A 144179-nucleotide genomic window follows, 5' to 3' on the forward strand; every position below is an offset into this window, starting at 1 on the left:
ACACAGGAGAGCTCTCCCCCTGCGGTCCTCCAGGTGTCTGAGGAGCACACCTGGCACACCTAGACCCACCTGCGCCCACTGTTGGGGGTTCACAGTAGTTAGTCACTAACGGGAAGGGAAGTCCCCAAAGTTGGGGCCTCCGAAGCGCATTGTCCACTATCTAGAGACTAGATATTTACAGCAATCATATTAGAAAAGTCAAGCGTATCTGAATTGAAGCAATTGATTGAAGGCTGCTAGATACGTCTGTACCTAGAATTTTAGACAATATTAAATGCATTCTGTCTGGATACTAGGGCTTAAAATGTAACAAGAAGAGGTATCAAAGTGCCATCTAGTGGGACAATGGCGAATTAAGCTGAAAATATGTACAAGCTGAATTTTCTTTTTTTCCCCTGTAAAAGCAAATAACATTCTGTTGCAATGGAAATAACAATACCTTATCATACGTGGTGGTAACAAGGAGCATGAGACGGTAGAAAGGGTAAAGCACACAGTAGAGCGTGCAGCACTTGTAAGTGCAGGCGCACTTGTAAGAGGTAGATAATTGTAATTCCTTATTTGTATTTTCTTATTTTTGCTAATCAAAGTGCTATTATTAACAATACGAATCACTGGCTGTTGGGCCTACCAGATTTCAGGTTTATGGTATCCACTTAAGCTCTTGGCTTAACTCTAGAATGTCCATTTTAAGTCTTTTGGGATAGAAGGCCATGATAATGGTATGCTCCCGTTACAGGCACACCTTCCATAGGATGGTTTACCAGGCTGCTCAAGAAGATCCTGGTTGATTTCCATGTGCGCTATTCCCCAAAACTGAACTAGAAGTGGCTGGAGGACACACACCTCCTGAGAACAGCAGCCTTCCCTGAGTAGCGAGGCCGTGGGTGCACAGAAGAGCAGGTCTGTGTAAAACGCCTGTGGTAACGTGTAGCGCCTTAGAAACCTGTTTCTTTCTAATATGTATGTGGCCACAAAAAGAAGGACATGCCCTGACAAAGGACTGCCTCTTCATGTGTTATCTGACTTCCTTTCACGTTTGGATTGGCCCTGGGAGAACCAGGGATTATAATCAGAAGACCTGGATTTTCCAGGCCCAGCACATTGTAGAGTCCAGAGGATGAAGAGAGAAGAGGGACTGAACAGGACCAAAGGGAAAGATGCCTCTTCGTCAAATGGATCAGGTTCCCTGATTCTTTAATGAGGATGGACAATGGGTAGGGCCCTAAGTGTAACATATATAATATAAAATGTGATGTTTACAGTCTTTCTTAAATAAATGGCTTAATATTGTATATGATTCTCATACCAAAGTTTGGGTTCACTTCCTAGAGTCTATGATAATGGCAACGTGTGGGTGCCCAGGGTGCTGGCCTGTGAGAACCGCATTAGGTGAGACCTCATCACTCACTGCCCAGGAGCACCACTCATCTCAGAGAGAGGGACAGCTCTATAAAGAGTCACAACCAACCTTTCTTTGAATGCATAGAATCAAAATTATTTTTTAAAAAAATAATAACTTTTAAAATTAGAAGAAAAAACAAAAAAAATAGAAGAAAAAAACAGACCATGTCCTGTAGAATAGGTTGTAAGTGCCTAATTATATGTAGGTTACATTTATTTGAATCAGGGTAATATTAATACTTTAGGTCACTAATTCGCAGTACATCCTAATGTGTCCACTGCAAGTAATAGAAAACCCAATTTGAACTGTTATAAACATGAAAAGGGATTTTTTGCAATGAAGCAGGGAGGCCCAGACTTTGTTCAGGCCTCAGGCATTCTGTATCTATGTCTCAGTGGGCCCTGGGCTGACTTCTCAAAACTTCTCAAAACTGCTATTGCCACAACCAAGATCAGTGCTTCCTCATTCACATGGAGGAGGAGGAGAAAGTCATTCCCATCCGTAATCAAAGTCTTAAATGTTGCTCAGATTGACATCTCTGAGCCAATCACAGTAGCTGGGGGATGCATGTGCCAGCTGCCTAGACTCACTCATCCACAGACTAATTCCCAGGGCAAGGAAGATAGCATTTATTACTGGATGCACACAAGTCAGGATCCATCCCTGGAACTGGAGATGGCACTACTTCTGGCCCAAATTTATGTCTGTAACATGCAAGGGGAAGGACAGCCAACCAATATTTTCATAATACTGAGCTACTGTCCAGTTAGAACAAGATAAGCTCTGGATGTTTTAGGCTTTTTTTTTCTTGCAAGAATTCTTACCATGTTTTTTTTTTTTTTTAAGATTTTGTTTATTTATTCATGAGAGACACACAGAGAGGGAGAGAGAGAGAGAGGCAGAGACACAGGCAGAGGGAGAAGCAGGCTTCATGCTGGGGGCCCGATGTGGGACTCGATCCCAGGACCCCAGGATCATATCCTGGGCCAAAGGCAGCGCTAAACTGCTGAGCCATCCGGACTGCCCCTACCATGTTTATAAGGCTGCAAGGAACATAATCTATTTTTGTCTACACGGTAACTACTAAATTAATATTTAAATAAAAATTAAGCTGTTAATAAGTTGGTCATCTTACACATGTAATGTTTAATGACATTTATATTAAGAAAATTGCAAAAAAAAAAAAAAACTACATTGAGATACCTTTATCCAACTATCAGGCCATCAAAAATTCCCAAGTTGTAATATCATAATGTTACTCAAATGTGACCCTCTGTTGCATTGCCAATTGGAGAGAAAATGGCCACCGATTTTTGAAGAGAGATTGGATAATATTTATCAAAATTACAAATGCATTTGCTCTTTTTGTTTCGTTTTCAGCAATCCTACTTCTGGAATATAAGCTACAAATTTACCTGCATACATATCAATGAGTGAAAAAATTGGAAACCACCTAAATGTCCATCAGTGGGCAGCTAGCGTATGGAATCCCCATACTGGAATACCATACTTTTGTAAAAAACAGACTGAGAAAGCCCTTTATGCACCAATCAGAAATATTTTGAAGGCAGAGAACTACATGAAAACAAGAACAGTGCTGAACTGTGTGTAGAGTGTGCAATCTTCTGATGCAGAGCAGGAGACCTTCCCATTGTATATTTTATATCTCCTCACACTGTTTCCATTTCTGAATCATGGGCATATACTTACTGTTCAAAAATTAAAATAATATACAACATTAAGTGTGACAAAACTAATACGGTTTTCTCAAATATTTGTCGAGAAAGACTTTCCAGAAAGATCTTTTTCTCTATCCTTCTTTTAAAGAGCACATATTTATTCAGAAATGCATTAGTAACACATGGTCTCCTCCACCTTTCATGCCTCTTCCTCTCCTTTTGAACAAAACAAAAGACACAAATGGGGAACATAGAGGAAAGATCTCTTCCTATGAGGAATTATATCCTAACTTTTTTTTTTTTAATGTTAAGTGTTACGTCAAGACTACTAAGGTAATGAGCAAATAATAGGAACATTGTTGCTGCTCTTTGGTAATCTTAAAGGTGCTCAAGTCTCAGTTCCAGTCTTGTTTGACTCTGTAAGCATTTTGGATCTGGGGCCCTTTATACCATCCCAGTCTTTGATTTGGGGTTCTGTTTGCTTTGGTTTTTCGTTTGTCTTCCTCAGCACAAACTCATTTTTATCCCAGTCCTTGAACCTGCCTCAAATGCTCTTCTTGCTCTCCTTGTCATAGAACCCTGGGCATCCCTCCCTGAAGTTTTATGCTCGTGTAATTGTTTTCTTTTTGTTGTTTATGCTAACTAGACCAGGGATCCATGAAGGCAAGGACACGGCTACTTGCTTACATTGTGTTCTATAGTTCTGTGTGCTCAATAAGTAATTTTCGTATTGGATAAGATGTAAAGTTGTTGACATAGGCTGAAAACTGCAGTGAAGACACTCTAGTTATTGCACCACATTAGAAACAATTACCAGGCAAATATTCTCACTACAGGGAAAAACCCTAATACTTAACATACAGAGAGCTGTTTTGAAGATAACAAAGACTCTACGAGCCATCCATTTGTTCCTAAATTGCTTTTTCCCTGTAGTATGGATGTACTGTGTATGATTTCTGTCCAATTCTTTTATTACCATAAATGTAGATTTGTAGACTCACACTCACACTGGCACCTTGTCTTAGGAAGGCTCTAGCTTGCTCCCCTCACCTCTATCAGCTTCCATTACCCAGAACCACACTGAATAAATATATATTCCACGCACTAATAGTTTTTAAGGAAAGTCAACTTTAAGATTCTTCCCTTAAGGTGCCACTTTTAGGTAAATTACAGCCTTCAATCCTTTCCCATATAGAAATTCTAGAGTCCACATTCACACTCACTCATGGCTTGTGTCTACCCAAACCAATTTAAAAACATATTACAAAATTGAAATGACAGGGTTATCTGGGTGACTCAGTCAGTTGAGAGTCCAACTGTTGATTTCACTAAGGTGATGATCTCAGGGTCATGGGATTGAACCCCACATCAAGCTATATGCTGAGCATGGAACCTGCTTAAGATTCTCTCTCTCTCCCTCTCCTTCTGCCTTTCCTCCCACTCATGTTATCTCTCTTTCTTCCTCTCTCTCTCAAAAAAAATTGAAGTGACAAACATTCCTGATTATTCTGAAAACCTGCCATTGAACCCAAATTCTCCTTTCACAAAAGAAAGATATTCACATAGGCAGAGTACAGATTCTTGCAAATTGATAGTGACTGTCCTTGTCCCCATTTTCTCCAGCTCCCATTTCTTAACGAATCTTTTCATGGTGGTTGCTTTTGGCAGTCCCACTGGAGCCTCTGGCGCCACAACTTGATTCTTTAATCTTAAAACTCTCAATACTTGAATCTTAAAAGATATCACCGTGTAGTATTTCTTTGGCTCAGTAAGGTGTGATCAGAAAGCAAGAGACTGGATGCTGAACACAAACTATGCTTATCATAGAATGGGAATTTTGACAATGAGTTTGTTTTTAATTGGCACATTCTCACAAATACCAACCCCCTCCCATGCGTTACTGTCTCAGTACTATAACCCATGGAGGGAAATGGTGTGTCTTCTTCTTCAGTGAAATCAGAACCTTCCCACCCAGAAATAATCTGTTATGCCTTATCAGGGTCAGATGTCAAATGGCCTCTGGGGACTCTTTCACACTGCTTGAGTTTTCTTCAAAATCCAGTCCAGGTACTCAACCACATTGGTATAAACTCCTGGCCGTTCCCTTTGGCCACAGCCTTCTCCCCAGCTGGTGATGCCCACCAAGTGCCAGACCTCATTGTGTTTGCAGGACAAAGGCCCCCCTGAGTCTCCCTGTGATGGAGGAGAAAAAAAAAAGAAAAGATGCACAGATGAGTTCAGATGCTTCTCATCTCAAATACATGTTTCTCAGAGTGATTTTGCCTCAAATTCTATTCTTGGCTCTTTAATAAACTTCAATGTGAGTAAAAACAAATATGCCATGGTTCCCTAGTCAGGGGCAGAAAACTGCTTTTTAAATGCTTTAACCTTTCTGGGGAGCTTGGGTGGTACAGCTATGGAGCCTGCTTGGGATTCTCTCCTTCTCCCTCTGCCCTTCCCCTGACGGGTGCTGTCTCTTTAAAAAAAAAAAAAAATGCATTAAACATTCTAATGTGAATATATTCATTTTTTAGAAAAGATTTTTATTTATTTACTCATAAGAGACACATAGAGAGGGGCAGAGACATAAGTAGAGGGAGAAGCAGCCTCCCCATGGGGAGCCCTGTGTGGGACCCAATCCCAGGACCCCAGGATCACGCCCTGAGCCAAAGGCAGACGCTCAACCACTGAGACACCCAAGTGTCCCTGAATATATTTAATTGGTTGAAAACACTCTTACCTTACAGGCATCCTTCCCTCCTTCTCTATAGCCTGCACAGATCATCTTATTGGTTATTTTGTGTCCTTTGTATCTTATCTGGCATTCTTCAGTTGTCACCAAGGGTACGTTAGCTTTCTGGAGCGTATTTTGTATTTCGCCTGAAAAAAATATCTTGGCTTGTTAATGGAATGATCATATATATAATATAAAGATGTGTATTTGAAATAAAAATATCTACATAAAAATCTAGAAGGAAAAAAATATTAGGTTTATCTCACAGACCTTTTGTAACTACCAAGTATAGAGAAGAGATTATTTGTTAACATTAAGCTCTAAACTAAGTATGGTTCTAACTGGAATTACTTCCCAGAGAAAATAACTGGTAACAGGCTAGGACATTTCATGAAAAGTGCTAGGTTTCACATTAAACTTCAATTAGTCTTTAAAGAGACTGTCATATTTAAATTTTCCAATCAAACAGATGTGGGATCCTCCTCACTTGGGCAATTTTTGCCTTTTCACTTTTATTAACATGCTCTCTGTCATTGAAGGATGTGATTATTTTACTCACATTTTAGCTGTGTGCCTTGCTTGATACTAGGAAAGGGTAAGACTGAACTATGTTCTTTTATCTTTAGGATGAAGCACATTGAGATACATCATTCCTTACCTGCTAATCTTCTGTACCCCCATCCAGTCACCCAGCAATCAGTATATATTACATTTCTATCTCCTTTGGAAGGTAGACATATGGGTCTTTGAGCATCTAAATTTTAAAAATCATAGTTTAGTCATCAGAATCAAAATATATCTTCTCTCCGGAGAGACTCTCTTATTTCACTTTATATTATGCAGTGCGTTCTCTATTTATTATATTTGGGTTTTGCCTCATTGCTATTCATCTTCATTCCTCATGTTTAGCATTATCCATCAACATCCCAGGGTGAGGGAATGATGGGGAGACAAGGTACAGCCCTCCCTGCTAGGTCCATCTCTCTAACTAGGTCTGTGACCCTGTAGAAATTGGTTACTCATTCTGACCTGCAATCCTTTTGTCCCTAAAAAAGAGATATAAGTCATCTTTAAAATTCCAATTTATTATAGATACTATCATTTGGTGCAGCTGAGGAAACCTGCAGAAAACTTAGTTCTTCACTCACACCCCACAATAAGATTTAATAATCGGGAAAGAATTCCAGTATGAATAGACTAAAAGACTAGCTTTGCAGACATCCTCTCTTTCAGGATTACAATACTACCCTGAGATTGCTGGGTCAGGTCTGGTGAATCTGGTGTTAAACACTACATCTAGGTCATCATTGTTGATAAATTTCCATTTAAAACTCCACATACCTGTGTAATTCATTGCTGTTTCCAGTTTCAACAAGGCAATATCATACCCACTTTCCGCCTCTTCATATTGATCATGAATTATTATTTTTTGAACCCCAAAGAAAGATGTGCTCTTTTTAATTTCTGTTTGGTTTAAAATGCCGCTATAGACACGCAAGATTTTAGGTGACTCTACCCTAATGAATAAACAGTAAGAGGAAGAGAAATTCCCATTACCAAATAATTCCCAAATATTTGAGTTATATTGCTATTTACCTGCCTATTACTAATGTTTTCTGCAGGTGGTAGGCTTTTTGATGGAAAGGAATGATTTCATGCTAAGATTTTTCACTTATATATTCCTCCTGTAGAAAGTTCTGGGCTAGTACTTAATATATTAAGCACATAAAAATGAATGAAGGGTCTTTTCACCCTCCAACAAACACACATACACACATTTTTTCCCTCTCATTCTCTTTTTCTCTCAATTTCCCTCTCATGAAGAGTCCCAGGTTTTAATCTCAACCCTACCACTGATTAGCCATGACCCTGAGAAATTCACTTGGATTTTCTGGTATTCCATTTTCCTATATGGAAAAGGTAAAAGGTAAAGGAAACTATTGACTTCAAATGATCTTTGAGTTATAATGTGAGTATGCTATACTGAGAAAAAAGAAAAACAAACACACAATACCATGTCTGGAAAGTCAGAGAATACTGAGGAAGTTTGGCCAACTAAAATTAAAATTCCCTAGGATACATGTCATGTACTCTCTTGAAGAAGCTTTTAGGTTTGGCCTGTGTTGAAATTAACCTAAGTAGGGAATCCAATTTGAGGATACATAATGAACTTCACCTATTTTTGGAAACATAGAGAGAGGAGAGGAGATGAAAGAAGAGGAGAAGAGGGGAGGGGAGGGAAGGGGAAGGAAAGGAAGGGGAGGGGAGTGAGGAGGAAACAAGACCAGACAGGGAAGAAGTGAAGAAGACAGGGAATGACATACTAGATTTAGAAAAGGGGAAATTCTCTTTGTGTTTAGTTCTGGAACTGATGCCCAAGGTAAGGCACAGAAGATATGTTCTGAAAGGAAACAGCAAGAACACCCCTGGGCATGTGTATGCATTTAAATGGGAAAGTGAAATAATATGCCATCATGTTCCTGTACCTAACCTAATGCTGGTAGACCATAGGTAGTTCTTCCCTTTTCCTTTTTATTTCATAACAGAAATTTTTTTTCATAATAGAAATTTAATTGCACAAATAGGATAATTTACATTTTTAAAGTATTTACTAAACTGCTAATGATAGATCTCATAAATATATGAGCCTGGGAACTTATAAAAACAGTAATAGTACTGACTGGTCAAAACAGTGAGCAGCTGTTAGTATCCACTGGTTTCCAATGATGGAACCTCCACACAGGTGTCTCCGGATGGGTGACGTGGTATGCAAAGTTATCTGCCACGGCCACTCACCATGAACAGATGCCGTTCCTCCAACAATTCTGGGCTTGATTTTGGTTGTGCACACTACAACAGAAGGGTTGCAATGAGTAACTTCCTAAATCTTCCTTTTTTATCGGTAGTTATGTTCCTTCAGGCACAAAGAGAAGAAAACCTTCCCTCGATTCGCTATTTTATCATGACCTTGACTTGAAGACATTTTATAATCAGGTTGGCAAGCAAAACATGCACAGGAAAATTGAATGACTAAGGCAGCTTGTAATCACATGCCCCCAAAGAAAGTCTCATTTGGTATTGCATGCTGTCTTATATGCCCTCATGTGATAACTGTGATGGTTCTTTCAAAGCGGTAGTTGTCAAGTGTGGCCCTTGGACCAACTGTTAGAAATGCAATTTCTTGAGCTTCCCTCAGATTCAGTACATCAGAAACTTGGACAGTGGAGTCTAGTCATCTGAATTTCAATCAGCCCTGCTAAAATTTCAGAATACTGTTATATAGAAAAGTGAGCACCTTCCACTCAGTTTACAGCATCCGTCCAACCTCCCCCTCCCCTCATCTTTTTTCCCCTCAGGCTGATCTTTGGTCCCAGTCTCTCCTGCTCCAGCTGGGTTCCATCCAAACCGGGGCTGCTCTTCTGTTTGTGAACTGTTTCTGCCTTTTGGCCTTGGTGACAATTTGGGTTTCCCTAGGTTCAATCCTTGATACTTTCCAAGGACTATGACTCAGATTTACCCCTTTGTTTCTTCCTGTCTTAGCTGTCCTGGGCAGGAGAATCCATTCTACTTCTACTTCCTAGAATGTCACCCTCCTGATGGGAGTCTTGACCAAATCTGTCCCAGTAACCTAGATAGACTGGAAATGAGTTACTCATAGACAACAGCTTTCTAGAACAAGTCTTCTCATATTTTAATGTGCATATGGATCACTGGGTAATCTTTTATGTTATTTTTACTTTATTTTTTTTCACCCAGTTATCTTTTAAATATCTTTTAAATGTTGTATTCTGATTCAGTCTGGGGCAAGACGTGAAAATTTTTCTAGCAAGCTCACCAGTGATGTCAACATGCTACACCCAGACACACCAGAATAGTAAGGCCCAGAGGATCAGGGAAGCCTCATGGCCTTAGCTAAAGGAGGATTGTGAAGTTAAAAGAGTCACTAGTCAAAATCCAAGTCCTAGATGGTCCATTCTGTAGTTTTATAGGTGCAAAATAATCTCTCTAGGTCTTTCTTTCCTCAATAGGAAAATGGATGCATAATCCTGGGGCAGGCTTCAAAGAAAAGGAGAGGGCAGGAAAAGGAATCTTGAAGAAGTGCGCTTGTGATAGTTTAAATAGGCTGGTGTGCTGAGAGAAGAGTTGTCACCTGAGAGTAGATGGGGTGACATTAGGTTCAGAGAAACATTCTGAAGAGTTTGACTAGATTCTGGAACTACAGGGATGATTTATTTATAAGATGATGATTTATAAGAAAGGAAAGGCAACGTTTAGGAAAACTAATAGGTAAGCAGTAACCAAAGTATGTTACAGATAGGTCAATAAAGATTTTCTTAGGGATAAATAATAGGTCTTGTTCATTCTGTTTTGTCTCTCAGTTTAAGTAAAATGCTGAAAATATGTGTTTGGCATTAGATTTGGGGGCAGGGAACATTTCTTTTGATGGCAATTACTCTGGATTTTCAAAAAGTTATGAGGACCAAGGACAGTATAAGTCATGATAAATATCTCTGGTAGATATCACCTCCCATTAGGGTATTATTTCACCTAATATAGTGCAGGAAAACCTAATTATCTAGTTTCAGAAGATGTCCTAAAAAGCCGTAAGATTTTATTTCCCTTTATCTTGTATTTTCTGCTTCAGCTACCAATTTCCACCTGATATATTCTGTAGCCTTCACAGATCAGGATCCATACATTCATCAGAGAAGAAGATAATGAAAGAAGGAGGGTGGGGAATAGATTCTGCAATTTAAGGTGTAAGTGCTGATTCCCATTTTAGAAACTCTATCAACATCACTAACAACAAAGTCTGCCAAGTGTCCCTTCTAGGGCTTAGCAGAATTAAGATGACAAAATTATCATAAATACTCTTCCTGTCTTAGGCGAATGTATTGCGAAGAAAACAGAATATTTGAGATACAACTTAATTGGCTTGCTTTTTAAAGGAGCTTGAGCCATCCAAAGATTCCCATCAGATCCATCTACACTCCAGGAAGGCATGGTCTCCGAGTTAGGATGTTAGCACGGGATGCAATATTGTACATGCTATGAAACAAATTCACAGACGTTAAGGATTTACACACCTTCTCAATAGAGAAATAATTCTGACAAAAGATTTTTATACTTTGAAAACTATTACAAAGTATAATCATCACTTCTATTTTATTCATTAAGTCTCAGCTGAATCCTAAATTTGTAGTGCTTTAGAATATTGAACATTAGGCAATAAAAGTCTAAAATATAGTTTTATGTAAATCAGTAAATACTGAAGTCATAATAGGTTATTATGGTGGCTTAGGGAGGAGTGTGGTATATCCTTTCCCATTGGGGATTCTCTGTCCCTTGGTTCATCTGTTTGCCTACAAGCCAGCCCTTGCTACTGTGCTCAGAAATTAGCCACTGGAATTGGCCACTGCTGATCTGATTTCTGTTACAATTCTCATGTTATTATAGTCTCCTTTAATCTAGACAATCTTTTCATTTCCTTTTTACTCGACCACACTCACTGTTATAAGTAAACAAGGTTTTACTGTAAATTTTTGCCAATATTCATAAATATGCAGAACACTTGCAGGCCATTTGAAAGAAGGAAGTCCCCTGAAAAGGAGCTACTTTATTTCTAGAATAAATACATAATTTTTCAGGGACGCCTGGTGGCTCAGTGTTTGAGCATCTGCCTTTGGCTCAGGTCGTGATCCCGGGGTCCTGGGATCAAGTCCCACCTCGGGCTCCCCTCAGGGAGCCTGCTTCTCCCTCTGCCTGTGTCTCTGCCCCTCTCTCTGTGTCTGTCATGAATAAATAAATAAAATCTTGGAAAAAATACATACTTTTTAAAACATATGATCATTGTTTCTGTTTCAACTAAAGGTCAAGTAATGGCCCATGGACAGAAAATGAAAATGATTTGATTAACCAAAATGCTGGCTGATGTTTAATTTAATTTAATTTTTTTTTATGTTTAATTTTAAAGGATAAGAAAGACCACTGGGCTTCCTAACAAGAATCAAACATCAAAGAGTCAGCTAAACCTGACTCTCATCATGAAATACCAGTTATATAAATGTGTCAATTTAAAACACATATTCATACAATACTAGGCAATGCAGAGTTTAGTTAAGGCTCAATATTCACCCCGAAAACATGGTCAGCTTGGGTAACAGGAGCAAAAATAACAGAAAATTGCATCCAAGCTCATTACCGTACCAATTTTCTCTTCCTTGTGGCTATTATTGACTGTCTCAGTCATGATATATTTGGGGTAGAATAACCCCTTCAGATGGATTTTTTTCCAGGTAACATTAGACTCACCATTATCCATTTTACATAACCTCAGTGTATATCCAGAGATGCCTCCTCTCCCATGAAGTATTTTAGTTGGAGATCCATTTGAAGAAAGTTTTAAGTAACATTTACCCCTGCAGGTTGGAAACACAATAGTATAAACATAATGCACCCCTCAAGAGACGGGGCAGGAGCATCCAGGTGAGGCTTCATATGTCTTACTTCCCTCCGTGGCAAGATTCCGGAGAAGGGGAATAGGTAAAAAATTGGCAGCGGATGGCATCGGTACACATTTTCTGGCAGGCTTCATGACCCTTCACATCAACAATGTCCAGTTCCTCTCCCAAGAAATCCGTGTTGTGGTAAAAGGAAGAGTGACAAAACACTAGGCAGCAAAACACAGGTCACATGTGAGACCCAAGACCTCAGCGCTTGTCAACCGCGGGTCGCCCATCTCCACCAGGAGAAAGCGCGGCCGCTCTTTACCTGGGACGCTGTGCCTGCAGCTCTGCAGACTAAAACCAGAGAGAGCTTTGTGCTTTTTAATGCGTGTGCTTGGTAATCCGCTTTCAGATGTTTTCAGGAGACAAAGATTTCTAACCATAAAAACAAAACAAAACAAAGAATAGGGAGGATGTAAATGTATCATGTAAAACATATCAACAAAAAGAACCATTTTTGCAGCACATACAAAAGGCAATTCATGGGGCACCCCGGGGGGGGGGGGGGTTGGTGGTTCAGCATCTGCCTCTGGCTCAGGTTGTGATCTCAGGATCCCAGGATCAAGTCCCACATTGGACTCCCCACAGGGAGCCTGCTTCTCCCTCAGCTCGTGTCTCTCTGCTTCTCTCTGTGTCTCTCATGAATAAATAAATAAAATCTTTCTTTTTCAAAAAAGGCAACTCATGCTGGTATTGAATAGGGAACAGTTTCTCATGTTGCAAGCACTCCTCATAAATCACTGAATCAGACCCCATGATCCATAGGTTATAGACAAATCTTCAAAACCAAGAAACCCCTTGCTTCCATACAAAATCTTCTGAGCTGGTTCTATGGTCAGTGTTTCTAGTATCTTCCTCCCTTACCTCCTCTCTTTCAACACTCCTGGCCTGTCTCAAAGATTCCATGATTTTCATGCTACAGAGAAATTGCTGGGCAACTCTGGATGGCAGATTTACCCCTGGTTTAGACAGGGATAAATCAAACCCAACACAGGCTCTACACAGGCAACATTGTCCTGGAAGGAAGTTAACTTTTCCTACTTAGCCCCAAATCCCAGTCTAAAGCAGTGCTGTCCAACAGAATTTTCTGCAATGATAGAAATGAGTCCATGTCTGTGCCACCCAAATTCAATAGCCACTACCCCCATGTGACTCATGAGCACTTGAAATGTGGTTAATACAACTGAAGAAATGAATACATAGTTCTATTTAATTTTAATTAATTTAAAAAAGCCAAGTCTTGGCTTGTCACATTCACCATCTTCTCTCATTCATCATCATATTGAGGATCCAATGTTTTACTACTTGTGTAGGTGTCAATAGGGAATTTTATTAAAGGAATAAAAAAGAAACAGAACAATGATTAACCCAACAGTACAAAGCCATCTTTCTAATCTGTGACATTTATAATGTCCCAAGGCTCAATCTTTGAAGCTACTTTCTTCTCTGCATCTGGTCCTTTGATGGTCTCACCCAGGTTCAGTCACTCTAATTCCCAGCTGTATGCTGGTGACACCCAAACACAGATCTAGAACATAAACCTCTCTGCTTAGTTCCAGATTTCTCTTCCCAACTGCCAATTCAACCCTTCTCTCTGGATGTCTACGAGGCTCCCCTCTTGAAAACTGTTCCTCATGAAATCTGTATCCCAGTCATGGGTCTTTTTTATCCTTTCAATTCCTTGGGCCAAAAGTCTAAGATCTATCACTGACTCTTTCCTCTGGATAGACATCAAATTCATCACCAAATCTTATTTTCCCTATATGGACAATTAATTCCAATCTGATTACTTCTCTGTCACTTCCACTCTGGTCCAAGTAGGGTAGAGTTCTTCTCTCTTTAGTTCACTAATGGTATCCCTGGTGCTTAGAAGAGGGCCTGGTATACAGTAGGCACCAAATAAATTATATTATATTGTTGACTACATGAAAGCAACACATATATTTTCATGTGATGGACTTAGTACTTCTGAGAGTCACTCCATGGAAAATCAGACTTGCTTGACGGACAAGGAGCTTGAGGGCTTACCTTGGATGGACTGTTCTTGGGGACACATTCCCTATGTGGGCAGCCAAGTCAGGCAGTTATCAGGGATTCTGACAATTCTGACTCAGATGATATAGAGAAGCTAGATTTTGAAGCCAATTTAATCTTAAGTTTTTTTAAATGAGTCTTATTAATGCAGGGCAGCAACCCCAACAGATATCCCTTTAATGATCAAAGAAATTTCCTATGCTTTTATTATGGTTTCCTATATTAATACCCATCAGTAGGGAGCAGCATCTCAGTTCAAACCTCTGTCCACATTTACCCCCAATTCCATTAATGGAGGCCTTCATTTCCCCTTCTCTTCACTTTGGATTTGATATTTCACTAATATTCTCAGCTCTTTCTGCTCAGGGTTCAATGACCTCAAACTGGGTGTTGGACTAAGTTGCCTCCAAATGGTCATCCATATTTTCTTCATTCTGTTCAGAACTAAGCAACTTTCTCCTTGCTGAAGGCAGGGCCCTACCTCAGCTAAAGAAAACAAGAGTCCTTGCTAACATGAGATTTGTGGCCATTAAGTGGGGAATAGAAAGAGAGTGGAGCTAGAAATTCTTCGCAGCTTTGATCTATCCTATACAGACATTTAGATTAAAGGTTTAGTGGCTCAGAATTTTTTTAAAGAATTTATTTATTTATTTATTTATTTATTTATTTATTTATATTTATTTGTTTATTTATTTATTTATTTATTTGACAGAGAAAGAGAGCGAGCGAGCACCAGAGAAAGAAAACCAGAGGGTACAAAGAGATGGAGAGGCAGAGGGAGAGGGAGAGGGAGAAGCAGCCTCCCTGCTACATGAAGGATGCAGGGAGCCCGATGTGGGACTCAATCCCAGGACCCTGAGATCATGACCTGAGCCGAAGGCAGACCCTTAACCAATTGAGCCATCCAGGTGCCCCAGTAGCTCAGAATTTTTAATGATGGATTTGGATCAGCTGTTATTAACTCCTTACCTTTCAGATTCCTTTGGCCATTCTTGAGAAAAGAAGGTAAAAAATAAGCAGCTGGGATGGTGAGTACAAATGCGGCGACAGACAAAGGCATCTGGAGCCATGACGCTGTCAATGTTATTGTCTGCAAACACCGTGCTGGGGAAAATGTCCCTAATACAAGCTGCACAACAGAAGAAACCATGCTTAAGAAATCAATTCACTAATATCATTGGTAAAATCCCAGTCACAGTATTTGTAAATTCCATATAAAAAGGTTCATTGTGGGGTGAGGGAGGGATGCAAATGTCATTATACATTTGTCCAAACCCATAGAATATAGAACACCAAGGGTGAATGAGAGTATAAACTGTTGGCTTGAGGGGATCATGATGTGTCGGTGCACATTAATCAATGGTAACAAATGTACCACTGGTGAGGGATGTTGATAATGAGGGAGTCTGTGCATGTGTCCTGGCAGTGGTGTATGGGACATCTATACTTTCCCCTCAATTTTGCAGCAACCTTAAAATTGCTCTAAAGAATTAAAGTCTTAATAACAAATTTTTAAATGTTTACCTGAAGGACTTTAATTTTTTTTAAGTTAGACAATATGAAGTGATTATTTTAAATACAAATGTAGCTCTGATTATTTAGGACATAGTGAATTTTCACATGAAGAAGATAAAAAATCACTGGTCCACTTCATCAGTGAGCACATATTGGGCTCCTAAGTTAGACCCATCATACATACTGTCAGCACCTACTATTTAACGGCTAGCCCAGCTCACTAAGTAAATAATAGTTACCCAGATTAGAAAGCGCACAGGATTTCAATGAAAATCCAGACACCACCATACTGAGCTTTGTGATTCTGGTTGGGGTCCCCATTTCTGTGTATTTCAGTAGACAAACATTACTGAATAAAAACAAAAGTGGAAAATGTTTTAGTCTTCTAAATACAAGTAGGAAAAAACATAAGATGATAAGAAAGTCCAATTTAGAGACTCCTGGATATTACAGCTAAGAAATCACTCTGGAAAGCATGGATCTGAGAAAGGCTAGACAGTTGGACTTGAGTCCTTGTTTTTTTCAACTTTATTTTTCACCACTAAAAGGACAGCTTTGAAGGGATGGTGGCCTGAAGAGTAGCAGGTAGGAAGTAATGAATTCTCAAGCCCTTCCCAATTGTATCAGTTTAAACTTTTTTATAATGCCCAGCAACTCCCAGGTTCCTAGCTTGCTATCCATATTAAGTCTTAGATGTAAAATACGTGAAAAGATACAGTATGAACTAAGCTAAATACAAACTATGAAACCTTGCTTATTAATTTGAGGGTTTTCTTGTATCATTGTTGTTTTTGAAATGAAGTTCTGATGCTTCATCTGCTTTGCATTCACGTCCTTTTTGTGAATGTGGAGAGTAGAACGTTAAAGCCCAAAGGTAAACCCAAAAACTAATCGTTTGAACTTATTTTTCCAATCTCTCTCTCTCTCTCTCTCTTGTTTTGGGGTGGGTGGATCCTAGATAAGTATAATTTACTATACAACTCTAAAATATCACAAATATTTCTAAATATAAAATTCAGTGATATTTTCCCTATTTTTTTTTAAGAGAACACATATTCATCCTTAGAGATCAGGTCATTTTCTACTCCTACATGTTTATCTCTGGAATATTTCAAAATCTGGGATCGGGGAAGATTTTTAAAACACTTCACATGAGCTTCAGTTATTTTGTCTTAGATAAGGAACTTATCTTAAAACAGACTCCTTACCAGAAAGGACTCCTTACCAGAAGAGAAATACATGCAAGTTGGGCTTTAAATGCACTTTCTATGAAGAAAACTACCAGCACTATGCTTGTTATAGAAATGTCATTGAGGGGCTAAGAATAAATTTTGGCATCAAGCTGAAGATAACTTTTATTTTCCATCCAATATTGTAACAATCTCCTTTACTGTCCTTAGGCTCAGCCTATGGCTCACTTACCGATGCTCTGCGCTTGGAAACTGGCTTGTTGCATATGTAAAAAAGTGACAGTGCACACTGTTTGTGCACCTCTCTTGGCATTCCTGAACATTCCTGGCGATGGAGCCATTATAGTTCATGCCCTTCATGACCAGATCCACATATACATTTCTGTTGCAAGCTGTAAATAAAAGCAGAACATGCAAGGATCTTCCAGACTCCAGGGGCAACTGGAACCTTAGGAACTATCCCTCCTGACTTTCTCTTCTGACACCTACAGCCACTTTTCCTCAGAAGTCCTTTGTTTTCATCTTAATTTGCTTAATCTACTCTCACACAGAAGCACTAAACGAATGCCAATGTCCCTCTTATATCACAACAATATAGATTTATAAATTCTTGCTTCAGTTTTCTGCCCTGGCCTTCCTGCTCTCTGCAATTTCATTGACTGATTCATTAACCTTTTCAAGAATCTTTTCACAATTAAGACAAGTGTCATGTCAACCTTTACAGCTGCTCTTTTGATTTGAAGTAATATGTTTAACAAGGACTTTTATATAAAACTTTAAGCTGGAAAGGAGAAAAAAACAATAAAGGAATGGTGAGAAGGTAGTAATAGTTGGAGAATGTCCAACTATTGCAAAAATTTTAATGAATGGGACGGGGGTGGGTGGGATGCATGCATGCTAGTTTTTACTCTACACTGAAGGAACTTCATCAGGAGACTTTATGACCATATAGCAGGGTTTTATTTTATAGTTATAACACCATATGTGATGTAACTATATGTATATATCACAGCAACTAGTACTTATGAATCCTAATAAGACATCTTACCACTTATTTGGTGTGGGCATTGCTTGAAAGAATATCCAGAAATGGCTCCTGTCATATTCACCCTTGGCAATGTTTCTGTTACACTGTCTTTCAGGATACAAGTAAACCTGTTTTTTAAAATAAATAAATAAATAAATAAATAAATAAATAAATAAATAACTGCATGAGAACTTATGTTTTAAAATAATAAATCTTAAAAGCCAGCACATAGAAAGTCAAGGAGAAAGAAGCAAGCTCCTCTATCTCATGCCAAAACAAATACTTTCTCAGCAAAACTGTGAGTTTGTCTCTCATTCCAACATCCCTACTCTTAAAAGATCACATATGGTATTCCCCACTAACCGGAAACAGGAGCAGGTAAGCTATGGACTGTTGATCAAACAACCCTCTGCCTGTTTTTATGGTCCATGAGCTGAGAATGGGTTCTATATTTTTAAATGGTTATATAAATGGTTATATAAATACTTAAGTAATATCCTTGATTTTGCTTCTGGATCTTTAAAGCCTAAAATATTTATGCCCTGCCTTGTCAAAAAAACATTTGCTAAGCCCTGCTGTAGATAGAATACAGAATAATTATTCTAGAATAATTATTTTATACGTTTTGGGTACTGTGTAAATTTCTATGAATGTAGCAATGATATACAAAGATATTGATAACTTAATTCTGTAGTAAAGTTTTGTTACTGAATTTTCAAGTTCAATATGGAAACAAAAGCAATGGATGGAATGCCCTAAATTTTTTTTTAAATATAACTATAGACACAAAACTCACTAAATGCAATTTGTGAATCTGGAGAAGATTCCAGTTAATAGCTATAAATTATATTTGGGCTACAATTGAGATGATATAAAGGGATTCTTGTTAAAATTTTATGTCTTTTGTGTAGGAAAATGTATGCAGAAATATTTAGGGGTGAAGTGTTACCATGTCTCCAAATTAATTCAAATGGTTAAATAGATAAAGAACAAACGGCAAAAGTCTTGGTGGTGACAGGGGATCACTGTACTATTCTCTGAAACTACCTTTATAAATATGTATTTCCTAAGAAAATAATTGAAAGAAATGCACTGGTTTAAATAATATCCAATATCAATAATCAATCAAAAAGCAAAGAACAAAATGATTAAGAGGCATAAAAGTGGAGAGAAATAGGAGAGAAAGTGTATCATTAAAATCTAGACCACAGAGAAATTGGAAAGTCTACACTGAGAGGCATGCTTGCTCTTTCCTGATCTGCCTAAACACTATCTTTTTTTTTCTGTAATATTTAATATTTTAATTGAAGGACAATATGTTTTCTAACTGTTAACCTCATATTTTATATTTATATGAATGTTTATTGGTAAATAATCCTCATGTAAAGACTATTTCCTCTATCTATGTAGAAATGCAAACATTTACCATTTGGTAGGATCTTGAGATGGCGATTCAGCCATGAAGGTGAAGAGCAAACAGCGTGGGTGGTGGGTGCAGACAAGCTGGCAGTGCTTGGCACTTGGCGTAAAAACGGTAGTGATGTCTCCTCCTTGAAAGCAGGTATCTGCCAACAGCTCAGTTATACAGCCTGTGATGTAATACATGGAAGGTCTTATTTTGGATTTTAGTTTCACATATCCAATTAGACAATAATCTCACAAAGACAAGCAAAGTAGATCTACTTAACAGAAAATATGCCTGAACGTCGAAATCAGAGCAATCAATACTTTTATGTTAGTGTATTGGATAAGCAGCCTCGGACAGAAAAGGAAATCATGAAATGGCCCATTAGCCTCCATGGAATTGTGCTGATGGGTGATTGTCTTGGAGACACGGATGCTTTGTGGGTAACTGAATAATTTCACAAAGCTTTATTGGCAAAAGATGTTCTTTAGGGTTGCATTGAAGTCTGGAATGGACCACCTACTTTTCCCTCTCCCTACTGTTCATATGTTGAAACTCTATGTTTATACGAAGCAAAGGATCCAGAGTGATCATTTTTCAGTAGGGTCTGATGGCCCTGGGTGTGGTATACTGTATCACGTCACTATTTAAAATGTGCCAGGTTAGTAACAGGAACTTTAGACTCTCAGAAAAATAACTGAATCCCATTCCAACTGAACCCATACACAGGTTTGTGTTTTTTCTTTTAAGGCTAAATTGCATAAAATTAATTTTTTTCTGTTTCTATAAAGAGATATCTAATATTCCAGATTGTGGCTCTTTAGGTCATTATTAGTCACTGAATAAAGGGCTGTAGCTTTTAATCTTGATATATTCCTATTAAGAAGTACGACCATATGGCCCAAAGTCTTAATATCTTTCATATATATAACACATACATTCTATCTATCTACCTAAAATGTATATATACATACGTACTAAAAATGAAATACTTTGGGAAGGATAAAACATAATTCAAATTCTTATTACAGTAAGAATAATAGGTGGCATAGCCTATTGTTAATGTAAGTAACAAACCACCTAGTGTTCATAGTATCTGCAACTTTTTCATTATAAAATTACAGATTTAAAAAGAAAACACTAGAGCTGCAGACATCTTAAAATACCATTATCACTCATCACTGATTTGGTGGTAATCATTACTCTGCACTTTTAGACCTAAGTCTTCTTCTGTTCTATCATGTGTTAATAAGAAGCATCTATTTTTATATCAGGGTTGTTTTGTGTGTGTGTGTGTGTGTGTGCGTGTGTGTGTGTGTGTGTTTACATTTTAACTAACTGTATTGCAATATAATTGATTTTCTTGGTAATCCTGTGTATTTTTACTTTATGCCTAAAGGGATCTGTGGGAAAAAGGGGTCAAGGGTCCCTGCCACAGACTTGGCTCAAAACCCACCACATACACTTCTAAATTACCCAACTACAACCTTTGCATATAGCATAATTTTCTCCAAAACTGGCAGCTACCCAAGAATGACCTGGAAGTTATCAGAAGACTGCCTCCTTTTTCCAAGCTCTGTGTTGCTTCCAACGGAGCTGTAAGGCCGCCCCCATTAGTGAATAATCTATTTGCACTCAAAATACTCCCACTGTCCACAGAAATTCCACCTTAGTGCAAAGCAAAGTACTAATTACCACCAAACTAGTAATGATAGATGTATATTTGGATGTAAATATAGGTAAGAACGTGGATAAACATATAGACCTCAATTGCTACTATTATGAACAATTCTGCACCTTAATTGCCATCCCTGCTTTGAAAATCCCTGGAGCCTTAAGTGAAAAATAAACTCATTACATCCTTCCCTGGAGTAGATGGCGTGGGACCCTGGGATGATTTCTGTCTCTGGCCTTAAGCTCTTTTGTTTTCTTGTCTTCAAGTCAGGGAACCAAGCAAACTATTTCTAATTCATACCTAAGATTCAACTCTACTTACCACCAGAAACTGAAGCAAATAAAATGAAATGTACCATTTGATATAGTACAATCATCCTACAAAGAGAAAAACGTGCATGTGTTTAGAACACAGAACGTGAATTTACAATTAGTTTGCTGACATCAGGGTTCACAAGAAATAGGGAGGGAGGGGAGTGGTTCATTCCATAGTGTTTGCGGGGTTCTTATCATCATGCTGAATTGTACCTTCCCCAAATCCTAGGACACTCCTCAGCATGGTTGTGTGTAGTGTTCAACACCTTCCTAGTTCTGAAGAACCCAGAACCTGACAGGAGAAATGACACCCCTTATCTCTGCGTCCCCGCTGCCTGCAGTTCACCATTAACTAGATATTTCTCATTGCCCTCATCTGACCCCTCCCCCACTCCAATTTTTCCACTTGTTTTCTCTTCCAAACTGCTTCCTTTCTTTCCATCTCTGAAGTCTCTCCATACCTGTCGAGGAGCTCTAAATAAATGATTTTATACTCATGAAGTTCCCCATTTTAAAGATTCTGCTGGAAATATATTCATAGGCCACCTTGGTGGCCAATAAATCTGCTTATCCCCCCAAAGCATTGAATTAACGGCTCTATGAAAAACTATCAGTGAGAAAAATCAAGACTTGTTTTTTAGTATTGATCTTGAAAATCTCTTTAATTCATAAACTACTTGTCATTGATTACAAATTACTAGTCTTCTTTCATTCTGCATCTTCTCTCAACTTGGTTATAGATAAAAGCTTCTAGAATATCAAGTCGGACAAATTTTTATCAATCAATCATTCTCTATTTTAAAAGTTTGTAAAGTCTCTGTCATAAAAAAAAGTCACTTCAAGGAATCATTGCTGGAGAGAAATCTTAAGAGTTTTTGAAATCGTACCTGAAAACATTTTGTTTGCTTGTTTGCCGCATTCTTAGTAAGAGTGTTTTTCTTCTTCCCAAATGGTCTTCATCCTCTTCTAAATGAACTTGTTCAGGTAACGCTCAATTTAATATTTACTTTTACCCGTTCCCAATGTTATGTAACATTGTCTCTTTGTGGAGCATGTCTGCGAAAGCCCTTAAAATCTCGGCATTATCAAAAATGCACCTTGGTCGAGCTGCTTGCTTTCTCAATACATTAAAATCTTTTTGTCTTGTTTTACTGTGTATTCCAAAAAAATGACACGCACAGTGGAACTTGGGTTTGCCTGTGTGCCTACTTGCCAAAGCAGCCCTTAACCACACGTTCAACTATCAGCGGTTAATTATTAAATCTGGCCTAACCTGAGCCTCACCTTTTACAAAGAAAACAAGGTCTGATGGACTTATTGATGAGCAGTATAGCAGCCTCACCTGTTGGAGGCCTATGTTGATATGGTTCTAAGAAACTAAGCTCTTATTTATTACACTCACACACGTTGAAAGTCTAACTTTTTTTTTCCTTTTTGAAAAAAATATGGGACTTTCGTATCTCTTTTTAGATGTTGGTGCCCTGAGACAAAAGGAGAGCTAGGAAGTCACATGTCTAGCTTTTGCAGGACAAGCAATCAAAAAAAATCAATTTTCTTTGTCTTGGAGGGCGCCTCCTAGTGATAGGACCTGGTACAGTTCATAGGAAAGCTTGCAAAACACTTCTCTGGGTTTCACTTGATTGTATTTGTTAAGCACCTTCCCATTGACCTTGAAAGACCGGCCAAGAGCTCTACAGAAGCCATGGATGAGGCATGTCCTCTATTACTATTCATTAGCTTGCTAGTCATGGCACTTGGGCAGAAACCATCCTTCTGCTCTGTAAGCCAGCTAGCTACCTGTGGGTCCTTGGTCAAGTTGCTTTATCTCTCTGAGCTTCAGGTTCCTCATTTATAATATTAGATAATAACTAGCCTTAAGGATTTCTATGTGATCTCTTGGAAGCCTAAAGAAATTTTTTAAAAATTTAAAAACCCTTTTTAGGGGTGCCTGGGTGGCTCAATCAGTTAAGCGTCTGCCTTCAGCTCAGGTCATGGTCCCCCGGTCCTGGGATTGAGCCCCAAGCTGGGTTCCCTGTGCAGGACGGGAGTCTGCTTTTCCCTCTCCCTCTGCCCCTCTCCCCTGCTTGCGTGCACCTGCCTTCTCTCTCAAATAAATAAGTAAAATCTTTTTTTAAAAAAACATTTTAATATGTCCCATTTATATAAATTTTAGCATAAACAAACAAATAAATTTAAGAGAAAGATGATCTTATGGTTCAGAGAAGACTTCTGTTTTCCAAAGAGAAGCAAAATAAGATTTCACATTTATAAATGGAGCTCATAATTGTTTTTAAAAATTCTGAAGATGAAAGAAGAAATAAAATTAGGGGTTTGCCCCCATTTGAGATCTTGTTGAAGTTACTGGTATCAGAGGAAATAGTATACTTTGTTCAGGGACACTGTGCTGATCTGAGCGTGATCTTTTGGACTTAGAAAATGCCACCAGTTACTTTGAGCCTCTCAATATTTGGAGGCAGAAACAAGACAATTTCATTTTATGTCTATTGTGACAAGGTTGATGGTATCTGAACGGTTTCTTTTTTTTTTTAATTTATTTTTTATTGGTGTTCAATTTACTAACATACAGAATAACCCCCAGTGCCCGTCACCCATTCACTCCCACCCCCCGCCCTCCTCCCCTTCTACCACCCCTAGTTCGTTTCCCAGAGTTAGCAGTCTTTACGTTCTGTCTCCCTTTCTGATATTTCCCACACATTTCTTCTCCCTTCCCTTATATTCCCTTTCACTATTATTTATATTCCCCAAATGAATGAGAACATATAATGTTTGTCCTTCTCCGACTGACTTACTTCTGAAAGTGTGTTGGGGTGCCTGAGTGGTTCAGCCAGTTAAGTGACCCACTCTTGATTTCGGCTCAGGTGGTGATCTCCATGCTGTGAGACTGAACCCCTCGAGGGGCTCCCTGCTGGGTGTGGAGCCTAAGATTCCCCCTCTCCCTCTGCCCCTCCCCCCTTCACATGCACTCTCAATGAATGAATGAATGAATGTATGGAATACATAGGCTTTCGTGGCCAAGTGCCTAGGTAGAAAGCTGACTCAACTGTAGGAACACTGGACACCACTTTTGAAATTTGCAGAAATCGAACTGCAGTGAAAGAGAACTTTGTGAAGGAGACAGTGAGAGTATAGTTAGTGAAGTAAGATAGATTAGAAGCTTAGCCCCATAGAGCCTCATTGGAGACTTTTTGAAAAGAAGATAGAAGCCAGCGTTGTGTCACAGAGGGCTGAAAATTATAAGGGGGATTTGGACTCAGAGGAGCGCTTTATGCAAAGTGCCGAGGATTGTGTGACATTCCATCTGGAAGGCAGTTCTTCGGATCATTTTAATTCATCTATTGCCAAGATTGTGTGACCTATCTTGGTGTAAAGAGTCTGTAGTTGCTTTCTTGAGTTTCCCATTTAAAATTAAGTACATTCCAGCTATAAAAAGGGGAACACATATTTATGATGTGCTGCTATTTATGAAGCTCAAGCACAGAATAGCAAATTTATGCCAAGACGGGTTTTCATGGAAAACTGATACATGGAGTTATATAAGGTCCTTACATCCCTGTATTGTTCATTCCATGAAACCCCATCTCTACCCTAAAGCTCCAATAAAAAGACTATAATGATAACCTTCCAGCCCTATTCAGAGAAACAGAAAGACTCTAATGACAGCAATACTTCATTGGGAAACCAGATAATATCTTCCTAAGTTTGGTTTAGCTAGTTAGTGAAACCTCTAAAGCCTTTGAAATAAAAAATTCTGAAATATTTTTGTCCATTCAAATAAAAGCAGAATAAAAGTCTTACTTGCATAGAAATTCTTTGGGATTAAATAGACCTTCCTTTCAAACTGACAGTAAATGTTCTAAAGACATTTTTTTCAATTAATGTCACTGCATTAGAATTCCAAAGTCAACTACTTTTATCTTAAAGGTAAAAACCCCTTCCATAAGTGAAACAAAATCTTTTTGAAGGATAATGGAAATGGGGAATTACTAGACAAAATCCTAGGAAGAATCCAGAACTTAGTCTAGAGAGACCTAAGTGCAAGTCAGAACTTAGAAATATTGGGACAAAGAAAATCATAGGTGTGTTGCAGGTGGAGACCCTCCTCTCGGTCACAGCCACAGTCAACTTGTTCTTGGAGCTCCCCTGTCTCTCATCAAGATTTGCTTTGAAAAGGGCGTAGCCTCCCATGTCCTACAACTCCATTCTTGCTGTTCCAGAAATATCCCTTTTTCATTATAAGGAGTTAATACTGGCCTTCAGTCGGGGTTTCTCAACACTGCCATTATTGATACTTGGACCATATTATCCTTTGTCTCGAGGGACTGTCCTGTGCCCTGCAGGATGGTTAGCAACATCTCTGGCTTCTATCCACCAGATATACCCCCCTTGCCCTGGTGTGACAACCAAAAATGTCTCTAGAGTTTGCCAAATGTCCCCTGAGTGGGGCTTGTACCCAGTTGAGAGCCACTGTTTGAGATGATAATGAAAATAACAAATGATGTTTATAAATGCTCCTGTCACCTTTTATTCTTCTCATAGAATGAAGCAACACAATCGGGACTAGAGACACGATCCGGGATATATGAATGGCATGCTCAGTCTAGCTCTCTCTGTCCTTGCCAGTGACCTTGAGCTAATCTTTGTTCCCCTTCAAGTCTCCACTTCCTCATCTTCAGAATAAAGATGCATTCATTCATTAGACATTCACCGAATGCCCATTTGTATGTGATATGAATGAAAGGGAGCCTCCTTCAAAGTTGCTCATGATTTAGGGAGGAGATAAAGGTAAACAATAATTAAAAGTTTTAAATTCAGATGAGAGGTCTCACACACCTTGGTGAGGAACGAGAAGGACGTTGGAGCCCTGGGCTAACCTGTGGTGTGTGTTCCCCATGCACATAGGCTGCTGTCACAGGGAAGAAGAATGCTAGCTTCAGGCCTGGTACTGCCACCACCCTCTCCTGGATGGCTTGGCCAGTGACCCACGCCTCCTCCTCACTCTTCTTCATGAGGGTGAAGTCATCTCAACCCCTGGCCTTCTTAGCCTCTCCCAATTTCTTAGTCCCATGAAGCTCCTCCTCTGATCACCCCTGTACATGAAAACTTGGTGAGTAGCTGAGACCATGCCAGGACCCGGCCCTGATCTGCAACTTTAAAATAATCATTCATACCCCAGGGGAATTCCACATTTCAAAACTCTCCTCCCGGTTTTGCCCAAATGAGGTCATTCCCTGACTAGTGGTTGCCCAGCAAGCATTCCAAAGTCCTGTTCAAAGACCCATTTGAATTCATTCTAAAAGCCAGAGAGAAAAGATTCTCATAGCAAGCACTTGTCTACCTTTTAAAGATAAAATCATACCCATACAGAACAAGGACCACTATCTTTATTGCATGCCAAAGTAAAAGTTGGAATTGTATTTATTTTTAATTATCTCATGGAGGGATCCCTGGGTGGCGCAGCGGTTTGGTGCCTGCCTTTGGCCCGGGGCGCGATCCTGGAGACCTGGGATCGAGTCCCACGTCGGGCTCCTGGTGCATGGGGCCTGCTTCTCCCTCTGCCTGTGTCTCTGCCTCTCTCTCTCTCTCTGTGACTATCGTAAATAGATAAAAATTAAAAAAAAAAATTATCTCATGGAAACCAGCCAGGTTTTATAAAATCTAGAGTATTTCTTTCTGTTTCCTATTGTGGGGCATGAATAACTCAGACTTCATGGCTTTCCTTCAGCTCACTCCCCACATTTAGCCCTTTCTACCACTTAGTGTGTCTTTGAGTGTGAAAGGGAAAAAACATCATTCAGAAGCTTCGCTCTTCTATTTTTTCTACTTATTTTACACAATATTTTGTAGATGGTCAGCTCTCTGTAAATGTCAAGTCAGTTTAACCGAACTCAATCCAAACAGCTGATATCAGTTATAGTAATCACTAACAAGTTTGGAGTTTGAGTTCTACACGGATTTGGATCATTTTTCTACGACCACAAATTTACAAGACTGAATTTTTGCAATACTTTAGAACCAATGCTTCTTGAATTACTACTGCAGAACCCAGTATGCACTGGCACCCCCTCCTGCACCCCACAGAGCAGACTCCTTGCCCTCCGTGAAGGCTGTGTGGTGTGCCTATGGCAGGAGCTGCAGCCCCGCAGACCTCTCCTGCACACCCAGCCAGGGGCCTTGTGCCAACGCCAGCTAACAAGGTAGGAGGCCAACATCAAAAGGTGCACCACTATTCTCCAAGGTTCAGAAAACACATCTCTTTCTTGGAAAAGTTAATATTCTACAGTTGGCAGAACAAGACCCAAGCTTACTGGCTCTTTGCCCCAAGTGAGGCAGGCAGTGGTAGGTTTTGATGACCATGCAGGCGACGAAAAGAGAAGAGATTACTGTCCCTAAGATATATATCGAGATCCAGAGGAGGCAGTCAGAGAAGAGCGAGGCCAGCACAAGCACGGTGCTAGAATCTGGAGTTACTTACCTTTCATTCTGTCTCACAATCAGAAGAACACACTTTTGAGTCACATTCTTTTGCCATTTTATTTTGCAACAAATAATTGCGGAAATGTTCACTTGTTATCTTCCATTATTAGCATTTTTACTGGAGGCTGACAGCCTGCCTCTGCACAACATTTTCCTCAGCAGCTTTGTGTGCACTGTCTCCTTTTACCCTTATGACAAGGACATGAAGCAGATACTATTCTCCACAATTTTGCAGACGAAGACTCCAAGGCTTAGCATTTGAGCTGGACCCAGGTTGTAAAATTCATGCTACAACCCGGGCTCTTTCCCATCTCTAGAAAGCTTCTTCGCACTGGTGACTTCATCCAAGACCGGCGTGCCCATCACCAACCTGTGTTTTCTCTAAAATCCAGTCCACATACTCAGCCACTTTGGTGTAGACACCTGGTTGTTCTCTGCGGCCACAGCCTTCACCCCAACTGGTGATGCCCACCAAATGCCAGTTTCCGTTGTGTTTACAAACTAAGGGACCACCTGAATCTCCCTGTGTCACAGTGAGTGGAAAAATGAAATAATACAAAGTATGACAGTTGTGCCTTTAAAATTCTGTAGTCACACCACACACAACACGTACATACAGTTCCTTATAGTTCTTTGGGTATCTTGCCTTCCTCATTCCTCTGGATGTGACGAAAATAAGTGAATTCAATACGTATGGTTGCATTTTCTATTTATTCCAAAAAGGACATGTTGATATCAGAATCTCAATGTCAAGTAAATCTAATGCTCTAATATTTTAGTACAGCTATTTTATGTACCATGGTGCTCCCTTATATATAGTATGCCTCTGCACAGATTATAATAGAATAAACATTTACACACACACACACACACATATATATTCAGTTCATCAAAGGTTACTTTTGAAATTGTCAGATTATTTGGCTCCAATTTTTTAAAGAAAAATACAATGAAATGTACTATGGAGAATATATTTTGTAGTTGATTTTTCTCAAGTAGACTACTGTGTGTTTTTTTTTCATCACTGAGTGTATTACCTTGCAGGCATCTTTCCCTCCTTCTTTATAGCCAGCACAGATCATCTGTTTGTTTACTTCATAATCTCTATATTTTTTCTGGCATTCTTCATTTGGTACCAAAGGAATATTTGCCTTTTGTAGGCTATTTTGGATTTCCCCTGTGAGGTAATCAATATAAAACTTCAGAAGGAGGAAATACGATGAGTCTGAAACTACTAATGTCTTAAAGCAAATCAGTGTTATGAACCTTTCATTTAGGTAATTTCTTTAGGTAAAAATAGTAAAGGGTGAAAAAGTAGAGTTAATCACACCAACAGAGAGACACACAGAGAGAAAAGCAAAAAGAAATTGATAAACAGAGAGCTCCATGTACTGGCCTCTGATGTCAATGTTAGGACAACCCCAGCACCCCAAGGCTGACCAGATTCCCTGCCAACCTCTCATCCCAATAGAAATCTCTCAGAAATTCCCTCTTATCACCTCCAACCCCAAAGCTGGAAATTCTTATCTTTCAGTTTTTGTTTTATATATTCAACATGATCATTTAAAAACATGTGATGTTGGGGGGGGAACTCACCATATGCTCAGAAGAGTATTTTGTTTTTTAACTATGCAAATATTTTCCACGAAGAACGATTTATTCACAAATAATTACATTTCTGCCCGTGTCCAGGTTCCCCTGGAACATATGTTGGGAGCTCTCCTTTCTTAGTTAAGGTTACTCTTAAAATTTCTTTCTGCCTTAAGGTACCAGTCAAACATTTAGAAAATTTGAATTCACTGAATAAAGGACTAAGTCAGGAAAGAAGGAAAGATCTTGATGAGCTTAAATATGTAAAGAATGTGCAAATTTTATTCCTATAGTGTCTATCAAGAACAAAACTTTGGAAAGCGAGAAAAGTCTGTTTCATGGGAAATCCAAGGACAATTTAAAAACACCAACTACCCGTGAGCAGGGCTTCTTAAACTGGCGTCCACAGAAAGAATTCACTTGCTCTATACACTTGGATAGGAAAATACATCCTTATTTTCACCAATCTCCAACTGAAGTCTAACACTACCTTCAGCTATGAGTGCAGGCAATAAAAATGGGAGTGTTAGTAGGATGGCTTTGCCATTAGTCAAGAGCACAGATATTTTTCATCACACTTGTGATAGTTTCATGTGACAGCTGTGGCTGATATTATGGTAGTTACTTGAAAAACTTACTATTTAATATATTAAAGAAACTCATGCATTCCCGTATTGCATCTTTTTGAAAGTATTTTGATAACTCTATTGCAATTTCACTTGTTTCCTTCATATGTCTATATGTGCTTTTTAAGTATTTAAAAGCACCACGGCAGGGGTGCCTGGGTGGCTCAATGGTTGAGGGTCTGCCTTTGGCTCAGGTCATGATCCTGAAGTCCTGAGATCGAGTCCCACATGGGGTTCCCCGTGGGGAGCCTGCTTCTCCCTCTGCCTATGTATCTGCCTCTCTCTATGTGTCTCTTATGAATAAATAAATAAAATCTTTTAAAAAATAAAAAAATAAAAGCACCATTACAAAAGTGGCTCATAGGCTTCATCAGATTACAGGAAGGATGCATGAAACAACAATAACAACACAAAAAACATTTAGAGCCTTCCAGAAAAAGATGGTGTGCCTGCCTCTACTCCTGACCCTTAGTATAAAGGCAAAATAATGGCACTGAGAGATGGAAACACTATTAGTAGTGAGGACAGGATAGGCTTGAGTGGTCTTATTAGCCCCATATGGGACAAATCCTTTATCCCATAGTCAAACAAGTGAACTTTATTATTAAGTAAGATTCTTAAGAGGTTACCTCATAAATTTTTCCAGATCCAAAGAAAAATACATCTTCTCAAGAATCAGTGAGTAAATATTTGAGAATGAATAGATTGGAATGGTGATGAGTTTGGATAAAATTTCAGACAGAGGCCAGTTAAACTGATTCACTCTGTGTACCTTAAGGTAAAAGACTTGTTTTAAGAACAACATTTAAAATATCATGCTGGGGGCGCCTGGGTGGCTCAGCAGTTGAGCATCTGCCTTAGGCTCGGGGAATGATCCTGGATTCCTGGGATCGAATTCCCACATGGGGCTCTCGGCATGCAGCCCGCTTCTCCCTCTGCCTGTGTCTCTGCCTCTCTCTCTCTCTGTGTGTCTCTCATGAATAAATAAATAAAATCTTAAAAAAATATATCATGCTGTACCTCTTTCTTTTGTGAAGCCCCATCCAGTTACCCAGCAATTAGTATAAGTTGTATTTGTATCATCTTTGGAAGGGAGGCATATTGGTTTTTGGAATTCTGAAAGGTAATTTTTAGATTAGAGTTTGATTAAACAAAGTTATAGGTATTGACTGTAAAAATACACAACTTCCTTTTTCCATATTCTCTTTCTCTAGCGTACTACCATGAAAAAATGACCCTTTTGCTTTCTATTTGATTGCTAAGGCCAATGATTCAAGAAAATTTCTCATTATCAGACTCATTTTCACATGACATTTTTGGTGCCAAATTTTCTCAATTAAATCTTAAACTCAGAACATGTATTTCTGTCAAAAGCATTTAGAAGTATTTTACTCTGTGTATGTTACTTTCTTTTTTTTTTTTTAATTTATTTTTTTATTGGTGTTCAATTTACTAACATACAGAATAACACCCAGTGCCCGTCACCCATTCACTCCCACCCCCCGCCCTCCTCCCCTTCTACCACCCCTAGTTCGTTTCCCAGAGTTAGCAGTCTTTACGTTCTGTCTCCCTTTCTGATACTTTCAATAGTAATAACAGTGTCTCCACTGTTTGAAGCACTATTTTACGTGCTTTAACTTACTAATTAGCAATTTTTATGACACACCAACAGGTGACTATCATGCTCATTTTACAGATGCAGAAATTCGAGGTACAAAGAGGTAAAAGCAACTTGACCAAGGTCACGTAATCATTCCTGGACACAGAGGGTATTCACCAACTGTGGAGCATTGTGCCACGGAGGCCACACTTCCCACCACCACACTACCAGCTTCCCAGAGCTTCCTTCCACTCAAGTTAGACCTGGGAATTAGCATCTGGCCCTACTAGTCTTCATATATTCCTAACATGCCCAAAGCCACAGTCATCGTGCTACTCTTGCCAAAGGGAGCCATGCTTCCTAAACAGCCAAGACATTTCCCATGTGTATTATTTCAATAATGCATATGCACCTGGATTCCTACCTGAAGAGACCAATTTCTACTTCTTATCCCTTAAATAGAAGAGATTTATCCAAGTCACAGGTGTTGTCTCCCTTGGCAATTCCTCAACTCGCTCCCAACTCCATCAACCAGAAACTAAAGACAATCTCTCCAGATTCTACCCTTTTGCTCAAATTGATGTGAAAATTTAAAGCTGCTGAACTCAGCTGAATAGCTTCTCCTTAAATATGCTACATACCTGTATAATTCAAAGGAGCCTCAAGTTTTATTAAGGCAATATCGTAACTACCACCGTCTGTGATTTTGTAATTTTGGTGAATGATAATCTCTTTTATTTGCGAGAAAGGTGTTTCTTTTGTAATCTCTGACAGATTTAAAATGCCACTATAAATGCGCCAAACATCTGGCAAGGAGAGTCTAGGAGGGAAAAATAAAGACTCATTTGAAACCAGAAAGACAGCCTTTGTTTTTGGCCCTTTTTCCTTTCAATTTTACCTTTTGAAATTGGTGCTTTGGGCTGGGAAGAAAATACTGCAAATGGCATATTTTTACTTACCTAATTTCGCTTCCTGGCAACATGTCATCACTACCAGCAGCAACACCGAATCTCTGAAGATTTAGTTAAAAACATTGAACATGTGCATTTATGTAGTTATTTCATTACTGTAAGTAAAAATGCAAGAGCATTGCTGTCCCAAATCTGAGAGAAACTGTCTGGGAGAGACTCATAGTTTATTGTGGGGAAATCCTGCTCAGTTCAGCAAACCTGAAAGCAATCGCTTCCATGAACTTGTCAGACTGATCGTACACACGCCCCCCTCACTGGGCAAAATTGGGAGGCTTCAGTGATACTCAAAAGTCATCTTTCTAGGCCTCTGGCTGCAGCAAGGCGAGTGGGAGCATCAGGCATGGGGCTCTGAGAGGAACTCCAGGGTGGTTCCAGACAGTAGCAGACAAGCCGGGGATCACCTGCTTCTGTAGGGCCAGGCTGAGGACAACAGAGACACAGGAGAACACCTACTCACCAGAGACCACTGAGCAGGAAAGGAGGAGTGAAGAAGGTTCCTAAGAACCTGAAGGATTCCCTACCCCCATCATCTTAGAGACAGCCCAGGCCTGACATGAAGAGCCACCTGCAAGATGGACCTGAGTGACAGGCTGAGCCATGAGCAGATACACCCAGCCTATGTGACTCTCAGAGGACCCCCCCACCAGAACTACTAATGACCCGAACTAATAGCTACTAATGACTCAGAACTAACCTGAGTGACCCGGCACCCTGAGCGGATGCACCCAGACTGTGGGGCCCTCAGAGGACCCCCACCAGAACTACTAATTCTCCAGTTTGCCTTGGCCTGTTCTAGAAAATTATTTGTGTCATTAATGAAAATAAAGCTCACCTCATGGCATGGCCAAAGAACAAAATCAGAATATAATAGAATATAAAAATAAATATAAATAATAAAATATCGATAGTTTCAGAAGTGTGAAAATTTAAATTAACTCTTTTTTAAAGGATTTTATTTATTTATTTGAGAGAGCATGAGTGTGGGGAGGGATAGAGAGACAAGTAGACTCCCCGCTAAGCATGGAGCCTGCCGTGAGACTGAATCCCAGGACCCTGAGATCATGACCTGAGCCACAGTCAGTTGCTCAACCAACTGAGCCACTCTGGCACCCCTAAATTAATTTTTTAAAATATGAATACAAAGTAAATCTAAAATTAAGACCTAAAACAAAGTCTTATCTTTTGTAAAGATTTGGACGTTTTTATCATCATGGAGAAATGCTAGATAATATTTGCATAAAACTCTAGAGAAAATCATACAAATAAGGGCACAAGTGATCTTCTTTCAATAAAATCAGTGTTTCCGTGTACATTATCTCTTACAAACTCAACAACACTGAGCCTTCAAGAATGAAAATTCTTAATATAAATTGGTGCAGCCACTGTGGAAAACAATATGGAGGTTCTTCAAAAATTTAAAAATGGAACTACCTTAAGATTCAGCCATTCCGCTTCTGGGTATATATTCAAAGAAAATGAGAAGACTACCTTGAGAGTTATCTGCCCTCCCATGTTCACAGCAGCATTATTTGTAATAGCCAGGACATGGAGACAACCTAAGTTCATTAATAGATGAATGATTTAAAAAATGTGGTATAATATATACAGTGTCTGTGTATATACACATATATAATATATACATATGCATACATGTATTATACATATGCATATAAGCATGTCTGTGTATGTGCACATACAATGGAATATTATTCAGCCATAGAAATGAAGGAAATCCTGCAATTTGCAACAATGTGGATGGGACTTGAGGGTATTATGCTAAATGAAATAAGTCAGAGAAAGACAGATGCTATATGTTTTCATCCATATGTGGAACCTAAAAAAAACTTAACTCATAGATGCAGAGAACAGATTGGTGGTTGCAGGGGAGTGTCACGGCAGGAAGGAGTAAAGGGTACAAACTTCTAGTTATAAATGGGTTCTGGAGACTTAATGTACAGCATGGTGACTGCAGTTAACAATACTTGAAACATTGAAAGTTGCTAAGAGTGCAAATCTTGAAAATTTTCACTACCCACAAAAAAGTAATTATGTGTAGTGATGGATGTGCAGATGTCTTAACTAACCTTATTAGGGTAATCATTTTGCAATGCATGCATATGTGAAATCATTACATTACACCTTAAACTTACACAATGTCATATATCAATTATATCTCAGTAAAGCTGGGGGGAAAAAAGGATGAAAATTCTTGGTCCTAAATTGGAGTGCATTTTGTGAAAAGGGAGGACCTACTATTTCCCCTTCACAGGGTCTTTCCTTCCAAGTCACTAGGATTCCCCTTTAGCAATGCCATGTGTAGCAGAGCCACTACCTGGAGTCCCATGCTGCTATGTGGCAACCATGAAGGAGCCTTGCTCTGCTCAGCAGTACCATTGACTCTGGTATAGTCAGCAGCCAGATCCTCAATCCTGACACATGGCAACCAGGGACCTACCCTCTTAGTCAGAGCAAGAGGGAGAATTCTTTGAAAACAAAATACCTCCTGAGAGAGACCAAGTATCTTTTATTTTAGGGCTATTTGTATTTCTTGCTATTCCTATGCTTTGTCCATTTTTACATTTCTTATTTAATCATAGCTTATTGGGGGGGGGGGGCAGTGATTTTATGTTCTAGGTATAGAGCTAAGGACTTTTAAGTGTATCACGTAACCCTTCTAATAACCTTATAATTAGATATTATTGTTCCTATTTTGCAGACAGGAAAATAAAGAGAGATTTACAAATCGCCCAAGGTCACTCATGCCTCCAATAAGTGACAGAGCTGTGACTCAAGCCCCATTCAGGTACAAGGTCTAAGTGTTTTAAAACTTTAAAACCCTGCCACATGTACAATTTTCCTTATAAAGTAGAAATATTTTACCAGATTTTATTCACTGAAATATATAACCACCTCCCATTTTTGTTTTCACTCTATTATTGAGTACATTTGTGAATCAAAGAGCTGAAAGCAAAAGGTCTATGGGCCTGGAAAATTAAGTCTTTGAAAAATACATTTGGGGAGTGGTGGATGGAGGTGGAAGCAGGTGGGGCATTTTTTCTTATTCTTTAAAGTAGGAGTGATAGCCCCCCGGGATTGCCAGCCCTGCAAACAGGCCGCACTGTGTTCTGATGGGTCAGATCAGTCAGTGCTCAGAGAAGCCTCACTAGCTGTTCAACATTTTGAATATCAGCCCTGCTTTAAAATGCCTTTTATTATATCTGCCTTAAAAAAAAAGTCTTTTATTAAAGAATAAACTTTGATGAACACACTGACATGATGTTCAAGAAACTTATCATAGATTCATCCAAACAAAAAGGCAGGTCAAGACTCTGGATAAGACACACGCCGTACTTACTCATCAAAGCAATGGGCAGCAGTGAGGACCCACTGGCGTCCAATGATTGACCCTCCACACAAGTGGCTCTGAGCTCTCAGCTTCACTTGCAGGCTGACCTGCCAGGGCCACTCTCCCCAAGAAGAGTTGGTTCCTCCAACAATGCGTGTGCTCGTTTTTGTTGTGCAGACTAAAAAGAGAGTCTTAAAGTTAATGGTTAGCATTAGAGGCGACTCAGAGTTCTTCTCAGCCAAGGAAAACAAAATACATAATTCTGCTATCTGAAACTAAGCAATCGATCAAAACAACACAGGAATCCCTTTACAGTTCCATGAAAAAGTGAGGCTCACTCACCAGAACTGTCCCCACTTTTACACAACCTCAAAGAATAACCAGAGCTCACTCGTGTCCCATATGTCATCCCAGTTGGGGAACCATCCAAAGATAATCGTAAGGAACACTTGCACCTAGATAAAATGATCAGGAGAAAGATTAAACTTTCAGAGAAGGGCATAACTCATGCAATTGTCTTTGAAAAATAAATGTTCACTAACTTCTCTCCTCTACAGTCTTCTGGGCGTAAAGAGTAAGTAAAAAACTGACAGCGAATCATCTTGGTACAAGTCTCTTGGCAAGCATTCACTCCTTCAGCAAAGGTCACATTCAGTTCTTCCCCTTCAAAATCCACTCCTGAGTAAATTTTGGAATGACACGGCTCTGTGTGAATTAGAGACATAAAAAGATACAAAATGAAAACAGCTATAAACCACATTTATCCGAGGTTTTGGTACTGGGGTTTGTTTCTTCGCTATTACTTGTTAGAAGATCATGAAGTGTATCACATTTTATGTGCTATTATTATTGAATTACATTACCAGGCAAAGCTTTCTTGCAGGTTAAAAGGCTGTATCCGGACATGGCATTTTTCTGAGAAGTGGGTGAACTTGGTGTCCCGCTTTTGGAAGTCTTAAGAAAGCAAACATTTCTATTAAAAAAAAAAAAGCAAAAGAGAGAAACAAAGCTGTGTTAAAGGCAAACACAAAACTCTTCATGTTTTGAAAATCACCTCTGCAAATTTTATTCCTCTGAGAAACTCTTTTGAAAGTAAAGCAGACAGAAAAAAAAAAGAAAGAAAGTAAAGCAGACCACAGGATTCTCTCTAATAAATCACAGAGATTAAATGTAAACCAAGCCACATCTCTGTCTAAGGAAAACTGATAGGCACAGATAACCTAGAGAGAGAAGAATGGTAAAGTTCCACCTTCTCATTGAAAAGAAAGCAAAAAAGGGAAAATGAAAAAGAAGAAAGAGCCAACACCAAATTCTAGGCGTTTCTGTGGCTGATGGTATTGTATTAACTATACACTCATCCCTTGGCTCCACTTTTGTACAGAAAGAAAAGAATAGATTATCTGAGGGTAAAGAGGTCAATCGGGATAAACAGGGCTCTAGTTTCTGAGGTAGGAATTAGAGACAATATTAATGGATATGCTGTCAGTGAGTGGTTTTTACTTCAAGTTAATAAGAGAAAACATTTAGATCAGTAAGAAAGGCATCTGATTCTTTTCTTCCACGGCCATTGTTCCATGGATCCAATGCTATGTTTCAGGAAGAGAAGGTAGGTGGACAAGTTGGCTAAGCTCTTAACTAATGTACACCTGGCAGGAAACTACCTACTTAAGCCCTGGCTTCAAGTGCTCTGAGGAAATGAACAAAGGTTTTCAAAAACCCAAACTATAAAATTACAGTGATGACAGGATCGTAGCCAATGTCACACGTTCTTACTCACCTTTGCGGTTCTAGATGCCACGCCTTTGTGTAGAATGTAAAGAAGAGGCAGTTGGGATGGTAGGTGCAAATGGTTTGGCACACAAAAGCATCTGGGGTGACAACTCTGGCAACGTCCACATCCGAAAATGCCAGGTGCTGGAAAATGTTCATGTGGCAACCTGTGAACTCACAGAGGGGAGACAGTCCTCAGCAAATGACATGACACTCAAGTGACTTGTCCTTTGTCATCCTATCTAAGGAAATTTTGACTGTTTGTTATTCATAGCACCACATACCCTAAGTGAAGAAAAGGTCCATTAAAATGGACCTTTATCCTCAGACTTGTTTGCCATTTGGAAGAAGGAAAAATTGGTCTAAATCTGATAAAAGATTTCTATGTCAGAGAAGTGAAATATCTCAACCTATACTCTCGGCTCCATCTCAATCTATGCAAAATATGTAAGTTACTTAGCATATGTTTAGATTTTCTTTCTATTATCCTGACCCTGAATTCCAGATCTTAGGAGATAAGGTTTTGTGTTACATTTTCTGAGCATTACAAAAAAGATTTTAATAAAAACAGATTAACAAAGATACCAGGTAGCTAACAAAAATGCCATGTGCCCATTGAAATTAGAACAGGAGAAAACCCACTTTCGTTATCTTTATATAATCTTATTTTCTTAAAGATGTTATTTATTAATGAAAAAAGAGAAAGAGAGGAGGGATAAGCAGACTCCACTCTGAGTGCTGAGCCTGACATGAGGCTTGATCTCTGGACCCTGAGATCATGACCTGAGTTAAAATCAAGAATCAGATGCTTAACCAACTGAACTACCCAGATGCCCCTTATTTTGTGTCTCAGTTATGTGTTTATTTGTGTTCATATTATTTACTCGGTTTACTCAATTTGATAACAAATTTTGTTAAAATTGTGGAATAATGATAGCAATTATAGGAAGGACAAAAAGAGTCCTAATTTAAATGAACATAGGTGTTTCAAGAGAAAGTACCTCTAGTGACATGATATCATCATAATGATAATAAATTATCGTTAATAACACCATACCATAATATGGGCAGTCTTGGAAATTCAGCCTCTACTAATTAAATCTTTAAAGAAAAAAAAATGCAGACTCTGGAAGCTGGAAGAGAACTTAGAGGTCATCCCTCCTGAGGTGGGACATCCATGCAACAACCACAACCTACAACTCCATCCCTCTAGGATGTTCCTGACAAGTTGTTTCCCTTTTCCTAAGATATTTATAGCGACAAAGAGCCCACTACCTTGTGACAAGGCCCAATTTTTTTCTGGTCCTTTCTAAGGGTTAGAATAGTTTTATTTTTTTCATGGTAGCATCTACCTAGACCTGCCTAATGGCACCACACAGGTTAATTTAATCCGTTCTTCAATGACACCCTTCTATAAACAAAAAATTAAGACAGTCATCCTGATCTTGTTCAGGTTAAATGCCTTTGACCTTCCCCTTTAGCCATTTTATGTTTTCCATTACTTCTAGATATCCTACTCTCCTGATTCCCCAATTCTGAAGTACTCTGGGTGTCCATTGCTGCGTATGAAACATGCAGCACAGAATTGTCTAGTGTTGCAGTTGCTACTTGACCCGTCCAGTTGACAAAAACACAAGAGCTATCCTGTTAAGAAGAACCATTTTCTTTTTTAAAGCTAGTTTTTTGGTTTCATTTGTTTTGTTTTGCTTTATCAGAAGCACTCTAGGGTGTTAGTGGAAATGGCAGGGGAAGGACCCCTGAAAAATCCTCTCCTCCATAAAAATAATGTGAGTAGAGGCAAAATTGTCAGTGTTTTCAGAGCTCTAGAAATTAATCAAAATTAATCAGATTATAACAGTCCAGGGAGCATTTGCTCAAGAGAAACAGCTGAATCTCTGTAAGAACAGTGAGTTTTGTGGGATTTTAATTTGCCCTATTTCCGTTCTCCTCTCCTCAGTTCCTTGGAAATAGCCCCACAATCATGCTGAAAACCAGCAATCCAGCAGCCCTGGAGGGGGCAGGATGGGGTTGGGGCAGGATGCTCCAAAGCTCCATCCCCAGCCCCAGCTAAACCATTATTTGACCTGTGTGGATGTTCTCAGGAACTATTCATGAGGACTGAGTTTATTTGACATGACTCAGAGCCTCTTCAGTGTAAACAGCCTGTTCCTTGCAAGTGTTTGCCAAGAACAAAAAACAAACAACAACCAAAAAGTGGCAATTATGTAACATTGCAGCTTCCTAGGGCAGCAGTAATAGCTGGAGCAAACAATAAGCTGACAAAATTCTTAAAAGGAAAATGAAGGGAAAGAGGGTGATGGTGAAAATCTTTGACATAAAAAAAAAGAGAAGAAAATCTTTGACATATTCCAGGGAATCTAGAAGGCCATCTACAAGTACAGGGCTGTGTGCATGAGCAGGGCTGGGCACAAGTCCATAAAAGATCTGAGAAAGTCCTAACCCCTCAGGCCTGCTGACATTGCACCCTGGGTGGGCAGAAGGCCAAGGCCAAGGCAAAGTTGTGAAATGCCTGTCTGCAGGTTGGTAGCGTGCCCCAACACTCACAAAACGCCCCTTCGTCAAAGCCCGAGAGACTTACTGTTTCCAGGCACATATGGAAATCTATGCCTAATCATTAGCTAAGTATTAGGAAAATCAAGTAGAAACATTCCTGGTCATATCTACAAAGAATAAATACAGAATTAGTTCAGGAAAGTCACCAAACAAAGAGCAGTAACAAAAAGTGGTAACAACAGCAGACTTTGGGGAAGGAGGGAATCTGATTTCCAGCATTACTGTATGCTATAATTTAAAAGGTCTAATTTTTTTACAAAAAAATACAAGCCATGCATAGAAACAAGAAACTATGGCCCCTACGCACAACATAAATTTTTGCTAAGAAAGTACCAACTTCCTCATCTACTATGCAGAGACTTTATGTCGGCTATTTTATTTTTTATTTTTATTTATTTTTATTTTTTTATGTCGACTATTTTAAATATATTCAAAGAACTAAAGGAATCCACATCTAAAAAACTGAAGAAAAACCTGAAAAGATTGTCCTGACAAATAAAGGATATCAGTAAAGAGATAGAAATCACACTTGTAAAAAAGAACCAAATGTGAATGTTAAAAATTAAATAATCAGTAAATTTGAACCAGAAATCTGGTACCCATCACAGAGGGGATGTGCCAGAGGGGAAAGGAAACAAAGAGGAAAAAAGATGCCTTGTTGCCAATTTCCCAATCTCCCTTGGGGTGGGGGGTCTTCACCCAGCACCCATGCGGAGTTTGGCAGGAGCTGGCACTGGATACTGCGTAGCATTGAATGTTGGTGCTTTGGTTTCTGTGACATCCTACCACTAACAGACTGATATGCTAAATAAGGTGGAGGGACAATTTTCTGGGTAATTCAAACGACAGCAGCACTTTATTGATTCATTATGGTTGAGTCATTTCACCAGACAATGGACACCACCAAGAAATGACATTATAGTTTTCTCTGCAATGTAATTGCATTAGTTTCCTGCTGCTGCTGTAACAAATTATCACAAACCCAGTATCTTTAAATAATACAAATTTAGTATCTCACCGTTCTGGAGATCAGAAATCTGAAACGGGTCTCACTGGGCTACAATTAAGATGTCGGCAGGGCTTTGTTCCTTCTGGAAGCTCTATAGGAGGACCCATTTCCTTGCCTTTTCCAGCTTCTGGAGGCTACCTGAATTCCTTGGCTCATGGATCCTTTCTTCATCTTGAAAGCCACCAGTGTGACCTCTTCAAAACTCTCTCTCTCTCTGACTACAACCTCTCTGTCTTCCTCTTTTTCTCATGAGTACTCTTGTGACTACATTTGGGCCCATCCACATAATCCAGAATAATTATCTCCCATCTCAAAATCCTTAGCTTAATCACCTCTACAAAGCCCCATTTGCCATGTATTGTAACATTCACACATTTTCAGGAATTAGGGTGTAGATTTCTTTGGGGGATTCTAATTCTGCCTACTACGATCACAAAGTAAAATAGTAGCCATACAATTACCAATTTCTGAGAGTGCACAGGACTTCAGTGAGAATCCAGATACCACATCAGCCAGCACCTTTATACTGCTGGGTGTTCCTCCTGGACCATTCTTTAAAAGGCAGCTGTTTCTAAATATGAAGAAAAGAGGTTACTTCTCTTCCTAAACTGTAAGATCCGTGTAGCAATCCATTTTGCATTGAAATGATCCTTGGTCAGTGGGAAATAAAGCAATCAGAACAATGACTTTGATCCTGAGTGAGTCCAGGGTTTGTATTATTAATCAAAAAGACATTTTTCTGCTCTGCACATGCAAGGTTAGAGTGAGAATGGAGTGGGGGATATTTTTCAGACAAACCCTCATCTCCCAATCCATGGAAATTATTCTCCTTAGCAAAATGACACCAAAACTGAGTAAATAAATAAATAAGCAGAGTGGTTAAGTCTCAAAGCCCTATTTGGTTTTCCATTGTAAAAAAAAAAAAAAAAAGTTACAACAAGTACAATTAAATCTTACAAGCACCATCAGAAATAATAAACACCATGAATGTTACTCACCGGTACTCTACGTTGTAAAATGTTTCAGTGGCATATGTGAAAAATTGGCAGTGAATGCTATTGGTGCACTTTTTTTGGCATTCTTCAACACTTTTTACCTTAGAGACATTAAAATTGACTCCTCTCATATCAATTCCTTTATGAATGTCTCGGTGGCAAGCTGTACAAGTAAAATGCATAGAGCAAATTCAGTAAGCTTTCCTTCTAGAACTAGATCATCAATTAGGATAGTTTTGAAGAATGATATTCTGTTTTTCACGACTGCCTTTTTAGTGAGGGGATTTAGAATTTTTCTGACATCACTACATTATCAAACTCTGCTCGAATTAAAAACACTCCAGTATGTTTTAGAGCACTAGCATGGAGAAAGGGTGACTTTGTTTCCAAAACTGTAAGGTATATGCAACCATATGGGTAATATTTCATGATCAATGAGCAGTGGAAGACAAAGCAACGGCAGTGAGGGCCCTGGTGATTGTTCCAGGGGTTCGCATTATTAAACAAACTGATGTGCCCTCAACTTCTTGCATTGAGTGAAGGAGCTTCTCTATCTCTGCTTATTTCTCAGCTCTCAACTACTCCTGTCTGTGAATTTCATCTGTAAGCCCTGCCATTGACATCTATGTGCCAAATCACTATTAAAGGAAATAATCTTTGTATATTTGTGATGAAGCCATTTATATTTTCTTTATATTTTTGTTCAATTTCACTTAAGCAACCTTTCATTTGACATGTATCTTATACACAAAAAAATATAATTTTTTTGACAGACAGCAAACCAAATTTATGATTTAGGCTTAAAAAAAAAAGAAAAAAGAAAAGGCACTCAGATTTGTTAGTTAGACCCTTGGATAAGGAAACCAGAAGTATAACCATAATCTGTTGTATGTAATGTTCCACTCCTAACGGTATGGTTGAAAAAGTCATACTACTAGATTTAATAGTGGGAATGACAGAAAGAATACAAACTAGTAGGAAAACAATATATTGAGGTGGGCAGGGCAGTGGATAACTCACAGTGATTCATGCCCATAGGAGTTTGCAGATTCTAGAAATGAAGTCTCTTTCCAACTCTGCTGCACATCAGAAAAGAAACCAGCTGAGTTGGGATGAGATACTTACAAACTAAAACTTTTCTTTATGATCAGTGGAAAGCTATAAACCTACCTGTAAATGTTTTAAACTAAAGTTGGTCCGAAGTTTAGGGACTTTATGTCCTGGGGAGCAATTATTCACTTTAATTTGAGATACTTGGGGAGAGTTAGGAGGGAACATTAAATCAAGTTCTGTAAGACGAAGTTTGAGAAAAAAAAATAACTAGGAGTACTGAGAAAAGCAAAATACTGTTCTTTAAATTTTACTATGATAGCATAATTAAAAAGAATGCTTAATTGAATAATTTATACTAAGTTGTATTAAGATATAGGTTCGATCTTATAACATAGGACACGTACTCATCCTCAGGTAAACTCCATGTTGGCTAAGTCAGATCCCCATGTTCCCAACTAAGGACTGATTCCTACACAAACTGCGGGCACAAAGCACCCATGTGGATTGAGGGAGTGGTATTCAGTATTCATGGGGGAGGGAAGGATAAGAAATGTTAAAACACCTGAAATTTGACACTACAAAACTAAGTGTAAATAGTAAAGGCAAAATAGCAACGATGTACAGTCACAACATGGTTATTTCAAGGTCCTGCCAGCCCATCGGTGGAGAGAATCTTTTCATTACTTTTCACTTTCAAGTCAGAGAAATAGTTTATCTGCCTTAAATTAGGATAGGTTTGGAAATTGTTTCCCAAGACATTGGTAGCAGTGTCAGAACTTGAATTTCCTGAACTCTTAAGTCCTCACATTTTTTTCCTAAGAAGTATTATTCTTATTAGCAAGATTTATAGAACACAGACCTTCCATTTGAGGGCTTAATGGGGTTTCTTAACCTCTGTGTTATTGACATTTGGGACCAGAATATCCTTGTCAGGGGGGCTTCTCTGTGCCTTGTAGAATGTTTAACAGCCTCTCTGATCTCTATCCACCAGATGCCAGTAGCATCCCCCCAAGATGTGACAACCAGAAATGTCTTCAGTTATCGCCAACTGCGCCCTGGATGAAGGACAAAACCACCCCTGGTCAAGAACCACTAGCATACAAATCATCTCAAGTAAAACAGGGAGACAGATGCCCTCTGTGTTCTCTCTAAGATTTTTATGTGCAATCAGCAGTGGGGGAAGGTGACAGCCATCATTTCAATGTGTATTCACCTTCTGCAAATCTTATATTGCAGTGCTAATCTCATTAGTGATAGAGGCTCCTTGAGCATGTAACTGATAAAGACAAGAGGAAGGATACATCCAATAAATAGTGTCCCCTCAAAGTGCTCCCTTCCAAATGTCCAAGGCAGTACAGAGCTTGAACAGAACCTGTTTTAAGGTAAACCCATTATTCATTCAAATTTAGCTAAGGCATCAACAGCTTACCACTTATTTGATGACCACATTGCTTTAAGGAATGTCCAGAAATTGCACTTGTCCATGACATTCTTGGCAGGGTTTCTGTAACACTGTCTTTTAAAAAGCAACCAAATCTGTTTTTAAAAGAACTTTCAGTTAGAAAGTAGAATAATAAACACGCACTAGAGGAAATGTCTAACATTTTTTATACACTAATAACTATGACTAGGAATAAGGAAAATAATAGAGCTTCCCTGACACTTGCTGGAAAAAACACTTGTAGAGGAAATTCCATAAAAATCTAACAGCCTTTGTAATACTTAACCTCAGTATTATTTTTCTTTATTAAAAACACTTTTAAATACAGAAAGTCAATCATATTAAAGAGGTAATGACTTTTCCCGTGTTCCTAAAATTTGGGGTATTATGCTTTCACCTGGTGAATGTTTTTACTTAAGAAATTAAATCAGTTATGAGAGCTGGATCTACCTATGCTGTTCAGCTTGCTTATTAATTCCTTCTAGTTTGCACTAACAGAAGACTTCATTCTATCTTTAACATCAATATTAATGGTTATTTTTCACAAGGATTCTAGAACCTAACTCAACTCTAAATAAAAAGTTGGGGCAGCCTGGGTGGCTCAGTGTTTTAGTGCCGCCTTCAGCCTAGGGTGTGGTCCTGGAGACCCAAGATCAAGTCCCATGTCAGGCTCCCTGCATGGAGCCTGCTTCTCCCTCTGTCTGTGTCTCTGCCTCTCTCTCTCTCTCTCTCTCTCCCTTTTATTTATAAATAAATAAAATTTTAAGAAAAAAGGTTGGTGCCTCTCACACACACTCTGGGTTTTCTGTACAAGTTTAATATGTAGAATTAGAGGGTGATTACCTAATTCCAAGTTTTTCGATTCAAACAGAGTTAAGATAAAAGAAAAGACTTGTGAATATGGAAATGAGAACAGTGAAGAAATGCTCATTCTGATTACTGATCAAAGTGAAAGAAAATTATGATGAAATCATGGCTGCATTCAGTCAACTTTATGAGCTAGTAGGATATTAAATGGTTATTTTTCCAGTGCTCTTACTTTTCCAAAATGGTAGTTAGCAATATATATTTGCACGTGCGTGCATGTGCATGTGTGTACACAGCCCCCCCCACACACACACACACAAACTATACATACTACAGGTGTACTGGTTTACTACAGGCCCGTTCAGACCAGACCCTTCCCAAGATCACAAGTTCTGGATCTTACTCAACAATATTTGCAACAAAATATTTACCTTCTGTTATATTTTCTTAGGACTGAGCTATCCACTAATAGGATCCTGAGTCAGACAGTATGTTTCCTTGTTCAGGTGAAATATTCACCTGTTTTTAGACCCTTTCTTGAGGCAGTCACTTAACCCAATGATTTTCAAGCATTCTCCTTACATCCTTGGATAGACAATGCCTAGTTTCTATGACTTTAGGTGAAGGAAACAACTATTTCACATGCATATTGCCAGACCCAAGACACTTTGGTTCAGTGGGCTGAACGGTTTGGGTCTGAGGCTGTGGCCTAAGGATCTGCTAATATAAGAACTGCTCCAGGTGATTCCGATGAAACTGGCCCTTCAACCCCATTTGAGAACCATAACCCTGCAACATCTATACCTTTTTGCACACAACTGGTTCTATTTTGCAAAATGACTGGCTTCTCCAATAATGGCATATCATCTTTTACCTTTTGTTTACATCATTAGTTGAACTTTCAGGAAGAAAACTGAAGAGCAAACACCTGGGGTGGAATGTGCACATCATCTGACAGTGATGGGCATTCGGGGTATACATGGCAGTTAGGTCCCCACCTTTGAAGAAGGTGTTTTTATATAATTGAGTCAGGCATCCTGTGATAATCATTGAAAAAAATACATTAATTTGCAATGAATGTGAATAATTATTTTGATAAAAATATATCTGTTCTAAACCTTCTTACTTCCTCCACTAAATACCCAAAGAGCTTTACAAGACTGTATTAAGTATAACATATTAAGGTGACTATTTGAACAAAGTATAATATTACTTAAAGTCATTCTATGGGGGGGTGCCTGGGTGGCTTAGTCTGATAAGCATCCGCCTTCGGCTCAGGTCATGATCCCAGGGTCCTGGGATGGAACCCCACATCAGACTCCCCTCTTGATGGGCAGCCTGCTTCTCTCTCTCCACCTTTTGCATTTCCTCACATTCTCTCTATCTCTCTCTCTCTCCCTCTCCCTCTCCCTCCCTCTCTCCCTCTCCTTCTCTCTCTCTCCCCCAAATAAATACATAAAATCTTTTAATAAAAAAATAAAGTCATTCTACGGGTACTTCTCCATAAAAAACTTGGTTGATTTTTATGAAATTATACAATATTTTGCACATAAATTATCTGCAAGAAAATATAATTCTAGCTTGGCTTCTCCCTGTGGCCTAACAGATTATGAAAATACCATGCCTTAAAAATAACAAGTGGAATGCCTGGGTGGCTCAGTCAGTTGAGTGTCCAACTCTTAATATTAGCTCAGGTCTAGATCTCAGGGTGGTAAGTTCAAGCCCCACACTGGGGTCCACTAGGCATGGACCCTACTTAAAAATAATAAAATGAAATGAAATGAATGAAATGAGATGAAATGAAATGAAATAATAGGCTTCCAGTTATGGAATAAATAAGTCACAGGAATAAAAAGCACAGCATAGGGAACATAGTCAACATTGTAACAGTGTTGTATGGTGACAGATGGTAGCTACACTTTTGGTGAGAATAACATAATGTATAGAGAAGTTGAATCTATGTTGTACACCTGAAACTGTTGTAACATTATGTGTCAAATATAGTCAAATAAAAAAATTTAAAAAACCCAACAATATACAATCTCTGTCTCAAAACCTTTTACAACAAACAGCTCTGTGAGTGTAAGGGGAGTTAGAGGCAGACTTTATGCCTCTGATTTTTTTTTTTAACAGAAAGAAGGAACTGAATCTCAGGGCAGTATAGAGTTGTGTAAGTAAGACCCATGTGGCTAATGATCGTCCTGGAAGAGAAACCTAGCTCTTCTCACTCCCAATCCTGTTCCCTTTTCTAGTGTGCGATGTTCAATGTTGTACCTCATCTCAGTTTAATCTAAACAAACCAAGAGTTATTAGGTACTTATTGGGATCAGTACAGAGAACACGTTTATTTGCTCGGTTTCTACAAGCAAATGCAAATACACACATGAGCTAAATTGAAAATCCATTCTGAACTATTTGCTGTTTGGCATTGTTCACAGTTCTAGGGTACCCTGCATCCCATGTGTTGTTAGAGTATTATCTGCTAGCTTTACTCTTCTTCTGTTTCATATATTAAAAGTAAACTTTGATGCATGAATTTGAGTTTACCTTGAGAGACCCACTTTAAAGGAAGCTTAATAAGCATTTCCGTCTTAGGCAGCACATTTGTTCGTCTGTCAATTGTCCATTAACCACAGGATATTCTAATGATAACTTTGCCCATCTTCTAGGACATCTATTTTTGTATTGCCCTTCAGGGAATGGGCAGCTTAGACACATGTGTTTCATTAAGCACTGATGATTAAAATTTCCTCTGCACTATCCTACCCTTCTGGGGATCCCAGCCTTGAGGTCTCTTATGATGACTTAACCCAGGAAGATCGTTTTTCTTCCTCTGGGAGGTATGGCTAAGATGACTAACCCTTGGGTAAGGCTTATATTTAGAAAAAGCAGAGATCAAAAAAATAAAAATAAAAAAAAAAGAAGAAGAAAAAGCAGAGATCTCTTCAGGTGGAAGCCTATGGGGATACAAGTTGCCAGGTGTACAGGCCTAGATTTCATATACACACAAAACACTGAGTAGCTGGTCCAGTCACAACCTGTGTTTTGAACAATTGATGTATTTGGCTGATTCATAGTTACCAAGTCATCCTCCCCCATCCCAGTGCACAAACATGAGTACAAACAATAGCCTGTGCTAGCCTGGTAGTTCCCATTCCTCAGCTAAGCCTTTGTGAACTGCCATGTGACTTGGCTGACAGAAAGGGGCAACTAAAAACACACCAACTTTGGAACAGATTGGGAGGAAAGTTCTAATAGTTGTTCTTACTTATCCTCCTAAGTTGGTAATGGTGATGATAATGGTGATGACAATAATGATAGTAGGCTTGTTCATATTGTATTTTAGAGTGTTTTAAAGCACTGTTATATAAGTTATCCCATAACATAAAATATGCCACACTGTCTCCTGTGTCCATGGACTTTGGGCAGATTCTTTAGTGTTGTTAAAAAAATTACATAATCAATAAGAAAAACACCACATTTTTCTTTAAAAAGGGCAAAGAGATATGAATAGATAATTTACAGGGCAGCCCAGGTGGCTCAGCGGTTTAGCACCGCCTTCAGCCCAGGGCGTGATCCTGGAGACCTGAGATCGAATCCCAAGTCGGGCTCCCTGGAACCTGCTTCTCCATCTGCCTGCTTCTCTCTCTCTCTATGTCTCTCATGAATAAGTAAATATATTTTTTTAAAAAGAAAAGATAATTTACAAAAGAAACACAAGCATACAGTAAGTATATGAAAAATGTGAGTATATGAAAAATGGTAAGAATAATAAATACAGGGATGCCTAGGTGGCTCAGTGGTTGAGTGTCTGCCTTCAGCTTGGGGTGTGACCTCAGAATCCAGGATCAAATCCCACATCGGGCTCCTTGCAGAGAGCCTACTTCTCCCTCTGCCTGTGTCTCTGCCTCTCTCTCTCTCTGTATGACTATCATAAATAAATAAAAATTAAAAAAAAAAAAAGAAACCAGAGTCCATGACAGATTTGGCCTCAGGAATCACTGGATAGGGTACTCAGCTGATTCCATCAAGATTCAATTTCTCTTCATTTATTTGCTCTGTTCTATGGTGTTGCTGTTGGTCTCAAGTTACACAGAGTGGCAAGGTGGTGCCAGAAGCTCAGGCCTTTGCATTTTCTAATAGTTCAAGAGTCTTATTTCCAGAAGTGTAAGCAAAAGTCTTGTTGCAGGCCTTTGGCTCTGATCAGGTCATGGTAGCCAGTAGGACACGTGCATCTACATATTAGTTGAGGTCTGCTTGGGTCACAGTTGCATGGACCCAAATTCAGAGGCAGTGGTTGCACAGAAACAAATTAGGATACAGTTTCCAGAAAGGTGAATATATGTCAAGCCATATAGATGACTAGTGGAGTTGGCCTAAGTGGGATAAATGATCACTCTTATTTGCTAGTAGAGAGGGTTTACTGGAAAATCACTCCTCTGAAAGATAATTTCATGATATATATCGCAAAACCTTCCAAAATATTCCCACTTTTCTAACATTTTTTGTTTCCAAATTTTGTTCTGCAGAAATAACTGAATGTGTGCATAAGAATGTGCATAGAGGGGATAGCCCCAGTGGTGCAGTGGTTTAGCACTGCCTGCAGCCCGGGGTGTGATCCTGGAGACCTGGGATCGAGTCCCACGTCAGGCTCCCTGCATGGAACCCGCTTCTCCCTCTGCCTGTGTCTCTCTCTGTGTGCCTCTATGAATAAATACATAAAATCTTTTTTAAAAATGTGCATAGAGTGGGCACCTGGGTGGCTCAGTGGTTGAGCATCTGCCTTTAGCTCAGGTAATGATCCTGGTGTCCTGGGATTGAGTCCCACATTGGGCATCCCACAGGGCGCCTGCTTCTCCCTCTGCCTGTGTCTCTGCCTCTCTCTGTGTCTCTCATGAATAAATAAATAAAATCTTTAAAAAAAAGAATGAGCATACAAAACATGACTAGGGAAGATTACTAAGCTCCAAAAAATATTATATATATAAAAAATAGCTATAAATGTTATAAAAGTTATAAAAAAGTATGTAGAATTAATAGCATCTTTGTTAAATGTGTAGATAGACACATGTAGAAAAATATCTGAAAGACTAAAATAAATTTTAACAGTAGCCATTTCTGGATTATAGGACTACAGACAATAATACATAGTTTCTTATTTTCTGCTTACCTGCATCTCTAATTTTCTTAGCATGATCATAATTATTATTATTTTTTTTTGCCAAAAAAATAAAACTGAAGTGGCCATATTCTATTGCATCTCTGGCTCCTACTCCTCAGCATTCAATGAATTTAATGATCATGGCTCAAAAAAGCAATTAGACATGGAGGGGCAGATTTGGGTTTAGGAGGGAAAAAATACCTTCTTCCTGAAAAAATAACATCTCTTTACAAATGTAACCCTTTCCCAAGAGATGTTTATCTTAGCCATACATCTGAAAGGCAGATAAATAATCACTGGGGCGTGGCCATCTTAAGTCAACACAGACTCAGAAACCACCCATAACAGTGGCTCATTCCATTCCATAACGATTAATGAAAAACAGTGTCCAGAATCATCTTTATTCCCGGAAAATTTAATGGAATGACTAGAGAGAGAAATACGGTTCAAAGCCTGGTGTTAAAACCAGAACTATTCAAATGGATGATTTACTAATTTAAATTTAAACCAAATACTTTCATTTCTGAAGTAGTTCCCCAGTGGCCTAAGAGAGTAAAAAATATACACCTGGTACCTATAACAACACTTGGGTTGGATCCAGACATTATAAATGCCTATACATTGAATATTCAGATAAAATTGGTTTTTAAAATATCTTGATAATAAAAATGGAGGGCTGACTGTTTAAGATCTGCTTTGTAAAGAGTCATTTACAAACAGAAGTTTCTGTCTGCCCACAGACATTCTCACTTCTGGGCTCCCCACCCCTGTGTGTCTAGGGCAATACATCTGAGAAGTGGCAGTTGCCCCTGGATGTTATAAGGATTTATGTCCTGACTTACTGGATCTGCCTCCATCTGGAAGCTGTATGTTCAATAGCTTTCTCCAGGGCTGGCATGTCTTGTTAACTACTCCTTTCCTACACACAACTTTACATCTTAGAGATAATGCACTCACCACAGGAAACTGTAGCAAAGAAGCAAGTGAAATAAGCGGCTTGCCTGAATGAAATCATCCTAGAAGAGAAAGCAACACATACATAACCCTGCTGGTTACAGATCATATTTATCATAAGCCTTAATTTAAGGTGATAGAGATCTTCTTATAGATATCTGCATTGCAAATCTAAACACGTAATTACCGGTACAGGGAACAAGAGCTTCTGTATATTTTATGCCAGGGACTTGGCACAAGATACAAACTGAGATCTCCAGACTACTATCATGTTAATGGCTCACTTGCCATCAATGTTTTTGATAATTATGGAAAGGGAATTGGTAGAGGGGGGTTAAATAGTTGTGAAACCTCTTGATTTGGGGAAAAAGAAAATGATTGTAAATAGTGGCAATAATATTGGTCCAGAATCCCTAAGGAAAGCTCTCAAAATACTAAAGCCCATTGAAAAACTTTAAAGCACTCAACAGTCTCTGATTTTAAAATATCTTAGAGTAAAAGATTTCATATATAAGAATATCAATATCTAAAAAAAAAGAATATCAATATCTCTTATATTCTCTAAATACAGTGGAAATTAGAACATACGGATAGCTTCTTCTCAAAGTAGAACTATGCTTAATTAAAAAAAAAAAAAACCACACACACGCATCTATTTGGAAGCAATCAGAATAATAGAAATTCTCTACCTGAGAGCACAATTGCTTCTGTGGCTCTGGAAGTGAGGGAGTCTCTTGCCACTTAAAAATGGACGGTCCTCAAGCTTCCCTAATAGGGCACTGCAGGCAGTATTTGCTTGGCTCCAATATTGACTTTGGTTTTCTGCCAACAGTTTCAACTTTTTGTCCTGTCAACATATTCTATGAACGTCCCATTCCTGTGTTCAGCTATTTAATATATTAACTATTTCATGTTAGGGCCACATAACGCATGCCCAGATTTCCATTTTTAAAAACGTTTATAACTTCCCCCATTATTTGGAGTCATGCAGCTTAAATCTCATATAACTGAACTTTCCCCATTGCAATTATCTGGATGAAAACTTTAAAAGGGATGCATATAGGTAGCTCCTTCTCCTTCTGGGAAGATCTTTTGGCTAATGATAACTATGCTTTTCCATACCCTCCTCAAAGAAGCATGTAGCCCTGAAGTTTTGAGTATGGAAGGGAATTGGAGGATGATTAGGTCCTTCTCCCACCCAATGCAGAAAATGATATATAGCAGGAGTTGACAAACCACAGTTCACAGATCAAATCTGGCCTGGTGTCTATTTTTGTAAATAAAGTTTTATGGGAACACAGCCACACCCATTCATTCATGCATTGTCTATATTTGCTTTCATTCTACAACTACAAAGTTAAGTAGTTGTGACAGACAGTATGACCTACAAAGCAGAAAAAGTTTACTATCTGGTCCTTTTCAGATTATGTAAACTGAAACCTGCTATACAGCTCTCTAGGCAGAGTTTAGACTTCCTAGTTGGGAAGTTGAGATGACCTCATCTGGAAAAAAAATATACTGGTTTGCCTAGAAATCTGTTCCGGTTTAGGGAATTCTATTTTCTTATTATTTTTAATAAAAAGTCTCTGTATACACTGACATATACCTTCTTGCAACTACTTTAATATTTTAAAAATGAATCAATTACTTAATTATTTAGAGAATGCATGTGCAGGGTAGGGGGCAGAGGGAGGAGAGAGAGAATCTTTATGCAGGCTCCATGCTCAGCTCGGAGCCCAGTTGAGGGCTTGATCTCATGATCCTGAGATCATGACCTGAGCCAAAATCAAGAATCAGACACTTAATCGACCTAGCCTCTTCTTGCAACTTCTATACTTCAGCCTAGATTCGCCTACTAGATCCATACAAAATAATTTATTCTCTTTTTTGTGTGCTTTTTAAACTCTTAAAAGACCATAATTACGTGCCCACTAAATCTCCTTTGTTTGCTAACCCTCAAAATTATTGTACATTCTGACTAGTCAAATAGATTTTTAGGGAGTTGATTCTTATATAAATATTTTATGCATATTACTGCAATGCAGAACTGTGTTTATTAAAAATGTAGCATAATGTTGCTGGTAAATATTTTCTGGCTGTAATGAAGCAGCATATTTCAAATATGCATGCTGTACCGCCTTGTAGATTCAGGGTATCAACTAGTACACCAGCAATCAACAAAAAATAATCCTCTGTCCCATGTAATATAAAAGAATTTAAATTTGGGATCTCATCTGTTACCGGCCTCAACAGAAAAAAATGATGAGTGGAACAAAGCTACCCTGCCTCCAAAGCACAGCTGACCTCCTAGAGGTTGTTTCCCTAAAAGGGGAGATTACAGATTTTACCCTTTTTACACATACTTCTGTGTTCCATTTGAACTTCTCTTGCAGCAAAACAGAAGTCATTCTCTAGTAATACAATAAAACTAAAAATTTCTTTTTAGAAGAACAAAATCAGAAATAAGTTGAAAAGAGGCAATGGTAGGTAGAATTCTAAAATGTTCCCCCAGATTTCCCAGTCTGATCCCAGAGACTGAATGTAAGATAAGATGCCCTGTTTGTCCACAATCATGTTGTGTTGCATGAGGAGAGCAATTTTGCAGGTGCAATTAGGATTGCTAAAGAGTTGATTCTGAGCTATCAAAATGGAGATGATGTGGGGGCCTAATCGCATCAGTTTTCTTCTGCTGTTAGCCTAAGGAGAAGTCCAAACTCAAGTGTGAGAGAGAGTAGTAGTTGGCTTTGACGTGGATGGGGCCTGAGGCAAAGCCCCCAGAGTGGCCTCTAATGCTTCTAACAAACTGAATGGGCTTGGATGAGGATTCTTCCCACAACACCCACACCTCAATTTGGGGCTTGTGAGATGCCAAAAAGGGAACCCAGCTAAGCCCACCTACTGATCCACAGAATGCGAAAGGATAAATTAGGGTTGTTTTGAACTGCCAAGATTACAGTCAGTTGTTACACAGCAAAAGAATACTAATACAGAAGGTTTATTATCAGAAGTGACAGTGGCCTGGAGAGAGGGGGTTGGGAGCTGGATGCTTCTAGAGGAAGGGAATGGAGGAGAGTCCCTAGTGGAGTATAGAGGCTTTGGGTGGCAGGGTGGGCTGGTGGCATGGTAGTGATCTGCCATGGGATCTTTCAGAGAACCTGTGGGCTTAAAAAAAATGGGGGGCACCTGGGTGGCTCAGCGGTTGGGCGCCTGCCTTTGGTTCAGGTCTGATCTCAGGATGTGGGATTGAGTCCCACATTAGGCTCCCTGCGAGGAGCCTGCTTCTCCCTCTGCCTGTGTCTCTACTCTCTCTCAGTCTGTGTCTCTCATGAATAAATAAATAAATCTTTAAAAAAAAAATGGGAAAAGCCCTGAATCTCTAAAGCTGTGTGGCCAGGAGATGGGGCAACGAGAAAGGAGATAAATGAACAAAAGCTACACTGTGCTGCTCATTAAGAAAAGAATCTCAGTTCACTGAGAAAGGTCTTTGATGGTGCACATTTGACTCTTGAAAGATTTCTGCTCTCTGGATCTCTATGGCATTAAATGTCCCTGAGAAGGGTCATATTTTAGGGTCTTTTCTCTTCCCAGTGCATCTCAGTGAGAACTGGAGTATCTTATGTACATAACACCACTATCATCAGCACATATGTAAGTAAATATACATTAACAGGATAAATTACAAAATAACTATTTTAGCAGAACAGCTGTGACTGTCCTTGTGGCAACATAACAGCTGGAAGGTTGGAGTGGCATAGACTTCTATTTGTCAAGGATTAAAAAGAGGAAAGAGAGAAGCAGGAAACACAAGATGCCATCATTAAGCAACTGATCTAAAAAGGCATCTTTCATTCCTCCTGTCCCTTTACTATGCTTCATTTTTTTCATAGCACCTAGCACTATCTGATGCTGGGTCCTCTATTTACTCATTTTTATATTGTCTTTCTGCTGCACACTAGCCCTCACACCTGGCTGTTAGGCTTGGGTCTCTATCCCCAGAGTAGTATTTGGCATTTATTGAAGGGAAGTGTGAAATGAATAAATAAGTAAATAAATAAAATATTAAATGTTGTTAAAAGAAGGAAGGATGGAAAGATAGGAGGGAAAGAAAAAAGAAAGAAAGAAGAAAGGAAGAAAAAGAAGAAAGAAAGAAAGAAAAAGAAAGAAAGAAAGAAAGAAAGAAAGAACAGAAAGAAAGAAAAGAAAGAAAGAAAGAAAAAGAAAGAAAGAAAGAAAGAAAGAAAGAAAGAAAGAAAGAAAGAAGAAAGAAAAGAAGACGGAAGGAAGGAGAGAGAGAGAAAGAGGAAGGAAAGGAGGAAGGGAAGAAGAAGAAGAAGAAGACGAAGAAGAAGACGAAGAAGAAGAAGAAGAAGAAGAAGAAGAAGAAAAGAAGAGAAGAAAAGAGAGAGAAAGAAAGAAAAAGAAAGAAAGAAAGAAAGAAGAAAGAAAGAAAGAAAGAACGAAAGAAAGAAAGAAAAAGAAAGAAAAGAAAGAAGACACGAAAGAAAGACAGACAGAAGACGAAAGACAGACAGAAAAAGAGGGAAGGAAGCAAGGAAGGAAGTAAGGAAGGAATGCAGAGATCGAGGACAGGATGGTCCTTTTACCCACAATTGTGGACCATCTAAGTCATGTATGAAAGTGACCGTCACTCTCGTAAGCGAAGAGGAGCATAGGTAACACTGACAGCAGTTACTGGACTGATAGCCAGACTGGTCTTAATTCCATGAATATCCTCTGTGGGAGCAGATGTCCTCTTGAGGTTCCCTCCAACTGCTCAATAGGAGACACTTCAAACCTTGGTTTTCATAAACAATATTGTTTCTGGTGGTAACAAATCAACATTGGACACATCAAGCATCACTGATGGAGTAACAATTAATTGTGAAGGCACAGGTGGCCAAAAAGCCTGCAGCACAATCACATGCCTAGGAAGCTGTGGCCATATGAAAAAAAAAAATTAATTGTGCCTGAGTGTATTAAAAGTCTTAATTTACTCTATTTCCATAAGCATAAAACTTCAAGCTGACAATTGACTTGAGCAAGAAAGGAGGAAGTCAAGAGTGCAATATGGTAAAAGAGAGTTAGGCCTCCATCCTGGGAGTGCCCAGGGAGCAGTCCTGTGCTGACACATCCTTCACCATTCAGCTAAAACACATATTTTTAAACTATGGATAACATTCAAAAATAAATTTAAAACATTCTAGAAATAAGAAAACCATGCCTAAATACAGTAACGATTTTTCTTTTGAGGGAAGGGCTATTATAGGTGTTTTTATATGAAATAGGAGTTTGAGTATAGCCATTGTTTCCATGAGACCTACATTGGCTAATGCCAGGAAAGACAGGAAAGAATTCATGTAAACTGCAACACAAAGAAAATGCTGGATAGGAGGAGGCAGGAAGTGAAGGAAAGAAAAAGAAGGTGCCAAAAAGTATCTCTTAGGATCAAGAGAGCAGGAGTAGGAACATCTACAGGCTGGGAGTAAATTTAGAAATTGAATTCAGTGCAAAAGGCCCAAAGAAATACTCCATTTGGTGAATTTCTAGACCAAAGAATTTCTAGACCAGTTTCAAGAAGCAGATGAGGGAATACACAATCTATTAGTAGTAATTATAGATGAGAGGTTTGGCCCTGGAATTTGGAATGCAGCTAGCTAGAAGGAAAACTGGGGTGAATCTGGTTTAATTAAATCAAGAAAAAATGATGAACTAGTCGAGGGAACACATCAGGATGGAGCTAAGGAATTAGACTCGTGTTAGGCTAATCCCAGCTGGCTTTGAAAATAAAGCACTGGACTTTTAATTTTCCTACTATCTGGAAATTTATTATTTCTCATACATACAAACATCAAATCATTATGTTATGTGCCTGAAACTAAAATAATGTCAATTGAATCTTAATTTTTCAAAATTCTATTGCATTTAGGGATGCCCAGGTGGCTCAGCAGTTGAGCGCCTGCCTTCGGCCCAGGGCATGATCCTAGAGTCCTGGGATTGAGTCCCACATCAGGCTCCCTTGCAGAGCCTGCTTCTCTCTCTGCCTGTGTCTCTGCCTCTCTCTCTCTCTCTCTCTCTGTCTCTCATGAATAAATAAATCTTTTTTAAAAATTCTATTGCATTTAAATGACTAGCAGACATATGTTACCAGCTGATGTTATCCAGTGTAGAGAAGTACTGAACAGCACAAAGGAAATATGATGAAGACCTAAGATCATGTCCAAAAAATACAGCACCTTTCTTTATCCCTCAGCTGAAATGACAAACACTAAGTTGCTTTGGGTTAGAAATGAAAGGCAATCAACCTAAGAAAAATGACGATAGCCTGGTCCTCGGGCTCCAGGGCAGAGGTGAACAAGTGAAGAGTGCACAGGGCAGGCATGCAGGTGGCCTTCAGCATCCCCTGGAACATGGGATTCGGACCCTCCAGGGTTCTGTTTCTTTTCTCCGCATCTTCTTTACTCATCACCTTCTTCTCATCTTCTAGGAGCTGTTCAGAGGCTCAACTGCCAATTGATCCCCAGTCTCACAACTTGAAATCTCCACCAATTTCCAAGGGGAGAACTCTGAGTGGACCCTGCTTGGGTCAATCAACTTAAGCCAAGAGAGCAAGATTGCTCAACTAGAACTGCCTATTTACAGTGTACATATGTCCGGCAAGCAAAAAAGTGAGAAACAGAAGGAAAAGGGGGGAGATATTTATCATGGGGTAGTTCCAAAGATAGAGAAAGTGCTATTCCTAAAAAATAGGTGGTGGTGGTGATAGGGCTTCCAGGCAAACTAAAAAATTTGTCATGTTCCTACCAGCATCTCATTAGATGCTGGAAAGAAAACATTGTGATCGTCCAGACACATTCCAGAGTAAAAATTGACTTTTTGTTTTTATTTTTTTGTGGGCATCTCTTTCATTGTGAGACAGGTCACTGGTCCAGAAATTGATAGTCTTTAGTGGTCTGTGACAATGAACAGAGCATCGGTCAGTTCACTAGTTCATCACCTGGAGAAAGTTTCTAAACTGTAAATGCCTGGGACACAATGATACTAATGGTTTTGCTGATTCCCTGGCCTCCCTCTGCAGGAGATTTCACTTTCTGCTATCAGCTGAGCAAAATGTTCTGGAATTTATACTTCTCCTCTGGTTAATTCTTCAGAGTCAAGAAAACTCAAAATCAGTCTATGACAAGGGTAAAAGGAACATTTTTTTAGAAAGTCTGAGGAGCACTGTTGACATCAGCTCAAATGTGCGATTTCTTTTATTACTCATTATGAATCAGTCACCCACTAATTTGCCTTCAGAGCTGCCTATATTTCAAAGTGACATCAATTCTTAGAATATAATGTAACACTCATGACTAAAATGTAATTTATGTTTCTTGAGATACCTCTTTCAAGCAGTAGTAAGACAGGGTCACAGATACTTGATCATCCTCTTATTAAAAAAAAAAAAAAGTCAGCATCTGCCTTTCAGTACCACAGACCATAACATAATTTCTCAATTCTACCTCTAACATGGTTAAGAGGATTTCCAATTAAAATACGAATAACAATTATTGTGGGGCTACATGAAGATCTTAGACCAAAAGGTAACATTAAACAATATTTTACTTTAAATTAATTTCACAGCCAATGTGGGGTCACTTAAAAGGAGAAGAAGGAAGAGGAGGAGGAGGAGGAGGAGGAAGAAAGTAAGAAAAAAACAAGTTTTATATCTAAATGCATAACATTGAGAAATAATACTAATTTCCATGAATAATACTTTATCCATAGTCATCTGGGAATAAGATATTCTACTTATATCTACTTTCTAGATAATAAAGGTAAGCATACAGTGGGAATCTTTTTCAACTGTATCATATACTTCCTTGACTTTTTCTCATCAACTTAGCGACTGGGTTGTCTGCACTGGGGTTTCTTGGGGTAGTAAAGCGGGTAGAGATGCTGACCCTACCCTAAATGACAACTTGAAGTGCTTACAAATGGCTTTGGTTTTGTAATCTCTTCCTCTGATACTCATGGAAAAATAGAAATTTCATCCTCTTAATTTGTTCCTTCTATCTGCTATTGCCTTGGGAAATTTGAAGAAACAATTTTATTAAAGTTTATTAAAAGTTGTTTTTTAAAGTCACTGAGTGAGGGAGTAGAGATACTGCCTATGGAATTAAAATTCAGAGAATGTGTGTCAGCTATCAGCTTGATAGGTATGTTCCAGAGGATTGAATTTACTCAAAGTCTAACACCAAACAAGTAAGATATTACTGGTCACAAATATAGATGAACAGCTTTTCATTTCCTTTAATAATGGAAGAATTCTAAAAGAAATATATCCAAAATCAGAGGCAGAAAATCTGTGTTCTAATGACACATCTAGTTACAGACCTGAGTTCCATAAAGTAAAAGCACACACAGTGAAGTCTATCACATTGAGAATGGAAAGGTGTAGAGTACAGACCTCTAATTCAAGCCCTGTCACCCACTAGTAGTATGACTCTCGGCAGAAACTTAACTTCTCATCTATCTCATTCCTCTTTTCTTTTCTTTTTTTCATTCCCTTTTTCTAATAAAAAAGAGTAAAATTAGATAAACAATAAGGTCCTTCCAGCTCCAAAAGCCATTACTCAACCCTGAGTCACTGCAGGGGATTGGATATTACCAAGAGGAATCTTTCCCAACTGTATATGGTATACATGGATAGTTGTGATACTATGCATAATGGAATCATAGCTATAACTACCTAGCCAAAGGGAAATAGGAACAGAACCTATGAGTCAGCTTACAAATTATCTACTCTAGGTGATAAAATGCAAAAAGTACTGTAATAATTATTCTCATAATTGATGCCCAAATATAATCTAAAAACTTAAGCTTCTCATGTCTAAGTACTTACCCTTTTCAAATTAAATGCATATGTATACATGCATATATATATATGTATGCATATATATTTCCCAGTAAATAAGAATACCTTTAAAAAATTCTGGAACTTCACTTAAATTATATCCTTTGGGTCTCACAATTGAAATTGACTTGGTCTGTGGATCTCTCTATTGAAAAACTTGTCTTACGTTTATTTGGGTGCCATCTTCAGTTGACTCTACTTTTGGGATCAAGCCCAAGGGTAAGATCCATGTGGCAATGAAAATATAAAACTCTTTGGAGGACTTGACCACAAGGTTAGCAGGGACAGGAAAGAAATAGGTCTAGGGATTAGGAGTATTGAACTCAGATCTAGAAATTGTAAATCTAGTTTCCTTCAAGAAAGACCTTCTACATGACAAAGGCACAGCCCAATTATATGGTTAAGATTCATCTGCATTTCTCCTCTTCAACTTGATCCAGATGCCATTAGTTGGACGAAGAATCAACTCTCCTGCCAGACCAAGTTCTTCTCTTTTCTGGTTGGATTCTACCCAAAAATGCCTCAGGACACAGGAAAGAACAGTCTTTTCTTCCATTATGGCAAACCTTTGACCTTCAAATTAATGTAAATAGCATTAATTTAATTATACATATATCTCAAATCTGAAAATTATAGGTCCTACTAAATGAAACAAGTAACTTTATATTTCCACAGTAGGAACAATCAGAATCATTTGGGATGTTTGTTAAAAATGAAGATTCTTCAGTGCCCTTCTCAGCTCCTACCTAGTGCATCCGTATAGCTGGGGCGGGATAGATGATTGTATTTGAGCAAAATAGCAAATAAATTCTGGGGTCACTGAAGCATGAGAATCACTATTCTAGATGGCTTTCTTATTATTAATTTACCATAGAGTCACCAAATATGCTTCAGATTCATCCTTTTAGATCTGACCTCATTTTACTAACACGTACATTTACATGGATGATAAAATGCTGGAGATCCTAATGCATGGTGATGTGCATTCATTTTAAGTACTTCATATGGCCATATGGTAAGCATTGTTTTCATTTTGCAAGATGCAATTCTTAAAAGCAGGGAACACAGACATTAGGTTAAATAAACTAATTGTTACAAATAAGTTTTCTACCATATAAGCCATATCCTACTTTGATCCAAAATCAATATTTTAAAGCTCCACCATGTAACTGATTGTGCTTTATGTTACGGGCCAAACTGTGTCCCCTTCCAATTCATATGTTGAAGCCCTAACCCTCGTACTTTGGAATGTGACTGTATTTGCAGATAGGATTTTTACAGAGGTCACTTAACTTAAAATGAGGTTATATGGACAGACCCTAATCCAATCTGACTGGTGTTTTTATAAAAAGAAGAAATCGGGATATCACACACAGGCAAGACCCTGTGGAGATAGAGGGAGGAGATGACCATCTACAAGCCAGGCTTTAGGAAGGTCTCAGAAGAAACCAACCCTCTGAACACCTTGATTTCAGACTTCAGATTCCAGAATATGAGAAAATGAAATATCTGCTGTGTAAGCCACCCAGTTGGTATTCTCTTGTTATGGCACCCCTAGCAAATTATTTTATGACAGTCTTTTTTGAAACAATAACATCTAGTGATATAGAAGAAAAAGAAAATCAGTTTTTTAAAGACTGTTGTCGATGAGACACTACATCTCAAAGAAATTATTGTGAGAAACTCATTACCATGTAGGCCAGACAGGTCAAACCAATTCTGATGGATACAAACCTATACAGTTTCTGGGTCCAGCAGAAAAGGGAATGTATGCATATGGGTGGCGTCCTTGCAAATTTTCAGGAAAGAACCGCTCTGGCTGGAACTCCTCGGGATTTGGGAAATATCTTGGATCTCTATGAAGTGCGTAGGGAATGATGATCGCTTGGGAGCCTTTCACAACCTTGTAACCCGCTGTCAAGAGGTAGGCAAAACGCCATAAGAACCAAGTGAGATGGGCATTAAAAAATCCATTCTCCCCACTCTCTTGATTACAGAGTTCTTACCAACTACACAATCTTCGTTAAGATTACGGGCAAATAAGGGAACTGAAGGAAAAAGGCGAAGGCTCTCCTTAATGACACACTCCAGGTATTTGAGTTTCTTCAGGTCTTCTAAGGTAGCAGGACGATCAGACTTCCCTGGTTAAAGGAAATACATGAGATGACAATGAAAGAACTGTCTGGGCTTGGGGGATGGAGGAATCAAAGAGGAATTAATCAAAGCACTGAATGTTAAATACTTAGAGCCAAAATAGGATTTCTAATATTACACATAATCAAAATGAAATGAGACAATGTGTTAAGTGAGAGAAACCAGACACAAAACAAATCATGTATTGTGATTTTTATAATAATCACGATTATGATTCCATTTATAGGAAGTGCTCAGAACAGGTAAATCCATAAAGACTGAGCGTAAATCAGTGGTTGCCTGGGGCTGGAGGAGGAAGAAGGAATGGGGTGTGGCTGATTAACCATATGGGGTTTCCTTCTCCGGCGCTGAAAATGTCACAGAATTAGATGGAGTAACAGTTGAACACTGTGAACGAACTAAATCGTATACTTTAAAATGGTTAATTTCAAGTTCTCAGAGCTTCCAGGTGTGCATCTTCTCTTGGACTTTCCCCACAGCAGCATGGCCCCTAAACGCCTTCATTCCTGTGTTAAACAAAGACATTAAGATCGCCTCCTGCCTCCAGACCAGAGAAGACATCAACCTCTCTGGACTTGCCACAGGAAGAAAAGGAGTATATAGCAAGGAGCAACTGAACATCTTGATGAAGTACAAAAAGAGATACATAGACTTGAGAAAAGCCAGTGAAGAATCTTGAAAGGATAACAGAAATATAACAAATGCCCTGACCATGTTTTCAAAGGAGGTTGGAATTGATCACCAAAATCCCAAATTCTGGGGTAACAGCATCTGTCAACCACCCACAAATCTGCCTTATTCGGAGAGGAAGATGAAGAGGCACTGCATCATCTGACCAGAGTCGAAGTGACAGTGTTTGAAGATATTAAACCAGGTTATAGAATAGAGGTTCATTTTGATTTAAAAAACAAACAAACAAAAAACCAACCCTCTTCCTTCAAAAATAAAGTTCATAGCTGAAATAAAATTTGTGCTCAGTTACTTTCATATTACACTTCAATTTTCTGTCTTTCCATCTACCTAATAGAAGGAGCTGGGGCTCCACGCTTGTTTAATGGGGGTGAGGGACAGAGCCTGGGAGCTGGATATTCCTCAGCCAGCCCAGGTGCTCAAGTTTTCTATTCTTAGCCCCCTCTGCACTGTGGGTGGTCTGAACTGGCTCACCTCCCTGAATTACACATGGTACACAGCTGTGCAGAGAACATTCCACTTGCCCCACCCTCCCAGGATAGTCCTACCTGCATGAACCCCATTCTTGGGCAAAATGTGGAAAAACAGATGAGTTAGGAGACGACATGCAAAATGGTATTTGGTCAGGTCCATGACAGTGCTAAGTTCCTGACATGGATGATGAAGAAGGGGATGGAGGAGGAGGGAGGACAGGAATGTGGAGGCAATGACAGATGGAAAACTGATGGATTCCAGTCTTCCTGTTTTCATTTTCTCCAGTCCACTTGTGGTCAGTCATGCTGTTCTTGACATCTCTCTTCTCTCCTTTATGCCATGGTTTTCAACTTATTTTGGGGGATGATACACTGAGCACAATACACTGGGAAGAGAAACTCTACCCTTTTCTGTTCCAAATCCCTCTCCATCTCAACCAAAACTTCATATAAACAACATTACTATGCTCTGTGGGGGCAGAAACAAAAACAAAAACAAAACAAACAAAAACAAAACCCTTCTGCTCCCTTAGCTCTGCTGGAAGCTGGAGGATGCTTGGCCCTGGAGCAGTGGTACAGAGAATTTTAGTTCTTTTCCTTTTCCTCAGTATTGGGCTCAGAGGTATACTGTGTCTTTGTGTAAATGTGGACACTTACCATTTACCAACATGTATCTACTTTCTCTTGCTTTTATTATTTTTTTAAAAATGGGTGCCTAGAAGATCAGGGACGGGTGGGTTTGAGATGTTTGGATAGGTAAAGTGGGCATCTTGACTACATGGCTTCTCCTTTGGCATTGTGATGTTTAATGGTATCTTTGCAGTTTAAGATGACACTTTAGAAATAAAATTCTCAGGGCACCTAGATGGCTCAGTCAATTAAGCGTCTGCCTTCAGCTCAGGTCATGATCTCAGGGTCCTGGAATTGAGCCCTGCATTGGACTGTCTGCCCTGTGGGGAGTCTGCTTCTCCCTCTCCCTCTGCCTCTGCCCCTGCTCTCTCTCTCTTTCTAATAAATAAAAAAAATCTTAAAAAAAGAAAGAAAATTCTTTCCTCATGACATGAGCACTACCACTCAATGGGAGACTGAATGAGCCTGTAAGACCTTATCTGGAGTTGACATTCTCTATTATAATTTTGTATCTGTTTATTTTTAAATTTTCTCTTTTTTTTTCCTCACTGGGGGAAAAAAGATGATACTTGATTTTAAACACTAATGGTGTGCCAGTTGCTTTGTTACAATAAAACTAAACACACACAAAGAAGTGGCTAACTTTATGTGTAACAAGACAAATTAATACTTGCAACACCCATAGATTAGTTGCTTATGAAATTTTAGAGCTAATATTGGGGGTAGAAGAAAAAGCGAGACACCATTAGTAGAAAGCATGACAAGCGACAGAATAAAGTATTTCAAATAATAGTGTTTTAATTATGTGAGGTCAAAAAGTATTTGTGAGACCAGCAATGAGCTAGACATTGCAGAGGATACAAAAAGTGAACTTACTCCAAAAGGATGTGTGAGCTTTTCAAAGACCAAATTAACTCACCATAGGCAATATGAGAGAAATTAAAATCAATACAGGAAAAAAAACCCGACTATAGAAACAGAGCCAAGAAGTTTAGATTGTCTCCATTCCACTAAATAAAGTCTTCCCTCTTGATATGAAATTCCAGTCCTCAGACAATCTGAACATTAAACTACTTGTTCAGCCTCATCTCTCAATATCTTCTACTCTATGTTCCAAATTCTAGCTGCCCCTCACTGTTCACTACTGTCCTCCAAATGTTTCCACTTCTGTGCCATTGTCCATCTGTTCTCCTCTTTCTAGAATGTCTGTCGTCTCCTCCTTTTACCTTTATTTTTCCTTTCCTACTTCTTTTCTCTATACAACTGCATCAGACACCATTTGTTGGTTGGCTGACCCAATCTTTCATTTTCTCCTTCCAGCTGTGGGAGTCATGTGATATGTGAGTAAACAAAGGGTGAAATTGATGGCACAATGTGTGGCCCCTTTGTGGTTGGCTGGAAATGGCCCTTATATATGTCAAGTACTAATCCCTGGGACCTGTAAAGGTTACCTTATTTGGGAGAAAGTTATCTTTGCAGATTTTTCTCATTAATGATTGACAAATGGGGGAAATATTTTGGATTATACAGGTGGGCTCTGAATGCCATCACAAATGTCTTTATAAGAGAGAGGAGATCTCTCTCTCTCTCCCTCACACACGCACACACACACACACACACACAAAGAGTCAGAAAGAGAGAGACAGAGAGACAGAGAGAAGAGAAGGAGGTGTGAAAAATAGAGGCAAAAATTTGAGTGATGAACCATAAAGGAATGCTGGCAGGGACCAGAAGGGGGAAGAAAAGATTCTCCACTAGGGCTTCCAGAAGGAGAACAACCTGCCAGCGCATCAATTTAGGCTCAGTATTACTGATTTTGGACTTCTGGTGTTCAGAACCATGAAAGAATACATTTCTGTTGTTTTAAGCCACCCAGTTGGTAGAATTTGTTATAGCACCTCCAGGAATCTAATACATTCTTCATTCCCTCTTCCCCTTTCTTTTGTCTTAAAGATAAACATGAGACCTGGAACAACAATCAAGAAGACAAAAGCCACAATGGTGAAGAAGAGAGAGAAAAGAGAACAAGACTGGGCCTCTGACGACACCCCTGTTGGATTCAGCCTAGGACTCTTACCTATACTCCCACATACCTTGCATGCCTAGCTATACAAGCAGATTTCTGCTTGTATAATAGATTGTATAATAGAAATTTATGTCCTGGTCAGATGCAACCCAATATGGAACAGCTTTCCCGGACCCCCTCTAACTATTATCACCTGTTCCTTGCTGCTCCCAAAGAGTACCTTCTTCATATCACTCAAGTGCATAGCCAGGACTCCGTGCTTTACGCACAATGGCTGATTCGTCTACTAAGCAGTGGGGTCCTTAGAGACAGTAGCATTTACCTGTGCATCCCCAGCATCTAGCCCAATGCAGTCACATGCCAGGCAGTTAGCAAATGCCTATAAGTGAGCAGAAGAGACCTTGCAAAAGAGACGGTACTGGAAGGGATCCCAGATGGCAGCTTTCTTTCTAATTGCAGTGTCTCTGTAACAGGTCCTACTGCCCTCCTTAATGAGCATGAATGGCATTTGTTTCAGTGGACTCGGGACCCACAGAGCAGGTAACGATGGGGACAAACATACCAAACACGTCCTCCAGTTCACTGTCCACTTGTTTCTGGACTTCTGGGTAAGAACCCAAGAGATATAAGGACCAGTTTATCGCCGCTGCTGTCGTATCATGGCCCTACAAATGTGAGAAGAAACATGGCTTAAAAAGCAGAGTTGAGGGATCCCTGGGTGGCGCAGCGGTTTGGCGCCTGCCTTTGGCCCAGGGCGCGATCCTGGAGACCCGGGATCGAATCCCACATCAGGCTCCCGGTGCATGGAGCCTGCTTCTCCCTCTGCCTATGTCTCTGCCTCTCTCTCTCTCTCTCTCTCTGTGACTATCATAAATAAATAAAAATTAAAAAAAAAAAAAAAAAAAGCAGAGTTGAATCGAGAAGACCAGGAATGATGACTCTGTTTTGAGTTGTCTCTGACTTTGACAGCTACGATGTGACTCCAGAACATAACAAATTAATTCCATACAGCATCTCACCTTGGTGAGAAGCAAACATATAAACAGTCCCTTCAAGGTGGAGGTTCATGCTCAGAGAGACATTTCACCTCTACATGGAACTGTCTACATGGCGAGAAGCAGTTCAGCTGTGCTGATAAGGTGACATTCCAAGGAATTGGGGCGCACTAGGTAGTTTTTTATTTATTTATTTATTTATTTATTTATTTATTTATTTACTTATTTATTTATTTATTTATTTATTTTTCACTAGGTAGTTTTAAAAGGGGAAAAGTTCAAGGGCACCTGGGTGGCTCAGTGAGTTAAGCACCTGCCCTTGGCCCAGGTCATGATGCCAGAGTCCTGGGATCGAGTCCTGCATCACGTCCCTTGCTCAGCTGGGAGTCTGCTTCTCCCTCTGCCCCCTCCCCACTTGCGTGCACACACACACTCTCAAATAAATAAATTCCTTTTAAAAAAATAAAAGGGGAAATATCTGACTTTTGTGAGCCAGCTTGCCAGATCTCTACTTCTCTACTTTCACCATTTGCAAGGTAGGCTTTACCTGTCCATGCTGGACAGCAGGGAGCATATACACAGTTCTAAGCATTTGCCACATCAAGAAGTTAGCAAATAGCTTCATTTAATATTTGCTTGAGTTCTAGGAAAAACACTAAACACTTTGCAGAAACTAACACAATTGTTCTTCACAAAACATTCATGAAATCTTGATAATGCTATTTACATTTTAGAGAGCAAATACTGAGACTGAATTTTTTATTTTATTTTGTCTGCTACTGGGAGAAAGCAGGATGAAGCAAAACAAAGCACAGAATTTACAAGGAGCACACCACTGGGCTAGGCGGGGGCAAAAACCTAAGTATCTAATGGCTGGCACCCAGGCAGTGAAAGGCACGGCACTAAAAGCCTGCACCCACCTTAGGAAGGAGGTCACAATATTACAGTCTGTGGTATGCCTTCTATTTGATGCAAAGAAGGAAAAAACTTAGAATTTCAAAGAACGTTAGAACTGGAAGAAAGAGATCATTGGTCTGGCTGTTCACATGAATGTGAGAGGTCACTGGGGGCAGATGGATGTGTGTGCACCATATACATGTATGTATGTATGTATGTGTAGGTAAAGGTACATGCATGACAGTGCATATGTATATGTGTGTATGGACACGCCTGTGTATGTGTGTGTGCACATGTGTGTGCATAGAGGGTGGAGATGTGAGAAGGTCTCTCCACTTCAACATAAGAGCTAATATATTGGGGATTCCTGGGTGGCTCAGTGGTTCAGCGCCTGCCTTTGGCCCAGGACATGATCCTGGAGTCCCAGGATCGAGTACCACGTCAGGCTCCCTGCATGGAGCCTGCTTCTCCCTCTGCCTATGTCTCTGCCTTTCTCTCTCTATGTCTATCATGAATAAATAAATAAAATCTTTTTTAAAAAGAGCTAATATATCTGCTATATGCTTCCCACAGGCCAGGCACAATTCTTGGTGCACTTTAAAAAATCATTAATCTAATCTGTGAGGCCCATGCTTTGACAATGAGGATGCTGGAGCCCAGAAAGGCTGCATGAGGTGCCCAAGGTCACACATCTAGGACAAGTCATGGCTGAGAATCTGGCCTCCGAGCCCACATGCTTATTCCCTCTCCACTTTTCTCATACAATTTCTTTTCAATAAAGTACTCTGCTTAAAAAATAAGGCTGAAATCACTGATCTAGCCCATCTCTCTATTTTACACATAGGAAAGCTGGGACAGAGATCGGAGATGATTGAAGCCATCTGGTATGGCCAGTATGAACCAGAAGAAGAGCTCGTCTATAGATGTTTAACACGGCCTGCTTTCTGCTACAGCGCACAGACGGTCCTCCCTCGGGAAGAACAGAGGGACGAGCACTGGCATCACATCCAGGCAGTTGCGCAGAGCAACTAACACACCACTGAGCACATGCTGAGCCATCGAAAACTACTGATACCTTTTGCTTTCCTCCACTTCCAAAATATTACCACATGGTGCTTAAAAAAAAACCCATTTCTTTATTTGGCAATTCATATATTCAGAGACTCAGTCCTTGTAATATTTAATATAGTTAGTTAGAATTATCTTGCTAAAAACTGCATCTTTTATTATGACTATTATTATTTGAAGACCAGAAATCTTTTTAGAATCACAAACTGGCTAAATTCTCTAGCAGAGGGCTCTTGTTCCTGCTTTAGTTAGGGGCAGCTTACAGCAGTAGCTATGTCCTCGTGGGTAGAAGCACGAGGAAGACAAACTGCTTTAAAAGGAGCTGGTGAAGAAACAAACTTGTGGGTTTTTAGAGATTAAAAGGAAGTGGGAAGCAATACAGAGAACTGATAGTAATCTCTGGCTGTTCTTCTGCTTGGAAAAGTCTGACAAACATTAGTTTTACTTGAGAAAAAACAAATGTGTCTATGCTGTAACCACCACGAATCAAAGATTTTCTGAACAAGGAAGTTGATCTGATACTTACTTAGGTTCTTAAATTTTATAATTTTTACTGGTGATCTAATGACTCTTCCTTAGTTATGTTAAGATACTTTAAAATTTCATTAGGGGTGCCCAAGTGGTGCAGTTAAGCATCTGACTCTTAGTTTTGGCTCAGGTCAAGATCTCAGGGTCATGGGATCGAGCCCCAGATGGGGCTCTGAGCTCAGTGTGGAGTCTGCTTTGGATTTCTTTCTTCTGCTCCTACTCCTCTCTCTCTCTCTCTCTCTCTCTCTCTCTTTCTCTCTCCTAAATAAATAAATAAATCTTTAAAATAAATAAATCTTTAAAATAAATAAACTTTTATTAAACTTCTAAAAATATGTTAAAGATTCTAAAAAAATAACTGAAATTTATTTAATGATACCTAAAAATAACAATGATATAAAATACCTCAAACATGAAGGTGTCAACTTCTTCTCGAACATCTTCATGACGTAGCTTGTTCCCTTCATCATCAGTCACATTTAAAAGCAAGTCAAGAAAAGCTCTGCGTTTATTTTTGGAGGGGGAGCAGTCCTTGTCAGCACTTCCATGTTCTTCGTCTCTCTTCAGTTCACTGGACCGTTCAGCGATGACCTATGATTTAAACAATCACATGCTTTTGTTTGGAATTTATTATAACCCAACAATATACTTTTCTATGAAAATATACTAGCTTCTTTAACTTATTTTTTCTGAGACTATCCTATCCTTGCTATCTCAGCAATAACTTAGGCTCTTGGAAAAATATAACCATGCTTCCTTTTGAATTTTAGGGCATTAACTGATAAGACTTCTAAAAATGAATTTAGTATCAGACAACTTCAGAATTTTCAAGTGCTATTTTTACAGTCTTTCCAATGGGGTATAGCGTAATCATCTCTAGAGACCAGAATGAGCCAACGAGACAAAAATATAGGTGCTGGAAAGAACGCAGTCCTTAGATAGTAGACTAATTACACATTGTTCTAATTACATGTTGGAGAAAAGAAATAGCAAGTTGACAGCTCACCTGTTTGCTTGCTGTTCCTTCTGGCTAGACTGCTCCTTCCTCTGTGTGGCTGGCTCCCTCCTTTCTTTCAAGTCTCTGCTCCTCATCACACTATCAGAAAGACCCTCCCTGATGGCTGTGATGCTAGTCCCTAGCACTATCTTCCCATGCTTACTCTACTTTTTCCCATTTCCCCTGCCATCTGGCATGATGCTACACTTGGTACTTTGTGCCTTTCTCATCTAATTCAAATGTATGACCCATGTGGTAGAGAATTTGTGTTTGTTCATTGATATATTTCCAACCTCTAGAACACTGCCTGGCATTTTAAAAACACTCTTTATTTGTTGAATGAATGAAAGCATTAAGGCCCATCAATGCAATTTGGCTATACATTTCAACTTTTTTCTCCTATCAGGAAATTCATCAAACCTGCTGGTTAGTGGTTTGAATGAATAGATCCTAAGTTCTTTGAGGGCAAGCTCTCCAATGGAACCCCTGGTGCACAGCATTCAGGATACAATTTTCAATGTTTTATTAAATGAATTATACTGTTTATCATTAATTATTGATATTAATGTTTAGGATTCATTAATTTAGGATTCATTAATTATTGATATTGATATTAATGCATGAAATTTGAGGATAAATTCAATAACACCCATAAAATACAAACTGTTGGCTACTCTCCTATAGCCAGGTGGTTGTTCTATATTCATTTTTTACAACAGACTGACATCCTATATCCAAAACAACATCACTATCTCTTTGCTATCTTTGAATTAGAAATAAAATAGTAAAATCCAATTAATTTTAATTTTTTCCAAATTGAAATACTAAAATAAAGGCCCTTTGCCTTTGAAAACTACTGTCTAAAAAAAAAAAAAAGAAAAAGAAAGAGAACTACTGTCTAATCCAAACATTTTCCAGAAGACTCTTATAATCCTCTTCTCTCTATTCTTATAACATAGCACTCAGTTTCTTCATAAATATCCAGTACATATTTTTTAAATAGATAACCTCCCTTACTAAACTAACCTCTTCTAGGATAGAGAACATATATGTCTTACTCATTACTATATTTCTAACATTTGGTAAAGTATTTGGCACTCAGCAAGTGCTTAATTAATATTTACCAAATACAGGATTGAAATGTAATCATGCTGCCTCCTTTTTTCCATTATTCAATTCAATTTTTATGAGGCACAGGCTCCACGGTCCTGCACTAGGTATATTGACAAAACCTAAAAATCATGGATTTAAAAATTTCTGGAAATGGATGATGGTGATGGCTGCACAGCATTGTGAATGTAATGCCACTAAACTGGACATTTAAAATGGCTACAATGGCAAATTTTTATATTATGTATATTTTACCACAATAAAAAAAAGTAAACTGAGGACTTACATTATTGGTAAAATTATGTAGGATCTCTAGGTTCCTTTTGTGTTCCCGGCCTTCTTTAAACATAAGAAACAAAAAGTCAAGCCAGAGCCAGGGCATCTTCATTCTTCGATGTATTGTATCACTCATTCTATAAATAGGATAAAAATATATTGGCTGATCCATGGAAAAATGTGTATTTCTTTAGCACCTACTCTCAACAGGGTAATATATGGGAATGAGGTCTATTTGTCTTAGAGGCTACTAAGAGCTCCATGCTTTATGCTCAATAATGAATCCATGGGCTTTTACACATCCAATGAAGCTTACAAATTTTAATGCTTTCATTAGTGGAAGGAAGAATTCATTAGAAAACATCCTTACAAGATCTGATGTCTGCTTCTGTTTCTTCAGAAAGAATTCCTGACCTCATAAGGCTGCTGTGGCTCTTGGATCACATGTTGGGATGAAATATGCCTCTTTTTAATATCCACTCATTTATCACTCCTCTGGAGTGATAAAACCACTGGTTACCCTCTTCCACAGAAAAGTGCTCATTAAGTACCCATCTGTCACACAGCTGTCTTGAGTAACTCCCTTGTCATTTCCAGTGATAAAGAAGCAAGACCTCAACAGGATTCCCTCCTTCGAGATTGACTTAGACACCAACTCTTCAGAGACATGTTTTCTGACCACTCATCCATAGGAAATATCCCTGTTTTTCTTTTTTCTTTTTTTTTCTTTTCTTTTCTTTTCTTTTCTTTTCTTTTCTTTTCTTTTCTTTTCTTTTCTTTTCTTTTCTTTTCTTTCTTTCTTCTTTTTTTTCTTTTTTCTTTTCTTTTCTTTCTTTTCTTTTTTCTTTTTTTCCTCTTCTCTTCTTTTTTCTTCTCTTCTCTTATTTCCTTCCTTCCTTCCTTTTTTAATTTTTTGATAGAGAGAGAAAAAGAGAAATCTCAAGTAGAGGGGAAGAGGGAGAGAGAGAGAATACCAAGCAGACTCCCTACTGAGTACAGAGCCTCACGAGCCTGACCTCATAACACTGAGGTCATGACCTGAGCCAAAATCAAGAGATGGACACTTAACCAATGGACCCACCCAGGCACCACCTCTGTTTTCCTTTCTAATGTCAACTTGATCCTTTCTTTCTAAGCAATTATTGGAATTTATGTTTATATTTATTTGTTTCAATGCATGTCTCCCTACTAATCTTCCTGTTGGTGTGCCCCTTAAAACTGGTCAGCACCTACTACAATGAATGGCAGATTACAGATGCTCCATAAATACGTATTTATTTATTAAAATAAAGTAAACTGAGCAGTGAACTTAAAGATAGGCTATATCAAATAAAATCCTGGCCCCAAATCGTAATAGTTGAATAACTACAAGCCATCTTTAAAATAAAATTGTTTTGATTGAAAAATAATACATACTCAGAGTAGAAAATATGAGAAAGGAAAATGAACAACAAAAGCAAAACACAGTAGGAAATAGAAGCCCACACACAAAATAATAGTAACTATAGCTGATATTTTGGTATAGTATCTTCTAGCTTTTCCTGTCTATAAAAAATTTTTTGTACCTAGTAGTTACCATTCTTTAAAACCTGGTTTTATTTTTACCACTTAGCATTGTAATCTCTCAATATATTGTAAAATAATCATTTTAAAATTATGGCATAATCTGGGTGTGTCATAATTTACAAAACTGTTCCTCTACTGGTAAAATATATGCTTCAATGACGAGGTCAATTTTAGTATAAAGTTTCATTTCGAAACAATGAAAAAGATACAAATTATTAGCAATAATTTTTAAAGCCCTAAGCAGCAATCATTTTAAAGATAATTACAAGGACTTCACTTACCTGTAGATGGCACGAACATACTCAGAATCCTCATTATTTTGAGCCCCAATATTCTTCCCCATAGCTGTTTCTGTAAAATAAAGACAAGAAGCAACCACTCAATTCTAGCACATAACCTGTGTTTATTTTTCAGTGGAAAACACTCAGAAAAAAAAAAAAAAAAGGACTTAAGTTCTGTTGTTCTTATAGAGTTGAAAATGGCTCCCTCCCTCTTTTGCTCCTTCTCCTGTAAATTTCTCCTCCTGCTTCCTGCTTCTTCCTCCCTCTGCCCTTCCTGGCATGTTGGATCTGTGACTGCTTTGCTCAAGACCGTCACAGTGGCTGCTGCTTCTCAGGGGGCTGAGCAATAGGGCCACCCTGAAAAGTACAATATCCTTTCCCATCTCCTTATTTGCCTTTCCACTGGAATGCTATTTTCTGTTTGGGCCATTCTATCTTTACATCAGAACTTTAGAAACAAATCAGTAAGACTTACCACAAATTATATCTAATGCACAAAGAGTGATGTAAAAAAAGCAGTTAAATGCTTCTTGGTTAACATGTTTTTCAAGCTTATTAACCAATATATTTGCGTGTTCATTCATGACATCTAAGAAATCTTCCAGAATCGTAAAATGGAAAGTGGGTGTTAACATTTTTCTCCTAGATCGCCATTTGTTTCCAGTACTAGAAACACAATGCATGGTTACAAATAAGAGAAGCAACATTAGAAACAAATTATAAATTTAGTCAACAAATCTCTAGTGAAAGGGCTTAATCTACAGATCCTCAAATGCTTCGGTCAGAATGGCAAAGATTCATATAGTGCTAAGAATGTGGATAGTTTAGATATTATTCTATATTACTAATATTTAAGGGAGCACTCATAAAAACTGAATAATTTGAGAATTGTTCTAAATTTCTCAGTTCTGAGTTTTTAAAAATTAGAATATCTTTTCTCCCCTCTATTAATACCTTAGTCCTCAGATGATCCTCATGGTCTGTACTTCTACTTTGAGCTCTATTATCTTCAGATTACCCACAGACCCCAGTAAGGGTCCTGCCTTTCTCTTGGCAGGGCCTCTTTCTGAGGATGGAGTCCTGTTTCTGGACTCCAGTTCTAGGACTGAGGTTTTATGCTCCATATGTGTCTCTGAAGCTGACTGCCTTTTTCACTGGATTTTCACAAACTACCTGCCCCAAACTCTCCTTGGCTTTACTCCATTCATACACCTGACCTGATTCTTCTTGAAACACTGCTCATCATCATTACTGAGTCCCGTGGTTGGAGATTACCATACACCCTGGACTCTTGTCTGACAGAACCAATTGTTCTCCAGACCTTTCCTTCCAGTCTCTTTCCTACTTCCTGGCACCACAGTCTTACAGACAGGACAACTACTTTGTGGCAATTCCTGACATAACATGTTACCAATGGAAGTAACTCTTTCTATGAGACAGCTTTACAAATTTACACTGACATACCTTGTAAGAAGTCCTAGGCCAAGCCATGGTTCTAGGAACTTGTATACATAGGATTTGTCGATTTGCCTTGAACTAGTTAAAATTACCTCGGAAAGAAAAAACATGAGAGATATATAGATAGACATCAAAACCATTTCAACAATAAGTTTAATTCTACCTGGCTAGAACACTTTTAAACTAACATCTCATAGCTATTACTTCTCTGGGACTCATTTTTTATTCCTGTGCCTCAAAGAAAGTCAAGTAGAGTTTTGAACATGTAACTATCATTTGGTCTTGGGACTACATGGAATTGAGAAAAAGGAACTGTCCAGGATGATGCCCTGGTTCCTACCATGAACTAAGAACCAAGTGGAGTCATTTATTGAGGGTGAGGGGATAGGGGAGAGGAGGTAAGTGAACCCAAGTATGACCACATCTAGGGAGATAGAAATCACAAGTTCATTTTTGGGCATGTTGTCATGGAGACATTCAAGTTGCTATGCTCTGAAACAGGAATGATGCTCAGGATAAAGACTGAACTAGAAGCACACATCTGAATATCTCCAGCATGGAAGTAACACTTTGAAAGCCATGAATGCAGTCAGATCACCTGGAATCCAAGTGAAGTAGAAGGGATAAGCATTTAGGTCCGAGCACAAAATGCTCCCCAGGCTCCCAGCTGCAGCCATGTACTCTGGACAGATCTCTCCACACACACCAAGCCTGCTCACATCAAGTCAGCTCAGCAGCGTGAAATCCTATGCCTGTCTCCTCACTCTTTACTCTGAACAAGGATGCTACAATGTGGTACAAGAGAAATCCAACATGTTCACTGCAATAACTAAGAAAGACATACCCCAGCATTATGGCCTAGGAAATTGTGTTTCATTTTGTTCCATGAAAAGGAGCTCTGTTTATCCCCTTTTTACTCCCTGATCCAAATCCCTTTTACCATCAAACCACAAGATAATCTCCCTGGTGTCATAATGATAAGTAAAAGGTATACAGTCTTTTTGAGCAGTTAACAGCATGCATTAATGCTATTTGCCCTATCAATACCAGATGAGCAATACTTTTTGGGAAAATTAACTTGGAAAAATAAACTTGTAATGGATGTGAGACTCTGATCACCTTGGGAGAAACACTCATACTTTATTATTCTAACATTTTTGGACTTGTGAAACAGTGCCTGTTAGATAATATGTGGGCTCACTTATGGAATAATCCATTTATGGTTCTATAAAACTATATCCTTATGCAGACTTTCCAAAAAAGGAGAACAAGTATCTTGGGTCTGATAACAAATATGCACAGAGGCTGCTTCATCCAGAGCCTGCTACCCTCCCCAGGATTTAGACTATATCTGGAAAGCATTAAATGGCACCTACAGAGCCAAAAATACTTAATGAAATGCTCAATATACTGAATTCAATTCAATATAGGAATACTGTTATTATAGTTCTTCTAATGAGCCTTTCACACCACCAAATATGCAGTGGAGCAGTGTTCCTATTAACCACACACTCACCTCTACATTTTCAGCACTATAAATGGCCACTATTGGTATGGGCCCAAGCCAGAGTTTCAGGAGTGGCAGGTGTCGGGATTCTTCGCTGTAAAGAATGACCTGCTGAAAAAATTCTGGGAGAAAATATTTAATTTTCAATGAGTTTCTTGTTGTGTCTTTTGGGTTTTTTAGGAGGGAGTTGTTTATTTATTTACTTTGGGCAAGTCACTTAATATTTCCCAGACCTCTCACATCTTCAAGGTAAATCACATAGTGCCTATTAAATGATAAAATAATTGAATTGTGTAGGAAATTTAATTATGAGTAAGAAAACATCCAAGAAACGTGCACCTCCAAAGAACCCAACCCTTCCTCTCAAGGAGCTTCTAACCATGGGAGATGGTGACTTTTGTAACACCAGAGAAAATGAAATGGTTGCTAAAACAGAAGCTTAAGTCTGGGGAGTGACTGATTCTCACTGAGAAGACTGAACAATATCATGAAGGAGAAGGCATTTGATCATTAAAAAAAAAAATGACTTGTATTTTTATAGGCAGAAAAGGGGAAGAAGTAGGAGTAAAACAGAATGTAAGCCAAGCAGCAGAAATAGAAAAGCAGAAGCACAGAGGTCTGGAAATTCCCTGTAGGTACAACCAAAGCATCAGATGGGGTGATACCTCTGGAAGAGGAGATTGGAGCATTGGAGAGTTTGATTTTCTTTTATATACTCTAAGGAGTAATTGGAAGTTTCCAGTGAGAACTAGCACGACTGGAGTCATATTTTAGGACAGTAACACCAATGTGGTGACATCCGCAAATCACCGGGGGATGCTGGGGCCACAGAAAGCCTCTCAGGATGGGGAAGAGGCTGAGATTCAGTGCAGCCAGTTAGGGGCATCAACACGCATTAAATTTACTCCTTAAAATAACTCTGCCATACAGTTACTTTTACAAGTAAAGGGGGGAAAAACCCTTCTAACTTAGAGAGTTTTAATATTTGCTTTATATATTTTGGTGCTCATCTGTTAGGTGCAAATATATTTACAAATGCTATAACTTCTTGTTGGATTGACCCCTTTGTCATCGTGGAACGCCCTCTTGGTCGTTTATGACAGTTTTTGTTTTAAAGTCTCTTTTTTGTCCTGGTATTAGTATAGCTTCCCAGCTTTCCCTTGGTTTCCATTTGCATGAAACATCTTTTTCTATCCCTTCCCTGTCAATCCGTGTGTGTCCTTATATCTGAAATGAGTCCCTTATATGCAGCATAGATATGGGTCTTGTTTTTCTACCCATTCAGCCACACTAGGATTTTTGATTGGAGAATTCCATCTCTTTACATTAATTACTGATATTGCCATTTTGATCAGTGTTTTCTGGCTGTTGTTGAAATTCTTCTCTGTCCCCTTTTTCTTCTCTTGCTCTCTTCCTTTTAGAGAGTTTTAAGCAACTTCTCAAATATAAACAACATGGTTGCAAAGCTGGAAATTGAGCAGAACTTTGCCTGATGCCAGATTCTAGGACTTGCTGGATTTAAAAGTCCCTTTGTAAAAGCTGGTATGTTGTCACTTTCTACACTCAGAAAGTAACTCCAAGAATTACTTTAAATACTCCAATCAACTCACAGTTTATTTTGAAACAGGTCTCATTGGCTAGAGATTTCAATTCTTAGAAAAAATTTCCCAAAAGAACATGATGAGGTTGTTTAAGTGCGTTATTTCTTGTTTCTTAAACCTCAGGGTAGAAGGAGAGGTTAGCTCTGTTATAGTATTAACCAGGATAATTTTTACAACCACTGTATCTAAATGCATTACTGGATCAGTTGTGACATTAGTCACATGCTATTTAGCTGGTGAAAAGTTATCTTGGATTTCTCCTGCCAGAAAACAATTCCAATATTTTGACAAACACCCCCATGAGGCCTTATTTATTCCGGTGAAGTTGAGATGACAGCATTTTGGGGGTGGAACAGCGAGGGACAGAGGTGGAAAAGAAATTATCCTTCAAGCTTTGAAGTTAATGTTCAACTTGTAAAACTTATCTACAGTTCATTTGGGGTAAAATTGGGTTGTGGTCCTAGGTTTATTTTAGAATACATCATTTTGGGCAAAATTTTTTTTTTCAGCTCTGGGTATCCCACCTTACACACCGAGAAAAATAAAGTGCTAAGATCTAATTCACCACCCCTGCTAGGAAACTGAAAACACCAGGTACTTTTGAGAGCTTTCTAACTTAAAGTGGTTTGTTCTTTCCCTCTCATCAACAGAGCACACATCAATCTCTTCAAAAAGATATCAGTAAAAAACAATTCCCTGTTTAATAAAGAAGGTCTTTAAAACATGCTGTGTACATTTGCCAGGAGGGCCTGCCCTCATAGTTTACCGGTATTATGTAACCTCCTTAAGAGAACTGAAATGAGAAGACCAAGAAGGAAACAAAGTTGTGGGCAAGTCTTGTGATGTGGGGAGGGAGGGAGGGAAGTCTCAAATTAGTTTCTAGTCCCTGATTTTGCAGAAGCGGTGGCTGGGTGGAGGCCGATGGTAAGTATTGAAAGGGACTTGTCCTGTTCCAAAGAAGTTTCTGCCCTCAAGGCTCTCAGAGCCAAGAGACAAGACAGGCAGTGTTTGGAGACAGGAGTAGCTGCCAAGTGGGGAAAGGAGGAAAAAGCAGCACAGAACTTAAGAAATCCTGCGTTCTCGCCTATACATAAAGAAAAAGTTCGCGTGAAACGGGGAGCTCGCTATTCTTTCTCCCAACAAGCTAGCACCCCAAGTAGAGATGCTCTGGGGGGGGGGGGCGAGAGGGTGGTCGGCGGGGAGGAGGTGCGGAGCGGGATGAGGCGCGAGGAGCTGCTGCACCCTGGGGCTCCCCGCTAGGGGGGCCGCGCATGCAGGGAGCCCCCACCCCGGAGCAGGTGCGCCCGGCCGGGCCGCGTCCCCTACCTCTCCCGTCGGGCTTCATCAACAGCGAGTGTCCCACCAGCGGGTAGGCGCCGGGTAACGTGGGGACGGCCCTCATCTGCTGCCATTTCTGCGCGTAGCTCGCCAGCATCTGCAGGAGCCTCACCACTAGGGTGGCGCCCGCCAGCGAGGCGGCGCCCAGCGCGCCCCACAGCAGCAGCTTCTGCCCCAAGGGCACCAGCCACAGCGCGGGCATCGCGCAGCGCTCGGCTCCGCACGGCCACGGCCACTGCCCGCGGGGCGGCGCGGGGCGCAGCTCCAGCCCCTGGTCCTGGGAGGAGTCCCGGGACTCCGCAGGGATGCTCGCGCGCCCCGCGGGGGGGAGGTGGCTCCTCTCCTCCTCCTCCCCCTCCTCCTCCACCTCTTCCTCCTCCCCCTCCTCCTCCCCCTCCTCCCCCACCCCTGCCCCGCCCGGGGCTTCTCGCTGCAGGGGTCGCCCCCGGGACCAGGCTGGAGCCTCCCGGGCTCCTAGGAGCGCACCGCTGGGGCTGGGTGGGGGGGGTGGGGGGGGCGGTGGTGGTTGTGCCTGCAAAACCCTACGTAATGCACACCGGCCTCTTTGTTTGGACAAGCAGAAACCGAAAGACCGGAAAACAGCTCCGGGGTTCCGCAGAGTGTTGCTAAATGGAAATGAAGGCATCTAAGTGAAGTGGGGAGGAGGAGGGTGAAGGGCGGGCTGAGCTTTGGGTTTTAGGTCTCTGCTGCTGGTCACGGGAGAACGCCAGCTGGGGACAAGGGTATGCTTCAAAAGTGAAATAAAGGGGCATCTGCAGAGCTCCCCCCGCCCCCCCCTGGCGGGGTCTCTAACCTCATGCTTCCTTGCGCAAGCCGGCCGCGTTCCACTGTTAGGACTGGCCGCCTGCCCCCAGGGCTGCCCCCGGCTTCTGCATCACTCAGAGCACTCTCTACTTTGATCGAGGGGAGCTCTAAGGGCAACAACCTTGGGAGCACCAATTTTCGGTTGGCATCAGGTGCCTGAGACAAGGGACAGCTGCATTGCTGCGATGCTAATATTTTCCAAAACATCCTTGGGACCGTGAAGAGCCAGCACCTAAAAAAGGACAAGTGGCGGGGGCGGGGTGGGGGAGAGCGGTCAAAGCCTTGGAAAGAGATTGAAGGAAGAGACGCTGGGAAGGGAGGGCTTGGTAAGGAGACAGTAGTTCTGGCCTGCTCTCAAAAGGGAGCGAAGAAAATCACTGAGCCTGCAGAAGGAAAGGGCAGTGACAAGGATGCTGGAATTCTGTCCAAGGGCTGTGGGTCCTATCACTTTCCTTCTTTTCCGCAGACAAGGATACCTCCCTCAAGCCTGCCTCCACCTTAAAAATAAAACTGTCAGTTCTTTTACCAGCAAAATGGGTATGTTTGGGAGTAGTAGAGAATTGCAATTTGAGGCAAAAGACAGCAAAGTCATAGAGGAGCCCAGAGTACCAGGGAGAAAAAAGTGCTCCCTTATCCAGGAAAGAGGGAATTGGTGATGCTGTTGGAAACAAAAAGTCCATTCGCTAAACTGGGAGTTCCAAGTGTAGTGGCTTCTCATTGGCTGAGTTGTGAGAGGCTCTCATTGGCTGTGCTGTTGCCAGGGGAGGAGAAAAACCTTTCTTCCTCCCTGCCGGGATAGTGAAGAGGTATCCCTTGCAAGGATTGTATCTTTCCGTTGGGTCTGAGATTGAGGAAGGGGAGTAGGGGGGAGTGCTCCCCCTGCTGGCCTCCCACTCCATTTTAGAGGAAGGGTCCCTTTACCAATTTACAAAGAGCCTGGTAGCAGGTCCCTGAACTATAGCAAAAGCAGCAAGGAAGATGGTAAATTGAGAAATGCTCTGGATTCCTACTCTGCTTAATTAGATTAGTTTTCACCGTAGTTATTGTATAGATTTCACACAGCCATTTACGGCGCCTCTTTGAAGTAGAGAGAAACATTGCCTAGTGCTTTTCTCCAACGGATTTTTTTTTTTTTTTGTCATCTGTAAGTAGCAATATGGAAAGAGTCTTATGAAATACTAAGTAGAAAACAAATAATAAAACAAGTTGCAGAACTGAATATATAATGTCATGTCATCTTTGGGAGAAAAAGTCTATCTCCAAACTGATGTCTGGAAAGAATTCTACGGAGTGGGAATGGAGAAGAGCTTGCACTGTTTTTTACTCACTTCTACATTGTTTAATCATGTTAAGAACTTAAGAAAATTATTTAATACCTTTAAGGGTATCTCATGATTTTTATTTTCTAAGGGATTGAGTCCACATCTCCCTCTCGTTCCGTTCCTCTGCTCCTTACAGAAAAATCCCTCAAAAGACTGGCCGTGCCTGTTGGCTTTGATTCCTCTCCTCATATTCTCTCCTGAACCCTCTGCAATCAGGCCTTGTCCATTCCACTAACACAGATCTTGTCAATTTTACCAATATCTTCCCTGTGGCTAAATCTTCAAATCATTTCTTGGCCCTTACGAACAGCATCCAACATATTGGAGTCCTTGTCACCTTCTCGGAAAACGTTTTCTTTCCACTTGACTTTGAGCATTCCCCGTTCTTTGATTTTTATTCTCCCTCACCAGTCATTCCTTCTAGCTCTGCTGGTTTCTCTTCACATCCCATTCCTCTAGATATTAAGAGGCCCAGGACCCAGCACACTTGTTTTCCCTGAATCTCAACACTCAGTCACTTGGTAATCTCATCCACTTCAGCACTTAAATACCGTCTATATGTTGACAGTTGCCAAATGTATCCCTCTAGTCTGCATTTCTTTACAAACCGGGTGTAGGTCCTCAAATGCCTCCGTGTTCCCACTTAGGCATCTAATAGGCATCTCAAACGTGACATATCCCAGGATGTTCCCTAGTGTTAAACCAAAGCCTAGGAGTCAATCTTGACTCGTTTTCATCACACTATACATCCAATGCAGCAGCAAATCCTATTGGCTCAAGTTTCAAAATATCTCCAAAGTCCCTTGACTCCTCACTAGCTGTACCACTATCATCTCATCTGAATATCACCTGGGGTCAGATTACATCACTCTGTCCTGAAAACTCTCCAGTGGCTTCCCAGTTCAGTTAATTTACCATTCCCAAAGTCAGAAAGGATCTTATCCCTTCAGCTCCAATTACTTCACCAGTCTCATCTCCTACCACACACACCCCTGCTAAATCCACACCACATCCCACTAGCCTCTTTGCTATTCCTCAAACCTCCAGGTATGGTCCTGTTGCAGGCCTTTGTGTTTTTTCCTCTGTCTAGCATAATTTTTCATATATATGTGCTTCTCTTCTCATCTTCAAGTCTTTGCTAAAATATTGCCTCTCAATAAAGTTTTCCCTATTTTATCTAAAGTTGCAGCTCTTGCCAATGTTACCTTGCCATTTCATGTTTCTTCATAGCACTATTGCTATCTGACCTTGCATTATGTTTGTACTGATTTGTTTATAATGGGTTTCCTCTGCTGGAATCTAAGTTCTATTAGGGCAAAGACTTTGGACTTTGTCTTGTTCAGTCCAATGCTCAGAACAGAATCTTACACAAAAAAGGTACTTGCTGAATATTTGATGAAATAATAAATCCATGATTATCACACAGGAATGTCATCTTCTGGAGAAAAAACTTAAATTGGCATAAACCCTCACAAACATGTATGGTTATGTATTTTTAATTCCCTGGGAAAGGTTTGCTATGCAGCTAAAAATAAATGAGTGAATAATCTGTGTATTAGAAACTGGAGAGGTACATAAATCATATAAAAATTGGAAATCAAAAGAAGCCTTATGAGTAAAATGAAGTTTTGAAAATTCTTTCAATACTTTTGTTAAAAATTAAAGAGCTAAAATCCTGAGTAATGATCTGTAGTCATAAGAAAGCAGGGGCATTAAAAGTATAATACCCACCTGTTTTATGACATAAAACTGTACCTCTTAATTGGCATAGAAATTCCATTCTAGTTCAGAATAACATCAGTATGGATATTCCGTTGATATTTAATATATAAAATTTAGCAGTTTTCTGGTATTTTACATGTGTTTACGTTATTCTAAAATTCCTTCATTCTTTCCTTGGTTTTGGATGAATTGACAGATATTTCAGTTAATGTAGTCATTAACCTTCATTTAAAAATAGACCTTAGGAGTTATTCAATTTGCCTTTTTCAGTTTTTAACAAAGAAATTCTATGACTCATTTATCAAGGTGGATTATGATTGAAGCACTGCCCCAATTTTTCCCTAATCAGTTCAAAAAGCACCATCCTTGATATAAGCATTATTTACTAACCTCTAAATCTCATTTAACATGAAATAAATTATCTTTAATACAGGTGTAAAAACATATGCTCTGAGCAGATCTTTTTTAAATTCAGTGGCAGAGCCAAGTCTGTTATCTCTAAAATTGTACTTTATCCTCCAACTGAAAATGTTTAGAAGATGCAAATTAGGATTGCTGGACTTGGTTCTATTTTTTGAAAGCATTTTTTATCAATACATGTATAAAGAATAGATTCTAAAATTTATATACAAAGGAATAGATTCTTATTTACAAAACTCAGAAGCCACACAAAGTAAAGCTACCACAAAATATATTCAGTGGTTCTCCAGGAGAAACTAATTTATCTTCAATACTCATCCTTAATGTTAGTTTAGAATGCATAGCAGTCATTTTCTTTCTAGTCATTTCTTTCCTTCTAATGCTGATTAGGAAAGGAGGTGTATGGTTCCTGGAAGCTGGTAGAAATTAGCCTGAGCAGTTCTGTTAAGAGCAGGGTGGATAAAATGAGTACAGTTGGCCGTAATTAGGGACCAGAGAGCCCAAACTAGAAGCCCTTAGGAACCGGGAATCCAGACTGCTCCCATGTCCAGGAATTCTTCCTAGATGGTAGCTGCTAAATTAACACTAATATTTTCTCTTGAAAGTTTCTATAGCTGATGTTGGGGGGGGGGGGGGAGTTTAGAAAATTCTCCAAATGTTTCAGTCTGCTTTGTGTGGGTAACTAAGCATTAAAAATGCTACCTAGAGTTGCAGAGCTGTGGCCATCATCCATCTACTCCCTAACATGCTCTGTTACTATAAGAAATGAATCAGGAATGGAAGGGAGCAATGATCAGAGGAGATGGGGCTCTAGCATCACATATGTTCCATCATTCCGTGATCAAGGACAATACTAATTCTAGTCCCAACATACTTTTTAATTTCAGATATCTATAGATAGGCCAAAATCTTCTTTTCTTACAGTGGAAATATGTCTGAAAATACATGTCCATGATGATAGATAGATGAAATTTCATTTTGGGTTAATAAAATATAGATTGATAAATTTAAGTGATGGGGGAAAAATGGTGATTTGAGATCTGAGAATCTAAAAGTGAACCTAAGAATATAAGTCACTATAAAGAAAAAAACATGGGGTGGGGAAGCAAAAGAAAATGACCCTAGAGCTTGACTTCCAATCGACCATGTCTCCTTGGCATTCCCTATTTCATTTTCTATATGACTATCAGACAGGGACACATTCTCTGAAGGAAAGAAAGCAGGGCAAGAGGACAGAGAGGAGAGAACCGCTGCCTTAGAAGGGTCAGGAAGGCTTTCTGGCAGAGGTGACATCTGAGCAAAAGTCAGCCTGTGATCAAATAAGGGAAGAGGATGCTGAAAGCCTTCCTTCAGTGGATGAACACCTTCACCTGTAAACAACAAGGAGGAAACCATAAATGATATATTATGTTTATGTTCAGATTTAAAAATCAATAAATTTGGGCTACTTTTGAATCAATTGGGTTTGTGAGCCTCTTTGAGGAATGGCAATTCCTCAAGCCATTTTTGTTTACTAGTTTTCATGCTCAAATCCAGAAAATTCAAAAGTAGCCCAAATTAATTGACTAGAACAATCTGAATCTTAGGTAAACCGACACACTGTACCAAAATGGGTTTGCTATTTTCTAGAGAAGAGAGTGATATGTATTAATGATCAGGATTTGGACAGCTCAGTGACAGACTGAGACTCCAAACACATGTCAAGACACAACATTACAAAATGGCTTATTCCTAGATAATATCCTCTCATATGTTAAGTAGTATGTGGATACATATACTAATTATGTGTCTGTGTATAATTGATAAAATGATGGATTACAAACATGTTAGATTCTTTCGAGCAAAGCCTAAAGAACCTTTATTGGAATGCTTCCCGTAAAGAAGGTTGGTGAATTTGACTTGTAGTCTCTTTACAATGCGAGTGTTCAAAATTAAGTGGTTTATTTGTTTGCATTTCACTCAGGTTCACATCTCACTATCAGACAGATACACAGTATAATACTTGTTCTTCCACTTTTCAAGTGATAATGGCATGGTGAGGCTTTGAAGTTTAAGCCCAAGTTCCATCAAGATGCCACCTGGAATCTCTTTCTTGTAGTCAGAGTTGTCCTCTGAAAAGATTTAGGCGGATGTTGTGAACCTGAAACACCAACCAAAAAGTAATTCTCATTAAAACACTAATAATTCCAGCTTTCAAAGGATTATTTTTTACTTTCTATGCACATGATTAAAAAAAATATGTTCATGTTATTTTATGTAAACCAGGAAATATGCAAAAACTGCCATTTGGGGTCCTGAGAGGAAGGAAGGGGGCGCCCCCTCCACTAAGCCTGGGTGCTACCCTGTGTCCTCCCAGAGCTGATGGGTTTGCTCGAACCTTCTACCCAAAGGTGGATTCCCTAAGGCTCAGGAAGTTGGGTAGTGAGCTCTGACGACCCTACTACTTCATAGGAGCAGTCAGCTGCCTGAAGAGATCCTTATTCCCACTATTGGGGATGCCCCCACAGCATTTCCTTTTTTTTTTTTCTGTCACAGAACAACTGTTAATAAATTAATAGCTCCTAATGCTTTCTGACCTGGAAGCAAAGGTCGAGAAACAGATTACATGCCTGCTTATCAGAGAAAAAGAAAATAAATGCTTAGAAATATAGGCATATCTCTCTTACGTACCCTCATTTACTCCTTAGAAATAAAAAAGGCTTCTGACCATCAATAATAATAGGCGCGAAGTTATCAATAAGAGAATATACTGACTTAGTATTGGGGGAAAATTAAATGTGGAGATTTAAAACAAATTCAGAGCCCAGTTCCCTCTCCGAACCTCTAATCCTGTGTGACCAACAAACTATTAGACAGCTCCACTTAGCTCGCTGCAGTCAACATCTCCAAAACCAAATTCATCACAATTCCATGAGCTCTCTCTTTCAGCACCACTGTCTCCTGGACATGACTCCCTTGGAATGAGTCTCTCTCATGTATCACATGATGCTCATCCTGCTTGGCATGGCTCACGCCTCCTCTGGGAAGCCTCTCTATCCGTTTAGCCATCTGCATATCCAGCTGGTGGTCCTGCTCACCTCTCTCCTGGTCCTTTCCGTCTTCCCCACTACACTGAGCGTTCCTTGAGGCACAGGCCAAAACTTCCTTGGTGTTTGAATGCCAGCCCTCAGCACAGAACTTGGCACAGAGGGAGCACTTGGTACATTGCTATTTATTAATAAACACACTTTATGCCTACTTTGCTCCTGACCATCTCCAAGTCAGAGCAATACCTGATAACATAGCATGACTGCTTTTAGAGAAAACAAAAAAACAAAAGAACTACTGTCACTCACAGTGAGAGCTAATGTTGCTAGGGGATATACAAAGAAAAGTAGCAGAAAGGCATAGTGGCTTAGGGCTATTTGCATAGGAGAAAAATTATAAAGGGCTAAAGAATCTTGGATATCACTGTGGTACAGAATTATAAAAGGGCTGATGTAAACAATGATAAAATTGCTGCGCTGTCCCACTGTTTCCAATTTACCAGATTTATTTTTAAATTATAGCATTTGCCTTAAGATAGCAAATTATCCTTTACATTTCAGATTATCTATAATACAAAGTATTCATAATTTTTAAACAAACAATATATTCCTGGAATCTAGTTAGGTCCTTTGCCTACATTTTTCCAATGATTGTTCTATCCATCCACCCAGCCTATTATAAAAGAAGAAACTGAGGCCCAGAAAGGTGGAGGCTCTAAGATAGCTCAGCGAGTACGATGGTAAGCAGGCATTTGGTTTCAGAGTGGCATGACTCATGACAATGCTATGTTGCCTCCTTAAACAAAAATGCTGGTAACAGTTTTGAAAACTAAAACATCGTTAGCCTAAATTCAAGTAGAAACTTTACCCTAAAAATAGCTACTAGGCTGAAAACAAGTATTTATCTGTAAAACTCTCCATTATAAAATACTTAGAATATTTGTATTAATTTCATGAAGCATTTTTATAATTAGATCTTCAAAGAGAACTAAGATTAAGGTTTCGTGGAAAACATGAAAACTGCATTGCACAGAGAGAGATACTGATTTCTCACAAGCCTCCTAAGACAGAATTTTTCTTTTTCTGTGAGGCCCCAATTAAATGAAGAGCATTTGGGCATTTTACCCTTTATGACTAACAGCAGGTAAGTGCTTATTTTTGCAGCTTTGCTCTTTGTAGAGACTTCGTGTCTGGCCATTGATGATAAACACTTGGGCTATTTCCTCCTATATGGTCAGAATAGTCCTATTAAGGTAGATAATCCTCAATTTCTCTTTCCAAAACTGAAGCTTCACATATTATATTATTTTACTTATATGCGGGAAAAACTGACCTGTCAAGAAACTTTGACTTGTCCACGAGTGGCCAGCAAATTCCATCAATGTCAATGAACCTTTTCGAGGAGTATCTAGCTATTAGAAGAAAAATAAAATGAGAATTGAGTTTTATTGTTTCACATATTTCTAAAAATCACATTTATGATTAACAGACAACCTACCCGAAATGCATGGGTTGTGCTGGGTCTTGAAAACTGTTCTATGGTCAGAGATCTTTCTCGAAGAGGTGATCGTTCTAAACTGTCAGGTATCGCACTTAACACACGGTTCTGTGGATGCCTCCCTCTGTACTAAATAAAAGATAATATGTTCTGGTTTAAGGTAAATGCAATCCTTTAAAAATACAAAAGAAGATCTCTACATGCTCAATCATTCACTTGCTTATTTGAAACTTCTATTTAGATACTGTGAAGTACAAGGCCTATCAAGCATAAATATCAAAATATATTCTAATTACGTAATTTTATTATTTAACCTGGTAAAATGGTAGCATCCGAATAGATAAACATGGATTGAAAAACTTAACCACATAAAATTCTTAATATTAAATTAGAATCACAATAGAATTTTTCATTTGTGAAGCATCGGAATATTTTTTATGTGATGTTTGCCTTCAACATGACTTTAAGCCACAACATGCTAAGGTTACACATCAATGCTTTGCAACTCCTGCCTCTCTGGGCATGGGTTCTATTGCTGTACTGAAGAAGGCAAAAGAATGCAAGAGAAAATGTTTTTGTCAGGTTTTCTCTCGAGGCCTTTATGCTCCCAAACCCAGAGTCCTTCTGTGTTCTCCGAAATAGGGAAATGTTACCCATATGGGAGGTAAGTGAGGGGTCATTGTAAGTCTAGGGGGACGTGTGGGTACGCACACTAGCAGCCTCAGACCTTCCCAGACCATTTGCCATGGTGTGGCTGAGTTGAACGTGGGTGAAGAAGATGCTCCCCTCCACGCTGCCCAGACGTGGTGCAGGTTAACCGTGAGAATGAGGCCTGATAAAAATGGCAGAGGTGTTTTCCTGAGGTCCTATTTATGCAGGCATAATTTACCATCTGTAATTTCATTTCATTCTTATAACAATTCTTTGAGGAAGGAATCAGTGTGACCCTTTAACAAGTGAGAAAATTAAGGCTCAGAGAGATTACTGTCTACCAAGTCATACAGAGTTTGCAGTCAGGGTTCAAACACAGATCTTCCTGTCTCCTGACCTGACAGGCATGGTATTTTCTTCTCTATACCAACCTATCAGATTTTCCTTGACACCTGGACTTTCTGACTTAATTCAAATCATGTTTGTATTTCACAACACAATGAGTTAACCTTCCTACCTCCTGTCACTTGTCACTGTCAGGAAGCAGATTATGGAGAGACATTTTGTTATTACTGTGTTCACAGGGAAGTGCCAAACTTATATTCTGTTTTGTTTGTTTTCCAATAGAAAATCTGAATAGTGCACTTAAGTAGAAGGAAATCTGTCTTACAGAAACAGGTCGAGATCCAGGAACTGCCATATTCTGCTCACAGGTCTCTGAGCCTATTGGGGGTAATCTGCTCCGCGAGGCCTGAGCTGATGAGGAGGACACACGGTCCCCGCCAGTTTGCCTGTAAACACAACAACATGTGACTGGGTACCCAGGTGCAGACAGAAGGGGATGGACCTCACCCGAAGCTCTTAATCTGAGCTACTAATCACAATTGCCTTCCAAAAGAAATGCTCATGATGCATGAGTGGAATGTCCCCGAGATAAATGTAGGGAGGGGAATGAGCACCGGCTCCAGTCGCCTTCTCCTTGTTCAGCAGGGACTGTCAACCTGTATATACTGAGTGCTCAGCTGGGCCAACCATGGGCAGAATGTACAAGTAACTGAGGATCTAATGCCTCCCCTTGACAAGCTTACAAGTTCCTGAAAACAAGATGAAAACCCATGAAGTAATTAGAGAACAATATAATTACTGTATGTAATAAAAGGTCACAGTAAATGATTCTAAATATTTGTACTGTAGAAATTTAGGGAGTGGTGTGATCCATGAAGTATAACATTAATTACAAATGTGCAGGACCCAGATGAAGAGAACTATAAAACTTATATAAGGTCATTAAAAGGAGAGGCAAACAAGTCCTTTGATGGGAAGATGGAATATTGTGACAATGTCAGTTTTCCCTAGGTTTTTAATAGATTTAATGTGAGCAGGTTCAATGTGATACTTTTTGGTTTTGAATTTGACAACCAGATCATAAGGTTTGTCAGGAAAGGTGAGGAAATGTTAATAAAAGAAGAGTAATGATGGTAGACATTCCCTACCAGATACTGACACTGGAAAATTGTCCAGTTCATGCACAAGGACAAAGATGGATATTTTACAATAAGACTCTAATTCATTTATTTGTTGGTAATAGTTATGAAAATTAAAATATGACCCTTTTGACCTATCAAGTTTTAAAATACATATACTACCCATAGTTAAGAGGCTGCAAGGAAAAAGTCTCACATCCTGCCAATGGAACTACAAATTGTAGTAGTCCCAAACCATTCTGGGAAGAGCTTTGGAAAAGTATTCCAAGAGTCTTAAAAACATCCATAACCTTTGACTTGGCTGCTTTACTTCTAGAATGACACCACCAGAACACAATTTAGACATCCTTATTAAGATTTACATAAAATGTCACTGTACACCTGAAACTAATATTGCATTGTATATTAATAAACTGGAATTTAAATTAAAAAAAGATTTGTATAAAACGATGTTTACTGTACCTTATAATAGTGAAAATATAGAAGGAATGAAAAGTTTCAGTAATGGGAAATACTTAATAAATTGTCACATACCCACATGTTACTTTTTCTAGTTGTTAAAATCATGCTTTCAAAAATATTTAAAAACATGGAAAATATGAATAACATTAAGTCAAAAAATCATATGAAAAGTGCCACAATAGTACGATAATATATTATTAGGAAAAAAAGAAAAGGGAAAGGAGAGAAAAGAAGAAACATAACCATGGACAAAATTGGTAGTAAACTGACCAAGTTATCATTTTTATATTTGTATGTGTTGGGCATACGGGTGATCTTTGATATCTACTCATATTTTTTGTATCCACAGAGAACTTGTCATACTTTTATAGTTAAAAAGATGTTATTTTAATAAAAGTGAAAGAGCACAAACAAAATCTGGAAGTAAGAACATTCACAGCTGGTGTATTTGTGGGTCAGAGAGACAATACGACTGCCCCCAGTCAAGGTGGGTGATGAGAAGTAGCAGGAAGATATAGGTATGCGGAATCAAAGATGGTGACATTGCTCCCAGCAGGCAAACACTGGTTGTTGGTGGGACATCCCCCCCCCCCCAGAAAAAAAAACCTTACTCTTTTTATGCATAAAACACAGATATAAAGAACAATACATAGACTATACAGTAGATTTGTGGCATTAAAATTCCATGGGTAGGGGAGGAATTACAAAAGGTAGTCTAAAATGGCAGGAATAGGGATCCTGGGTGGCTCAGAGGTTTGGCACCTGCCTTCGGCCCAGGGCGCTATCCTGGAGTCCCGGGATCGAGTCCCGTGTCAGGCTCCCGGCATGGAGCCTGCTTCTCTCTCTCAATCTCTCTCTCTCTCTCTCTCTCTCTTCCTCTCTCTATCATGAATAAATGAATAAATCTTTAAAAAAAACCCTATTTTAGAATGGCAGGAATAATACAAACAAACAAAAAAGTTGAAAAACACGGGCCTGCAGATAGAGGGGGCCAGAACATGAAGGGAATGTCCAGTTGGAGGCATCTGGCTTATTTCAAGAGAAAATAGAAAAGGCTTGGGAGGAAAGCCTGACAGTGGAGCCCAGGCAGGCTGGGGGGAAGAGGAGGAGAGGGCCTCAATGGGCTAGTGACCCTGGCAGGGGGCGAAGGGGTCCCAGATGGCCACGAAGGATGGAGGAGAGGGAGCACTCTTGAAAGAACTCCCAGAGCAGATAACCCCGGGTGACCCAAATAACCCAAATAACATCGGAAATATCAGTTCCAGATGGTGAAAGAAACAGAGACGCATCAAAAACCAAAGGTGCCATGGCACTATGTAATGCATCCCAAAAAATCCAGTTACTGGTTAGCTCTGGTGGCTAGCTCATGCCTCCCATCCCTGCAGTGGGGAGCCCAGGGCAGCCCCTTAATATCTGGCTTCCTGGCTGCAGGACGCCCGGGGCCCCTGTAGTCCAGGGCTGGTCTCTGAAGCTGAACAGTACTGTGGGGAGTCCCAGCTCTGCCTCTCCCTCGGGAGATCATCTTTGGCCAAGTTATGCAACTTCTTTCAGCCTCTATCTCCTCACCTTGGATCTGGGATACTATGAGTACCAACTCGAAAGATCTGTGGCAGGTAATAAATATGATAATAAATGCGACTCCTTTAGCTGGTGCTGGTAACAGAATGCAGTCAATAAACACTGGCTGTTATTAATGGAAGGATTGCCTGACACTTGAGTGAGAAAGCTGGATTGCTCCTTCATAATTCTGCAACAAAAGACTGGACAGATTCCGAATCTAACACAGCAATGATTTGAAGTTGATCCTGAAGGTCAAAAGCTTTTGTGAAACTCCCCACATGGAGTGAAACGCAGCCTCGGAGTTAAATAAAAACTAATAGTTGGACTACTGCTGAAACTAGTATCACACTATATGTAAACGAACTAGAATTTAAATCAAAATTTGAGACAAACAAAAACCTGAAAGTTATGTATGTCCCTTTTATTTGTATAGGATTGTATGCACACTAATTTTTTGGACCTCATAATAAGAAAGAATTGTGTATGTAATTTGAAAGCATTAGTTAACTATTAGTTTTACAGATTAGGCCACTGAATACCCACCCAAGATGGCCTCACCATTATAGCTTCATTTTGCTGCACTGCTACAGGTACATTGCCTGATTTTTTTATTCCAGGATATAACCAACTATACTACTGGAACAAAATTCATGTTAAATATTCCAATGCATGGAGCGCCCAGTGGCTCAGTCGGTTAAGCATCTGCCTTTGGCTCAGGTCATAATCCCAGGGTCCTGGAATCAAGTTCCACATCAGGCTCCCTGCTCAAAGGGGAGTCTGCATCTCCCTCTCCCTTTGCCCCTCTTCTCTGCTCATGCTTTCTCTCTCTTTAATAAATAAAATCTTTAAAAAATTCAAATTCATGAAATACCTGAGAAGTAGCCACATAAAATTTGACAAGTAAGAATCCGTAAGTCCTAACTGGCAAGCGTCTCTGTCCCCTGTGACATTTGGTTTACCGGGAGAGAGACAGGACTTACAGTTTTGTTCCCCGAAGAACCTCATCACTGTACACATTGGGGGTTTTCATTCTCTGTGAGTCTGAAGTAAGAGAAGGCAGCCTCGTGTGTGCAGGTGTTTTCTTTCCAGAAGTGTGTAGTACACGAGCATCTGAGATTCGTCCCAGGCGGTGTCGTGCCAAAGAGATAGCACCAGCCCCTGTACCCAATGATCTGTCCTCTTGCTCATTCCTGGGGGGTGGAGGTCAAGTTGATTACTCAGATGTAAGCATTAGGAGAACAAGGCACATATATGTGTCCACTACTAGGCATCATCTAGAACAGTGCCTGGCTCAATAAGATACTCCTAAGTATTGGTTGAATGAAAGACTATAATTTCCAAATCAATTTCAACTTCACTGAAGAATCAACCACGGGGAAACAAAGAAAAGATCTAAGGTTCTCACTGATGTAAGCCTACTGAATAGCCCACAAGATTAAAATTTCACAGGTGTCTTCCCCTTATCTATCTACCCTAACAATGACCATTTTGTGGTTGATATTATAAGTGTGTTTTCATTCTCACGCGTGGCTGTCTCCTTCCCCGAATGGGTTCAGGCGTACCTATCGCAAGGGGTTCAGCGGGATGCTCATTATCCCACATCCTCTTCAGTCTTCAGTGCTTGAGTGTATCCAGCATAGAGAAGAGGTGGGGTAATTATTTCTTTTTTTGGGGGGGGTAATTATTTCTTATACATACTGTGTTCTGTCTGCAAAATAAGTAGGTCTCTGCTGCAGTGGTTTTGCCTGAATTGTCATCACACCACTCAAATCACTATAAAAATTGTTGGAGAAGCGATGAACCTGTGAAAAGTAGAAACAATAGAAATTAAGAGGCATCCAGTGCTATTGAGATTACTTGGTGCCTGTCAAGAATCAGCGGGCGATAAATGGTACACTCCAACTGGCTACTTTGGCGAAAAAATTCAAAAGGGATCTTTTATAAAGATGTGGGAAAAGAAATTAACAGGAAATGGCTTAATTCCCCCCAGGCAATATAACCATGTAGCAGTAGGGACACAGTACCACATGCATGACTGCAATGGCGAGAAGTGAGGAAGAGGTTTCTGGAATCTGGACAGGGTAGCTGCTCGGAGAAATGCCACTGATCACTGTCACCTGGCAGAGAGGCTAGGAGTAAACAATGTCCTGTCATTCTCATCCTTTGCTCTGAGCTCCAAGAGCTTCAGGGCAAGGGAGCCCTCATACAGCCACCATGCACCAGCCTCCAGATAATACCAGGATGAAGAAGGCAGACAGGGAATCTGCAGAAGCAAAGGAAGGGACATGCCCCAGCTCCTAACTGCTTAGACCTCCTAGACCTGTTGCTTAGACCTCTTCTCCTACCCTATCCTTCACAGCTGGCCCCAGTTAGCAGCCCTGGGAGCAGCACAATAGCCTGGGTAAAAGCCCAACCAGATCTCAGATTTTGAAGGTTTACATTAGAATCCCAGTTCTGTTTCCTGGTAAGTGGTCCTGGAAAGATTACTTTGTTCCTGGAGTTTTAATTACCTAAAGTGAGGATAACGATAGATACTTTGTATGAGAATTAAATTAGATAGCACTGGTGGAAGCATGAAGTGAGGGTAAATAATCATGAATTCCCTATCTGGTCCCATGATATGACCAACTAGGATGGGAAACAATATTTAGATTCAATATTTAAAATCCTGTTTCTGAAGCTAGCATCGTATTCTAGTTGGAGAATAGATGTGGCAACTACAATCACATTTTCCCCAGGTTGAATATTTTTTAAAAGTGTTAGAGGAATAAATTAAGACCTGTTGTAATTACTGCTAGACCCGCTTTGACTATTTCAAAACAGGCTCTAATAATATCTCATCTTTACTTTCAACCTTGCTTTCATTCATTTTAACATTGACTCAAATGAAAACAAATTAGCTATAAAAAATATTTCCAAAACCCATTAAAATCTACAAAAAGAAAACACTTGTAAAAACCCCTTTAAACTTAAAAATTTCCATATTTCTCAAGTTTACTTATACTGCCTAATACTTAAGAATTCTTTTTCCATGCTGCCATCAGCTGTCCATTTTTATGTGATTCATACCACATATTTGAATCTGCAAAGTGGGAAACACAATTGAACCTGCCAGAGCAGTTTTAAAAAAACAAAAAATACAATAAAGGGTAGCAGTTCCGAAAGTTTATTTTATTTTTTTTAAAGATTTTATTTATTTATTCATAAGAAACACAGAGAGATTGAGAGAGAGAGGCAGAGACACAGGCAGAGGGAGAAGCAGGCCCCATGCAGGGAGCCCGACGTGGGACTCGATCCCCGGTCTCCAGGATCAGGCCCTGGGATGAAGGCGGCGCTAAACCACTGAGCCACCTGGGCTGCCCCCAAAAGTTTATTTTGATTGGCAAAAGCAAAGAAGGCTTACTGTAAAGCCCTTATGTACAGAGTAAAACAATACTATTAGACATTCCTATTTTGTACTTCTGCCCCTGGACCCTACACACTATTCTGTGTTCTAATCTCTCAAAGAGCATCTGTTTATTTGCTCCTATGCTAGATGCATATTTTTGCCTCTGCCTTGAACATCTTCCCTTTTTCTTTCAGCCTTTCTAAATCTTACCTATCATTTCAGATTTAGTTTATGTGTCACTCTACTTTATGGAGGTATGCTACTTTCCGCCCCCCCCCCCAAACTGCAAGGCACTTATGAGCTAAAGGGCATCAGATTACAATATAGCCAGGCTAGGATATGGTATGATACAATATAGCCTACAGTTTGCATCTGGTTATAATGAAAGCTAACACTTATTGGGTGTCTACTCTATGCTACACATTGCACTAAATGTCTTAGCTCCTCTACTTTGCAGAGCTTCCTGACTCACAGATCCCACAGATAATGAGACGAAGTCTTTGAGGGACTGATTCAAGATCACAGAACTAATAAATTGTCACATCCGACCCCATACTTGTAGTCCCACAGCTCAAACTCTCATTTGCTCTACTACCACTGACTGCCTCATGTTGTGTGTGTGCACCTGTGTGCACGTGTATAGTATCGTTTGGCATGGCTTGACTCGCTCCAGCTAAGTTGCCTGTACCTCAAGACCAAGAATCTTGTCTTACCCCTTTTCTCTGCTCCCCCACACAAGACGAGCTGTGCAAACATAAAGTCCAAGCTCCCTAGCACTACTGAGGTCTCCCATGAACAAGATCAGCCTTTCTGGCCTCACCCTCCACCTGACCTTTAACTAAGGAAGCAATCTGAGAAAAATGTACTGAGTACCTAACATGTGCCAGGTTCTGCGTTAGGAGCTCTCACCTATTTATGTGATTTCATCCTCACAACAATACTTGGACATCATTCCCTAGATAAAGGAAACTCAACTTTTGAAAAGTTAAATGACTTGTCCAACATAATCCCCACAATGGTCCAGGACTCTCAATGCCCTGTTCTTGGTATAATTCCCCTGCTGGTCCCAGCATCCTCACCTCTGATCCCATCCCACCCACACACTATTCTCCAAACATGCCTCTGCTTGGCCTGAAATGACCCACACAGACTTCCTACCCATGCAAAACCATTCACTTCTTTGTGATTTGGCTCAATTTCACCTCCAACCTAAAAGATCAAGACTTGAGCTCCAGTCAGGATGAATCATTCTCTCCTTTATTCTCCTGAGGCCTCGTTTTGCACATGACTCACACAATGTATTGCATGTGATTTATACTATGCTTTTCCTTTTACTGGATCGAGGACCATGCTTTGCTCATCTACAGGTCTCCTCAAAACATCTACTACAGTACACTTCATGCAAACTCAATAAATGTTGAATGAACCCAACATATTCTCATTGACTTTTTTTTATTATTATTTTGGTGGGAAGACAGGAAAACCTCTGTAACTTTCAAGTTGGTTAGAAATGTTGAGGAAAAGCATTTTTTTCTCTTTAAAAATATGGAAAAAATTCTACAGCTCAAAGCGGGTGGACAGTTTCAAATCTGAGTGTCCCTACTCTATTAAAGAATATGGTGGGCAGCCCGGGTGGCTCAGCGATTTAGCGCCACCTTCAGCCCAGGGTGTGATCCTGGAGACCCGGGATTGAGTCCCATGTCAGGCTCCCTGCATGGAGCCTGCTTCTTCCTCTGCCTGTGTCTCTGCCTCTCTTTCTCTCTGTGTGTCTCATGAATAAATAAATAAAATCTTTTTTTAAAAAAAAGAATATGGTTATGCTATTATACTCCTTGAAAAGATTATTTTTAAATTTTAGTCTAATTGACAAACAAAACCAAACACTAGATGGCACTCTGACAAATCCAGGCCAGAGATAAAAAAAATATTGAAGACTAGTAGAAAAACACCTACCTGAGGTGGATTGAGATGAGAAGCCAGGGAAAGGCTGCGAGCTTCAGAGCTTCTGGATGGGGGAACACTTGGTGCATCAGTGTTAATACGAGAAATATGTAGAAGTGGAGATTTATTCTCAGCTACTTTCAGTTTTTCTTTCTGTTTCTTTCCTTCTGTGTCAACAATACCAAATCAAGATTAGGAAACATATTATTAAATATATGTACTTAAAATTCACTGTTCGGAGAGTACCTCTGTTTTTTAGGTACCATGAATCTGCTATGGCCACTGAATCCTGCTGTAGAGCAGAGACCCCACAGAGCAATTGACTGACGTGACATTTTCCACACACACACAGGCTTATCATTCCAGTAGTAGGTAGAAAAGCAGGGACTATACACTGGGGCAAGAAAAATTCTTGGTATTTTATAATATCCCAACTAATCCCTTTGGTGGAAAAAAGGATATATTTAAATTAACATGAGTAGTACCCTTTTGTACAAACTGATGCTATAACATTAGCCATTAACGTCCACCACTGACATTTCTATCATCTGTTTCTTCAAGTAGTTTAGAGAACATTTTATAAATAATCAGTTTATTTTATTTATAAATAAATAAAATCATTTATTTATAAAATAAACTGATTCTATAACATTAGCCATTAACGTCCACCGCTGACATTTCTAGGATCTAAATTTCAAGTAGTTTAGAGAACCTTTTGTAAGGCTAAATGAAATGATTATTAAATTATCTATGTTTCTATTTTGCTTTACAAATAATGTCATAAACAATTAAAAAGCAATTTCCCATTATTAGAGAAGTTCTCCTATTATCAGAGATTTTTTTAAAGTAACTTTAAGCTTCTTTCTTGTGTATTTCTGTTATTGTTCCAAAGTGCATATATATTCTTAAAAAATAATAACATCCTTTTTGAAGGGATTAAAGATCATTCATGACTAAGGGGAGAAAACCTGCTTGCCTTCTCACCCAATCATATCCTAGGTGTGGCCAAGCTGGGTGAGGGCACATGGCTGAGCACCAAGGGTCTTTTTTTCTTTTCATTAGAGCCAACTACTACATATAAGTACCTGTGAGAGTCACTTCCCAATTTTTTCTAATCAGTTCTTCCAATATTTCTACCACATTTGTCCAGACGTGATCAAACACTTCTGCGGCCACTGCATCTTTGATACAGTCATGAGGAGACACGGGAGGGAGTCCGTGTTTATGCCACATCCTATGACGGTGAGCTGACTTTTGCTCAAGACATTCATCATCTCTAAGAAAAAAACCCATTGTGGTTACTAAAAGTACCAATGGTTAAAGTTAAAATAGTGTTATAAACCTATTCATCTCTACCTAGTATGCATGCACATGTACATTCTACATATGTAAACATAACATTCTTTTTTAAACAGCACGTTACTTTTTAATGTGCCAACTTTTATTATTCAATATTTGTAGCTTTTATCTAAGAACGAATTTAAGTCTCTGTATTTAGTGCAGAGTCTGGGCCTTCCCTTTTACCCTTCTGGGCAGCCTGGAGTCCTCAGGAAATGAAGGCCACTAGTAGCTCTGTCCGCTTTCACCAACATGCTGAACATAATTCTTGTTTACTAGCTGTGCTATATTCTCAAAAAAAAAAAAAAAAGGGGGTGGAGAGGAAGCCCTGATGCAGCATAGACATATCCTGCTAGGAATCTAAAATCTTTTGGGAGTGTAATACTCTCAAAAGAATGGAAAATTTGGGGGATAAGTAAAAAATACACAAAACAATAAATGAGCATATAATCCAAATAAATGTCAAGTAAATTAATACTATTACACCAAGTTAATGTCAAATAAATTCTATTTACTCTTCTTTTCTGTCAAAAGCAAAATATTCCTCAATCTTTCCATCCACGCCATAAACCTCTTCTTCCAGGGGTGAACATGCTGTTAGGTCTGCAACCCCTGTGCCATCAGAGCCTGGCCGGGCTGAGGCTGAGCATGCCTCTGGGAGTATTTGAGAGCCAGAGATGCACAACCTATAGGGAAAAGCAGATCCTCTGTGAGAGTTTGTAAAATATCAAGAATATAAAGCTTGTGTGATTTTGGCAAGTCTTTAAAATCCATAAAGTACAGAATCCCAAACAAAAAAATCATTGTTTATTACACTTGTTAAAATCATATCCTTAAAAGCAACATTTTTACACAGGCATCATTAAAAATTCTAAGGGTCTCTTAAGTTTAAGTTACTATGTGAGTTTGTATCCCCTCTGCTGTAATAAGATGATGTCATGGCATAGTCCCAAATATGTGTGACTGGCATAGAGGGATTTATCAAAATCTGTTGATGAACAAAAGAAAATATGATAGGGCTTTATTTCTTTTGCTATTGCATTGGAACTTAGGATCCATGACAAGAGGTCAGGTTTTGATTTTGTATCTAACCCACCTTTCAGAGTCTTTGAAACAGAATTTCAAGAGTTAACTCCCTCGTTACACACACTCTGCACCATTATCATCATCACCATCAATTTAGAATCAGAAACATCCTGGGAAAAAAATGCTCTGTACCTGCCAGTCCCTGAAATCTAAGCTTCCAAATCAGTGGAGCCAAGCCTCATGGCTACAGACATGAAAAAAGGAAAACTAAAATGAAATTCAAAATACTTTTAAAAATAACCTATAGGAACCTACTCTCTGCTGTTGTGGTTGTGTCCACAGGCATCTAAGAAGGGTTTGTGGAGTGCAGAACGAGGCTCGCTGCCCTGGAAATGTTGGAACCCTTCATCAGTTGGCACGATGAGCTGTCTTCCTAATACTCTGCAAGGTAAAAAAATAAAAATAAAAAGGAAGAATAAAAGGAACTCTAATATAATTTATTAGAAAAAGGAAAAATGCTTTGCAATGTTGAAAGTCAGATGAAATAATATTTTGAAGGCACATATATGAAGTGATAAGGAACAGACAGCTAGGGTAATGCTGGGCACGTAGGAGCTCTCTATAAATGTTAACTAATATCTACATAATGAATAAAACTATATAAATATGTCCACCTGGCTTATATTCCTTGCAGTGTTTTCTTTTTCCACCCTCCTTCCTTCACTATTATCTTAACTATGTAAGAGTGACAGGAGCTGCTCTGAGCTCCTGGCTTTTCACTAAGTGCCCTACACCTAGAAAAATAAGCACCCACAATTAATATTGGTTGGACGTATTATACTCTTCAAGTAAAAGGCTTATAAAGGACTGAGTAGAAAAATTGAAAGACTACTTAGTCAAGATTTTTTTTTAAGTTACCTAGTTGAGGTAACCAGAAAATTCATCTGCATTTGTATAAGTGCTCTAATCTATTCTCCCCAAATATAATTAATATAAAGGAACTTCTGATAACAGAGATGGATTTTTTTTTTCTCTCCTAAGTGAGTTTGGCTGAATACTGAGAGAAGAAAAGCTTTCCTTCAGACCCAATGTATATTCTCCATCTTTGATATTAAAAAAATAAATGATCCTGGGGCGCCTGGATCAGTTAAGCATCCAACTCTTGATTTCGGCTCAGGTCTTGATCTCAGGGTCATGAGTTTAAGCCCTGCACTGGGCTTCTCACTGGGGGGTGGAGCCTAATAAAAAAAATCAATTAAAAAATAAAAATAAAAATGAAATAAAATAAAATAAAATAAATACCAGAGGGATTAAAAAAATAAGTGATCTTTCCTACATAAGGAATCTTGGTTAGTCAGTAAGATTCATCTTTCCAATCATTTGGCAAATAATTACTCTGTTCCTCCCTCCAGCACCATTTCAAAGGTATGCTAAAAAAATAAAAAATAAATAAATAAAAACAAAGGATATGCTTTCTCACCAAAGACGTGTTCTGGATACATGTTTTGATGGGGCAATTGGTTTCAGTGAAAACATCAGTGGGTGGTTCCGAAACCCATTTCAGAGAATTACCATAAACAACTTCCCTACCTCAGATGGAGGGATCTTCTTGCCCACTCACTGCATTCGGCCACTAGATTCTGAGTCTGAGGGCTGACTTTCCCTTCAAATAACATTTCCTCCACCTCCCAGAATAACTGCTGTACTTTCTGTGCATTGGCTTTGTCAAACTCCTAAAACAAGAAATGCACATTTAGTTACAAGCCTAAAAGTTGTAGAAATCCGGCCTTCATAATCCATAACGCTTGCAAAATTTAAAATGCCCATTATATAGGAAGAAGTATGACATGATAACAAGAATGTGGACTTTGTGGTCAGACATACCAGTGGCCCAATTTCTACTCTTCTGATAAATTATATCCCACTGTGAGACTCAGCTTCTTTAATTGTTAAATAGAGACCATTTCTACCACACAAGTTATGAGGCCTATTTGAGATTTTACAGAGATGTAAATATAGGTAAAGGTACACATATTGACAGACATAAATGGACTTATACACACTACACATATTTATATATCTATATGTATGTATGTACACATGTGTACATAGACACATGTCCCTCGTATGGGTGTCACACACCTAAGCACATCTGCAAAATATCAGCTAGTTTTTCTTCTGATGATGATACCATTGAAATGGAAAATTACTTTTATGTGAGGGCCATTTACCTTCTTTTAATGAAGAACCTTGACTATAATTTCTTTTAGGGGTGTGTGAACCTGAAATCTAATCCACAACTCAGAGCAACAAAGCACACATTCAGTGTGATATACCTGATTCAAGATGGTTCAAACTGGATTGAGTATCATGGAATGATATTCAATATTTTTTTGCGTCTTCGCTTAAATTGATAATAAACTAGATTCCCAGACAGCAGGTGAGTTGAATGATCTCTTTTAAAATGCCAAGAGGGTAACAACTAATAATATTTGCCTCCCGGGAGGGGACTGGGCTTACTTTCAATTTTCTTTCTTTTGGCTTTTGCTGCTTTTTGTAAATATTACCCACCAAAAAAGTAAGTTAAAGTTTTTAAATGAAAAGCAATTGTAGGGCCTGAAGTTGTTTCAATTCTATAAAATGGAAGTCGCAAGAATCTCTCTGGATAATTGCACAAAAATGTGTATAGAAAGGATCTCAGAATTTGGATGGCATGAAGCAATGGTCCTCAGCCTTCTTCCCATTTGCAGACGCATGGGGGTGAGGGGGAGGGCTGCTTGTCACAGATGAGCTGGTCCCACCTTGTTCAAAAAGGCCTGAGTGATTTGGAGCTGACTCTGTCCAGTGTTTCCCCGCGGCTGTGAGAAGCCCAGCTATTACACACACACCCCAGACCCGAAGAAGTGGACCTACAGGTGCCTTCCAAGTGGTGAACTGCTTTAAAAATGGCAAAGGAAATCGGAACATCAAAAAAAGAGCAGGAGTCAGAGCATCCAAGGTGATGTAGTGGAGGCTCTTGCGCAGCCACGTGGGCTTCACAAAAGCCTGGGACCCTATTCTCAGGGACAGTTGAGGGGGTAAAGGGGCAGGAGACTGTGGTTAGTAGAGCTCCCAACAAAAGCCTGAGCTGGACACTCACTCCCACAGCTAAGAATCCCACTCTTGAAGAGAACAAAAAAAAGGGTTAAAGTTAACAGCTTCTGCTAGGGTGAGAGGTGAAAGTAAAAGATCTGATTTAGAGTATTGGGGGGATATCACTTCATCTGGTGATTTTGTACAATTTTTACCTCTCCACGTTTTTTCTCGTATTTAAGTTCCTAATTGTCAAAGTCAGTCCCCAATTTCCTGTCACGGATATAATACAAGAGATCATGTACAACATACGGGGGGGAGGGGATAGGAGGTGGGGAAAGAGCAAAATTATCAACGGCTAAGACGCTGGGCTATGAGATTATGAGTGATTTTTATTTTCCCTTACATATTCTATATTTTTAAGTGTTCCCACGTGACGTGTAAATATGTTTCTATGGATGTATGTGTGTATGTGTAACAAATAGGTAGTGCTTTCAAAATTGGTAAAGAGAGTATTGAAAAGTAAGACAGGAAATTCTTCATTATAAATTGTAATCATGGAATTATACAAAAGATTCTGAGACATACATCATCTCTCCAAGAGTAAATCGAGCTCCTCTCCGTTGATAAGCCGGTAGTAGAACTCTGTGTCCCAGACCCAGGCCAAGAGCTGTGGGCACCTGCCGGCGTGGGGCTTCCACTGGATCGAAACGATGACCCAGATTCACTGCAGAGACCAATGCAAGCAACAGAAAGAACATTTCTTGGGAAGGGATTAAACTAGAAGTGGTTGTACTGCTCTGAGTTGATTTTAAAACTTATTTGAAAACATTTATGCAGTGTAACATTTCATTACACTAAAACTGAAAACTGTTTTTTTTTTTTTAACTCTTAGAAATGCATGACCAATCACTGATTCTGCTTCCTCTCTTCATTATGGGCATGTTTTTGATTTTGAGATCAGAACCATTTAACACGTTAATTCTTACCAGGTATATTTGTCAATGGCTTTCTGCACATTTCTTGTAAAATGTGTAGGCAAAGGATCTTTGCCTTTCGCAGCCAAACTTTGCCTTCCAGGTCCTTCTGACAGTCCTCTTCTGAAAAATAAAATAAACTATGAAAAATATCTCTAATGTAGTGATTTTATTCATTAAAACTTTTAAAACATCCTTTTGCATAAAGTTGTTCCTCTCCTCCATGTCCCCCTAAACACATGTGTACATGCACCCCCTACACACATACACATATACTCTGCATACACACACTCTGTGTATCCTCAAGAAACTGAGGCCTGGGAGCTTACCATTTTTATTTTTCTCAGAACAAGGTTGCCATTAACCTACATGCCACTTTATGCAAAATGGAAAAACACACACAACTTTTTTTGTGACTTAGCAGACTAATAAAATTTGCTCAAAACTTGGCAGACACAGCTCCACTCCCAGGCAAATGAAACATGAGCTGGATTTCAGATCCCACTTGTCCTTTGACCAGGTGCCCTTGTGATTACAAAAGCAACCAGTCTTCTGGGAAAAAATTGATAATTCCACATTAATTCTGAAATATATTAAATTCTCTCTAATCACTAAACACGTGAATGAATAGAAGAAATGACTGAAACACACAAACAATAATTCATTTTAGTTTGGCACCATTGTTTGGTTTGTAGCCTGATGTGTAGGCAGTTTACAAATAGGGATGCCTGGGTTGCTCAATGGTTGAGCGTCTGCCTTTGGCTCAGGTTGTGATCCCGGGGTACTGGGATTGAGTCCTGCCTCAGGCTCCCTCCCCGCAGGGAGCCTGCTTTTCCCTCAGCCTATGTCTCTGCCTCTCTCTCTGTGTCTCTTGTGAATAAATGGATAAAATACTACAAAAAAATAAAATAAAATATTAGAATTAATGGAAAACTAACACAGAAGAAATCTCTAAACTTTAAATAAGGTACTAAACCTGACTGGTGTATAAAAGCTAATGTTAATAGTGTTAATCATTAAAATGCCCTTCCAGTGAACCTCTTAAAACATTTACCTCCCTCTTAGTCATAGTAGCTTCCTAATATTTAACAGTAAACACCTCTTATTCTTTTACAGAAATCATATTTTCCCATACAAATAACTCAAATTTTGTATTAAGTGAAGATATGGTAGTGATTTGGAGAAAAAGAAAGTCAACTTTCAATATTTCTAACAGGGATACCACAGTAACATTCATTTAAAAAAATTTGCTGCATTATCAATTAAAACAGTGCCTAATTTACACTTGTATTTCTAAATATAAATGGAGTTTTAGGGATCCCTGGGTGGCTCAGCGGTTTAGCGCCTGCCTTTGGCCCAGGGTGCGATCCTGGAGTCCTGGGATCCAGTCCCACATCGGGCTCCCAGCATGAAGCCTGCTTCTCCCTCTGCCTGTGTCTCTGCCTCTCTCTCTCTCTCTCTCTCTACCATAAATAAATAAATAAATAAATAAATAAATAAATAAATAAATAAATATCTTTAAAAAAAGAATGTTTAAAAAAATTAAAAAATAAAAAACAATAAATAAATGGAGTTTTAAAAAATATTAATATAGGAATAAATTCTTCCCTGAGTTATGTACCAATAATACTTTATGAAAAATGAAATTTGAAAAAACAAGTTCATTACGACAGAGTTTAGCAAGAATCTTTCTTCCATACATATGTCTTATATGCGAGAATAACAGAATTATATAATTTTTTCCCTCTTACTGCTCGTTTATCTTAAATACCATCAAGTGGTTCTGAGCATAAAGGCACTAAGAGAAAAGAATACAGGACAAGCTTGTATGCTAACAAATTGCTTTACCTTTGGCCTTTTTCAGTTGCCTCAAAAAACTATCAATTATTCATCATTTTCATGTGACTCAATAACTCAAAATAAACATAAAAATAATTGATAAAAAAGAGACAACAATTACATCAAATAGAGCTTCTTTGAGCATTAAGAAATACACACTAGCATATGAATTAACCTGCTTCTCACTGAGAGACAATTTTAAACTTTGGGGTGGTGAATTAAAATAAATTCCTTCATAATAATCTGCATAAGAATAACAAAGATTGGGACACCTGGGTGGCTCAGTGGGGTAAGCATCTGCCTTTGACTCAGGTCAAGATCCCAGGGTCCTAGGATCAAGCCCACATCAGTGGGGAGTCTGCTTTTCCCTCTCCCTCTGCCACTCCCTCTGCTTGTGATCTCTCACTCACTCTCAAATAAATAAATAGATAAAATCTTAAAAAAATAAATAAATAAAGATAGATTAGAATCCTGCTCTGCCCTGACTGGCTGTGCGCTCCAAGCAAGTTGTTTCCTTTCCTGGACCCAATACACACATCTGTAAAAACAGTGACAATACTGTCAATGTTTTCCTACAGTTGTGAGACCCAGCTTAGATAAAAGCATGTAAAGTCCGCATAATCAGTGCTGGGTCCATCAGATTGCTCTTCCTCACTGCTATTAGTGTTACCACCTGCTACACTGAGCTGCTTCTTTGTACCTCCTGCAGCATTTTGTATTACATAGATCTCTTTCCGGCCCTCAGCCTTTTATTGAGATGATTTTTACACTATTTTTTTTTTTTATCAGCAGCACCTAAAAGAATGCCTGTCACATAGAGATGCCTGTCAGTCTATGTTTGCTGAAAGAATTAATAATTAGTGAGCCAAACAAACAACATGTTTTTACTCTATAAATTCATGCTTACCACAAAAGATTACATTGTGACCAGACGCAAGCATACTCTTCCAATTCAAGACATTTCTGGAGATTTGCTTCTCCTTTATAAAGACAGAAAATTCCCAGCTCTTGGAGCAACTGCTATCTCCAAAAGTGACTTTTACAACTGGATGGCTGGATACAATGGTTCCTTGCTTTCCACTCCTCCTCTGTCTTTTAAGCAACCGGAAAACTAAATTCACTAATCAGACTCATGCCGTTTGTTTTGTTTCTAATGAACAATAATCTCTTGCTCCAGGAAAATTCACCCTTTTTGGGGGGGAGAGGGGGGAGGGAGTCTTTCCAACCTAAGAAAATGATTTGCAAAATGAAAGGACTAAGTTCTCTCTTCATATAACACCATATCCTTCGCAGATAGCATTACTACTCACTTCAAAGGGTAGCTGATGACAGAGCTTCAAAATGCAGGGATGCAGTGGGGGGAGTGCAGGGGGAGGAATTACTATTAAATGGATGCCATGTCCTCAACCACCACCTACTTCTATAGTATTTCTCCAACTTTTTTTTCTCCTCTGTTCTTCTCATCTCCTTGAAAAGTCTCTGTATTTCTGTGGAACTTCTTGAACTTCAGAGTTCATTTGACCACAGAACTCAGAACAACCCTAAAGAGAAACCTGAGCCTATTAATGCAATGACTACCCAAGGTCACCAAGAAAACAGGGATGCAGCTGCTCCCTGGGCCCAGGCCATCTGCCTGTCTCTCCAGGAATCCCAAATTATTGACATTGTTAACAACAGAGTCTATACAATTTTCCTTTTGTTTTTTCTTTTTATGCCTTGTTTTGAATCTTTGATTTCTTTCCCCTAACCAATCATTGTACTGTTATTTCATGCACAGCACTGAACATCTCTCATTCCCTGTAAACCATCAATTCCTATGCAAACTATGCAGCCTAAAAAAAGTGTACAGGATGTACAGGATGCTTCCTATAAATAAAACTTGAAAGTGGTGGAATGTCTATTAAGCTTTTATTATGTTACACATGGGCATATAAGCTTTACACTACTTCTTGTCTATGCCGCTTAAATTTTAGAGATGTTAAAAAAAAAAAAAACTGCTAATGGGTGTACATTTAAGGCTGTTCATTTGGAAAGGTGACCTGCGTTTTGGAGCAGACTGAAGTGCACCCACTGAACTATATGGCATTAATTTGCCCATGCAACAAAGGGAAGGCTGAGTCCCAATCTCTATGAGCCGCTCATTTCCAGTGTCAAGATACTGACTCCATTATCTATTTCTACTTTTTAAAACTTGCCTCTAAGCCCTGGTGGCTCAGTGGTTTAGCGCCACCTTCAGCCCGGGTGTGATCCTGGAGACCAGGATCGAGTCCCGCGTCGGGCTCCCTGCAAGGGGCCTGCTTCTCCCTCTGCCTGTGTCTCTGCCCCTCTCTCTCCTTCTGTGTCTCTCATGAATAAATAAATAAAACTTGCCTCTAGATAGCCCACAAACCTCTGTCCTTTTGCCTTGTAGAAATTCAACATTAGTGTGATCGAAGCGTTCGTAATTTTGCATTTCTGCTTTAAAGGCCTGCCTGAAACGAACACTGTATTCTGAATGGGTTAAAATGCGGGGTGGTTTCCTGGGTGGGCTGGCTCTCAGGAAGCCCCTCGTCCCCTGAAAGGGCGCCAGGACGCCTGGGTGGCTCAGGGGGTCAGGCTCGGGTCAAGATCATGATCCCAGGGTCCTGGGACCCAGCTCCACGGGGGGAGGGGGCGGGGGGGGTCCCTACCCAGCGGGGAGTCTGCTTCTCCCTCTCCCTCTGCCAGCTGCATCACCTGCTTGTGCTGTCAAATAATAAATACATCTAACAACGAGTTCACAAGCAAAAGCAAAGCAGCGCCGCCCTGACCCAAGAGGAGCACATCCTAGAAGCGGCGGCAGCTCTCGGGGCTGATGGACAGTCTGTCGCCTCGGTGCACGGGAGCAGCTTCCCTGGGAAAGCCGGGCGATGTCCGCACCGCAGATCTCACGAACGGATGCGGGGAAGCCGAGCAGACGCCGTCCCGCTTCGCAGCCAGCGCAGGGGAAACACCCCACACGCGCCCCCAACCCGCGACCCGAGCGAAGCCCGCCCCTCGTCCCTGGGCGCCCGAGACTTACCCGATCACCATCAGTCCCGGGCCCGGGCTCGCATCCCCGGGGCCCGGCCGCGCGCCCCGAGGCCTGGGCGCCTCCGGCCGCCGACGCCCCGCGCGGGCCCCCTGCAGGCTGCGGGCGGCCGTGCGCCCCCGCGCCCCCGGGGCCTCGGGCCCCCGCCCGCCCCTACCCGCGCCCCCGGAGCCTCGGGCCCCCGCCCGCCCCTACCCGCGCCCCCGGAGCCTCGGGCCCCGCCCGCTAACCCCGCGCCCGCAGCGCAGTGGCGCCCCGGAGGCCCGAGCCCGGAGCGGCGCTGGCGGGGGCGCTGCGGGCCGGGGGCGCGCGGCCCATGGGCGCGGCTGCTCTCGGGGCGCGCCCCCCGCCCCCCCGCCGGCCGGGTCCTGCCGCGCACGCCCTGCCCTCCTCCTCCTCCTCCTCCTCCTCCTCCGCCCCCGCCGAGGTCGGCCCGGGCCGGGCGGGGGGGGCTGGGGGGGGTCCCCGAGGGCTCCGCGTCCCAGCCGCCGCCTCCCGCGTTCCCGGGAACCTAACCTTGGGGAAAGCCTGCTGCCAGAGGCCCGATCTCATAACCCAGTGACCTGAGCTTTGGCCGCGAGCCACGGGGCCCCTGGGCGCCCGCCCTGCCGCCTCCCTGCGCCGCCCGCGCGCACCCGCTGCCCCTCACCCCTCCGCGGGCCTGTCTGGGCTGGACGGGCTGCCCCGACAGGTGTTTGCTCTCCTCAACTCCCCGAAGTGGACCTTTAATTAACAGGAGATAGACCGAGAACCACAGAACGACTTCACCTGTCCCCCTCCTCGCATCAGGGAATTCCTAATTGGGCAGGGGTGCGGGGGAGGGGGGACGGTAGGCGACCTGTCCCCCCTCCTCCCATCAAGAGAATTCCTAATTGTGCAGGGGTGCAGGGGGGCGAGGGTAACCGACCTATCCTCTCCTTCCATCAAGAGAATTCCTAATTGGGCAGGGGGGGAGGGTAGGCAGAAGGAAAGTTAAAAAAACCCGAAGCCTCAGACCTGGTAAATGCAAGATGCAAACCTGATTAACAGGAACTCTAGGTCTAATTGTGCCCCTTCAGGGTCCCTCTCTCCATTCTCACACAGGTGTTTTATCGTATCCGATCCAATAACTTCTCTGCAAACCTGTGTCTGTGTGTATTGGTATGTGCTTGTTTCCATCTTGGAGTCACACAATTAATTGTACCAGGACCAAAGTCACTGGCCCCTGTGTCGTGTGATGACCAAGCCATCATATTCATAAACTGGAAGAATGGGAATGATTTAGCTTAAGTAGGCTGCGCAAGCAAGGTGTCAGAGTGCGGGCACTGCACATAGCGTACCTTTCCCCACTACAAGATTTTTCATAATTACAATGAATAAAACGGGTGCTGGTACGCTTTGCAGTCCGCCCTGTATATCCATTCACCTTTGATCTGAGGCCTCCCGAGTCTGAACAGGTACAATGAAGCCGACCTATTCCTTCTGCTCGGCATCCTGCATTTAGAGGTACACCACGCCTCTTCCATTTATTAGTGAAAAAAAAAAAAGTCTGGTTTATTTATTTTTTATCTGACTTTTAATGAGCAACCCTAAGAAAATGGTCAGAAACCACTACCAACAATAAAACCATCCATGTCTTGAACTAAGGATACTGCATCCTCCCCACACTTACCACCACAAATAATCAGTTTGAAGTGGTGAATGGTTTTAAATCCTAAAATTAATAGGATTTTAATCCTGATCCATACATATGTGTACATCTGTGGGGAGCGAGTGTGCATGGATGTGTCTATGAGGAAAGCTATGATGGTGTCTGAGGTTAAACACATACCTGCTAAAACTATTGATACATAAAGGGAGACCTGATAGAGAAACAAAAGAGAAGAATATTATGATTATGATCCCAATATAGACTGGCTGCTTTATATGTACATTGTTTTGTTTAATTTTTTTTTAATTTTTTAAAAAGATTTATTTGTTCATGATAGAGAGAGAGAGAGAGAGAGGCAGAGACACAGGCAGAGGGAGAAGCAGGCTCCATGCAGGGAGCCCAACACGGGACTCGATCCCGGGACTCCAACATCGCGCCCTGGGCCAAAGGCAGGCGCCAAACTGCTGAGCCACCCAGGGATCCCCTGTTTAATTTTTTTAACACCCATGCTAGGTAGATATTATCATCCAATTTTACTGATGAAAATACTGAAGATAGAGACCTTAAGTGAAATGTTCCAGGTCACTCATCTAGGATGTGGGGTGTGTGTGTGTGTATGTGTCCCAGATATCTGTTACTGCACAACGAACTACCCTGAATTTAGTGGATTAAAACAAGTCATTTTTATTATGCTCACAAACCACAGAAGTCAGGAATCCTGGCAAGATGTGGCTGGGTGATTTGTCTGTTCTGTGTGTCACTGTGGCTTCTTGGAATTGCTCAGTGGTATTCAACTGGCCTCTGGGCTGGGCTGGAGATACCAAAAAGACTTCACGCACAACGTATCTAGCCCTTTGGGGCAGAGGGATGGCTGGAAGGCTGGGCCCAGCTGGCCCTTCTCTCTCGTAGTCTCGGGACCTCCCCGGGGAATCTCTCCAGCAGGACAGCCAGAAGCCCAGTGGGTCCTACATGGCACTCAGGACTCTAAGAAACCAAGGCAGAAGCTGTTTGCTCTATTAAAGGCTGGCTCCGAACGGGCATAGTGCCACTTACATTGTACTCCATTATCCAAGCATTCACCGATTCCAAGTGTTGGAAAAGAGAACCCCTCTCCAATGGGGAGTGTGTCAAAGAACATTTTTACTCTACCATAATCCACCTTCTTTCTTTTTTTTTCAAGTCATAATCCACCTTCTGTCCAGACATTATTTACACTCCTCCCCCTCCATGCACAATATACTCAAGCCACTCAAAATTCCCTAAAATTTAATCATCTCAATCATGTCCAAGTGAGGACAAGGAGGCTCCTCGTGGGGGGCATTTCTTCTGGATCTGAAGACCCAGAACTAAACTAGTGAACTAAAGAGACAAGCCAGCGGCCTCCCACGTGCCCAAAGAACAATAGAGACACAGAGACTGAAGAAACCAGAACTGGCACTCGTGTCCCAAAGGAGGGGCAGCGGGAGACACCGCAGACACTGGCCCATGGCTGTTGGAGTCCGAGCAAGCTCATGTTTCCAATTTCTTGATTAGGACCCACTTCTGCTCCCTGGCTTCCTCTAGCTCTTCGCTCTGCCTTCTGGGCTCTGGCTCCCACCCTCTGAGTCGTCTTCACGAGGAGGGCATGGCACAGGTTTGCAACGGAGTAGGCTCGCAGCCTGCTTCCTTCCAGAGGGGCGTCTAGTCCAAGCTGCCAGTGCTTCCACTCCTCCACCAGTCTCCTCCTCTTACAGAACTTGTGTGCTTTCCTTTGAATTTCCTCAGAGCTCACTCCATTAGGCCCTAAGACACTCTTGGCTTTTCTTTCTGGAACAGGTTTTTGGGGCCCCTTTGAGGCTGTTGTGGGACAATGCTCTTATGCCCCTAAATCTTCCTGAGGCTTTTAGTTGGCCAATCTTTGGTTTCACCTTTACCACTGCCTGGGATCTGTTTGGTGCATGGAAGTCATTTCTTAATTTTGCTCGGAGAAACTGTGATGTTGAAACAGTTTACTTCTCAAACCCAAGTCCTGGCTCATAGATTTCATATGAATTCTGCTCCCAAACTGGACCATTCCTTCTTTAGTTCATATGTCTCTTCTCTCAAATTTCAAAAGCAAAAGCAATATTGATTTCGAGATGAAAGTCATACAGTCTTGCGGCTGGATTGGTCTAGAGCAGTGTGCTCCAATAGAAATATAATGTGAGCCACACATAATTTTAAATGTCCCAGTATCCACATTAATAAAGCTAAAATAAACAGTTGAAATTAATTTTAATATATTTTAGTTAATTCAATATATCTAAGATATTATTTCAACGTATAATCAATATAAAAATTATTGGGATATTTGAAATATGTTTAGGGGGGGCTGTCATTGAAACCCAGTGTGTATTTTACACTCATAGTACATCTCAATTAGACTACCCATATTTCAAGTGCTCATTCACTACATGTGGTTAGCAGCTTCCATGCTGGATGGTGGCTCTAGACCATAAAATAAAATCCCTTGACTTTTATTTTTAATATGGCTGAAGCATTTTAAGACTCCATCTTACTTAGCCAAGACTGAACTTGTGAGATATTTATATATATAAGATATAAACATACATATATATGAAAAATTTATATATTATTTTCTAAATACACACATATTCCAAGTAGTTGTCACAAACATCAATAGACAGTTAAAGGCTTAACTGCATATCAGAATCTAAAGCTACTGATGCTGTCAGTTTATCCTTAAAGACACATAAAAATTTATATGGGCAGGCAAAAATTAATTTTAAAAAAGAATGAAAAATGTTCTACATTCAGATATGACTTATAAAAGAAAAACATTTTTCTCAATGTTATTTGTACTTAGCGCATGTAATTTTTCCTCCTTCATTGACTATCTCAAATCATAATTGAGAACTGAAAGTAAATAGCTATTTCCACATTCTAGTTTGAGTGTTTTACATTCTAATGCGGGCAAGGGGCTTGGGATCAGTCAGTAATCACAGTAATTAAATAGGAGACCTTAATTCCTAAAATACGGATCTTAGCATCTGCCTTAGCCTACTTTGGGGGAATTCATTAGGATGACATGGAATTGTATATGTTATCACTCTCTAAAAATCTATTGGTAATTTAAAGATACATCAATAGTTACAAGCAACATTTAAATTTTCTAAAAATTGACCTGATATCAAATCCTGGCTTTGCCTTGCTCTAGCCAGGCCATCCTGAGCTGGCAACAATTTTCTGAGCATAAGTTATAGAAAACAAATCTAATATTATTCTCTACCTTATAGAGTTGCATGAATTAGAGATGATTTCTGGAAAATGCATGTAGATGCATAATACATCCTAACTTTAATCATTCCCCCTTCAGCGCTAGAAACATTGAGTTACTTCCAGTGAGAGTTTAGAAAGAAAATTGAGTGGAGAGTTCATTTGTGTTCATCTAATTCTTATGCAGTTGCAATATACAAATGTTGCATCTAGATAAGCTTTTATATTTACCCAGTACAGGCAGTCTTTCCTTTGCACAGGTATCATGTGAACTGAAACTGTATCAAAATTGGGTCCTTGGGATCCCTGGGTGGCGCAGCGGTTTGGCGCCTGCCTTTGGCCCAGGGCGCGATCCTGGAGACCCGGGATCGATTCCCACATCGGGCTCCCGGTGCATGGAGCCTGCTTCTCCCTCTGCCTGTGTCTCTGCCTCTCTCTCTCTCTGTGACTATCATAAATAAATAAAAAATTATAATCTTTAAAAAAAAAATTGGGTCCTTGTTTTGCAAATATACACATATAGACACACATGTATTTTCTATCTCTACCGCAGAGCTGTCTCCAGTAGCCATGAGCACACCCAGCACCTAGATTTTGGTTTCTAGTACCATTCCCTAATTGAAGGAATTAGGGTTCCTTGGAGAAAGATGATTCCAGGGCTGGGATAGGGAAAATATAAAAATATACCTGGAGCATTCACAGTGCCAGAAAATAAAGAAGTACTCAAAAACCTACAAAAGAGTGGGGGCATGTCAGAGGGACTCAGGAGCCAACCTGAAAGAGCCCAGAATAGCCAAAGCTGAAACAATTTGAGTAACAAATAATGTAGCATTGATATACAATCCAAAGGACAAAATAAATATCTATGAGTACACATTGATATAAATAAATGAATGAACAAACAAATGGGGGAAAGAAGTGAATATCCTATAGAAGAATTATAAATGAATTATGTAATTGTTCCTTCTTTCAGGAGATTGAGCTTAACACACCCTACTCTAAACCTTGAGTGTGGGCTTGATTCCAAAGAGTAGAGTCTGAAAAGGGGGCAAGACAACTTTACAAGGGAAAAAACCTGACAAGCACTCCCTCAGCCAGGTGGTCAAGGTCAGCATCAGTGGTGGTGAGTCATAATAGCCTGTACCCTTAAGAAGATACAAAGAGAATGTTGCTTCATTTTTTTGTGGTCTTCCTCCTTGAAGCCCATAATTGCGGTCTAATCATGATAAAAGTGACAAATTCTAATGGAGAGACATTCTACAAAATACAGGGCCTGCACTCTTCAAATTCTTAAGGTCATCAAAACAAGGAAAGTCTGAGAAACTGTCTCAAAACAGAGAATACTAAGGGGATGTGATAATTAAATGTAATAGGGACTGTGGAGCCGAAGATGTACCTCGGGGATCAACTAGCTGCAACGGCTAACTTGAAATCAGTGGATCTGAATAAAGCAGATTAGCCTCCATAATGTGGGTGGGCCTCATCCAATCAGTTGAAGCCCTTAATAGAACAAAGACTGACTTTTCACAGGCAAGAAGGAATTCTGCAAATGGACTGCCTTTGGACTTAAAATGTAACTCTTCCCCGGGTCTCTGGCCTGCCAGCCTACCCTGCAGATTTTGAACTTACCAATCCTCCACCATCATGTGAGTCAATACCTTAAAATAAATCTCTCTCTCTGTCTCAGAATATATTTTTTTATTTAAGTCTATAAATATAGATACAGATGTAGACATAGAGATGCATCCTATTGGTTCTGTTTCTCTGGAAGACCCTGGCTGTATTCACTGGTGAAATTGGAATGAAACGTGAATTTTAGTTCATAATAACACATCAATGTTGGTTCATTATTTGTGATAGATGTACCATTATAAGATATTAATAATAAGGAGCAACTTTCCTGTGCATTTAAAGCTGTTCTCAAAGTCTATTTAAAAAGTGCTTGTGATAAACTCTCTACACATTTAAATATATTTTACAAGTTAGTAACTATTTTCCAAGAAGACCAATAAAACAATATCGTGTTTTATTATTATTTTAATGTGAGTATAATCATCTCATAATGTGTTAAACTGTAAAGTCAATAGCTTACAGAAAATTATAGAAAAACATAGAATTTATATATATATAGCATATATATATATATATAATTTTTTTTGAGAGGGAGAGAAAAAGAGAGAGGTGGCAAGGGGCAGAGGGAGAGAGAGAATCTTAAGCAGGCTCCATGCCCATTGAGGAGACGATATGGAGCTCAGTCTCACAACCCAGATATCATGACCTGAGCAGAAATCAAAACTTGTACACTTAACCAACTGAACCACCCAGGCGCTCTAAAATTGATATATTATTTAACATAAAAATGAAAAAGAATTACGTAGGTAGTAAAATTTATAAGGACATTATTTTTAAAGAATTGCAATAAACTTTAATAAGTTGTATCTAATGTTAAATAATAACATAAATTAGCTTTATATAAAATTTTCCTAAGAACAGCCTATGTAAAGCAAAATACAACTACATTATTTGACCCATTTTGGGATTGAAATGTTTGCATGCAATCCTACTAAAGAGCCACTAGATGTCAATCCTTCCCATATGTTAACACTAAAGACTGTCCAAACGGATCAATCCTTCCCATATGTTAACACTAAAGACTGTCCAAACGGATATTAATACCACGTATGATTTGGGTTTTTTTTCTGTTTTATTTTTTCTGTTTTTTTTTTAAGATTTTATTTATTCATAGACACACAGAGAGAGAGGCAGAGACACAGGGAGAGGGAGAAGCAGGCTCCATGCAGGGAGCCCGATGTGGGACTCGATCTGGGGCTCCAGGATCACACCCCAGGCTGCAGGCGGCACCAAACCGCTGCGCCACCAGGGCTGCCCTGTTTTGTTTTGTTTTGTTTTGTTTTTTCAAGATTTAGGATGTAGTGAATTTTCTTTCCAGTACAGATGTGGAATCCTGTTTATGCACAGCTGACAGTGTCAAGATGCTAACATCCTCTATGCTAGTCTATGTTAGTATCACACTTTAGTAGGCAAATAGGCTCAGGGACCTACACACCTTACTTCAAAACATAACAACATCTTGATGAGTGGCTGCTTTTAAGTACAGAAAAGAAAACCCAGAGTGAACAATGTAAGTAAATTACTGAGAGTAAACAGTTTTATCCAGATCTGTCAGGTCTGAGTTCACAAGTTTGCCCTAAGATTCATCTCTGATCTAATTTGCAGATTTCTGCTGAAGTTCCTTCTCTCATAAAGATGCTCTATGGACATCTCTTATGGATATACCAAATATGTTACATAATAATATTCACTAACATTTCTTGAGTATTAACCACTTCCCCATCTGTGTTTTAAAGCTCTTGATTCAAGTTAGTGTATTTAAGTTTCATAATTAATTCTGCAGACTAGTAAACTGAGGCAGAAAGAAGTCAATGATGTGACTGAGCCAACATTCTAACTTCAGCTATTGGAGATATTCAGTGACGTACTTCAGTCTTTTATGCAGGGCATACACCTTACAAGCCCTCTGCAAAAGATCTGGAGCACCTCAAGCATACTATATTTAACAAAGCATATAGAAAAGTTTTTAAATTTTTCTATATTATTTGTTACAGAAATGTTGTATCTGTAAAGAAGTAGAGACTTTTATTAGACTTTTACTATGAAGCCTATAAAAAACTTGGAAAGTCCTAAGTTATTTATGAGGTTAACAGCTTATATAAAATTTACAGAAAAATATAGAATTAGTATTTTATTCAAAACAAAACACCTGAATTGGTTATTTAGAAATCCAACAATTTCTAAATTGGTGCTGCAATCTATTAAGAACAATAATTATCAGGTAAGATCATATGAAATTGCCAGTTGTGTACTGTTTTGAACCAAAAAACCAGAAATTTTATGAGTCAACCTAATACAATGGATAAATGGATTCAATAACATTCTTCAATAGTTTTTCTTACTTTTAGGAGTTAACTTTACTGTACTATTATAGTAGAAAGTGAAAAAAGAAACAAATAATCCAAAAAATGTTTTATAAATATTTTTATAAAGAATTCATCAGACTTTCAAAGTGAAAACAATTAAGTATATCCTATGAAGAGTCAAATTTCCTCCACAGCAGCATCAATATAGTCAAATTTTCCAAAACCGAGTGTCTTAATGTTTAATTTCACTCATTCTCTTAATTCAGAGAGTGGAAAATAAAGACTTGGTAATAATTGCTAGATCACTATTATAATTTCAGTTTCATTTGATATCATTGAAATATTAAAATATAGTTGATCCTCATTATTCATGGTTTCCATATTTCTGAATTCACCTACTTGCTAAACTTTATTTGTAATTCCAAAATCATTACTCAAAGTGCTTTCATGCTTGTTCATGGACATGCGAAGAGTGGCAAAAAACTTGAGTTCCCTGAATGGCATGCTCTCAGTAGAGGTGGAACAGGGCGCCATTTTGCCTGCTTATTTTTGCTCTAATACTATAAATAAATGCCCTTTTGTAGTCTGTTTAATGCCATGCTACTTTGTATTTTTGTGTTTTTAGTTACTGATTTTGCTGTCAAAATTTGTGAGATACAGCAAAAATAGTGCTTAGAGGGAAATTATAGCATTGAATACATATATTAGAAAAGAAGATCTAAAATCAATAATCTAAGCTTCCACCTTAGGAAACTAGAAAAATGAAGAGCAAATAAAATCCAAAGTAAGCAGAAGAAAAGAAATAATTAAAATTAGAGAAGAAATTTTAAAAATGAAAACAAGAAATTTAATAGAGAAAATCAATGAAATCAAAAGATGGTTCTTTGAAAAGCTTGATAAAAATCAATAATCCTCTAGCAGGAAAAAGAGAAAGAAGACACAAATTACTGAAGTCAGAAATGAAAGAGGGAATATCACTACAAATACTATGGACATTAAAAATACACTAAAGGAATATACACTGAAAACTCACTGCATACAAATTTGATAACCTAGATAAAACAGACCAATTCCTTGAAAGACACATCTGCCAAAACTCACACAAAAAGAAGCAGGCAATCTGAATAGGCCACCTAAATCTATTAAAGAAATTAAATCAATAATTAAAAACCTTCCCAAAAAGAAAGCACCAGGCCTAAATGGATTGATTCATTGGCTAATTCTACCATACATTTAAGGAAGAAATTATGCCAATTCTCTAAATCTCTTTCAGAAGATAAAGGCAGAGGAAACACTTCCTAACTCATTCTATGGGGCCAGCATCCCCATAATACTAAAATCAAAGACCTTACAAGAAAACTAGAGATCAATATCTCTCACAAAGATAAATGCAAAAATTCTCAATAAGTTATTAGTAAATTGAATCCAACAATGTATAAAAAGAATTATACACCATGACCAAGAAGGAATTACCCTAGGTGTGCAAGGCTAGTTTAACATACAAAAAACAATGAACATGATCTATCATATGGACAAACTAAAGAAAAATCACATGATTACAGCAATAAATGCATAAAATGCATTTGACAAAACCCAACATCCCTTCATGAAAAAACTCTCAATAAAGTAGGATTAGAGGGGAATTTTTTTCAACTTGATAAAGAGCATCACATAAAGCTTACAGCTGACATTTTACTCAATGGTGGAAAGCTAGAAGCTTTCCCCCTAAGGTCAGGAATATGTCAGGATGTCCTATCTCACCACTCACTTTTCAACATTATATTGGAAGTCCTAACAAATTCAATAAAACACAAAAATGAAAGAAAAAGTATGCTGATTTGGAAGACAGAAAACTCTTTTTGTTTCCAAATTATCTGTCTATATGGAAAATCCAAAAGAATTTACAAAAAACAAAAACAAAAACAAAAACAGGGATCTCTGGGTGGCGCAGCGGTTTGGCGCCTGCCTTTGGCCCAGGGCGTGATCCTGGAGACCCAGGATGGAATCCCACGTCAGGCTCCCAGTGCATGGAGCCTGCTTCTCCCTCTGCCTATGTCTCTGCCTCTCTCTCTCTTTGTGTGACTATCATAAATAAATAAAAATTAAAAAAAACAACAACAAAAAAAAAAAAACAAAAAAACAAAAACGAAAAACACCCTCCTGGAATTAATAAGTGATTATAGCAAAGTTGTAGGATACAAGATTAACATTTAAAAGTGAATTGTTTCCCTACATATCAGCAATGAACAAGAGGATTTAGAATGAAAAATACAATGCTATTTACATTGGCACACCCGAAAATGAATTATTTAGATATACATCCAACAAAATATGTACAAAATCTATATGAGGAAAATTCTGATGAAAGAAATCAAGGGAGAACTAAATAAGTGAAGAAATAGTCCATGTTCATGGATAGAAAGACTCAATACTGTTAAGATATTAGTTCTTCCCAAATTGATGTATAGATTTAATGTAATCCAAATCAAGATTCCAGTAAGCTATTTTGTGGATATCAACAAACTGATATCTAGAATTGATTCTAAAGTTTATATGGAGACACAGAAGACCCAGATTACTAACCAACATTGAAGGAGAAGAACTGAGTTAAGGAACTGATGCTATCTGACTTCAAGACTTACCATAAAGCTACCATAATCAAGGTTGGTATTGGTAAAAGAGTACACAATAGATCAATGGAACAGGGTAGAGAGCCCACAGATATATTTACATATAGTCAGCTAATCTTGGACAAAGAAGTGAAGACAATACAGTGAGCAAAGACAATCTCATTAACAAATGGTGCTAAAACAACTGGATATCCACATGCAAAAAAATCAACCTAGACACAGACCTTACATCCGCCTCAAAAATTAACTTGAAATGGACCATAAACCTACATGTAAAACAAAAAAGCTCTAAAAATCCTGGAAGATAACATAGAAGAAAATCTTGATGACTTAGGGTTTAGCAATGACTTTTTAGATAAAACACTAAAGGCATGCCCCATGAAAGAAAGATTTGACAAGTGGGCCTTCATTAAAATGAAACATTTCTACTCTGAGGGATGTTGTCAAGAGAATGGAAAGAAAAGCCTGGGAAACAAGAGTGGGGGAAAATATCTGCAAAAGACACATTTGATAAAGAACTGTTATCCCAAATGTAGAAAGAACTCTTAAGACCAACAATAAGAAAAGAACTTTGTTAAAAATGGGCCAAAGACCTTAACAGACACCCCATCAAAGAAGATGTACAGATATCGAAGAAGCAAATGAAAATATACTCCACATCATAGGTCATCAGAGAACTGCAAATTAAAGCAAAAATGAAATACCACTACACACCCTTTACAATGGTCAAAATTCTGAACACTGACAACACCAATTGCTGGTAAGGAGATAGAGCAAAGGAACTCTTTCATAGCTGGTGGGAATGGGAAATGGTACATCCATTTTAGAAGAAAATTCGGCAGTTTCTTACAAAACTAAATGTACTCTCTCTCTCTCTCTTTTTTTTTTTTTTTAAGATTTTGCTTATTTATTTGAGAGAGATAATGAGAGAGAGTGTCCCAGGGGAGAGGGGCAGAGGCAGCAGGAAAAAGAATCTGAAGCAGAATCCACACAGAGCACAGATCTAGAAGCCGGGCTGGATCCCACAACCAGATCATGACCCGAGCCAAAACCTAGAGTCTGATGCTCAACAGACTGAGCCACCCAGGTGCCCCCAAACATACTCTTACAATGCAACCCAGGAATCTCACTTCTTGATATTTGCCCAAAGGAGTAAAAATTTATGTCTACCTAAAATGTGCACACAGATGTTTATAGCAGCCTTATTCATAATCACTACAGCTTGGAGGCAACCAAGCACCTTCAGTAGGTGAATGGATAAATAAACTGAGGTACATCCAGACAATGAAATATTCAGCTCTAAAAATAAATGAGCTAGCAGGCTATGAAAGGGCAGAAAGAAAACTTAAATACATATTACTAAGTGAAATAAGCAGTCCGAAAAGGCTACACACTGTATGATTCCAAATATATGACATTCTGAAAATGAAAATATGGAGAGCATAAAAAGATCAGTGTTCACCAAGGCTTATAGAGAGAGGGAAGGATGAGGACGCAGAGAATTCTTAGGGCAGTGGAAATACTCTGTGTGGTACTACAGTGGTAGATACATGTCAAACATTTGTCCAAACACATACAAGGCTGAACCCTAATGTAAACTATGGATTTGGGGTGATGATGTGACAATGTAGGTTCATCATTAGTAAGAAATACCCAGATCTGGTGGGAGATGTTGATAATAGGAAGGTTCTGCATATGTTGGGCAGAGGGAATATGTGAAATATCTTTACCGTTACTCAGTTTTGTTGTGAACTTCAAATTGCTCAAAAAATAGTCTAAAAAATGCCAGCCTAAAAAGTTGCAGAAGTAAAAAATAAAACCATAGTTTCTCAAATTTTTAATCTCTGGGATTGGGATAAAGATCACTAAGAGCATCTTACCATAGTGGCCAGCTGAGTGGCAATCAGGAAATCCTTGTGATACACCATAAAGACTAGGCTCCCATGGCACACTCATTAGGATGATTATTTTTTTAAGATTTTATTTATTTATTCATGAGATACACAGAGAGAAAGAAGCAGAGACATAGGCAAAGGGAGAAGCAGGCTCCATGCAGGTAGCCCAATGTGGGACTCGATCCCTGGACTCCGGGATCACGTTCTGAGCCAAAGGCAGATGCTCAAACACTGAGCCACTCAGGCATCCATCATTAGGATGATGATGATTTTTATCCAAAAAAATAAAACATGACATGTGTGGGTGAGGATGTGAAAAACTTGAAGCCCTGGCATTGTTGGTGGGACTGTAAAATGGTGCAGCTATTATGGAAGACAATCTGGTGGTTCCTTACAAAATTAAATATAGAATTGCCATATGATGTAACATTTCCACTTCCAGGTAAATACCCCAAGGATTGAAAGCAGGGACTCCAGCAGATACTTATGTACCATTATTCATAACAGCGTTATTTGCATGAGCCACAAGATGGAAACAACCCAAATATTCATCAACATATAAACAAACAAACAAACAAACAAAACATATAAACAAACAGAATGTAGTCTATACTTACAATTAAATATTATTCTGTTTTTAAAAAACATGAAATTTTGATACATGCTATCACATGAAGGTGATACTCTCTCCCTCTTCCTCTGCCACTCCCCCTCCATCACTCTCACACACACTCTCTCTAAAAAAAGTAGTTAAAATGGTACATTTTATGTTATATTTTATCACATTAAAAAAAGGATCACCTTCCAATTTGAGTAATGAGTATTAGTGACCTGAAACAAAATCTGGAAATAATACAGAAGCACTTATCTAAACTTTAACAGCCAATGCCCTAGGGAAGACATGGGACAGTGTTGAATCAGACTTCTTTATTCACATTCCCTAAGCGGGGTCAAGTGTAGGTTGGCTCTATGTTACTAACTGCAAAGCCAGCTTAAGAGGTCAGCCCCACCTTTTATACTTTACTGGGTTCATGTTAAAAAGATTGTTTCATCCCTGTTTTAATGCTATAGAAAATGTGTGGAAAAACCAAGGCCCCGACAATGCTGAGTGGAAAACAAATTCAAAATTAAAAGGATAGACAAGGGTGCCTGGGTGGCTCAGCGGTTGAGTGTCTGCCTTTGGCTCAGGTCATGATGCTGGGATCCTGGGATGGAGCCTCACATCAGGCTCCTTGCTCAGCTGGGGGTCTGCTTCTCTCTTTCCCTCTGTCTGCTGCTCCCTGTTTGTGTACTTGCTTTCTCTCAAATAAATAAATTTTTTAAAAAAATAAGAAAATTTGCTGAAATGGAAATAAGTCTATAAAGATTTGCCCTTTGTTAAAGGCAACATAAACTGGAGAATGATATTGTGCCATGGGAATTTATCAAATAATTAATATTACCAGGTCTCTGCTGTGGAAATACTAAGTTTATCTGTGTTTCTAAGTCTTTTTAACAAAGATTTATTTTTTATTTGAAAGAGAGAGTGGGGGGAAAGGCAAAGGAGAGAGAATCTCCAGCAGACTCCCCACTGAGTGTGGAACCCAACATGGGACTCAACCTCATGACCCAGAGATCATGACCTGGGCCAAAACCAAGAGTCAGATGCTTAATGGACTGAGCCACCACAGCGCCCTGTGTTTCTAAGTCTTACTCTGAAACTATTTAGGTTTTTGTTTTTCAACCTTGTACAGAGATGATAATGTAAAATAGAAGCTAAACTCAACTCATAAATTCCAAAGGGCCTCCTATGCAATGATTAATTGCAGTTACAGGGCCAGCTCACCTTACAAAGCTTTCTTGGGGGTAATTAAAAGCTTCCTAGTTGAAGCAAATGGTGGGTATTTGTTGTTTCTAATGGCTGAGTAATATCCCATTGTATACATAGACCACATCTTCTTTATCCATTCATCTTTCGATGGACACCGAGGCTCCTTCCACAGTGTGGCTACTGTGGACATTGCTGCTATAAACATCGGGGTGCAGGTGTCCCAGCGTTTCATTGCATCTGTATCTTTGGGGTAAATCCCCAACAGTGCAATTGCTGGGTCGTAGGGCAGGTCTATTTTTAACTCTTTGAGGAACCTCCACACAGTTTTCCAGAGTAAATTGAACACCAATAAAAAATAAATTTATTATAAAAAGAAAAAAACAGTCAAAAAACCTTCCTAGTTAGTGGTCTCTTTTGATTAACTGAAGTTCTTAATTTTAATATAGTGTAATTTACCAATCTTTTCTTTTTGGTTAGCATTTTTTGGAGGGTCTTATTTAAGAGATCTTTGTCTATATAAGACATAAAGATCATCTCCTAGGCTTTCTTCTGGAAGCTTCTTCTGGAAGCTTGTTTTCATATTGAGATCTACAATTCACTTGAAATTGATTTTTTATGTGAAATGTGATGTAAGTGATCAAGTCCATTTTACCTCTTTAAGGATGTACAACTGATGTTGCACCATTTATTGAAAAGACCACCATTTGACCAACATTTGCAAAGCCTACTTTGCAACAATCACACATTCATATACTTAGAAGACTGTACTTGGCTTCCTTATTACACGCCACTGGCCTATTTGTCTGTCTTGGCATCAATAATATACTTTATGTATTAATGTGGCTTTATAATAAATCTAGTATCCTTTAGAGTATGTATTGTATATTTTTGTAAATATTGTTATATAGTAATTACTGCTATTTTTCCTGTATATTCTCTACCAATTGCTGTGAAAGGTATGTTAATATCTTTCATTAGGATTTTAGATTTCCTTATTCTTTTAGTCAATTGTTGCTATAAACATAGATGGGTTTTTGTTTTCACAAACTAAAATTTTAGGCTCCTTTTTTTTTTTTTTTTGCTGTAAAATACACTCTTTGCTATCTACAAGGTTATTACTGAGTTGTAAAAATGATCTTCTCCCCATATTTGGTAATTCTTGTATTCCCCCATTCAATCTTGGCTGCCACAACCAGACATAAAGCATGAGAACACTGGTAGGGAAAACTTAGCAGCAGATATTACATGTCCCAGGTCTGTCAAAAATAGATACCTCTTTACATAATTTGAAATTATGTTTTTGGTGTCCCTAAATTTAGAATTTTCATATCTTCTAATAAAGTAGCTCTTCTATATTTATAAAATGGCCCTTGTTACCTCCATGAATGCTTTTTGGTTAAGGTTTACTTGGGGGACACCTGGGTGGCTCAGCAGTTGAGCCTCTGCCTTTGACTCAGGGTGTGATCCTGAGTCCTGGGATGGAGTCCCACATCAGGCTTCCTGAATGGGGCCTGCTTCTCCCTCTGCCTGTGTCTCTGCCTCTCTCTGTGTGTGTCTCTCATGAATAAATAAATAAAATTTAAAGTTTTCTTGGTCTGATATTATATAACCTACAACAGCATTCCTTTCATTAGAATTTACACATATAGACATTCCGTCCATACATTTATACTCAGTATTTCTGTATTCTTATATTTAAACTGCTTCTTCAGTAAACAATGTAAAGTTGTTGCTTAGAGCTAAATTCAGAGAGGATTAAATTTGCCTCTTATGGCAGACTGGGCTGAGGCACTCCAGCAATCCCAAATCACATTAATCCAATCAGTAATTAAGAAGATTTAAATCTGGGTTTCAGTCTCTTTGATGCTGGTCTCTTTCCAGTTCACCCTAACTCCTGAGTGGTTTCTTTTGTTTATTGTCCAGCCCTCCTAGTTGCACTCAGGTGGTGGTTGGTCTGACATAGTCTAGTCTGCTGTTGCTGAATTAAAATTAAGGGAATTTTTGTAGCAAACTATTGTACAATGTGTGATATAAATCACCATTCATCTCCCAGGAGAGTCTTCAATAAAATATACATTTTTCCCCTAATGTTTAATGAGGAAGAATTAGCAAACATTTTATGGTGAAAACAGGGTTGCATCCTGCTTCATGGTCAGCTTGAGGCAAAAACAGATGTTTCCAACAGGGACAAGTATATGAATTAGAAGTATATTTGGAGTACACAAACACACACACACACACACACACATACACAAAAGATGCTAAAGTGTCAATATTAAATGAGCAGTTGGAATGCATTAAATAATAATAATAATAAACATTCTAATCCTAAACTGAATTTGATATTGACCTTGAATTCACAAAAATCATGAGCTCTGAGATATAACAGACATATTTCCAGTAAGCACAGCTCAACCTTAATAAATAATAATAATAAACTCAAAAACACATTTTCCTCATTACAGGAAGGAAACACATTATGTGCTAAGGTGTTTCATGAAGAATTCCTTTGTTTTTGTTTTGTTTGACTTTTGATAACATTTAGCTGAGTCACTCTTCAAGACTTCTGTCTTGAAAAAACTACTCTGAGTTCTCCTGCAGGGCACAATTTTTTCTTATCCATGTATCATCAAAAATCCTAACTTCAATCTCCATTGTGAGCTATGAACCACAAATTTGGGACCAATTTTATCAATGATGTTCATTTCAAATTAAAATGCTTTCGAGATTTTCATTTACATTTTCATATTCTTGTTTATGTGGAGAGGAAGAGATTACACGAACAATTGTGCATGAAAATGTGTCTTGCACATAAAAATGTCATTCTCTAACATGGGGGAAACTGAGATTGAGAGCATCTCCTTGGCGGATCCCCATCTCCTGTCCAGCTCTGTGAATTCTGAAGAGCAGAGCTCCTAACATCTCTTTTGAGTGTTCATATGAGAGTACCATTTTCAGTAATTTCATAAGCTATTGTTAAAAACATCCTCTTGTTCCAATCTACCTGTCATATCCAGGAGGCTTTGGAAGTAAGCATACTTCTTATACTCATTAGCAGTGGTGTGCTGGTAAACCGGCTCTTTGAAAAAACATAAGTCCTAATGTGAGGTGTTTGCAGATGTGCAGGGTGTGAATACTCTCTCCTTGGCCAGCTTCCAGCCACCACTGAGGCTGTGGTGCCACTCAGCGTGAATCAGGAAATAGATGCACATAATTGGCTCCTACCAGCCCTTTCAATCAACTCCAGCAGACCACTGCTTCTGAGGAAGGAAGGATTCTCAGTGAATCACACAAATTGCTACTTTTGTCTCCAAAACAACTGCCATCACCACAATATTTCGAACTGACTCACAAGACAGCTTGCTCACTGCAGAAGTCCATTCTACTCTTTAGCCAGCTTAAGTCAGGGTTATATTAAGAGCCAGATTTTCTCTTCACATCCATTGTTAAACTCTACCACCAAGTTAAGACAAAGTATTAGAAGCAGAACTGCAGTGGAGTCAGAAGGGAGAACAAGGATAGAGAGACAGGTGCTGGATGGCAGGTGACTCCCACAAGATTCCATTTTGCAACCTCAAACTAGGTGGTGTGTATGTGTGGGGCAGTGTGTTAGGATAGGCACAATGCAGGTTTGCATACACTGGAATCTAGCAACTGTCATTAATAATAATTATTTTACATTGGAAATAGGGTCCTACAGATTTCTTCAATATAATTTCAATGTGTTCCATTAAAAGAAATTCCATTGTAAGGAACTGAAGTTAATGATTAATTTAAAAATTGTCACTTTAATGAATCTTTAAAATAAATACCTCATTATTTGATTTTTTTTAGGTACTCAAAATTATATCATTATGTTAGAAATCAATAAGCAAGATCCAAAATGTTAACTGTTACATGAAAGAAAAAAATTCATTAGATAAACATGAATATAAGTGCCTGGTAAGGATTACAGTGGTCAATATTTAATTATAAGGCTTCTTCTAAACCCTTAAGTGAAACGTCTGATTAAGAAAATGCTAATGTGAAGGTGTACCCTTTTCCCTAGCTAGGGCCATATCTAATTGCTGCTTCTCTATTTTTACTAGTAAGACAATGCTTGCTAATCATCTGCCTTACTAGTATGAATAAAATATTTGATTTGCTATTAAATATATGTGAAATAATTTATAAGAATAATATATACAATAAAAGAGAGTTGGTTAAACTAATATTTTATTTTAAAGAAGTCATGGCTTTGGGATAAAAGTCATTTTTTTTATCTTCACTTCAAAATGGACAAAACTAAGCCTTAAATTTGGTCCCTTTATCAGTATTACTAGAAGTATTATTCCAAGAAAGGTATTTTTAGATTACTCATTAACATAATTTTTATTTTTCAGATTTAGTTTTGGAAAGAGTAAACTTTATTTTGGAAACTTTATTTTTGGCAAAATTTCTTAGAGTCAGTTTGTTCCAGGGAAAATACTACTAATCATCTTAGAAATAGATTTTTATCCTCCTTACCATCTTAAACAATTCCTGGAAAAACACTGGGCTCTACATATGTATGCATGACACAGATCAACTGCTCAGATTTGAATGTTACATTCTCCACCTATTAGCCGTGTGCAAGTAAACAATTTCTTTTCTTTTCTGAGCCTCAATTTCTTCATCTATAAAAAGGAAATAAAACTCCTATCTTGTATGTTTGTTTTGGGGATTCATGATAAGTCTATAAAACCTACATGCAGCATTTGGTATCTAGGAGACATGGAAATACCAGCTGTCATTTCCAATGCTAAGAATCTTAGCTTTGCGGAATAATACATATTTGAGGAATATGCTTATAAAAATGTTAAAACTAGTGAGTAAAACAAAAGTCTGACTGAAGTAGGCCTTTTCTTGAGAATATATCACCTGCTTCTTTAAAATATATTTTAAATATAAAATCAAAGTTCCCTAGGATTTATCTTTATGCATTAACTTAGCAATGAAATTACTGGATTTTAAGGGGCAGGAGTTCATTTTTTCAATGGAGACTCTTAATTCAACTAGATTATAAAGAATCTTGGATATGCATGAATAGCTTCTAAGACTTCACTGTTGAATGGTAGAAATTTGAATTAAATGTTTCATTTCAAAAGAAGTCCCCATTTTAACCATCTATGACGGTTTAACCGTCTAGTGACACTCTGTGTAATTTAATTATTAGCATTAAAAATCTAATGTAATTTATGAGCTTCCAAGTTGGGGTTTGTCTTCATCTTTATTACTGGCATTATAATGAATTTAAGATGACAATGATCGGAAGAAGAACATATGTGTATATGCGCATATGAAAAGAACACTTTATTCAGTTCAACTTAGTCTAAATAATCTGTTTTTTAAACAAAAGTAAGGAAAGGCTTGGCTTGACTATTTTTCTTATCATTGCCAATGACCATCCACTTATTTTCCAAGTTTCTACCTGGATATTTACTCATTTCGAAAGCTTTATTTAATTTCTGTGCTTTATGAAACATGGTGTCTTGTCTTCGTTGACTGTTTCCATTGCTCAAGAATAAAAAGTCAATTTTTGAATTTTTTCAATACACATTTAATGAATAGTATTTATTCATTTATTTAATGAGTAGCACAAAGTACCTAACGAATCATGTCCTATTTAATATGCATATGTATAATACCTGGTATTCCTAGGACCATAGAATATTCAGGTAAATTTTTATAATAAAGCAAAATTTTTGCCTATAGAGCATAAAATTATACCCAAGAGGTGTGTGGTTTGGCTGTTGGTGAATTAAACACATATCCACACTGCTCTGGTGAGGGGAAAAGTGTTCCCATGTGAAGGTTATGTGGTAGAGTATTTTTAAATGTATTTCAACTGATATTTTTTCCCTAGTGCTTTCATGTTCCTTTGTCCCTTCCCACACTGAATAATCCAAAGATTTTTTGCCTAATGCTTCAGAAAACAAAGAATGTAGCAGGATTTTTTCCCCTTGATTTTTATGTGTCTGTGTGTTTTTATTAAGACCTGTACTTACAAGATTGGTATGGACTTTTAACCTAGTAAAAGATTTAAGGAAAAACACATACCTCAGGGAAGTTCTTCCCATCCCTTCAAAGAGAAAAAGATCCCCTAGAATGGAGAGATTCTGTGGGTCAGATTTTCCGTCTCCAAGAAGGCAATCTTTGAGAGAGTAGGAAATGAGGATGTGTGACTTGAGTGGCCACTAAAGACAAAAGAGTGCACTAGGGACACTGCACCCTAGACAAGGCACAAAGCCAGGAGGTCAATTGAAATCTAGATAGCCCTCTGGTTGATTTGCACCACAGTGCAGTAATGGGCCTAGTGGAGGAGTATCTTTTCTCATTCCCATGAACTGGTGGGTTCCTAAATCAGGCATTCAGCACCAGGGAGTTCCTAGAGGTTTTCTCTAGGATCTAAGGTAACGGATCAGAGGGTACCTGTGCCCTGATCCTTCAGTAGAGCTGGGGTAAGGATCCCAGAGAAAAGAAAGTGTATGCGGCGTGGTTTGGCATCCTCCTGGATGTCTTATAATGAAGAATGTTGGTATGAGAGCAACAGGCTGACTCCAGGGACTCCCATGAGCAACACAGAAATAAGGGAGAGAGCCCTAACTTGAAGAGCCTTGGTGGATATGTGCATGAGACCTGGGTTATAAAGAAGGTTATAAAGAAGGATAAGATGAGATTATGGACATTTCAGTGGATCCAGAAAGGACAGAGGTTATCAAAAAACAAGTGGGTTCCTTCCCTGCCACTGAATATCCTGATCCTATGTGAGCACCAACCCCTACCCCCAAAAAGTGGCTCAAGCCTAAGATAATGATGGGAGAAATCCCAAATAGCTGAGTGTTCATTTCTATCAGTTTGGCAGAATGTGAGCCTCAAATAGAAATCAAATGTAAACTACGGGAAAATAATCTCATGGGTCATAAGATCAGAGTCCTCACTGTGACATGCTTCTTTTCCATTGGATTCAGGAGAGATTAATACATTGTGATCATCACTTAATCACAAGCAAAGGACTGTTCCCAAAGATTGGCAACAAGAGAAGAAAGCAGTCATGTTTGCAAATTTTCTGTCAAAAGTTACTTTTGTCTGGAAATTATCTGTGTTTGCAAGTTATGTTTTATGAGACAAATTGCCAGCAAGGGTTGTGAATGAATTATGAGAATCATGATGAACATCACCTTTGGCTTATAACTTCAAAAAACAAACAAACAAAAAAGTAATAGTATGAGAAATCCCTTCCCTTTGAGCAGTGGACTCTTGGCCGTAGGTTGTAACCACAGGACCACAGCCCCCAAAGGTATTGTGAATAGAGCATATTTGCAACTCTAGATCATTTGAACAACTTGAAGAATCTCATCTTTAATCAGAGGGCACTCTGAATGTTGCTTAGCCCTGTACCTTAGGGAAAGTGAAAAGATAGTATAATCGCTTGGTTGGTTTTTTCTCTCTTGCTGTCCTGAAATTTTTTGTTCCCTGTGGTCTAAACTTATGTAAGTGAAGTCTGTGTTGGTGCTTCTCAAACTACTGTGTAGTGTCTGACCATTTAAAAAAAAAAAGTTTCCAATTCATTGTGGATAAATAATTGTCAAAGTATAAACAATATAAATTAACTAGAAAATATACTGGAAAAAAGACACACAAAATACAAACACAAATGTTTGCCTATCAGTCAATAGGCATAAAGTTACTCTGTCAATTGCTGTGAAAGTTTCTAAATGCTTATTCTCACTTTCTGTACTTATATAGTCTTGGACTGTGAACAGGTAACCGACAGGACACATGTTGAGAAACACTAGTCTAGCACAGAGAAGAAACACCTCTAATTTTAGAAGATCTTATAACACCCAGCAACACCAACAGAAAGAACACTCTATACTTGCAGAGCATGTAATGCTCTGCTATCGAATCTGCAACTGCTGTACACATTCACCACTAATTGCCTAAGGAAAGCTGCCACATTTATATTTCCAGTCCTTAATCTTTCTCCCAAGTTCCACATGTGAATGTCCAGCTCTCTGCCTGACACCTTCTTCAGTTGCTTCCCTAAAATTTCAACTCAATGTGCAACCCAAAGTGAATTCCTCATCTACCCAACACACCCACTTCTTCTGTGTTTCTGCTTTATTAATGACCTTCTCCTCGCAGCCATGTAAAATGATCTTCATGTCTCCTTCTTGCTTCTTTCAGCTGCACTGATGCATTGCCAATCTTATGGTATTTATCATCCCAATATCTTTATTATTATTAATTGCATCCCAGACCCTCCTACTTGTCATTCGGTTTATTGCCAGAGCCTCTCTACTATTTCAGGCTTTACACTCTCCTGTGCATTAGCTTAATCCTTCAAAAGCTCAGCCCTGTTCAGGCCACTTCCCTGTCTAAAAACACTTGGTGGCCTCTCCAGTGTTTACTAAACAGAGTCTGGTATCCAAGGCTCTCCCTGGTTTTCTCCTAATGCCTTTTCACAAACACTGTGCTCCTAACAAATTGGACTTCCTATGTGACATATGGTTTTGTGCCTCCATGATTGGCTCACATGGCTTTAGTCTCCTGAAATGTCCTTCCAAATCACAAGTCTCTATGTCCCCCAGTTTGACACGTTTTTTAGGACTCAAATTCCTGAGCCTCGCCCCCTTCCCATTATCTATGGACACCTTCTCCCCTAACCATGTGCTCATGGTAATTCGTCTGAAACCTCTCCTGAATCGTTCATCTTATTTTTCTTATTCTTTGATGATAAGATTCATTTCCAGTTGTTGCACAGAAGGTCTAGCTCTATATGGGTTTTAGATAGAACAGATATTTTATAAACACAAGTTGATGACTAATGTTTGGAAAATAATATATTAATCTCTACTGAAGATCATAGCAATAAACTGTACTTTATATAAAGAATGCTGATGGTGGGTGATAAGTAAAAAGATATTGAAAATAATTATGAGCCAATAGTAGTAGCTACTTACTGAGTGCTTACATACCAGCCACTGGAAGATGTTTGCATGTGTTATCACTTTTAATGTGTACAATATCTCTTTGACTAGGTATTATTATTAACGCCCACTTTAGGGATGAAAAGGTAAGGCTTAAAGACAAGTAAGGTGGATACTTAACTAGTATTCTATTCTTAATATTCTCAGAAAGATTATAAAGAAGGATTTGAATCCAAGTGAATCTGACTTCAAACATACACTCTAAAAACTTTATTTATTTATTTATTTATTTATTTATTTATTTATTTATTTATGATTTTATATATTTATTCATGAGAGACACAGAGAGAGAGGCAGATACCTAGGCAGTGGGAGAAGTAGGCTCCCTCTGGGGAGCCCGATACAGGACTTGATCCCAGGACCCTGGGATCCCACTCTGAGCCAAAGACAGATACTCAACCACTGAGCCACCCAGGAGTCCCAAAACTATCCTCATTTAAATTTATTATTATAATTTTAGACTATCAAGATTTTATATCCCACATTATGGGATTGTTGTTATGTACCTGGCACATCTCAAGTAGCCAACATTATAGACATGTTAGCTACTATATTAGAAGAAAATCAAAATGTGTTCTTTAAATATGTAGCAGAACATATAATTATTAGGTCAAATATAATTTTTGAGATTTTTGAATACAACAAAGTAAAGATGATAATTTAAAGCATAAAAAACGACTGCATAAGACAGTAAAAATGAAGTTGTTTTCTTGGATTGAAGCAAATGCTAGACGATTAAGCAAATACTTGGACAACCAACTCACTTTATTAGTATTTTTAATAAAGGTAATGGTCATAAGACTGAAATAGAAAGTAATAGTCATATAACAATGATCTATTCAGCTCACTATCCATCCCTGTGGAAATGCAAAGTCCCAGCAGAAAATATTACTAACTTTGGGGAAACTCTAAGACAAGGAAACAGAAAGACCCAAGACAGCAATTATTCCTAAGGAAGGACATTTAAATTGCCTCTAGAGTTTTATGAGATTATCCACTAAAGTTAATAAAATTGTTTTCTAGCTTATATTTATTGTTATATTATTTTATTTTTAGTGTTTTATTTATTACACATGTTGTCTAAAGTGGCACAGGACAAAGAGTTTATTATCCAAAAAGGATGTAATATGTGAGCATGAATCACAAGGTTAGTGGGTAGGAATGTGCAGGACCTGTACAAAACATGGGCTGGGAATAATTTGTGACATTACTGATCATTCTGCAGCGTCTGCAAAAATAAAAAATTAAAAGTTCGATCCCAGGGTGGCAAATACATTTCTTCTATGTACTATACCACAATCAATGGTCATACTAACCAAGCTAACCTTTATCTTCTGTAAGTTTTGATGAAAGATTAGAGTACTCTAAGTTGTTCTCCCAAATAATGGAACTAAAAGACACCATTTATTACAGTCATATGATAAGTGTAAATGGATTCTTTTTTTTTTTCTGTCACTTGGTTCTTCACCTGGAATGCATCCTTTCAGGAAACCTGTTCTCAAATTTCATATCTGTGCCAAGAAGCAGATGGCAATCATGGCTAACATTCTTAAAGCACTTCTCCATGTGTTAGGTACTTAAAATACTATTGCAATCAATTTCTAGAACATCCTTATGAGGCCAGTATTATCATCTGCATTTTATTGAAGAGGAAAAGCTACAATTTGGAACACTGAATAGCCTGCCATGGTTTACACAGTCAGCAAATGGTTTAAGATTGGAATGTGTGGGAAATATCAGAAAGGGAGACAGAACGTAAAGACTGCTAACTCTGGGAAACGAACTAGGGGTGGTAGAAGGGGAGGAGGGCAGGGGGTGGGAGTGAATGGGTGACGGGCACTGGGGGTTATTCTGTATGTTAGTAAATTGAACACCAATAAAAAATAAATTTAAAAAAATCTTAAAAAAAAAAAAAAAAGATTGGAATCCAGCTCTTCTGATTCCTGGGTAGACAGACATCGCTCCAACCCTGGGCTGCTTCTGAAACAGGTGAACTGAGATAAGTCCCTGCATTTGTTTTACTACCAGCCAAGTTAACAAGCCCTGAAGGCAGTTACTGCAATAATTCCATACTAACATGACTCTGACAATGGAACTCAATGACTCAAAATAGCAACAATTATCTGCTAACAGCTATAACTTATAAAAGACAGAAATCCTTTCTGATCACATGAAGTTTACAATCCACCAACATTTGTATACAGCTGTTATCTATCTATATACCTACCTGAACAACTGTTAGAAATTCTTTTATTTTGAGAACAAACAGAGTAAGACCTTTCACAAGGTGGTAGTTGTGTAGTTCACACCAGAAGTGCAAAAAGAGGTAGTGTGGCGTGTGGGCAAAACTGAAAAACCGTGTGGAAGAAAGGCAAGGGGAAGTAAGGGTGAAGACAAAAAGTGTGGGATACCTATCAGGGAGTGCAAGAAGGTGAGGTGAAGAAGGGAACTCAGTATCCTCTGCCTCTGGTTCAGAGGGGCAGCCAATGTGCCTTGTGGGATGCAAAGGGCAAGCCCTTCTTCCGTGGGCCATTCATTTACTGAAGCCATGGTTCAGAGATCAAAACCCCTGCTGCTATACAGCATGATAGTAAAAAAAAAAAAAAAAAATATTAAGAGAAAAACAGAATCAAGAAAGTTTGCATACTCCCCCATCAAATTAATTTCACCATTTTTAGCCTTAATAGAACAGTACAGAATCAGAATGTAAAACGTATGGGTTTTCTTCAAAGAAATATAAACTGAATGAGGATTTCCCTTTGTAACTGAGTGTAATGGTCTCACCATTAGATTCATGGGCTCAGGGGTTTATTTACTGTTGTTTCCATGTCTCCACACTCTCTTTACCTACTGCCTTTTTCTTCCTACTCCTGCATTAACCACCTCCACCTCCCCATGTCCCCGGGGCCTTAGAAAACCAAATACTCTATTTTAATATTAATCAAGCAGGCTAATAATTCGAAGCAGCTATCTGCAAACCGGCAGGTGAGGTTGTAGTTGTATAATGTAAATCTATGATTGAATGGTGTTGGTTTATTCAATGTTATAAATAGCCAACCCAGAAATCCGAGAGGAAAAAATATATTTTCAGGTGCAAAAGGTTTGTAGCATTGAAGGAAAAATCATCTTAATACTGTCTTCCTTTCTCCTTGTCCCTTTGTAAACTTATAAATGAAAAAGGAATGAGGCATGAAAGGAAGGGAATGAGTATTTGTGTATTTACAAAAGAAAAATGGTGCACTGAGAAGGCTGTCTGATGTCCTAGGAGAGTATACACACACATTACCAGAAAGATTCTTGAACGCACATATCTGTGCATATTATTTCTGATAGCAATTATTCAAAACTCAGCACCTACACTTTCAGTAAAATTGGGTACATTTACTAATATGGAAGAGTCACTTCCATAGAGAATGCCAAATACAGTGTTATTCAAAAAGTGCCTATTAAAAATTTTTGGGCAATATAAACATGGACCAAGATGCTTGAGAATTGAAACCAATAGCAGTTCCTTCGGTGGCCACGCTGAATGCCTCAGTGTCTGTTTGTAAAAAGCACTAAGACTAGAGTTTAAAGTCAATGTGTAGACCAGTTGGCTCATAAAACATTAACTTCGTAAGTGTTAAGGACCAGTAGCCAAAAAGAAAGGCCTAATTCCTTAGAATAGGTGTTCTAGCCATTTATTCAAATGTAATTGATTTCCCTTTGAAAAAAAAATCAATTGATTAATGTATTTTCTAATAATGATGTTTCAATCAAAAGAAACGTTATTTAATTATTTATTTTAGCACCTGAGATGAATGTCATGCAGAATTGTGAAAATGCAGTTATTTAAATTGTGTATGGGTTAGGATGGGTTTTAATGCAAAAGCTCTAGGGGAAGGGGGGTGGGGGAGAAGGGAAGGGGGGCATGGGGGAAAAGAGATGGGCAAGAGCTTCTGTGCCAGCAGGCCTGACTATTCTTCCATTACATGTAGAAATTTCCACCATTTCATTATTTTTTTTTTTGTAGGATGCCGAAGGCTGAGCATTTTTGTACCCACATAGGAGTAGCCATATGTTTTGCTCATTAAGAAATAAAATTCAAAATAATAATAATTAATAATAATAAAAGAAATAAAATTCAAAGGGCACCTGGGTGGCTCAGTGGCTGAGTGCCTTCTGCTCAGGTGGTGATTCCAGGGGCCTGGGATAGAGTCCTGCATCCAGCTCCCCACAGGGAGTCAGCTTCTCCCTCTGCCTATGTCTGCTTCTCTCTCTGTGTCTCTCATGAGTAAATAAAATCTTTAATTTTTTTTAAAAATTCACCTTAATTCTAAAAATGCATATTTCGCAAGAGGAATGTTTTCATCACTGCTCTTGATGGGGAAGTGTGTATGTGCGTGCATGTGTGTGTCGAGGACAGCGTTCCCCAATTCCCAGTGAAAGGCTCCCATGAAGTCAGACAGCGCTTCTGTAGTATCTCAGGGCGCTGCTGCAAGAACTCAGAAGCTCTAGGGTATATGATCAGAAGTGTCCTGAGCATTACAAGTCCCATCTGTGTCAGATGATGTTGTACGTATGTAAATTAATTAGATGTCACGCAAAGAAAACCTACTCCATTTGGGATAAAAGTTGTGGGTGATCTCTGAAAAGCAGGGAAGCACAGTGTCTCACCATTTCTTAACATTGTAGCTGCCAACGTGTGTGTGTGTGTGTGTGTGTGTGTATGGGGGGGGGGGGCGGTTAGGCTGCCCTTCTATCTGTCCAATTCTGCATGAGAGAAAGAGTTGAGGCCTCCGTTCGGGGTCCCTAAGGAAACCAGGGTATCCAACGATCTAAACGAACGCTTCAGCTGGAAGAGACACAATTGTGTCCTCCTTTCCCTAAAGCCCTACTTGGTGTCCCCCGCCCCGGCGCTGGCAAACAGCAGAGGATCCCCTCCGAGGAGGCGGAGCGCAGCCTGTCACAGCTCCTGCTTGAAAAGAACAGGCCGCCAAGCAGCAAGGACTCCGGCCAGGCGCAAAGTGCGAGCAGGGCGCCCAGGGGAGCCAGGGCAAGTTACTGCAACTGGTTTGCTAAGCGGGAGGGGCGGCAGGAGGAGGGAGGCGTCCCGACCGGACCCCCGGGGACCTCGAGGTCCCTCGGGGGGCGCTACTCACGCTTCGCGGCCGCCCTCCGAGTCGCTGTCCGAGGTCCGCTCCTCGCCGATGTCCGGCAGCGTGAAGAGCAGGGCCTTGGGGCCGGGCCCGGGGGGCTCCCGAGCGCCGGGCTCTCGCTCTGCGGGGTCCGCCCGGCCCGAGCTCCGCGGGCTCGCGGCTGCACTGCTGCCCCCCGCCGACGGCAGCGCCGCGCAGACCCCGCCGGGGCCCGGGACCCCCCGAGCGGGGGGCAGCGGGGGCGCGGGGGCGGGGGGCGCGGGCGCGCTAAGCGGGGTGCAGGCGCCCCAGCCCGCCCTCCCCGCCGCGGCCGCGCCCCCCGCGGGGCTGCAGGCGGCGGCGGGCGACGGGACCGCGGGGGGCGCCGCCGAGGTCTTGAAGAGCCTGGCAAAGAGCGACCCCAGGTCCGACACGGCGACCTTCATGACCCGGTCTCCGAGGCGCTGAGCCCGCTGCAGCCGGAACCTGCAGACCGCGCGCGGCCGGGCCGCGGGGCTCCATCCACCGCCGCCGGGGCTGCCGGGGGTCCTGGGGTCCCCGCACGCCGGGGGGGAGGGCGCTGACCCCCCGCGCGGAGCAACCGGCCCCGCGCTCAGCCCCGCGCCGCCCGAGACTGACCTTCCCCGACCGGACGGCCTGGCTGCGCCCGGTGCGTGGGCAGAGCCCGGGGGCCCGAGGTGCGGGAGCCCACGGACGCGCCGGCCGCGGCCCCAGCGCCACCGCGGGCTGCAGGGTGCCTGGGCCCCGCCCGCGGGACACCCCGGCGGCCCCCGGGACGCGCGGCCGTTGCTAAGCTAAACAAACCCCTGCCCTGCTTAGCTCCCGGCTAATTGGGCCCCAGACTGCAGCTGGGGCGGTCGGCTGGCTCCCCCCTCGATCCCGGCCTTAAAGGAACACCGCCGCTTCCGACACCCCGAGAAAGGAACCTGGCTTCGCCAGGGGCGCCGGGGGCTCAGTGGTGGAGCGGCTCCTTCTGCTCAGGGCGTGACCCCGGGGTCCCGGGTCCAGTCCCTCGGGGCCTGCTTCTCCCTCTGCCCGTGTCTCTGCCTCTCTCTCTGCGTCTCTCATGAATAAATAAGTAAATAAATCTTTTTTTTAAAAAGGAGGGGGGGATCCCTGGGTGGCGCAGTGGTTAGCACCTGCCTTTGACCCAGGGCGCGATCCTGGAGACCCGGGATCGAGTCCCACGTCGGGCTCCCGGTGCATGGAGCCTGCTTCTCCCTCTGCCTGTGTCTCTGCCTCTCTCTCTCTCTCTCTCTCTCTCTCTCTCTCTGTGACTATCATAAATTAAAAAAAATAAATAAATAAATGGCAGGACCACATGTGCCAGCGTCAGGATGATGGCCAGCTCTCTGATAATTGGAAAGGTGCCTACCAACGTGTATTCAGGTGAGTGGACTTGATACAGCAGTGCCCACTGCTCCGACCTCAAGGCCATGTTCAAAGTGTGTCACTAGAGATGAACTTGGACAGAAGATTGGGCCTTGATAGTAAAATCCATATCCAATGGGTGTATTCAAAACACCTAATGTACTGAACCAAGAGATTTTATAACTAAAATGTTGGAGAGCTCCAACTATAATCAGACCGACAACTGGATACAAACTCAAAGGCAGAAATGAAAGGTAAGAGTTCTTTATTAAGGGGAATAAACGGCATTTTGTTAAATATGTGTGAGAGATAAAGTTACAAGTCAGTATATCTGCAGGAGTGTAGGGTCAATTTTGAGCAAGGTTTATTTATTTTTATTTTTAAAAGATTTTATTTATTTATTCATGAGAGACACACACAGAGAGAGAGAGAGAGAGAGAGGCAGAGACACAGGCAGAGGGAGAAGCAGGCTCCATGAAGGGAACCCAACATGGGACTTGATCCTGGGTCTCCAGGATCACACCCTGGACCCAAGACAGGTGCTAAGCCGCTGAGCCACCAGGGCTGCCCTTGAGCAAGGTTTAAAAATAAGATATTGACCACATTTATCCATTAATGTTTAGTGGAGAGTTTCGGTTTGATCCCAGGAGGTTTAATTTCTGATTTGAGGTGGGCAAGGTGATAAATAAGCCGGTAGTGAATGAATTAACTGATATTCATGACTATATACATTAGTCTTTTGCAAGTTATCGAACTGGATTCTGAGCCATGGGACATTTCTATAGTAATGCCAAGCTCTTCATCGGCTTGAAGACAGCCAACCAGTCTTCCACTTATGATAGTCACATCCTATCATGAGCCCTTTTCTGCATCCAAGTACTATGATCAAACATGTCCTGGGCACTTCTCTACTTCAAGATTGTGTTAAGCATGAATATGTAAAAAAGGAGAAGTTCTCTTCCCACAATGTGGAATAATCAGTTTAATATCAGAAGCTAAGTATACTGTAAGTGCCCCAGAAAATAAGGCAGGCACCGCAGTCAGCGTTAGCTTGAGGAAAGAACATCTAAGTGCTTAAGAGAAGAAAGAGACAAGGCAGAGAAGGGTCAGATTATAAAAGGCCTTGGATGTTGGGAATGGGAAAGGTATGCAGTTGTCAGCATGTAAAGCACCAGCACACAGTAAGAATCAAAATGACAGAAAGAAGGGAAAAGCAACAGACACATCTAGAAACTAGAGGTCAAGGTCTCAGGGTCAACTCGAGCAAGCTGCACCAACTCTGTCATCATGCAAGGACATTAGAGCGGCATAGTTTTGGACCATCAGCACTTCTCATATTCTCACTGTTCCTCTTTGGTAGCAATTCATCAGGTGGCCTCAGAGGTGTGTAACGTCCATCACAACGTTGAACTGTTTCTGTTTTCATACAGCATTCATTCAAGATTATAAATCTGCCTCCAAAACATTTTCTGTTTATTTCATAAGGACCTTGACTCTGATTCATAGAACAATTAAATCCTCAATGCAAGTAGAGATCATTTCTAGATTTTGCACTTTCAGTGTTTATGCTGCTAATCATCTGATGGAGTCTGAACACATGTACTGTAACTTGAAGGGACAGCCAGCAAAGGAAAAGCACTGCTGAGTGAAGCCTGATTCAAGTCACCCAGTAGTTCCTGGGGAGTAGTACTTATTTGCTGCCCTTAGAATTCCTGATTTTTCAGACTTGAAAATCAGATCAGCCCAAGGCCTTCTTCATAGCTGACCAGCCTCTTAGCATGAAGCTCCACTAACCTGACTCCGAAAATACTGATATATAAGCCTGAATTCAAATGTGTTAGCTAATAATTACCCAACTAGAGAACTGTCTTCTGCTCTTTTCCCATAATAGGAATTCCTGTTAAGACCGAGTCAAGTTGGAAGATTGTTAGGTGAGCATAGAATCAAAGCAAGGGGAGTAAGTCATATACATGACTTACTTATACAGTCATGTATATGACTTACTCCATATGACTTACCATATATATATATTTATATTTATAAATTTATATAAATTTTATAATTATATATATTTATATATAAATATATTATTTATATATATAAATATACATAAATATGTATGTATATATATAAATGTTTTCTGCCAAGGGGACAGTAACCATAGAGCCAACACCCTCCTCTCTCTTAGAATAACAACCTTCTTTTAGATATTTCTATGCTCCCATTATTAACCACTTCCTTTCTATGCACATGCTTTTTTTGAAGTATATAGAAACAGTTAATAAGATTACAGAAAAGCTCACATTCTTCCAGAACCTGACTTGAAAGTAGTCTACCCATAAGATGTGTTTATACATATTCTATCTGTCTTGGCTGAGTCATGCCCCCTCAAAAGATATGCTGAAATCCTAACCCTCAATTGTGTAAAAGTGTTCTTATTTGGAAAGATGTAATCAAATTGAGACAAGGCCATTAGGGGCAGCCCGGGTGGCTCAGGGGTTTAGTGCCTGCCTTCGGCCCAGGGTGTGATCCTGGAGACCCAGGATCGAGTCCCACGTCCGGCTCCCTGCATGAAGCCTGCTTCTCCCTCTGCCTGTGTCTCTGCCTCTCTGTGTGTGTGTGTGTGTGTGTGTGTGTGTCTTTCTCTCTCTCTCTGTGTCTCCATGAATAAATAAAAAATCTGTAAAAAAAAAAAAAAAAAAAGACAAGGCCATTAAGATAGGTCCCAATTCAATATGGCTGATATGGCTGCCATATACTTAAGAAGAGAGAAATTTGAAGACAAACAGAAGGAGAACATCAGGTATTGACAGAGGCAGTTTGGAGTGATGTATATGCAAGCCAAGGAATGTCAAGGATTGACAGCCATCACCAGAACCTAGAAGGGGCAAGGAAGATTCTATCCTATAGGTCTGAGAGAGCATGGCCCTACCACCACCTAATACTGACTTATAGTTTCCAGAACAATGACAGAATATATTTCTTTTGTTTCAAGTCACTCAGTTTACGCTGTGTTGTGGTAGCCCCAGGAAACTAATATACTATTTGGGTATTAATTATCAGAGTATTTCATGATCATAGTATGTGGCTGGTACGTTTATGAACATCTTCAGTGGGGTATTTGCTCTATAAAGCTGGTTACAAATTAAAATCACAATTGTCTCAAATCTACAAGGAGAATGGCAGGAATCATAGAAGGGATGGGGAAGAAGTATCACTGTACTGACAAAGCAGTCAATAGAACATTCTGGCCCGCCAGCCTCATGAGAAAGGCACAATGGATGACTGATTGATTCTTTTGTTTGAAGGTCCTTTGAAAATGGCCTATAATTGCAAACATGGTGAACAGTTCTCAGCAAGATGCTAGGTCTTTTACACCCATTGTTCATCCATCAACAGTCTTTCAGACAGATGTTAGATGCTACCGGGCTTCTCTGTTAATTACTATTCTCCTAACAGGAGCCCCAGGTGATGGACCACAAAGATCCAGCTCAGGTGTAGTCATGAAAGCAAATGCAGTAAACCGTGGCTTCTAAC

General features: G+C 39.6%; 3 protein-coding genes across 13 annotated transcripts; all 3 read right to left on the reverse strand.

The window, feature by feature from the left end:
* Positions 1–4919: 4919 nt before the first annotated feature.
* On the reverse strand, positions 4920–58952 carry LOC112675194 (coagulation factor XI). 10 transcript variants are annotated; one of them, XM_035699745.2, is made up of 25 exons: positions 58179–58952; positions 51880–51938; positions 46636–46798; positions 44943–45049; positions 42464–42623; positions 41927–42036; positions 37890–38049; positions 36976–37085; positions 36655–36817; positions 36455–36567; positions 36122–36290; positions 21492–21547; positions 19517–19679; positions 18112–18218; positions 17296–17455; positions 16113–16222; positions 15328–15487; positions 12590–12699; positions 12326–12488; positions 12131–12237; positions 8500–8668; positions 7160–7335; positions 6477–6572; positions 5825–5964; positions 4920–5277 (listed from the first exon to the last, which is right to left on the reverse strand). In XM_035699745.2, exons 1-25 carry the CDS (start codon positions 58337–58339, stop codon positions 5116–5118), a joined length of 3354 nt encoding a protein of 1117 aa, XP_035555638.1. In that variant the 5' UTR covers positions 58340–58952; the 3' UTR covers positions 4920–5115. The 10 variants fall into 10 exon arrangements, 9 of the variants coding, with proteins under 9 accessions (XP_035555638.1, XP_048951107.1, XP_048951108.1 ...); XM_049095150.1 differs by having other exon boundaries at positions 41921–42036; XM_049095151.1 differs by lacking the exon at positions 58179–58952 and adding an exon at positions 52566–53410 and having other exon boundaries at positions 41921–42036.
* Positions 58953–60141: 1189 nt separating this feature from the next.
* On the reverse strand, positions 60142–80619 carry LOC112675196 (cytochrome P450 4V2). Of its 2 annotated transcripts, none has more exons than XM_025471736.3 (11): positions 80353–80619; positions 77435–77547; positions 75925–76010; positions 74936–75126; positions 74461–74530; positions 72624–72750; positions 70636–70821; positions 67305–67407; positions 62776–62910; positions 62504–62683; positions 60142–61342 (listed from the first exon to the last, which is right to left on the reverse strand). In XM_025471736.3, exons 1-11 carry the CDS (start codon positions 80564–80566, stop codon positions 61170–61172), a joined length of 1578 nt encoding a protein of 525 aa, XP_025327521.1. In that variant the 5' UTR covers positions 80567–80619; the 3' UTR covers positions 60142–61169. The 2 variants fall into 2 exon arrangements, with proteins under 2 accessions (XP_025327521.1, XP_048951110.1); XM_049095153.1 differs by lacking the exon at positions 80353–80619 and adding an exon at positions 76517–76703.
* A 5865-nt stretch (positions 80620–86484) lies between these two features.
* FAM149A (family with sequence similarity 149 member A) lies at positions 86485–110080 on the reverse strand. The gene is made up of 14 exons (XM_025471737.3): positions 109956–110080; positions 105089–105199; positions 104688–104826; positions 102618–102760; positions 101343–101468; positions 100517–100687; positions 99749–99939; positions 98676–98830; positions 95033–95136; positions 94315–94524; positions 90499–90619; positions 89178–89306; positions 89013–89091; positions 86485–86793 (listed from the first exon to the last, which is right to left on the reverse strand). The coding sequence occupies exons 1-14, from the start codon at positions 109964–109966 to the stop codon at positions 86720–86722; spliced, it is 1764 nt and encodes a 587-aa protein (XP_025327522.1). The 5' UTR covers positions 109967–110080; the 3' UTR covers positions 86485–86719.
* Positions 110081–144179: the final 34099 nt, after the last annotated feature.

The sequence above is a fragment of the Canis lupus genome, chromosome 16 (genome assembly GCF_003254725.2).
Source record: "Canis lupus dingo isolate Sandy chromosome 16, ASM325472v2, whole genome shotgun sequence".
NCBI classification, from domain to species: domain Eukaryota; kingdom Metazoa; phylum Chordata; class Mammalia; order Carnivora; family Canidae; genus Canis; species Canis lupus.

What these genes read in the sequence shown, in the direction of transcription:
- LOC112675194 (XM_049095150.1), bottom strand. Translation starts at nt 58,339, where the DNA reads ATGAGTAAAGAAGATGCGGAGAAAAGAAACAGAACCCTGGAGGGTCCG. An exon ending in CTTTGCTACAGTTTCCTGTG is followed by an intron (nt 46,799 to 51,879) that starts GTGAGTGCATTA and finishes TGATTATCACAG; the next exon opens with GATGCCTGACTCAATTATAT. An exon ending in ACTAATGATGTAAACAAAAG is followed by an intron (nt 45,050 to 46,635) that starts GTAAAAGATGAT and finishes TTTTAAAAACAG; the next exon opens with ATTTGGTTGCTTTTTAAAAG.
- LOC112675196 (XM_025471736.3), bottom strand. Translation starts at nt 80,566, where the DNA reads ATGCCCGCGCTGTGGCTGGTGCCCTTGGGGCAGAAGCTGCTGCTGTGG. An exon ending in GGCCTAGGACTTCTTACAAG is followed by an intron (nt 75,127 to 75,924) that starts GTATGTCAGTGT and finishes TTGTGTTTCTAG; the next exon opens with TACTGGAAACAAATGGCGAT. An exon ending in TGCATTAGATATAATTTGTG is followed by an intron (nt 74,531 to 74,935) that starts GTAAGTCTTACT and finishes TTTATTTTACAG; the next exon opens with AAACAGCTATGGGGAAGAAT.
- FAM149A (XM_025471737.3), bottom strand. An exon ending in CACAACCACAACAGCAGAGA is followed by an intron (nt 100,688 to 101,342) that starts GTAGGTTCCTAT and finishes TTTTCCCTATAG; the next exon opens with GTTGTGCATCTCTGGCTCTC. An exon ending in GTTCTTCGGGGAACAAAACT is followed by an intron (nt 90,620 to 94,314) that starts GTAAGTCCTGTC and finishes TTGTGTTTACAG; the next exon opens with GCAAACTGGCGGGGACCGTG.